The sequence below is a fragment of the Polyodon spathula genome, chromosome 6 (assembly GCF_017654505.1).
Source record: "Polyodon spathula isolate WHYD16114869_AA chromosome 6, ASM1765450v1, whole genome shotgun sequence".
In the NCBI taxonomy this organism is placed as follows: Eukaryota; Metazoa; Chordata; class Actinopteri; order Acipenseriformes; family Polyodontidae; genus Polyodon; species Polyodon spathula.
This window is the reverse complement of record NC_054539.1, coordinates 45,763,718-45,907,896: the sequence shown is the minus strand read 5'-3', so window position 1 is coordinate 45,907,896 and position 144,179 is coordinate 45,763,718. Positions and strand designations below refer to the sequence as shown.

The window sequence follows — 144,179 nt, the reverse complement described above, 5'->3', positions numbered from 1 at the left end:
AACCTCTTGAAGCCTTGGTTGCAACCAGAGGCGTTGTTAGTGGCGCATGCAGATGACGTCACGGACCTGGGACCTGATCTTTCTGTGTTGGCAAGAAAAGGATCGGTACAGATTGCTGAGAAACTGACACCAATGCAGAAATGTCAGGCTCACGGTCTGGTGGTGGAGTTTCCTGATGTGTTCTCTTCCGTCCCGGGGCAGACTCGAGTAGCCCATCATCACATTGATATTGAGCCGGGGGCGCTAGTTCGCCAGAGGCTGTACCGTATACCTGAGCATAAAAGACAGGTAATAAAAGCGGAAATTGATGAAATGCTGAGACTGGGGGTAATAGAAGAGTTCCAAAGTGACTGGAACAGTCCGATCTTTTTAGTCGATAAGCCAGACGGGTCAACTCGATTTTGCATTGATTTTAGACGAATCAATGAGGAATTGAAATTTGACGCTTATCCGATGCCCCGGGTAGATGAGTTGCTGGAGCGTCTAAGCACAGCTCATTTTATGACGACACTGGATTTAACGAAGGGGTACTGGCAGATACCTCTGACTCCGGAATCTAGAGAGATGATGGCATTTTCAACTCCCTTTGGTTTGTACCAATTTAGGACCATGCCCTTTGGGTTGCACGGAGCACCCGCCACTTTCCAACGGATGATGGATCGCATCTTGCGGCCCCATCAGCAGTGCGCCGCTGCTTACATAGATGACGTGGTTATCCACAGTGAGGATTGGCCGAGTCATCTGTGTAAGGTGGCGGCGGTGCTGCAATCCTTGCGGGAGGGGGGGCTCACTGCTTACCTAAAGAAGTGTGCCATTGGGAAGAGTGAGTCGGAGTATTTGGGGTATCGAGTAGTGGGTGGCCAGATCAGACCGCTGCTTGCTAAGGTGAAAGCCTTGGCTGACTGGCTGGTTCCTACAACCAAAACCTAGGTGCGCTCTTTCTTGGGACTAGCGGGTTATTATAGAAAGTTCATCCCGAGCTTCGCTACGCTCGCTACTCCCTTGACAGACCTTACCCAGAAGGCTACCCCAAATATGGTTCAGTGGACGGAGTCGTGCCAGTGGGCCTTTCTCGCCTTGAAGCGGAGGCTGTGTAGTAAGCCAGTGCTATGCAGCCCGGATTTTGGTAAGAGGTTCACCCTGCAGATGGGTGTGTCAGAGACAGGTCTCGGGGCAGTGTTGTCTCAGGAGGTTCAGGGAAGCGAGCACCCAGTCCTGTACATCAGCAGGAAACTCCTTCCCCACGAGAAAAATGACAGCACCATTGAGAAAGAGTGTCTCGCCGTAAAATGGGCAGTCGAGACAGTGAGAGCGGGGAACCCTTGGGCAGACCCCAGCGTATTGTAAAAGAACAGGCTAGTTAGCCGGCAGTGTAGGACGGTGATCCGGGTCACACAGGTAGTGGCAACTGGGATATAGCTGTCAAGTGCAGCAACTTTTTTCTTTGTAGTTTTGTTACTGTTTTATTTTCCCTGTTTCTTTGTGCCTTCTGTTTTGAATTATTGTTTCGAAGCACCTGCAAGGGTGCTGCTATTGTGTACCATCGCTTGGTATTCCCGTGGCTCAGTTTACCATCGTTGGTAAGCAGACCACGGACCCACAGCGCCATCTGCGGGCGAAAAGAAAAAGAGCACCCTGAAATAAAACTGGGCACCTGTGCGGTGATGCCAAATCCACCTGTCTGTCTCCTGTGTCAGTGAATTACCCACCACTCTTCCACAAACCCTTATCTAATAATCTGCCTAATCAGAGCCTTAAAATCATTTTAAACAGTTGGGGTTTCAAGTTAAGAATAACATTGTATAAGGAACTTGAATCCTCCAACATTTTATAAGCTGAACTATTCAAAAAGTCAAATTAAGCAAATTATTAGTTAACTTAAGAGTTCAGTTAAGCAATTGAGCTCAGTTGGAACAAAGACCAGCAAGGAACAGGGTAGAAAACCACTGATACAATTTATGTTGTCATTAAACAGTCTTTGGAGAAATAGAAACAACTGATACCATTTGATAGTTGTGATATAAATGTTATGTGATGAAAGCAGAAATGTAAAGTTATGATTTTCTAAAAGTGAAAGTCTAGGGAGAGTATGTTAGAATGTTCAACTAAATCGGCTTCCATGTTTGTTCTCTATGCTTTGCAGCTAACCTCCAAATCCTGTCCCAGCTCCACCTACACAGACCATGATGTCAGACGCAGACTCCCGTCTGCAATCTAGTCGTCAAAAAAGTATTGTGAACGCAGCCACAGTGCTTAGCCATGCACCTGCAGGTCTGTTGGGAGGAACTGTCTAAGTTTGTTAGGCTTGGTCATGGCCACTGGTTTGTTATTTTTCTTTATCAGTAGTTTTGTATTGGCGCTTGAAAAGAAAAAAAGTTCAGTTAAGATCAGGTTAACTTAGTTCAGAGCAAACAGACTTGCTCTGTTTCCCTGAACATACTTTTATGATTGACTGCACTGCTGTGTGTACCTGTTGCCTGTCCCTTCTGGATTACAAACTAAATAAGAATGAAGATTTAATTTGGATGCTAAAACTCAGAAGATCTAATTGTTACACACAGTTTAATCTTTTTTTTCTTTGCTGGATGGCTAACTTAGATATTCCATTGAAATACATACTTCCGTGTGTGCTAGAAAAGATGTTGGGTTGGGGATTGTATACTAAAAAAATAGTATTGTAGGCTATACAAAAAAAATTGTAGAAAATGTATTCAAAATAAAAACTGAAATAACTTGGTTGGGTAAGTGGACACCCCCCTCATAATAGCAATCCTAAATTAGCTCAGGTGTAACCAATTGCCTTCAAAATCACACACCAAGTTAAATGGCCTCCACCGGTGTTAAATTGTAGCGATTCACATGATTTTAGGATAAATTCAGCAGTTCCTGTAGGTTCCCTCTGCTGAGTAGTGCATTTCAGAGTGAAGACTCAACCCTGTGCACAAAGGCGCTTTCAAAAGAACTCTGGGACAAAGTTGTTGAAAGGCACATATCAGGGGATGGGTATAAAAAAATATCAAAGGCCTTGAATATCCCTTGGAGCACGGTCAAGACAATTATTAAGAAGTGGAAGGTGTATGGCACCACCAAGACCCTGCCTAGATCAGGCCGTCCCTCCAAACTGGATGACCGAGCAAGAAGGAGACTGATCAGAGAGGCTTTTATGGACTGGTCAAAGTCTGCATGTGACAACAATATCCCAAGCACTCCACAAATCTGGCCTGTACGGTAGGGTGGCAAGAAAGAAGCCATTACTCAAGAAAGCCCACCTTGATTCCCATTTGAAGTATGCAAAATAACACTTGTAGCCATGTGGCAAAAACATTTTGTGGTCTGACGAAACTAAAATGGAACTTTTGGCCTAAATGCAAAGCCTTATGTTTGGCGCAAACCCAACGCAGCGCATCGTCCAAAGAACACCATCCCTACTGTGAAGCATGGTGGTAGCAGTATCATGTTGTGGGGATGTTTCTCATCGGCAGGGACTGGGGCACTTGTTAGGATAGAAGGGAAAATGAATGGAGCAAATTACAAATAAGTCCTTGAGGAAAGCCTGCTGCCCTCTGCAGGAAAGCTGAAACTGGGATGGAAGTTCACCGTTCAGCAGGACAACGACCCAAAGCACACAGCCAAAGCTACACTGCAGTGGCTAAGGAACAAAAAGGTAAATGTCCTTGAGTGGCCATGTGTGGCATGACCATCAACGCTCTCAAAGGAACTTGACAGAGCTTGAACAGTTTTGTAAAGAAGAATGGTCAAATATTGCCAAATCTAGGTGTGCAAAGTTGGGAGAGACCTATCCCAACAAACTCACAGCTGTAGTTGCTGCCAAAGATGCTTCCACCAAGTATTAACTCAGGGGGGTGAAGACTTATCCAATTATAATCTTTCAGTTTTGTATTTTTAATATACAATTTTTTTCTCAATAAAAACTTTTTCCCCTTAAAAGTGTGGAGTATTGTGTGTAGAGAAGTGGAAAAAATACTCATTTAAATGCATGAAACTCTGAGGCACTGACAACAAAATGTGAAAAAAAGTTCAAGTGGGTGTAGACTTTCTATAGGCACTGTATACAGTACCGTGAAAAACTATTTGCCCCCAGTCTGATTTTCTGCATTTTTGCATATTTTTGATATTGAATGTTATCAGATCTTCATCCAAAATATAATATTAGATAAAAGGGACCCTGACTGACCAAATAACATAAAATGTTGATATATATTTCATTTATGTATTCAAGAAAGTTATGCAACACCCAATGCCCGTGGGAAAAAGTAATCATCCTCTTAGACTCAATAACTGGTACCACCACCTTTAGCAGCAATAACTGCAACCAAATGCTTCCTGTAGTTAATGATCAGTCTCTCACAGTGTCGTGGAGGAATTTTGGCCCACTCCTTCATGCAGAACTGCTTTAACTCAGTGACATTTGAGGGTTTTCAAGCATAAACTACTCGTTTCAGGGGCCCATGTTGGCCAAAAACATCCACTTTTGACTTATCTGTCCATAGAACATTGTTCCAGAACTCTTGAGGATCATCCAGGTGATTTTTGGCAAACTTGAGACGAGCATTCATGTTCTTCTTATTGAGCAGTGGTTTCCGCCTTGCTACACTGCCATGAATCCCATTTTTGTCTTTCTGATGGTGGAGTCAAGAACATTGACCTTAGCCGCGGCGAGAGAGGCCTGCAGCACCCTGGTTATTGTTCTAGAGTTCTTTGTGACTTCCTGGACGCCTTGCTCTTGGAGAGATTTTGGCAGGACAGCCACACCTGGGAAGATTCACTACTGTCCCAAACTTTCTCCATTTGGACAATATGGTTACGACTGGTTTGGTGGAGCCCCAGAGCCTTAGAAATGGCTTTGTAACTGTTTCCAGACTAATAGGTATCAATAACCTTTTTTTCCAGAGGTCTTCAGGAATTTCTTTTGATCGTAGCATGATGTGGCTCTAGAACCTGTGTGCTTACAACTTCACTCTGATGCTAAGTGCCAAAGTTAGTCAGATTTATGTTGGACAGGTCTGGCCAAAATCAGGCCTGATTGTTAACCAAAGTATTTAAACAGCTGACCCTCACTACCCCTTTAATTGGGTTGTGGCAATAACTTTTTCACACCTGAAGATTGCATGTTTGATTACCTTGCACACCAAACAAATGAAAGAAGCACCAAACTTTGGTGTCATTTTTTCTGTCAGATTCCTTCTATATAGTACTACAACCCACAAAACGATCTGTCCAAATTCAGTTGTGAAAAATGTGCAGAAATGCAGAAAATTGGACAGGGGGCAAATATTTTTTCACAACACGGCGTATATATATATATATATATATATATATATATATATACTATATACAGGGATGGTCGATTAACCAGGCTAATTTTTACCTCTATCTCCAATGACCTCAAGTCCTTGGTTACGGTCCAAAATCAGGGTACCTATTAATCACCTAATTAATCAATTGTCCCAATTTTCCTACACTCACAACCATCCTCATATACCACCACACCTTGGACCGGGGCCCTCTTTTTACATCCTTTTTTAAATTACAAAATAAATAAAAAATAATTTAAAAAAAAAAAAAAAAAAATAAAAAAAAAAAAAAAAAAAAAAAAATCAAAAAAAAAAAAAAATTTAATTATAAAAAAATAAAGAAAAAAAAAAAAAAAAAAAAAAAAAAAACTAAAAAAAAAAAATTAAAAAAAAAATTAAAAAAAAATATAAAAAAAAAAAATAAAAAAAAAAAAAGTAAATGAAAAAAAAAATTTAAAAAAAAAAAAAATTAAAAAAATTTAATGAACAATTTCGTTTAACCTTTTTATATAAATTATAAATAAAAAAAAAATATTTAAAAAATTAAATAAAAAAAAATAAAATTATATAAAAATAAAGATTTATATAATTTTTAAAAATATAAAAAAGTTTTTTTAAAATTAAAAAAATACAAAAATTATAAATATAAAAAAAAAAAAAAAATATAAATAAATTAAAGTTAAAAAATAAATAAAAATATTAAAAAAAAAAAAAAAAAATAAAAAAATTAAATAAAAAAAAAAAAAAAAAAAAAATAAAAAATAAAAAATAAAAAAAAAAAAAAAAAGATAAAATTTAAAAATCAAATTTAAATAAAAAAAAAAAAAAAAAAAAAAAAATTTTTAAAAAAAAAAAAAAAAAAAAACAACACAAATGAATTTGTTAATTTTATATTTATTTTATTTAAATTTTGATTTGTTTGTTAATTGTTTTTGGTTTTTTAATTTTAGATTTTGTTAGGGCTATTATGTGTGGGTTCTATTTGGGATTTGTTATGACGGGACTCCATATTGCGGACAGCGCTGTGAGGCAAGCAACTGGCCGCTGTGTTGTGGACCCCTGAAACCTTCTAACATGAGGACAAGCTAATACAACAAAGCAGGACTGCACACTCCTCCAGACTCGAGTGTTATGACTGCTGTGTCAGCCTCTTGCATATCGAACAGCCCAGAACTTCAGTTTCGGCAACTAACTGGAAATTTTATATTAAAAAAAAAAAAAAAAAAATTAAAAAAAAAAAAAAAAAAAAAAAAAAAAAAAAAAAAAAAAAAACTAAAAGTTCTGCATTTTCTGATCTTAATGAACTAATAGGAATATACAGAGTTAGTAGTTTTTGGAAATAGGATGGCCCTGATCCACAAAGGACATTGTAAGTTATTACAGCAACTTTCAAATCAATTTAGTAACTCACTGGTAACCAATGTAAGAACTCAGCACTGGAATAATATATTGAGAAAGACGATTGTGAGAAAGCAATCTGGCAGCTGTGTTGTGGACAAACTGAAACCTTCTAAATTGAGACAGATATACCAACAAAGAAGGAATTGCAATAATCCAGACGAGAGGTTATGAATGCATGTGTCAGCCTCTCTGCATCCCTCGTAACCAGCACAGACTTCAGTTTGGCAAATAATATTCTGATAACAGAATTAAGATGGAACTCAAAGGAAAGACCAGGATCCATGACAACACCCAAGTTTTTCACTCTAGTAGAAGGTAAAATTGAATTGCCCTCAATAGTAATATTGATGGGATCACATTTCGCAAGACTCAGTTTAGAGCCTATTAAGAAAACCTCAGTTCTACTTGGGTTTATTTTCAACCAGTTTCTAGCCATCCATGATTGAGTCTCAGTTAAACACTTTGCAAAAATGTTTAATGCCATATCTGCCTGCATTGTAAATGATAGATAGGGTGGTGTAGCAGCAGAAAAATGAACGCCAAGATTGTGTTTCCTAATAATGTCACCATGAAGTAGCATAAACACATTAAACAATAAAGGGCTCAAAACAGAGCCCTGAGGAAAGCCAAACTGTACAGTACCTATTTCATAGGTGCAGTTACCCAGTCAAAACTAATTGGCGACTGTGAGATAGATAGGAAACAAACCAATCTAGAATTTTCCCAAAAAGAACAACATTAGACTCCAAACAGTTTAACAAAATCTCATGATCAAATGGTATCAAATGCCAGAGAGAGATCTAACAAAACAAGAATTGAAAGCATACCAGAGTCTGTAGCCAGAGTCTGAGACATACCATAATAGTTCTGTGATATATATAGAACTCGGATTCCTTTCACAACAATTGACATATACCCAACGTGTCAGAAATATAAAACAATCGTTTATTTAAGGGAAAAAGGGGTGCACAACTAATCTAATACTACAGAAAGGAAAGTTTATTGGTTAGAGATATGTGTGAATACTAATATGCAGTTCATTGATTCCACAGTCAAACGATTACAACGACCATAACATCATTAGCATACGTGGTTAATATACTAATACTGAATATGTCTTATCACACAAAGTGTCTACTTTGCATTAGTATTTTCAATAACCGTTTCTTGTTGTAATCAATCATGTAAATATGCACAAGAATTAATTCAACTTCCCATTCAAAACGGAATCCAACATTCCAGTACCTAATATAGCAAATTAGTTTTACCCTGTTAATTTAGTTTAGACATGATGTGCCAAACTATTAACATGTTATCAACCTCAGTTGATTATATATTCAAATTAACTCAAATAGGGCAATGTAACAGGGTGAGCAGCCCTGTACAGTGTTTATTTTAGAACAGGGCTTCCCCTTCACCCCTGTACTGTGTTTTGTGTTTATTTATTATTTATTTTTGTTTATAGACGATGGCAAACCGCCGTGTGTCTTGTTTCTTTATTATTTATTGTATGATGGCGTAGCTGTGTTTTAGTTTTGTTATTGTTTTGCAGCGTGGTTGGGAAGCCCCATCCACATTATAAAACACGTGCAGAAGGTGGCCATCTCCCGATTAGCAACAAATTAATCACTTAATTAATTCGGGAGATGGCCACCTTCTGCACAAGTTTTTAATGTGGATGGGGCTCACCTGCATAAATACCTGCAGCTCTCTGTTCTCAATGTGGGTGTTCGGAGGAGGAACACGAGAGAGAGAGAGAGAGAGAGAGAGAGAGAGAGAGAGAGAGAGAGAGAGAGACTTTGACTTTTAAGATCCTTTATTTAAATATTCCAAATAAAATCCATTAAAATTCAAATAAAGGTAAAACACAACAAAAGTTAAGATTCCTACTGCCTCAACAAAATTTAAAAAATCCTAAAATACATCATGTTCTCCTTAAAAACAGATTTTAAACAAAATAAAAGGATCATTAAAGAATCAATATTAAACAGTGTTTTTTTTTTCTTTGTTGAAAACAGATAAAAGCCAAAATAAAACACTGTAAAACAAAAGTTAAATAAAATTAGAACAAAAACTGGAGCTCCCCCTCCTCACTCACAGCACACAAGGCGTCTCCCACACACCACCTCTCCTGAAAGTCCTCCAGGTTACTGACCAGTTTAAAATACTCAAACTCTACTCTGATCTGGCTGACCACGAGCACCCTGAACTGAACCACCAAACTGGTCAGTCCGGAACCAGAGAGTTGATTTTTCCTTGTCTTTAAAATAGCCAATTTTGCCTGTCCAATTAAAAAATTAATAAGAACACACCTGTTTTTCATTTTAAAACTGTATAGAACCCCAAAAATAAAAAGCTCCTTACTAAAAACAACCCCTAAATTATTCAGGATTCCCTGCAGTAAATTAAAAAGTGGCCGCAGCCTCTCACACTGACTGTAGGCATGAAAGAGAGTTTCCTCTGCTGAGCAAAATGCGCACTGCTCACTGATGCTGGGGTCCACTCTATGGAGAAACCTACCTGTGGACACAATGCAGTGTAGAATCTTCCACTGCAGGTCCCCCACTCTCTTGGCGAGAGGCGGCTTGTACAGCACCCTCCACACCGGCCTGTGCCCCTCCTCTACAGCCAAGTAAGCTCGCCACTTAGAGTCTACCAGACCCCTTAGCCTACTATACTCTGTGGCTTTAACACACAATTTGTATATATGTTTTCCACTCATTGTGTGAAAGATAATTTCCTCCACATTCTGCAATTTAAGCAAAGTCCCTCCATTCTCTCCACCCCCCTCACCTTCCTCACCTACTGCTGGTGACACGATCATCCCTGGAAATAAGGAAAGCTGTCTCTGCTCTGTGCCTCTGGACAACTCCTCCCTCAGGACTGCCTTGAGCCGCGGGGAGAGGCAGCCCCTCAACTCACCCATCAGTCTTTCTGCAAGCCTCTCTGAGTGCCAGCCTAGCTGTGCAGTTAGCTGGGAGGCAGTTAGCCAGCAGGAGAGCTCAAGGTTTAACAGGTGGACCATCCTGGTTACACCTGCTTTTAAAAAACTGGCACAGAGCGTCATCGACTGGAGGAACTTAACTGGAAAGAGTGGATTAAAAAATAGGGGCTCCTCAAACAGGTCCTGCCCTGTCAAGGACTCCACATCCCTTTCCACCCTCACCAGCTGCCAGGCTTTTAAAATACTTTGATAAAAAGGAGGAAGTCCTGCTTTACTAAAACTGGTGTTCTCAATTAAAAACAGGTGTTTTCCTAACCCCAGCCCCCCAAATCTATTGAGAAGGAAACAGGCCAGCCTGTTCCAATGAGCCTCCTCCTCAGTGTACAGGAGTCTCTGAACCGCCTGCAGTCTGAAGGCTGCCACCCTGCTGGCAATGCTGACTAGCCCCTGCCCCCCCTCATCACTAGGGAGGTAGAGGACTGCCGGCCTCAAACTGTGTCTCCCGCTCCAAAAGAACTCCAGCAACACTCTCTGGATCTCCTTCACCAGGCCCTGGGGTGGGTCCAGGCATACCAGCTTGTGCCACAAGCTAGAGGCCACCAGATTATTAATAACAAGCACCCGGCCCTTGAAGGACAGTTGAGCCAGCATTAAATTTATTTAAATCGTTTTTAGAAGTATAAAACCGGTCTAGTCTTGCTCTATATACACAGTCTGTGTGATACTGAGACCAGGTGTATTGTCTTGAACTGGGGTGCAGGCATCTCCATATGTCAACCAGGTCACTGGACTCTAACAATGCAGCCAACTCTCTGGAGGACTGAGGGTGTGGTTCATCATTATTTCTATCAATATTAAAATTAACAGTACAATTAAAATCTCCTCCTAGTACCACCACATCATTATTATTAATATTAAAAAGAGCTTGCTTTAATTTCTTAAAAAATAAAATTCGTTCCCCCCCTCTATTGGGGGCATAAATATTAATAAAAACATACACTGTACTGCCCAGCCTAGCTCTTACTTTTAAAATCCTCCCTTTCTCGATTTCATCCATATCCAGTAAAACTGCCCCCAGGCTGGGTTTAAAAAGCACGGCTACTCCTGCACTAGTATTAGCGCCGTGACTCATCACGCACAGCCCCTCCCACTCCGCTCGCCACGCCTCCTCATTCTCCTGATCCGAGTGCGTTTCCTGCAGAAACACCACCCCCGCCTGCTTCTGCTCTAAAAACTCGACTAGCTGCGCCCTCTTAAAAGACTGTCTGCAGCCGTTTAGATTAAAAGAAACAAAAATGCACCTTTCCATCATAGCTAAAAAAACTAACAGACTAAAACAAGTAATAAAATAAGTTTCATAAAACACAGCCATTTTTAAACAAGAGATTTTGAACCACTTTTAAGATCCTTTTTAATTTTCTGAACAATTTTTTTTAATCTATAACGTTTTGGCTGATCAAATTCTTCTATTGTGGCTTTCCTTGTTATAACGTGAGCGGAGTGGAGAAATAACCTTAGATCAGGGAAAAAACTCTCTATTTCTACTCCCCTTTTCCCTTTTGTTTCTATCATAAAATCATTTACCTGCTCAAGCGTGTATAACTTTTTCTTACTGACGGGTTGGCTATCAGGGATGTCTGAGATAAGCGAGGAGTCAGAGAGCTTCCCCTCCAACTCATCTGCGCTGTCCTCTCGCTCGCCCCCGAGAATCCTTTCCTCCGCAGCTCCCTCCGACTCCTCGACACCGGTCTCTGCCACAGCCGTCACTATTTCAGGCGGCTGAGATTCAGCAAGTGGAGAGTCTTGCACCGCGCCGGATCACCCTGCGCTGTGCTCTCTTCCTCCGCGTTGGGAGGGACTGACGCCCTGTCTGGAGCCCGCAGTCTCCCTGTCTGCACGGGTTCGGAGTTCTGCACTGGCTGCGCTCTGCCATCCGGCAGCTCTGCAGCCTTCCGTTGAATTCGTGTCTTTTTCGCTACTACCTTGAATGATTCTTCACCATTCTCAGTAGTAGCTGTATTATCCTCCGAACCCGTCAGTGACAGACTGCGGCTGGGTCTCTTTGTGCGAGGCCGTGGTGTTGGTGGTTCTGCTCCGGTTTCCTTCTGGATCGCCCCCTCCTCGGTCAGCACGGGCTCGCTCTGCGGCTGCGGTGCAGGAGCCGACTCTTCCTCCCGCTCACCCCCAACACCCCCGACTTCCTCCCCGCCAGCATCACCCTGATCCTGCCCTGTCTCCGCTCTAGCCTCCTTTCTCGGGCAGGCTTTCCTCTGGTGTCCCTGTTCTCCACAGTAAAAACACCTCATCGTCTCGGAACTGACAAAAACTACACAATTCATCCCTTCCACGTTAAAATTCCAGGCAACATTAATGACTTGATTAGGATCATTTAGTAAAACAAACGCCTGCCTTCTAAACGACATGATGTGCCTAACACTGTTATTTTTGCATCCCAGCGGGATTCCCTTAATCGGGGACACCAGTTTACCAAACCGAGCTAAATTCTTTTCTGATTGCTCATTTTTTTAAAAACGGAGGCACATTAGAAATAATAACTTTCACCCCCGGGTACAAACTAGGGTTACTAGAGGGGAAACCTGAACAAATTCACCTTTTACTGTAAATCCTTCCTCTACCAGCTTGTGTACCGGAGACACCTCCACTAAAAATATTACCAGCGCTTTATTCATTCTTGACGCCGACATAATATTCTCAAACCCCACCACCTCTCCTACTGCCAGCAGGCACTCCTCCACCGAAACCCCAGGGTCAGGCAGGCAAAGGACCCCGTGTCGGCGGGTGAGAGCCCCCAGCCCTCCTGAACGAGACCCCATAACGGGATCTCCAAACACCCTACAAACAAACAAACAAACACACACACACCACTAACCTACAAACAAACAAACAAACACACAAAAAAACCAACTAAGTAACTATCAAACAAACAAAATAAATAAATACATAAATAAATAAATAAATAAAGTTTTAAATTTCCCGGTCCTACCGCACCGGCGTTCCACCTCTCTGCAAGCCCTTCCCACGAGAGAGAGAGAGAGAGAGAGAGAGAGAGAGAGAGAGAGAGAGAGAGAGAGAGAGAGAGAGAGAAAATATATAAATAAGGATCAGTGAAGTGTTTTTTGTGTTTGTGATTTGTTTTATTTCAAACCTTTTATTTTGCTCTGTGAGCAGTGTTTATTTTTGTTAATAAAAACGGTGCATGCCACGTCTTTTGTAAACTGCAGCTAGCTGACCTGTATGTGCTTTCTTCTGGTCTGACGTCACTGCAACGCCATTTCCTGCCACAGGCAATGATGAAATTCTCTGCATTTACGAGCCAACTCCTTTTGAGTTGCACATTTAAAACAACACATTTCTTACACACTCTAAAACAAGAAATTATATTCTATTTCTAGAACAGTTTCCACTTAACTTGATACCATTTGCTTCAGTTAGTTTTAAAGTATTTAATATTAGACATGTTGAATACTTATCGATTTCCATATACAGACGTCAATCTGTGTCAATGAATACTGCAGCTTTCCAGATCCGCAGTTCCAATTTAGAAGGTATTTTGCAGTATGCATTGTATTGCATAGGCTCGCAATAACCAATAGTTCCTTTTCAAATGGAGATCAGCTTGTTGATCTCAAAGGCTTGCAACGTTATCTTTGTTGTTAGCAGTTTTCCCACTGGGAATAGTTTCGTTGATCAGACGTAACTCAGTTCAGCTAATGCGTTGCAAAAGTTATAGTTTGTAAAAGTGTTCTTGTGGCAATTCTTCTGTACGGCTTTGCTTCAGTTCGTTTCGCTCAGATACGTGGAAACAAAGACCTGCTTTCCGATTAATACAGTATCCCGTCACTGATCCAGTCTCTCGTAGGAAAGACGGAGGGGCCCTTCCTCAGAAGATGATTCTAACCATTATTCAGAACATTGTTTCTTCCTTGCCTTCTGTGAATTCGTCCCTCCGAACTTCAAGACAACTCTAGCAGGAGGACACTACTTGTGCACACTTCCTTTGCGGTCAGCACGCATGTCTAAGCAGAAGCTCGCTCCACTTCGAAAATCAGTGGGTTTTGTGATTCTCTCTTCAACCCTGTGATTGGCTAGTCTGGTTATTTTTGGGCAGTGCCTGAGTCCACGTGAAGTGTCTTTCATTGGTTGTTCTCGTACCGACACGGCCCCTTGTTCTCCATTGGTCCACTATTTCGCCCCATCGTCTGGATTTACAACAAGGCTGGTTCCTGTCTAGCGTGAAGACACCTAGAATTGTTTGGCTTGTGGTGCCGAATGGATCATTCAGCGATCGTGAAGATAAGCCACGTGTCCAGTATTTAGTTTTCGACTCTTTTTAAAAGCATTCTTTGTCAGTGGGGGAGTTGGAGACCAGAAACCAAGAAGACACAGAGAATGGTTTAAGACCCCCTTGTATATTCCAATTCTGTTACTTTCATGCACAGAATGATATGATGACTCCCCTTCTGACGCTGCACAGGTCAAGACCCTAATGAGGATGACAAGCATGCAGATGAGCTTCCCTGAGAAAGTTTCTGACGGTTTGTGCAGAAATTCTTCGGTTGTGTAAACCCACAATTTCTTCAGCTGTCCGAGTGGCTGGTCTCAGACGATCCCGCAGGTGAAGAAGCCAGATATGGAGGTCCTGGGCTGGCGTGGTTACACGTGGTCTGCGGTTGTGAGGCCGGTTGGACGTACTGCCAAATTCTCTAAAACGACATTGGAGGCGGCTTATGGTAGAGAAATGAACATTCAATTATCTGGCAACAGCTCTGGTGGACATTCCTGCAGTCAGCATACCAACTGCACGCTCCCTCAAAACTTGAGACATCTGTGGCATTGTGTTGTGTGACAAAACTGCACATTTTAGAGTGGCCTTTTATTGTCCCCAGCACAAGGTGCACCTGTGTAAGGATCATGCTGTTTAATCAGCTTCTTGATATACCACACCTGTCAGGTGGATGGATTATCTTGGCAAAGGAGAAATGCTCACTATCAGGGATGTAAACAAATTTGTGCACAGAATTTGAGAGAAATAAGCTTTTTGTGCATATGGAAAATTTCTGGGATCTTTTATTTCAGCTCATGAAACATGGGACCAACACAAACATGTTGCGTTTATATTTTTGTTCAGTGTAGTATGCTTTACTATACCTTGCAATACTTTACAAAGCTTACTTTTTATTTACCATGCTTTCACTATACTTTATTATACTTTGCTATGCTTTTACTATGGTAATCTTTTATAAAAGGTCATCCAGGAATGTAAATATGACTGACCCTATGTACTCTGTGTGTGTGTGTGTGTGTGTGTGTGTGTGTGTGTGTGTGTGTGTATGCACCCATTTGCAAAGAATGTAAAAGGGTAATAAACAAACTAAAACCCAAGGGAAAGTCTCATACTAAAGTGGGCATAGTCCAGTGCGCATACGATAACACACTTAGCACACCAAGACTCAACACTTAATGCATTTAAATTGTACTTATATCTGTGTAAAAATGAAGTGTCCCTTGGTGTAACCATCTAGGCAAGATTCATTTCTAAAGGTTGTGAATGTGGAACACATAATGCCTTTAGCACCAATTACCACCACTCTGAATTTTGCTGCAAAGCCCAGAGGATGTGTATGATGGAAGGGACATCTTAAGTGATCAGTCAAAGGCTTTGCAATGGGCAAATGTATTGCAGATCATAGGCAAGGAAAAGGAACTTGAAGCCACAATGCAAACTAATAACAATACCATATTTTGGGTAGTGTCCCTGCATTCAGCTCTACCTATTGACATGAGTTGCACAGTGCACCAAATCACAACAAGGAGTTTTCATGTGCATACTTCAGGTCCTATCCCTCACATGTGCCCATCTATAGCAATGGTACCAGTGCTTACTGTCACTTTAAACTACACGAGCAGACAGGATGCACATGGTGGTGGCCATATTAATCGACATGCATTTCAATTTTACATGCTTTAAAAAAACTTCAATGGCACTAAAGCTGCCAAGATGTCATAGCATTGCTGTTAATAGCCTTAAGAAAAAAGCATTAACAATGAAAAGTCCAAAGTACTTGAAAAAAACAGATGTAAACACATCAGTGGACTTAGATTGCTCAAGATTTGTACTGTGAGGGAAATTTATGTATTGTAATATAATTCTATATTTTCTATAGTTCTAATTCTATATATCCTGCATTCTTTCTGTCATCTCCCCTCATCCAACTTAAAATGCAAGCTTCAAAAGAAACTAAGAATGCAGTCTGCAGATCTGCTAGCCAGGGCCAGGAAGAAATGAACAAGATTGTGTTGATTAGATAAGAACATGAGGCCAAGTGGCTCAAGAAACTTTGTCTTTTTTTAAATGGTCAGACAACACAGGTGTTAAAATGTCTATTGAAATGTTTGAGTAACTCTAAGTGAGTTAGAGAATGTCTTTGAATTAGCTTTGCCATTCAGCAAAATGTTTAGAAGAGTATACATAGTTTTCCTAAAACTTTCTAAATACAAGATTGACACTAACATTTTGTTCATAAATTTCTTAAACTAACAATATCAAAAACTATACACATTGTGATGACTGTTGTATGTCAAATTGTATTTTAATAACTGTTGGTATGATGTTAAGGATTGAAAATGTTTGTTTTGTGCCTTACAATGACATTTGGCACATACATGGTTAAATCTGTAAAGAATAAGTTACAATTTAAAATGAACAAATAGTACTGTATGACCAAATATAATTAGTGTTACTCAGGCTCTCAGTAGCCATATATAATAAGGTATGGAGTTATTCATCTTTTTGTGGGCAACATGAATATGAAGGTTTTATAGAGACAGGAAGGAGCACAGTGGAGTTATTAATAAAAGAGGCTTTTCTTAATTTTCCTTTTAGAAGATTTTTGATGGACAGCCTTATCCAAGATGTGGACAAAAATTCTTTGAAGATCAAGGACATACCTTTTTCTAAGGACAACTGCCAATGAGTTTACATTTTGGGTCAGTCCCAAATGATTAGCTGGTGTCTCAGACAACCCATCTCCTGCCAATTTTAAAAGACTGAAAATCGAATGATTTGTGGGACTTAATTTTTCCATCCATTCAAGATCTATTCTGGACCTATTCTTTGAGGAATCATCTATATATATATATATATATTGTAATGAAGTGTGGGGCATTGTGGTCGAGGGCCGATATTTTGCCAAGTGTATTAGATCAAACATCTGTGATCTTGTAGGTTTCTCTGGTTGATACGTCCAGTCGTGGAACCGTTGAGCTCGGACGGCAGTGGTAACTTTTAGCCGAGCCAGTGTCTCTACCTTGAGTTTAGCATAGTCATTAGCTTGGGCTTGGTCTAGGTCGTAATATGCCTTCTGAGACTCCCCACTTAAAAATGGGGCCAGCAAGCCAGCCCACTGTCCCCACCAGCCACCACTCCCTCTCTGTGGTCCGCTCAAAAGCCATTAAAAATGCCTCCACATCATCGGTGTTAGTCATTTTTTGTATATAATGACTAGCCCTGATAGACAGAGAGGGACGCGATGCCTCCCTGGTCATCTCGTCCAGCTTCTGGGTCAGCACTTTTAGTGTAGTACGTTGCTGCTCTTCCCAAAGTAACCGGTTTGCATCTTGTTGTGCTGCAGCCATTTGTTGCAGCGCTGCCGTGCCCTGCAGCAGGGCCTTGAGGCACTTTTCCATATTCCTAAAGTTTTTCTTTTATGCACAGACAACTAATATGCTGCCCGCATTCTCCACCATGTGTGACAACTCTGGAAAGGTTTGGTGTGTTTGTCACTTCTCCCGACCTTTTACACTGTCCTCTAGCACAAAAGAAAGTCAAACTTCCAGGAATGCAAGTTAAACAGGATGGTGCCTGTGTGTTTATTATTTACAATACTTCAAAAACACCCAAAATAAACAAACAAAAGCCTAACTCCTTAATAGAGTACTAACTATAACAGAAAGATTCCCTAACTAACAGACCGGGCAGCTAAGCTGCTTACCGGCTCCAAATACCAGGACTCTTTTTACAGGTTGACCCTGCCCTTTTTAAAAGGCTCCCAGTTGTTTAACTGATGGCAGCTGTTCAATCAATTACACAATCACCTTGTCCAATTATGCCATCTAACATGGCCTCCTGGAAATTGAAGTCCTGCTGCATCAGATCGGCAGGACTACATTTCCTTAAAATGGGCACAGACTGTGCATAATCCGTGGCCCAAAATATTGGCCCTCGACCACAATGCCCCACACTTCATTACTATATATATATATATATATATATATGTGTGAGGCAAGAGTGTATTAAATGGAATGTCCAGACAGTAATTTATGTGTACAGAAATAAATAATTTATTTTTATTATCTATACACAACAAAACAGATCGTGAAACTGTCTTTAATCGTCTTCGTGGCAAAACCATATAGTGTGGCAGGCTGGCGAGTGGATAGAGGCCCAGAGACAGACTGCAGTTCAAAAAAAATAACTATTTTATTATAAATAAACAAAAATAAAGTGCACAAGGGCAAAATAACAGATACTCAAACACAAATAAAGCAAAAACAAAACTCACAAAAATAAAGTTTCCAGGCTGGGCAATGCCTTCACTGGATTTAGAAAATTCAAAAAACCACAAAACAAACACCAACCTGCTTCCTCAGCTCCCTTCTCCCAAATGAGAAGCTGAGGCCTCCTTTTATATCAGGTGGCTGGGCGCTGATTGATCGTTAATCAACCTAATCAACTAATCAACCCCAGCCACCTGAACATAATAAACCCAGGCAGGCAGGGGAAGTTAACCCCATCCCTGCCAATTTAAAAAGGGCAGAGCTTTGCTCTGCCACACACCTCCCCCCATGTACAACGTACACCGGCCGCAATCGGCCAACTCCCCCCTTCCCCCCCCCCCCCCCTCCCTCCTCCCCCCAAGAGTCCAATTATGTCCCTTGGGTGGGCTGTTATGGTGGGTGGTGGTGGGCGGGGTTGATGTCGGAGCCCCCAAGCCTTCTTTGGTTGAGGGGGCCCCGAATGTCCAAGGTAGCATGGCGACGGCGGCCCGGCTCCCTCTGGTGGCGGAGGCGGCGGCGGCGGCCCGGCTCCCTCTGGTGGCGGAGGCGGCGGCGGCGGACCGGCTCCCTCTGGTGGCGGAGGCGGCGGCGGCGGACCGGCTCCCTCTGGTGGCGGAGGCGGCGGCGGCGGCCCGGCTCCCTCTGGTGGCGGAGGCGGCGGCGGCGGACCGGCTCCCTCTGGTGGCGGAGGCGGCGGCGGCGGCCCGGCTCCCTCTGGTGGCGGAGGCGGCGGCGGCGCGGACCGGCTCCCTCTGGTGGCGGAGGCGGCCGGACCGGCTCCCTCTGGTGGCGGAGGCGGCGGCCGGCCCGGCTCCCTCTGGTGGCGGAGGCGGAGGCGGCGGCCCGGCTCCCTCTGGTGGCGGAGGCGGCGGCCCGGCTCCCTCTGGTGGCGGAGGCGGCGGCGGCGGCCCGGCTCCCTCTGGTGGCGGAGGCGGCGACGGCGGCGGCAGCGGCTCCCTCTGGTGGCGGAGGCGGCGGCGGCCCGGCTCCCTCTGGCTCTGAGAGCGGTGGCGGCTCCTCCCTCTCGGGCTCTGAGGACGACGGCAGATCCTCCTCCCTCTCTGGCTCTGGGAGCGACGGAGGCTCCTCACCCCTCTCTGGCTCTGGGAGCGACGGCGGCTCCTCACTCCTCTCTGGCTCTGGGAGTGACGGAGGCTCCTCCTCCCTCTCTGGCTCTGGGAGCGACGGCAGATCCTCCTCCCTCTCTGGCTCTGGGAGCGACAGCAGATCCTCCTCCCTCTCTCTCTCTGGGAGCGACAGCAGATCCTCCTCCCTCTCTGGCTCTGGGAGCGACAGCAGATCCTCCTCCCTCTCTGGCTCTGGGAGCGACAGCAGATCCTCCTCCCTCTCTGGCTCTGGGAGCGACAGCAGATCCTCCTCCCTCTCTGGCTCTGGGAGCGACAGCAGATCCTCCTCCCTCTCTGGCTCTGGGAGCGACAGCAGATCCTCCTCCCTCTCTGGCTCTGGGAGCGACAGCAGATCCTCCTCCCTCTCTGGCTCTGGGAGCGACAGCAGATCCTCCTCCCTCTCTGGCTCTGGGAGCGACGGCAGCTCCTCCTCCTCTCTGGCTCTGGGAGCGACGGCAGATCCTCCTCCCTCTCTGGCTCTGGGGGCGACAGCAGATCCTCCTCCCTCTCTGGCTCTGGGAGCGACGGCAGATCCTCCTCCCTCTCTGGCTCTGGGAGCGACGGCAGATCCTCCTCCCTCTCTGGCTCTGGGAGCGACGGCAGATCCTCCTCCCTCTCTGGCTCTGGGAGCGACGGCAGATCCTCCTCCCTCTCTGGCTCTGGGAGCGACGGCAGATCCTCCTCCCTCTCTGGCTCTGGGAGCGACGGCAGATCCTCCTCCCTCTCTGGCTCTGGGAGCGACGGCAGATCCTCCTCCCTCTCTGGCTCTGGGAGCGACGGCAGATCCTCCTCCCTCTCTGGCTCTGGGAGCGACGGCAGCTCCTCCACCCCTCTCTGGCTCTGGGGACGACGGCAGGCTCCTCACCCCTCTCTGGCTCTGGGGACGACGGCAGCTCCTCCCCCCTCTCTGGCTCTGGGGGCGACGGCAGCTCCTCACCCCTCTCTGGCTCTGGGGACGACGGCAGCTCCTCGCCCCTCTCTGGCTCTGGGAGCGACGGCAGCTCCTCACCCCTCTCTGGCTCTGGGAGCGACGGCAGCTCCTCGCCCCTCTCTGGCTCTGGGAGCGACGGCAGCTCCTCGCCCCTCTCTGGCTCTGGGAGCGACGGCAGCTCCTCACCCCTCTCTGGCTCTCGGGAAGGCGGCTCACCCCTCTCTGGCTCTCGGGAAGGCGGCTCACCTCTCTTTATTGGAGTGACCGGTGGATCTCCCATGTCTACCGCCAGGTAATTAACCACCATGAGGGCAACCTCTGGGAAGGAGGCCGGGTGGTGTTGTTCCTCCCACTGTTCCCACCTCTCCCCATCTCGACGCCACAGCGTGTTGATAACTATGGGGAGATCGTGGACGAGGTCTGCCTCAGGGTGCATCAACCAGTCCCAGATCTCCTGGGACGGTGGTGAAGGTGGTGGTGCTGGAGGTAGTGGGGTGGCCCCTGATGCCCGGGGTGAACACTGCACCTCTTCCTGGGCCTGGTTGTAGGGGCATCCTGCCCAGTTGTGGCCGTCCTCCTCACACCGGCCACACCAGTTTGCCGGTGGCACGTCTGGGCAGGACCGCCAACGATGGTCCTCCTTCCCACACCAGGAACACCAGGGGAAGAGGCTGGCCGGGTCCTCCAGCGGTGGCTGCAGCAGCTTACATTTCTTCAGCTGCTGCTTGTCCTGCCTTTTCCACTGTCTGCTCTTCTTTCCCATTTTTTTTTTCTCAAAAAAAATAAATAAATACTGCTCTGAGCCTCTAGGTGGCGCTATCCCACTTCTGACACCAAATGTGGCAGGCTGGCGAGTGGATAGAGGCCCAGAGACAGACTGCAGTTCAAAAAAATAACTATTTTATTATAAATAAACAAAAATAAAGTGCACAAGGGCAAAATAACAGATACTCAAACACAAATAAAGCAAAAACAAAACTCACAAAAATAAAGTTTCCAGGCTGGGCAATGCCTTCACTGGATTTAGAAAATTCAAAAAAAAAACCACAAAACAAACACCAACCTGCTTCCTCAGCTCCCTCCTCCCAAATGAGAAGCAGAGGCCTCCTTTTATATCAGGTGGCTGGGCGCTGATTGATCATTAATCAACCTAATCAACTAATCAACCCCAGCCACCTGAACATAATAAACCCAGGCAGGCAGGGGAAGTTAACCCCATCCCTGCCAATTTAAAAAGGGCAGAGCTTTGCTCTGCCACACCATACATAAACAAAAAAAAGTCTTAAACTAGTCTCTCCCTCCACCCGTTACTCCGCCTATTTTACTTTCGGACCAACCCCGAACACAGTAGTACGTTCCCTTTAGTATGTAATGTCCCGCCTCTGTAGTCAGTGGAACACCAATCCCCAACTGACAATTGTCCTTATCCTTCACTTGACTCCAGTGGCTGGAATTTACATACTCGTACTTCCGCCCCTCACCAAGGTGCCGCCCCTCAAAAAGATGACTTTTGCCATGGTCACGAGATCTTGGCAAGGGAAGTCCCGAGTTGGTTTGATGCCATCTACTGTCGGGAGGCTGAATCACAGATATATATATATATATATATATATATATTATATATATATATATATATATATATATATTATATATATATATATATATATATATATATATCTGGAAGCTACAGAAGATGCCTTGTTGAAGAAAACTTTCAACTTAAGAACTTCGATCTGCCTTGGATTAAACTTTGAATTGAACTGCAACCAAAAGACAATATCTTTGAACAGGATTAACTGCAATTGACTTTCTAAGTGGGATTTTAAAAGAAAAACTTCCCACATTGTTCTTGGAAATCTAACAATTTGCAGCGAAACTCTAGGACTCTAAAATCAAGTTTTGCAGATTAATGGACTCATTTTACAATTGGACTTGCAAAACTTTGAAACATTCCTGCTCTTAAAACCTTTCTTCAAGATCCACAGGGGTAAATATATAATTCTTAACCTATCAAGAGTTGCCTATAGCTGTTAGATTTAGAATATCTATTATGTGTTGTCTTTGCTTATTCATTCATGTGTGCTATATAATAAAACTAGTTAAAAATCAATATTTCTTAAATTGTCTGTGATTTTTTTAGAACTGCGAATTACTATTGGAGTAATGTATTGCTGTAGTTTATAGCATACTTGATGAACTATAATGACTAAGTTCTTTAATAGTAATTTGTGAGGAAACCACATTGTGATACGACCTTAGATGTAAAAACATAAATGTACACGACAGTACTGAATGCATGTGACTCTGCCTTCATTATTGGTTATAAGATTAGAGGTATTTTTTGCTTTAGGCTATAAATGGTAATGTCTTTAGTTGTCAGAACACACAGATTTGATGACCATTTAAATGCAAAGCTTTTAACAGATAAATATCAAAAAAGAATGTGTTTCGCAGCATCTAAACAACTTGTGAGATAAATCAATAAGCAACCCTTTGACACTGCCTCATTCATTATAAGTAGACAAAACTGCAGGCAGACATTCGTTGAATATCTCTTTATATTGGTATTAGGTTTGTAAATTAAAGGTTATAAAATTATTTTATAGAAAAATATCAGTAGTCTGGCTATTTGTCTGATATACATTCAAATAGATGAGGACACGCTATATACATGATTTTAATTCATCCTTTAATTTCTTTTTGTACTCCATATTTAATTCTACATGATTTTAAAGCCCTTTATCACTTGTCTATTATGAAATATGAAACACATAAGCAAATGGGGAAAATGAAGAGGATAGCGGATACATTTAAGACTAGAAGTCACCTCAACTAACAAGGAAAGCCTGTGCTTCAGGAGATTGGCACGGCTGACCTCCGAGTCAGAGCCACATGGGGCGACAGGAATTCTAAGAGAGAGAAGGAAATAGCATGCAAAAGGGGTCAGAGAAGAACACTGGCTTAGGTAAAAGCAAGTTAGTAAGGAATACAGGTTTCCCCCTGGCTCAGGGAGAGGATGTATGCTAGTCCAAGGGAGAACAAGTGATAGAAAATGGAGATTTGAGAAAAGTGCAGGGTTGCCCCCTGGCTCAGGGAGATACCACCCTCTCTGATGTGAGACCAAACCTCTCCAAGGCTGGGGAGCATATATGCTGCATAAGGGGGAACCTGGTGATGATAAAGAGATTGATAAGATAGATTTGGCCGGGGGTCCCCTCTGGCTCTTGGAGAACCTTCCTCTTGGAGTCGAGACCAGCTTGGCTGAGCCTAAGGTTGGGAAGTGATTGTCACTTGCCCCCAAAAGGGGACCCCCAGCTCCCTGCATCTCTGCCACCAATGCAAATATAAATAAAATAATGGTTAGTAAAGAAATATAAGGTAATTGGTGACTGTTGGGCCGAATACCTTTTACCCTTCCGGGCATGTAAGCCTATGCTGAACATGCCTCTGTACAGCTTGAAAGTCAGCTGCGTTTGCCTATTGCACTGTAACCTGTATTCTAATGTCTTTCTTCTTCCTGTATTACTTTATTTGTTTATTTGTTATATTTATTTATAAATTGCACTTCTCATAGACTTGCTTTGGATAAAGATGTCAGCTAAATACAATAATAATAATAATAATAATAATAATAATAATAATAATAATAATAATAAAATACATATAATGTGCAGCTGTGGGCAAACAAGGTGCATCTGTGGCTATTCGGTCCTACTTGATCATTCAAAGGCAGATGTATGTAACACGAATTACATCAAAAACAGCACCCAAAAAAGCACAATCCTCACAGATGTAAAGCAAAAAAGAAAATATAAATAAATTCCTGTTCAAAGTTAGCGCATACAGCTGACTACAAAAAATGCTTAAACGCTATTGTGTAAACAGATATATATATATATATATATATATATATATATATATATATATATATATATTATATATATAATTATGCAAAGTTGTTGTCCTATCTGCCATTTCCAACTCCTATCTGCCATTTCCCTTTGCTGTGTGTATATGGGTGCAGCTTGCAGGATTCCAATCGAAATGGCTACTTTCAAGATGAAATATTTCCTTCTGATATTTACCTTGAACAAAACTGATTGATATCTCCCAGGTACATTCTCATTGCCTTCTGATAGGAGTAGTCAGTCTACAAACAAAGAAAGACTTAAAATAAAATTAAAAAAAAAAAAACAGTGCTAAGAGGAGGAGGGGGCATGTCTTGTTTGCTGTGTTTACAAAAAAAAAAAAAAAACGTATTTTAATGCATGGGTCAAATTGGCCAAGGTGGTGGTTGACCAGAGAGGAAAGAGGAGTAGAAAAACATTTTTTTTGTTATGACAGTTGGCATTGATGAAGAGATAATCAGAAGGTTTGGAGGAGTTGCAGCAGGAAAGATAGTGGGATAGGGAGGAATAAGGATAAAGGAGAGTAGAGTTTACAGAGAAACACAAATTGACCATGGCAGAGCCGGTCTGTTTTGGAGATAATGTGAATCAAAGACAAGAGAGAGGTAGCAGGAACAAAGGTCAAATGATGGGAAACTGAATGGAGAGGAGACAGCGAAGTTGGAACAGAGGAGAAAACCAAAGAAGGCCTATGTCATCGAAAGGAGAAAAACAGCTTCATCGGAGGATAGAGATTAGATGCAAGAGAATATTAGTAGTAATGGGCAGACAGGAAGAAGGAGGAGGGGTCACTTGTCACCATCCCCTTAAGGAGAAAGTGTACAACAGGAATAGACCAGATATGTGAGAGACGATAGTGTTATTGAACGCCAGCTAGATAAGATTTGAGTGTTACCAGGGAGAGGTCAAACTTGTATTTTGTGTTAACATCCTGGTTGAAGGGAGGAGTTATTCAATTTGGCTTGCAGAAGGTCATAAAGGTGAACTTAAAATAACCCAAGAGCAAAAGAAGGTCACGTTTTTAAATAGTGTGGTTGACTTGGAATGATAGGATGAGTACGAATACATTCTAGTTTGTCGTGGGGGGGGGGGGGGGGGGGGGGGGGGGGGGGGGGGGGGGGGGGGGGGGGGGGGGGGGGGGGGGGGGGGGGGGGGTGGGGGGGGGGGGGGGGGGGGGGGGGGGGGGGGGGGGGGGGGTGCTTCGAAATTGAGAATGTCCAATGTTATTCCAAGGAATTCAAGGGTGTGGACTGAAAGCTCTGGATGGTTTTTGGGGTGAAAGGGGATGCGTTCCTTAAGTTCCCACACAGGGACTTGAATTTCAGGAGTGCTGATTGCTTCGCTGACGGAGCTTTGCCTGAGGAGTGCTGAACGAAGGGACCTGAATTTCAGGAGTGCTGATTGCTTCTGCTGGGGAGTCTGAGGGATGCAAGGATCAAGTAGAGGGCTTTGGAGAGGGAATCGAAGATCTTGAGGCTATTGTGGCATTTGAAAGTTAGTTGAGTTGCGAAGTAGAATTGCCCATACCAACAGACACCATAGAGATGACTTTGAAAGCATTGGAAATGTCTGCTTTGGCTAACCAGGATCCCTGTTCATCTGAATTAATAGAATGGATAGCTTCAGAGATGGTTATGTAGTGAAGAGAAAACTGGTCCGGAGGAATAAGAGAATTGATACTGCTGCTGGAAGAACCATGAGAAGCAAATAAGTCAGTAATGAGGTGCTTCTTGCCTGAGATTTTTCTACTGATGACCCTGATGGGACTGATATGGTATTGAGGGAAGGGGGAAGGAACAGGGGCCTGCCATTAATTCTTTCATTGTCTAGGAAGCGACGAGAGAGTCGACGACTTCAGGTTTCTTTAGTGCGGATTGAAGGTTTTTTTACAATGTAGGGAGAAAGATGGATAGTTTTTAATCCTGGTAAGAAACCCTTGGAAAGCCCAGAAATAAGATAGAAAACAAACATGCGGTCAGCATGGAACAGGGATGTTGATGGGGTAGATGCAATGAGGAGGGTTGATTGACATTTACGGTGAGGTGAGCAGATGGAAAGGGAATGGGTGTTGCCACAGAGACTGCACTTCTGGAGAAATCGGCATAGCTTGTATGAGCAAAATGAAGAGTTGAAATTGTTGCACAACTGCCACCAGAGAATGTGATGTGTCTGCCATGTGAATCTTTGAGAGCTGAGGAATTCGGTGGGGCTGAAGAATGGAGAGGTGTAACTGCTAGGGGGCGGTTCCTGAAGGGAGGAGAGTTGAGAGCAGGGGCAGGGTGAGATGAAGATGATAAGGAGGCTGCTTTGGGTCGGAGTGGGGTAGAGTAGACAATGGATGTGCATACACCACAAAGGTTTAAATGGAAGCCACTGAAAAACCTGTTAAAGAGCGTCAGGATCAGGTTAGGACCAGTCTATGAGGGTGTTGTCTAAAGCGAGCCCGGGATGTTGCTTTGGCCTGCAGTGGGGGAAAATTTGCAAATAATGTCATGGAGAACATAAAACGCAAGAACGAATTCAGCAAGTGTAAGATTTTTAAGCAGTCTAGGATCCTGAGATTTAAGGATAACAGATACATCTCTGCATTCAACTATCCAATGATCTCGAAATCTAGTAAGACATGGGATAAGGTTTCATAGATAGAATCCCATGTTGACATGACACAAAGCCAATTCCAACTAAAATGCTGTCTCGCAATGGGTACCACATTACTAATAACATAGTGAAATTCAAAGGTAGAAATAAGAACTGAGACCAGAATAACATCTTTACCTTCAATAATATTTCATCTGATTTGTGGAGAAAAGATGTGTCGATGGATGACTGAAGCAGAGGAGGAGCTAGATGTAAAGGCAGTTGCAATAGTGAAGATTGGTAGCTTAACAGCAGGGGCGGGTGCTGCTGACATAGCAGACGTTGTAGTGGCTGACACAGGGGAGGGGCGGGCTGCAGGTTCTAGACTTGTAATCCTGTTCACAAGGACTTCCAGGTTGTCAGAGACTGTGGTGTGGTGTATGCAAACGGAAAATGGACAGAATGAGCATTCGACCTAGGGTTTAAATAGGGAGGTTAATTGATAGATTGCTTGGTTAACTAGGGAGAAACCCCTGCACGAGCGAACCAAACAATACCCTATGGTTACAATAATAAAAACAAAAACACTGAAAAACAAAAGCCTTAACATATCTAAGTCTTTAGTTAAGAACATAATAGCATAAGAAAGTTTACAAATGAGAGGAGGCCATTCAGCCCATCTTGCTGGTTTGGTTGTTAGTAGCTTATTGATCCCAGAATCTCATCAAGCAGCTTCAGGATCCCAGTGTGACAGCTTCACCAACATTACAAGGGAGTTGGTTCCAGACCTTCAGAATTCTCTGTGTAAAAAAAAAAGTGCATCCTATTTTCTCTTCTGAATGCCCCTTTATCTAATCTCCATTTGTGACCCTGGGCCTTGCTTCTTTTTCAGTTTGAAAAAGTCCCTTGGGTCGACATTGACAATACTTTTTAGAATTTTGAATGCTTGAATCAGATCACCTTCTTTGTTCAAGACTGTATAGATTCAATTATTTAACCCTTTGCAGTCCATTTATTCAGTGCTTGTCAGGTGCGTCAGGTCCAATTTATTTTCACACATGCTGTTTATTTAACACGCGCTGTTTAATTTTTTTTTTTCAGAGTAAAACAGGTTTAAAAGGCACTGCTTGGCAAAAGGACATCAGAACTGCATCTCCAGCCAAGCACCATCCCTTGTTCGTTGTATATTTCACATACCTCTTTATAAACATGCATGCTGATAAATCCTCTCCTGATCACTCGTTTTATTACCAAACTCCTCAATAATGCAATCCAAGTCATCATTTTATTACTATAACATCTCAAAAAGCTCTGTAAATGTCTGTGATATTCTTTGAGCACTGGATGCGGAAGCAGCTATCTCCTTTGTTATGTGTCCATTTTATCTCTGTGGTGCAGGGGCTATCTGTATTGCTCAGATATGCCCCCCACCCTTTTTTTAGACTTCATTTGGCTCCTATCAGTCTCACTTGGCCATTGACAGATTTTCTCAGAGAAAAAACGACTAGAGACCTGTGCTTTACGTCTTTTTGATGATATCAGACAGGGTCCAACATCGGACTGCAAAGGGAAAATTGTAATGTCGGACCTGGTCCAACATAGGACCACAAAGTGTTAAGCCTGTCTGCATATGGCATGCCTTTTAAACCCGGAATAATTCTTGTCACTCTTCTTTCCACTCTTTCTAGAGCAGCAATATACTTTTGTAGCGAGACGACCAGAACTGAACACAGTGTTCGAGATGAGATCTTACTAATGCATTGTAAAGTTTTAACATTACTTCCTTTTATTTAAATTCAACACTTTTCACAATATATCTGAGTATCTTGTTGGCCTTTTTTATAGCTTCCTCACATTGTCCAGATGAAGACATTTCTGAGTCAACATAAACTCCTAGGTCTTTTTCATAGATTCCTTCTTCAATTTCAGTATCTCCCATATGATATTTATAATGTACATTTTTATTGCTTGTGTGCAGTACCTTACACTTTTCTCTAGTAAATGTCATTTGCCATGTGTCTGCCCAGCTCTGAATGTTGTCTAGATCATTTTGAGTGACCTTTGCTGCTGAAACAATGTTTGCCACTCCTCCTATTTTTGTGTCGTCTGCAAATTTAACAAGTTTGCTTACTATACCAGAATCTAAATCATTAATGTAGATTAGGAATAGCAGAGGACATAATATTGATCCCTGTGGTACTCCACTGGTTACCTTGCTCAATTTGTAGGTTTCTCCTCTAGTTAGTACTTTCTGTTTTCTACATGTTAACCACCCCTAATCAATGTGCATGCATTTCTTTGAATCCCTACTGGATTCCGTTTGAAAATTAAACTTTTATGCAGGACTGGAAATCTAAATAAACCATGTCATATGCTTTACAATTATCCATTGTCGACGTTGCATCCTCAAAAAAATCAAGCAGGTTAGTTAGACACGATCTCCCTTTCCTAAAACCATGCCGACTGTCTCCCAGGATACTGTTACCATATAGGTAATTTTCCATTTTGGATCTTATAGTTTCCATAAGTTTACATATAATAGAAGTCAGGCTTATTGGTCTGTAGTTACCTGGTTCGGTTTTGTCTCCCTTGTTGTTGAATGATATTACATTTACAATTCTCCAGTCTGTCGGTACAACCCCTGTATCAAGAGACTGTTGCATGGTCTTGGTTAGCGGTTTGTAAGTAACTTCTTTCATTTACTATTGGGAGGATCTCATCTGTCTCAGGGGATTTTTTAAAATTATTTTAAGAGCTCCTAGTCCCTTTAACACTTCTTTCTCTGTTATACTAAAGTTACTTAAAGCTGGATAGCAACAGGTTGACATGTGGAGCATGTTGCCAGTATCCTCCTTTGTAAAAAAACTTTTACGTGAAAAGTAATCATTTAATATATGTAGTTGATTTATTCTCCACTATCCAAAGAAACTCAGGATTCAGATTTATTATCAGCTTAGATATTTTAATCAATGTATACAAGGGAAGAGTCTACAAGAGACTGTTGTAGAAAGAAGGGTTACATTACATTTTATACAGAGTGTTACAAGATAGGGTGTGTCTCTAGTTGGAATGTCACAGAAGTTTGTGATAAGGCCTTTTGTTCATTACATGTGGTTCCAGCTGTTCTGGAGCCTACCAGAACCAATTGTCCTGGGCAGTTCTTTCCTGGAGCCAGGGTGTAAATCCTACGATCTGATGGGGTGTCGACTGTGGTGTAACTTCTCTCCTGTCTCAGGCAATCCTCTGTTATCACAGCACAAGATAGAATCAGAACAGAGACAGTGTCAGAGTTATCAAAGTTGGTGTCCTGGGAATGGGGGAACACTGTTGTTCACAAGCCCAAAGAGCCAGCTGCAGCTGATGTACTCATTGCTTGCTACAGTCTCAAAGGCACCTCGTGTTCAATTAAATGTATATAGAAATGCAGGGTGCACATGTAACACACAAGATTTAAAGTTCGTCAGAATTAAATAATTTTCCTCTCAAATATAGTTGCTATTTTTTTCTCCATGTATAATTTTGCCATTTGAATCTATTGGACATTTTACCTCTTTGAATGTTCTCTTGCTGTTATTATATTGGAAAAGCTTTGTGCAATTGGTTTTAGCCCCTTAACAATGCTCATTTCTATCTCTCTCTCTTGGCCTTTCTAACTTCCTTTTTGACTTGGGTTTGTAGTTACAAAAACTCTTTCCTTGTACTTTGTTTTTGGTCCCTTTTAAACGCTATGTAACGTGCCTTTTTTCTCTGAATATTTTTTTTTTTAATTGATCCATTAAAGCATTTTGGCAATGTTGTTTTAGATTTAGATTTGTCTACTTTTTGGGATGTAATTGTTTTTAAAAAAACAGCCATCCTTTTTCCATGGATGTTTTCTCTATTTTATGACAATCTACTGTTAGTCTCTATATCATTCCTTCATAGTTTGCCTTCCTAAAATTGTAAACCTTAGCTTTAGTCACTACTTTTGGGGTTTTAAAAAGCACTTCAAATGAGACCATGTTGTGGTCTGAGTTTGACAATGGTTCTTTGACCTCTGTTTTAGTTATTCTGTCTTTGTTATTTGAAAAGACTAAATCAAGGAACGCCTCCACTCTAGTCGATGCCTTGACAAATTGTGTTAGGAAGCAGTCATTTGTCGTTTCCACCATTTCAATTTCTTCTGTCATGCTCCCCATCAGGTTTTCCTATTTTATATGGGGGAAGTTGAAATCTCCCATTAATATGGCTTCTCCTTTGCTGCACACATTTTTTATGTATTTGTATAACAGATTATTTAGCTAGGTGCCTGAATTTGGAGGTCTATAGCATGCCCCTATTATTATGCCCTTTGAATTGTTGTCCATTATTCTGACCCATATTTGTTTTTTCTTCCAGATTTAACACCTGGGCTTCAAGACTACTTTTGATGCACAGCGCTAACCCTCTGCCTCTTTTGTCCTGCCTGTCTTTGCTATACAGTGTATAGCAACTCATTTTATACTCGCCTCCATCACTCTCAGATAACCCAGTTTCTGTAACACCTATCGTAGTTACCTGTTAGTGCAGTAGTTTCAAGTTCTAACATTTTGTTTCTGAGACTACTAGCATTTATAGAAATACATTTAATGGCTGTATATTTAATGTAGTCTCCCTTCTGTTTTTTTGTTGTTGTTGTTGTTGTTGTTGATTTGCCAAATTTGCAGACAGAAACATAAAATGCTATTTATAGAAAGGTCAATATGAAGACCAAATAGAAAACTAAAAATCTGCCATAACAGTAAATATTTGTATAGGTTGTCAAAGTCCATTAATTCACCTGACAGGTGAATTGTATTAAATCTAGATTCCTACCTTGCCAAAAGCGTTTTTTTTCCGTGATGAATGTCAGCACAGAGCATAATAAATATTCCTAAAATATTGTGTCACCAAGTACTCATGTGAAGCTCAGATACAGACCTTGACATTAAATTTTCATTTCATGGTACCTTATGTGTGAGCAGACATTGGATATAGGCTTTGTACATACAAATACAACAAACAGTACATAATATGTATCCAAAGAATTCATAATTTCTCCCTACAATCAGATTTGATCAATAGGGGCCGCTATGGCTTCACAACAGATCCAGCAGTCTGTTTTATTGTTGTATTTTTGTATTAATAATTGTTGTATTTTTAAATAATAATTCCTTAACGCATGGTAACAGGGCTGTGGCACATGTGCCAATTTTGAACTACCCACATTCATATTGGGATTACCCCCTAGCATATTCCCCAGGAGCACAGCTCCTATAAATTCAGCTATTAAGCCATTTCAAAAGCTGAACTTTGGGGGTTTACTTGGGAGGCCCATTTTCATTATTGCATATTAAGATATTTTTTAATGCATAGTTTTAAAAGTAAGTTCAGTTGGTGCCTAATAGTGGAATAATGCAAGAGACAAGACATTGCAACTAAATGTGGAAAACGATACACATTTTTATCACAAGTGAAACTCATATGCCCTACTCAAAATTAGCATGCCAGACCACTTTCCCAAATCAGATCACTGTAAGTCATTTACAAATGTCATCTTCTCCATTTCATTGCTACTGTTTTACTAACATTTTGGTTTTGGTTTTTGAAAGTTGCTTTTGGTGAATTAAATATATAGTATTGATGAAATTCTACAAAGTTCAATTCCCTAAACCGTGACTGTATAGTATGTTTGATTGACTCGCTGCTGTTGCACAAGTTATCAAGACAGCCACGTCTATGGTTTATTTCTCCTCCTTTCTGCTGCTGTTGAGATTATTTTAACATTAGCAAGTACTGTACCGTAGGTCTGTAGGATAACTGTAGCATTAATAGATATGAGTGTTATAAACTTGGAATTAACTAATATCTGACTTTAATAGTAGCATAAGTACAGCCTGAATCTCATTGAAGCATTAGATTTGTTTCTCAAAACTCAATAAACAAGCTTTTTCACAACACATTAGTTACTTGGATTTACTGTATATTAATTATCTTGGGATGAAATCCCCTATGAGTGGGTGTGGAAGGGTGGTGGGTAATTCACTGACACAGGAGACAGACAGGTGAATTTGGTAACACCGCACAGGTGCCCAGTTTTACTTCAGGGTGCTATTTTTTCTTTAATCCCGCAGATGGCGCTGTGGGTCCATGGTCTGATTTACCAACGATGGTAAACAAAACCATGGGCATACCAAGCGATGGTACACAATACCGACACCCTTGCAGGTGCTTCGAAACAAAACAGAAGGCACAAAGAAACAGGAAAAATAAAACAGTAACAAAACTACAAAGAAAAGGTGCTGCACTTTTTAGCGATATCTCGGTCACCGCTGCCCATGCGACCCGGATCACCATCCTACGCTGCCGGCTAACTAGCCTGCTCTGATATACTAATCAGGGGTCTGCCCAAGGGTTCCCGCCCTCAATGTCTCGCTCTGAACCTCAGTTTCTTTCTCTCCCACTGGTTCTTGGTCGTGGACCAGCGCTTCCGCACTCTCGGCGCGTTTAACAGGGCAGACCTGAGGAAACAACAGAGCGTTAATTTATAGGGCTAACAATCTCCCAAGACGCGCCTCTCAGCCATTCAGAGAGGGGGAAAGTCCACACACCCACTTTCCCATCTCCCCGTGTCACTGCCATGACTCACAGGCGGTTGTTGGACGACTACTGCCCTCCTTCCTGCAGCCCTGTGAACGCGCCAGCAGAGTCAGCACAGCTCTCTCCCAGTTACAGTGGGATATAGTGGAGGCGTCGTACGTATGTCCAGTATTAATGTCACACTTCACATTTTCAAAATATATGGAGAACCACTTAACCACTCAGTGTTCTTATTCTTATTATGTAAGCAATAAGACCTGACACAGAGGGCATTATATGACCGTTTGGGTAATAGGTCCCGAGACGAAGTTTATTGATTTAACTGAATTTATTCAGGTTTTCCTTTTTCTTACGTATCCTTCCACATAAACGCTCTAAAATTAAGTTCTATAAATACAGTTGTCCATAAGAACGATCTCTATAAAATTAGCTTACAAAACAGCATTTTTAAAACTGTATAATTTTATTATTATTATTATTAGTGTGCAGTTATTAAAAATGCTTCTGTGAAAATAAATTGAGGACAAAGATCGGAAAAAAAAGATTGTGCATTTGTAATAATAATAATAATAATAATAATAATAATAATAATATAATAATAATAAGAATAATTTTTTCCTTTGGTAATTGATTTGATATGAATATTTCCAGATATCGAGCAGTTATTAAAAATGCTTTCGGGAATGTTGCCTTGTAATTGGACAACAAAGCAGTGTGACCTTTGGAAGAGCTGGTAAGGATCCTGGCAGCGACATTCTGGACTAGCTGCAGTTGGTTTATGGTGCGTGCCGGGAGACCATAATATAGAGAGTTGCATTAGTCGAGTCGAGAGGAGACAAATGCATGACAAAGTATCTCCGCATGGGGGAGGGAAAAGTAGGGACAGACTTTGGATATGTTTCTCCGATGGTATAAGGAAGATTTGACCACAGAGGAGGTGTGGGCATCAAAGGAGAGGTTTCTGTCAAGATGTACACCAAGGCTTCGTACTGTAGAGGAAGGCAGCAGCAGACAGTTTCTGAGGTTCAGGGCAGCTATATTGAGATTCTTAAGTTTAGTTTTAGATCCTACTAGAAGGAGTTCAGATTTGCTAGAATTCAGCTGGTGAAAATTGGCAGACATCCAGGCCTCAATGTCTTGATTGCAAGTCGAGAGCCGAGCCACGGCAAGCCGAGAGCCGAGCCACGGCAGAGGGGCTTCCAGGATTAAGTTTTAAGTAGAGCTGGTTGTCATCAGCATAGGAGTGAAACATGAGGCTGTTTTGGCAGATGAGGTGACCCAAGAGAAGCATGTACCGGTAGTGGACAAAATAATGGAAACATCAATGTAAAGTCACTTAAAAGGGCATGGGCCACCACATGCAGCCAGTACGGCCTTTATGCACCATTACAGTCTACCAGCCTCTGGAATTCTGCAGGAGGAATGTGGCACCATTCTTCCACGAGAAAGTCAATCAACTCACACCTGGCAGGAAAGAAATGCTGCAACATGCCCTTTGCTGATGATGTCTTTCCCTCAGAGTTCCATGCTGACATCACCTTAGCCACCGTTGCTCGTGAAACATCAGCAAGTTGACCTGTCTTGGTCACTGGAGCTCTTGCCAAACGCGCCCCAACAATCACCCCTCTTTCAAAGTCACTGAGGTCTCCTCTTGCAACAATGCAAGCCATAATTATAGGCAACCAGGCCTGTCCATTATTTTTATACATGACCTTAAGCATGCTGAAATGTTATTTGCTTAATTAATGATAAACTGATGTGCTCAGTTACCCATTTGCGTTTTTTATAATAGGCAAATCAAAAAATGTAATTCCGTTAAGCTAAATTGTAAACTTTAAATATGTAATAAATAATGTAATCTTTAAATAACATCAAATTTATCTCAGACCCAGTCCATACAAGTAGTATATTATCTATATATCTTTTCCAAAATAGAATATCCTGTGAATGTGGACTGGAGGCAGTGTCATTAATAAATTGTTCTTCCCAATGGCCCATGTATAAATTTGCATAGTTCAGGGCAAGTGTTGAACCCATAGCAGTAGCTTGAATGTGCTTCTCTTTGCAGTAAATTACCCCCACGTGCTGAGATCTGGACCCTCTCCAAACCCACATATCTAAGTGAGTGTGGAGAGGAACCATGTCCAGCTTTAGGATAATGTTTAGCCATGGTATACTCCTGATTGGAGGGTCTTATAGCTGCTTTATGTTCTGCAATTCATATTTTAGTGGTCTTTTCATTTGTCCAACATATGCAGAACCCCAGTTGTATTGCAATTAATAAAAGTATGTATCATGTATGTATTTTTTGCCTGATCTTGGATGTGATATATATATATATATATATATATATATATATATATATATATATATATATATATATATATATATATATATATATCTCGAGGTGCGAGTGAATCTAAACACCCAAACCTCTCACAGGTCCAGAGTCGGGGTATAGGGGTTGGGTAAACCATTTATTGTGAAGAGAAACACATTGGATATTTGCCCTACAAACACTGGAACCACTTGGACTTAATGGAATTTATCTATGTTTCCTAATTTAAGATGTAGACCAGATTTATATTTAATTATAAGGGGCAAATGGATTACTGTGAAATATGGCCATCTATATATTTGTATGACTGCAGCTGCAACTCTTGTAAATTCTGATTCTGGTGATACCATCATTATAAAACCTGTAAAGTCATTCCCTTCAAATGCTAGAAGTAGAAAAAAACTTTACAAATTAATCAATTTCCTGCTTTGATTTGCATTAGAATTGTAAGAAATTTTTAATTGGTATTTTGCAAGTTGGAAATAAATTATGCTCTGTGGTATAAATTATTAGTTATAAAACCATGCAATACCTATTGCAGCATTTTTTTTTTTTTTTTTTTTTTTTAAGGGAACATTATGTAAATACACTAACCACTCATAAAAATTGCATGTTAACCATCATACAATACATACATACATACATGCATACATACATACATACATACATACATACATACATACATACATACATACATAAGTATGCCTTTTTGCACAAGGGAGATGTGCAAAGCCTAAACAATGTGCATGTCTATTTGGACTGGGAATATTTCCCATAATTCTCAGCACAAGGCCAAGTTTGTATATTGTATAACCATGCAAAATGTTGTAAATATACAAGTATAATGAACTAAAATCAACACATTTAAATTACATCAAAAATTACATAAATCACAGGAGCTACATTCTAAGATTCCTTTTTCAAATTAAGATTAAAACTGTGGTTATATGAATTTGGATTTACAATATACAAATTTATTTCATTCAGCAATTTAGTAATTTGTAAATGTATGTTGTAATATAAATACTTTACCTGTACGGTGTTTAGAAAGCAGAATTGAAACAAATTTATCCAGCTAGGTGTCAGTAAGATGTTATCAAAAATGTCAGCCAAAACTGAATGCACTCTGAGCCACCATTGTGCAATACGCTGGCTTCTTGTACTTGGACCAAACACGCTTTGGTTGGCTATTTGCAGACCACCTTCAGGTACACGCACAAATGCCTCCATGTCAGCAACACAAATGTTTTCTGTACCGAGACCTAGTCTTATTCTTGTAGGTCACCCTCCACTCTGTTACAGCTTTCATGAAATAAAACAATCAACACATCCACTTATTTCTATTCCATAAGCTTTAACTGTCATATCCATCAATATGTCAAACATAATTTGGTCCAAGACTGTTATATATCCGTCTGCGGAGATGAATTTGGTCCATTCCTTTTCCATCTAACAAATGTAAAATTAAACAAACTGTTTCTGTGCTTGTTATTATACCATTTAGCCAGCATTTCATTGAAGTTTTCCTGATGTGGACAGCTGTTGCTGTATAAAAAGAGCCACTTCCACTTCATCAGCTTGATTTGTACTTATCCACTTCTGCATCTTTTTCTATAGCCTTTCCAAAGTTTGATCGCTGATGTGTACCCCTGCACCTCTTGCAATACTGAAAGTATTTCCTTGTTGGTAAAACCATAACTAAAGTATTCAGCAATGTAATCCCTAATTTATAAAAAAAAAAAAAAAAATTATAATTTTCCTGCTAATTAAATTGTATGTGAAAATACTGCCATTTAGCTTTTCCCCATAACATTCAGAAAAAAATAAAATAAAATAGTCAATAAAAACACCAGTGCATTGTCACTATAAAGAATGCTTTAAGTTGACTAATAAGTCCATGATTAATGTGACTTAAAACATCGACGAACACAGATGTTAGTGTGACAGTGATTATTTCTTTAATCAATCCCATACTTTATTTCCTGAAAATAAACATTTGTTTCCATTCATGTGTAGCAGGACGGAGACTAGATGTGAACCAGAAACCCTGAACACCACAAGCGAGCGTCTTAACCACAATGCAAAAGAGCTGGGCAAAATCGCCCAACATTGCCCGTTACACATGTTTAAACAGAGTGACATTTTAACCCCTAATGACACTTCTTGAAAGAATAAATCTTGAAACGGCAGAAAGCTATCTTAAAATGTTATAACAAAAACATAATTTAAAAAGATGTGTACTGCTATCCAAATTGTATCTTAATATGCTATAACAGTAATTAGAAAAACCTCAACTGCCTGGCACATTGGCCCTGAATATCCCAATCTGACAATATGTGGAATGTTATGCAAATTAAGTGGGTACCTAAGTAACATACCTCCTGTGCATCAAAGGGGTTGATGTGTTCGGATTGAGTATTTTCCATCTAAAGCGGTATCACCTTTTTTAAAGAGTCCAACTGTAGATGAGAGTCAATTTCAAACAGACTCCATTTAAACTAAAAAGGGTGTGATGTGGGTCCAATGTGCTGCTAGAGATTGTTGCCAGTTTTAAGCATTAAATGGGTAATGTAGCTGCTATGCCAAAATGAAAAATAAGTAAATGCCCCAATGAATAAACAAATATAGAAATAAATAAATGCATGTTTATTTATTTATTTATTTTATTTTTCATTTTGGCATAAAATAACCTCCATAACCATGTACATGAATCTATAATTGAATACAGTATACATTACAAAAATTAGGCTACATTAAAAGGAGCTCTCTAACTTTATTTTTTTTTTTTTCACTCTGTCCTGATGTACTTGCTTATTTTATTATGTCAAACATAAGAACAGCTGGAACCTTGCTCGACCTATCGCATTGCTTGTTTCACATTCCATTGCCAGCCTTGGAGTATGCAATAAGGCTAGACAGGGTGCCCGTATAACACCATATACGTAGGCCTCGGGGGACGTGCGATGCGAGACGAAGTCAAGTGCCTCCAACCCCTGAGAAGTCTGTATATTGGATGTATACGGACACCAAAAATATTGATACTGTAGCTATAATTCAGAATGTTTAATCTAGTTGGCTCTTTAATATTCATTTGGGTGTGTCTTTTTTTAAAACCTAAATTGTTAGATTGAAAGATTCTTCTTTTCAAGTTTGTTTTCAAAATGCAATAAGGAACTATGGACTGTATGCATACTAAAATGTGTGTAATAATTCTTTCAAAGGCTCTTGCTGCCTCTCTAAAACAGAATCACAATGTAGGCTCCATGTACAGTATATTTAACAGGCAACAAGATATGAAAGAATAATAGCACACACAATAGACTATGTGCTAAAAAAATGTGTTTCTGTTGGTTGAAGATCAATAAGAAGAACTTAGACACAGAATTGGGTTTGTTCATTTTCTCCCTCAAATTTTGACTTCTGTAAGAAAGTCTGCAATGGTAGCCTAAAAGGTTTTATGACTGTGGACATTGCTACGCCAGTGATGCCGTCAGAGAGAATGATCTGGTTTTTATGTATTTTTAGTGATCTAGTGATCACTGATCTAATCAGTGATGATCTACTATTTGTTTAACATTAGAACGACCAAGGCGATCATTTTGACCATTTTTGGAATTTCAATTTAAATTGTTTTGCGTGTGCTTTCCTGAAATATATGTTCTAATTACCCTGACAAAGAAAGAATCACATAGCGGCAAAAAACTAGAGAGATAAAATTGCTGCCATGTATTGAAGTTTGATTATATTAGTCTGCATTCCTCAAGTGAGCAGTTTTCTGACATTTCAATTGTTTCAATGAGACTCCTGATAGCCCATCAATCAGCCTTAACAGCTCACAGCACCAGACTGTCTGTCTGCACTCTGATTAGTATAAGTCACTTGTTTTTCTAATAAATTATTTGTTACTCTGTAACAGGGCTAGATCTGTGCTGGCTGTCTGATGCATGCATGATCCTGCAGGAGGAGCTCGGGAGCCCTGTGGGATCCGCCTTCCAATAATGGCAGTGACACGGGGAGGTTGGGAGAAGGTGTCTTGCCTCTCCCTCTCTCTGAGTGGTCTGGAGACGGGCCTTAGGGTGGTCGCTCGACTGATAAAAGAATGCTTTTGCTTCTCAGTTGCTCTTGCCCCTTTTTAGAAGAAGCACAGTGACGCTGGGTTCGGGACCAAACCAATGTAAACAAACCCGGAGAGAGAACGTCAGCGGCTGGAGAGAAAAGAATGAACCAAGCAAGGAAACCAGTTATTTATTTACGTACCCGAGGAGGGACATGGAGAGAGATGGGGAATCCTGTGCAACCCTTGTAAATGTATAGAGAGGGAATAGTGAAGGCATAGGCTGAGGACCCAAGCTGACTGGTGTAGCAGCGTTGGGGGATGCTGCAGGACACAGCCACTTTATTTTGTAGTTTTGTTATAAGTGTTTCATGTTCTCTTTCTTTTAGCCCTTTTGTTTGTATTTTTATCTGAAGCACCTGTATGTGTCAATTAATTCCCCACACTCTGCCAAATACCCCAATACATGGTAGTTTCTGTGAATAAACGAAATGGGCTTTTAAATGAGCCAAGCCTTCATTTTTCATTTACAAGCAGAACGTACAGAGATTGCAACATGACTGTCATGAAACTCAACAGCTGTCTTGGAACTAATAAAATAATTTTATTTTCAGCTGAACAGGCATAGCTCAAAACAGCATGTGACTAAATTAGACTTCAAAGAAATCAATTGCTTGTTTATCAGTTACATCAAATATACTATCTCTATTTTATTCTGAACTGCATGACATTTTAATAAGCTTGCTATTTTAAACGAATGGCATATGATTTATGTTGCAGCCTCCATGATGTATGGGGGGTGTCACAGTTTTATTGAATGAATGGCTCAGGGTAAGATGATGGTAACCATTAAGATAATCAATTGTAATAGTAAATTGAGATACTGTAATAAAAGCAATAAGATAATATTCCACAGTACAGTACTCTCGTTCATCCTCTACTTATTGCTATAGTAAATTACATCAGAACATGTTATTATGAGGATTATATAACAAAAATACAATTATGGCTCCACAAGGGAACAGCCATGTGCTTATGGTCAGCTATTTGCTTATTAATTGTATAATTACCACCTAATACTTTTAATAAAAAAAAATGGGTTATACTGTTTTGACAAATATATTAATTAAAGTATCATTACTTTTACATTACTGTTCATGTATAATGTGCTTGATCATGCCTTCATTATGCCTTTACTTTTCTATAGTACACTTTTTACATTTTACCCCAGTATACTGCAGCAAATTTGCAAGAGAAACAAATAACAAATTGACAACTTAAAGGTATTAATGTAACTGTTTTCTAGAAAGAACACTGTACAAATTGCTCTGTTCTGCAAGAATACACTAGAAAGCTGAGTATAGTTTCTGCCATTTACTAAAAAAGTTCTCTTAGAATCACTGACAACACGTAATGTTTTTTAATATGGTCGTATGATTCTTTACCAATGAAGGCAACATGAAGTGAATAACACCTTTTTTACCAGCTGCTGCAGATACATCCAGTGCTTCCAGTGCCTACCAGCACTGTCATTGAATGCACACAAATTAAAAGTCTTTATCCTTGCCACTCTCCAAAAAAGATCATAGCTAGCTTTTCATACTGGAACATGTGGCATGCTTTGCCACCAAAGAAATCCCACCTCAAAACAGCTTTGTGAAAATCAAAAACAATTGTAGAACAAAAAATTTGACACAGCAAATGGTTTCCCTTTATAATCCTGTCATCGATGGGTTTCTCCTTTGCATTTCAGAGTCACAACATGCTGACAAACTCTGGAAGGAACAAACACATGGGTAGATGGTGTGACTCTTTAAACTTTGCAGTTATTTTGCAGAAACGCAAAGGGGTCACTCTTTAGTTTAACATGCATCAACAGAGGGTGAACATCTGTTTAAACATTCCCATGTTCCACAGGCTAAAGGGGGTTCAGAAGATCAACAGTTCTTGAAAGGAAGCAGGAAAAGAGGAAGGGATGTATAAGACAAGTTGCTTACATGAAGTGCACAAGGAAAAATATGAATGGCCAGACACTTTTACAGATCATAAAATCCCAGAAGTGTCCAGCTTGGGGTGTGCTGTTCAAGGATGGGAAGGTTTACAAGAGCTGAACAACCGGTTTGCCAAGTACATTAGCCAGGCCCGAGTGCTGGAACACAGAAATGCCATCTTCAGAAAGCAGCTGGAGACTCTTCAGAGGATGGATGAGCTCTCTGAAGGATGCTGAGCGAATGCTGGATGAGTTTCAAAATAAGTAAGTTGTCGTTGACTAAAACAACCATTTCACATCTCCAGGACAGTTTAATATAGCCCATTTATAGTCTTATATGTATACTTTTCTCTGAGCTTGAACTGTGTAGTATGCTATTAATGGATCTGTTAATTGTAATTTTGAACCCAATGCAGCCCACATGCCTTAAGCTAGTGGGTGACGTGCAGTAGGTTAAGACAAAAAGAGAAAATGAGCTATATTATATGGATCAGACTACAGTATATGGATTAGTGGGCTTTCATCCAGGGATATTCCATACATGTGAATAACCCATACTCTGGGGAATACAGTGTAAACATGATTATATACATAATATGTGTTTTAATTTTTATTTTTAACTGTTTTTAAAATTCTTTTCACCCAGATAAAGTTCCCAAATCAGACATTACAACTCGGATATTACATTTAGAGGCTCATGACTAGTCTGTTTTTCAGTTTAGAATTGTAGCCTAAATGTTATTTTTCTTTTTGGGTAAAAATAACACAAATAATGATTTTGAAAAACCCATTGAATTATATCACAGTAAATCCTATGAAAGACAGTTTGGTAGGAATGCAGCTTTTTCTTCAATAATAATAATAGAATGTCCATTTTATCATAATTATATTAGGCTAACATTATGCGAGTATTTGCTATGACTACACATAACAGGACTAAAAATATTAATTTGTAATATTCATATTCATGTTTAATTAATGCTGTTTTGGAATTTTCAGATATAGGAATGGATTTGAATAGCAGCAGCAGCTTTGAGGGACACTGGAGCAGTTTAACAAGGTAGAGCTTTCTGTTGTGAAAACCAAGTAGTCACAGGTCAGGATGACGTATATTCAGATAGAAACCCATACTGGCTTATAGAAAGCTTTTGTAGTTTACCAATGTAAAATCATATAGTAATGAAGAAAATCTCAGTACAGCCATAGTAAAAACCATAGCTGTGAAATTACCAGAGTGACAGATACATTGTTAGGTGTGAGACAAAGCATTGTGAAAGTTATGGTAAACCTTGGTAAAGCAGAACGAATGTACAGTATACAGTAGGCATTATGAAAGCATGGTAATCTTTAAATTTACAAAGCAAATATATGTGAAATGGCCCAGGGAATCCTTCTTTGTGGCAAACTGTTCTCATATTAAGCAGTTAAAAGTAATTTGTTAAAAGTAACTGCTATAAGTTTTTCATGAACAAATATTTCAAATTGCTAAAGTGCTTCAGTTTTTTTTTTTTTTTATAGATTGTTTGTTAAAGAAGAAAATAAGAAAGTTTACAAACGAGAGGAGGTCATTCGGCCCATCTTGCTCGTTTGGTTGTTAGTAGCTTATTGATCCGAAAATCTCATCAAGCAGCTTCTTGAAGGATCCCAGGGTGTCAGCTTCAACAACATTACAAAAAAAAAAAAAGAAACACTTGCTATTCTCAGGTATTCTCCCATCCAAGTACTAACCAAGCCCAATGTTGCTTAGCTTTTTAGCTTCTGAGATGAGACAAGATCAGGCTTATTCAAGGTGGTGCCAGAAATAGTATATTTTGCTCTGTGTCATATTAATTAGTGGCTAATGTTCACTAAATGCTTGTATTTAACATGTTTTCTTGAATATTAAGTGTAGGGTACCAATACTTTTGTCTGAAACCGTATTTCCTATTTTCCTGTGACATTTAACTTTAAATGAAGGAGCATGAAGGAGGCCGTACTTGTGAATATGTATAAAAGAAATGTAAGCAATGAGCCACAGGGGTAACATTTCCATGTTTTCCATTTCCATTCATGTGAAGCAATGCACACAAACAATCCATCACAGCACCATGGCAGTGTGTTTTATAGTCTCAGTAGCACTGTAAGGTATTTATTCCAAATGCATTGTGTTACTATTGCTGGCAAACTGTGGTCTGCTAATGTTTACTTTTAATGTAAATGCACTGGCATTATAACGTTATACAAAGTTATTTTTCTAAAGTTTTTGATAAGTACTTAAAAATCTCACTTTGGCAGAGGATTCCATTGCATCAGAGATTTTCAAACTGCGAGGTGCGCCCCCCTAGGTGGGCGTGATGAGGTTATATATTACTGACTGGAAACTTTTTTCTGACTTCCTGGCAATTGTAAAAAGCAGACTCGGTGGGCCTCCAGGATGATTGACTCAATAAACTACCAAGGCAGGGATAATGTTTAATCTGACCAACCCCCTGTTAAATCTGGCCAATCCCCATCCACAGCTCTTGTGTCGTTTCAGAGCTATCGCAGCTCAGCCCTCGTTCATTTGAAAGAGCAGCGGCGGCAGGTTTATAAAATCAAATTAAAAAACTAGATTTAGATGCACCTGCAGTTTATAAATGGGGGGGGGGGGCTTATTTTTTAGTTTCATTTACCTTGTTTTGCTGTGTGCAGAATGTAGAAAACGGACAAACAAGGATGCAACATTTTATTAAATAAATATTTTATTAAGTTATAATAAAGTTGTAATAAAAAACATTAAGCTGGACAAACATTACATTAACATTCTTTACTCTGCTTTTAAATGCGAAAGTAAGGAATTACAGGATTTAAAAGCTCATTTAGTTATTTCACAGAAAAGCACCATCAATTAAACTGATTTTATTACTATTATTATTGTACTATTGTTAATACAGTATACCTTTTATTTCACATACATAAACAAATTGTAATTTCAGTGATCATAGATTAAAAGCACCTTATGCTTTGCTACTAGTAAAACCAGACCATGATATAACCAAAAATGTATACTGTAATAATACTATAATAATAATAATAATAATAGTACAATCTGTATAATTTACGGTGCTTGGCTGTGAAACAATTAAATGGGCTTTTACTTTCTCATTTTAATGTTGAATGAAGAACAAGAATAAGTGACAATGTATTGATGTTAACACAATTACAAATAGTGATTGTAATAAAGTGTATCCATCTTAAAAATATATATTATAACTTTATTAAAGACTAGTCGCTTATTTAAATGTTGCACCTTGGCCAATGTCCCAGCTGCACTGTATTATGATAGAACCTACAGCATGCTCAACGTTACAATATTATTTCTTTTTATCGATTTATTAATTCTAGGAGGCTGATGCTGCTTTGTTAGGGAACCTGGAACTACAGATACAATCTCAGTTTCTGCAAGATGATAGAAATGCCACTAAAGACAGACAAAGAAAGGTAGGTCAGTGATGTCATTAGACTGCCTGACCCTGGAGAATTATAGTTTTGACAAAATACCTTAAAGTAGAGATAAGAGTTTTCTTTGACTTCAGTAAAATGCATGTACCACCATGATCGCTTCCACAGCACAGTGGACCACGCTTGTGAAGCATTGCCAGTAAATACATTAAAGTCCTTCTGGATTGACTAACACAGCAATGCCTATTATGAGACCAAATGCTTTTTTGTTTCCAAGGACAGATTCTCTTGTGATCAAGGACTGAACATCACATTGCCACAAAAAAGAATATACCGTATGCAGTTCCACATAATGAATGAGACACTAATATACAAAAACTGCCGAGAAAGTAGGCTTATATAACAGGTGCTAAAATTTTGTCATTTGTAGATAACCTTGGATTTACTGTAAGTATATTATTGGCATAGGAACATCAAGCCTAATTTAAATATTGATCTAATTAAAGCAAAACTGACAGGTTACAGATAACCCTAGAAAAACATTATATAAATTAAAGCACAGATGGGTTGAGGCACAGTAATTAAGTTTCAACATTTTAGTAGTGGTAACAGGTTTATCTTGCCTTACCTTCAGCCTTGCCTGTCTCCCTGAATGAGCAAGGTAAGCTATAAGTGGATATTAGTTTAGGCACTGTAGTTCAAGATTATTGCAGATAGGAGTCTGTGACTCGAACCATAAATGTATTCTGCATTATGCTTTAAAAATGTATCTAACTTCATGAGTTTTTTGTTTGCCTTTTCTCCTCACAGAACCTTGCTGAAATTCAAACATATGTAAACATTCTCCAACAAATAATCCAAACTACCTCTCATATGTCGAATTTAACAGAGGGAATATCTGAGGTAATCATTTTGAATTTTAATTTCCAGAATTAACTTTTTTAAAAATCCCTAAAACTTGGTTCCAATATTTTACAATAATAATTGAATTGCAAGATAGTCTACTCCAGTTAATTATTATTGAGGTTAAATATTTTAAACATATTTCTAACTTCAAGGGCTGTGCTTATTCATGATAAATTATTGTTTGGCTTAGATTTGATATCAATTAAGAGTTGTATGACTTTAACATAAATTCCATAAGAAATATTAATTAAAATATTAGGTAATGGGTAATTGCACTTCTATTGCAGAGCCTTGTTATAGTGTTAATGCAATTTTACCCCTGTGTCTGTCATTTCAGAGATACAGTATTGAATGACTAAATATACAGTATGTTTTTTTTTGTTTTTTTTTTAATCCCAGGACCAAGAGAAGCCTCTAGCTCAAGAAAAGTGCCTTCCCTGCAAAGCCAGCTGGAGGAATACATTTGTGCCCTATGGCAGTTACAGACCCAGAAACAGAGGCTGCAAACTGAGGTGGGTCGTTGTGGAAGAGAGTGTTTTTAACTGGATTACAGTATTGCCAAATGCCAGTGGGTTCTTTTGAAGGCAATAAAAGCCATACAGATAATATAACTGCAACATAATCTCATTGACACTTCCTTTCCATGGATATTTCTAGAAATACCAATACTGTCTTTCAAAGACTTACTTTTTATTATTGTGTTCCTAGGCAGGCATATACTTTTGGGATATGCCTGCCTAAGGTAGGTATTCACTGAGCATTTTATGTCAGAGCTGCCAATAGGCCCCTCTGTGGAGTGACGTCCTCAGTCCCGCCTGCCGAGGGAATAAATAGTTGCTCCGAGGAGCCCACTTGCTCTTCTGCTTCTCACCTACAGTAAAGTATGCTTCTGTGTAACACTAACCCGAGTGTGTTTTTGAAAGAGCTCCTCTGAGTCAACTGTAAGTGGGTCAAGTGATCGAGGCAGGCGAGAGACATAATGGACCTGAAGGCAAGATGACCCAGGTCCTGGAGTTGTTGGCGTGATTGGTTTACAACCGACTTGACAGGCGCATATTTTCACATTCCTATCCATCCAGTGCACAGGAAATATCTCTGCTTCACTTTCCAGGGGAGCATATTTGAGTTTTCCATGCTACTATTCGGCCTCTCTTTAGCCCCCCGCACCTTTTCGAAGTGCGTGGATGCAATCCTAGCTCCCTTGCGGCTGTAAGGGATCAGGGTGCTGAACTACTTTGCATACTGATTGATTTGTTCCCAGTCTCAGGATGGAGCAGTGGCCTACACGACCACAGTGACATGCCATCTAGCGAGACTAGGTCTCACTCTCAACGAGGCCAGGACTCAATTAATACTGGTGCAGAGTATGGTCTTCTTGGGTCTCCGGCTTGATTCCCTCACCATGTGAGCCTACCTGTGGGATGACAGAGTAGCGGCTATTCAAAACTCTCTGTCCCTGTTTCAACATGGGTCCAAAGTGCAACTGGTATTGTGTCAAAAGCTATTGGGTCTGATGGCCACAGCCTCATCAGCTTTCCAACTGGGGTTACTGCACATGCGTCCCATTCAAGCGTGGCTCAATGCCTTTCGCCTACACCCCAAGCTAGACAGACACTGTCGGCTCTTGGTGTTTCACTCACACTGGTGGAGACAAACCTCCCACCTGCACAAGGGTGTAGTGATGGGTGTAATACACAGCCGTCAATGGTGATGACAGACGCATCCAGCCTGGGTTGGGGTATAACTTTTTTAAGTTTTAAAGTTTACCATCCGATATCACAGTTAGCTAAAGCATAAGTACAATATTTCTACAGCTGCAGAAGAGGCAACAGAATGCTTTTCTTCGTCTCCATGAAGTGACATCTTCAATTTCAATTTCAACCTCTTTCATGTGGTGTCAGGACAGTTCGTTTTAATCGTTTCCAGGAATGTTTTGAGCTTTCACACTTAAGGACAAACGTTCCAAACTCAAACGAACCGTGCCAGGAAACGGAATATCAGCCAAGTGTGAATGAGGCCTGGGATAATGGAAACAGGCTAACGTTACTCATGAACCCTGAGTTCCTACCTAAGGCAAATGGGCTTTTTGGTAAGTGGCGTTCATGTATCTGATTTAATTTGAAGAGCATGAGAACATTTAGAGATGTCCATTTTAGTTATCAGACAATAACTTGAAACTCTGGATTAATACCTTTTCAGGACAGCCCTCAATAATCAATACAGTAGGCTTTGTTAATGTTTCATATTGCGTGTTTTTAATTTAGGAAGGGATGTAATGAGGTACATATGGTGCCAGTACTATGCCCTTTTGGACAATAGTGGACAATTTGGACAATTAAGATCATCTTATGTATTCTAAATATTTGTGGTGCTGGTTTAATATTTGACTTTTAACACACAAAGGCCAAATACATTTTTTTTTTTTTTTTTTTTTTTGTCAGCATATATTGAATTTCCAGTTTAGTGCTCTTATTTCACATCCTTGATTTGAAATAAGGCACATTGATTTGGCTGAATCACAGAAAATACCCTCCATATGTGGAACTATTAAATCTGAGTAAATCTTCTGTGCTTCAGTGACCTCTGGTGGTACAGAATTGCATCCTTTTTATAAATGGTGTAGCTCCTGTGCTTTTCAAATCAATTTCTCGCTATTAGCTGCAATGCATTGTGCTCAACCAAGGACATGCCTTTTCAGTTGGATTACTTCTAACAGTGAATACTTTATTTCCAAACTGAACTAGAAAGCCTAATTTAAAAAATGTAAATGATATAACATGAATGTTCACTGGTATTGATTAACATGGTATTTTATTCATTCTGCAGTTTTGAGTTCTTAGCTATTTAGCGACCATGATCCTAATTAACCCAACAGTGTATCAGTATTTGACAAGCCACCTATATCCATTATAAAATCAATGCAACATCACACAAAATTGAATTCTTAAGTTACTGTACACACAAAATAAAATGTAAATAATGGACTACCAACTTGCCCTGACTGTCAATTTTTTTAATACTTTTCAGTATAAATAATAGCCACAATGTAGTTTAGGGAACCATTAATAACAACAGGATATACTGTAGCAATACAGTATTAAAATACAAATTAAAAATGTATAGAAAAATGACTATCACAACAAGGCGGCTTTTAATAGTGGTGTAATAAACTACTTTCCTATATTTAATGATGTTTGCTAAACATATGTTGCTTTAAACATCATTAGAATGGACTGATAAACTATCATTGTATTTTACAACAGGAATACTTCAGCAACATGTGGATACTGTAGGTTTGAGTTTATAGTTTGCAAACATTTTTCCCCCCCCAGACTTCAGTGCTGGAACAGGCCATCAAGAATACACAGGAGAGTTAAGATGATGAGACTCAGTTGTACAACGAGCAGATTGAAGCTCTCTGCAAAGACATAGAAGAGACTGAAAGGACCTTGGAAAAATACACAAACGAATGCCGGCATCTGGCCATGCACCAAACATCTTTAGAAAATGAACTTGACAGATACAAGAGAATCATTGAGTAAGAAGATAACAGGTAAAAACTGCAAGGAAAAAGAACATTTGCGATCATACATCAGTGGTTTTCTTAGCAGATAATGTGGAGACTGTTATTTGGCTGTTGATGTAATTGCAATTTTTCATTACCTCGATATTTGTTAGTTACAGTATGTGTCTGATAATTATGCTAAATCAGTCCTATCTGATATCATGTAGACACATGCACAGGATAAAGGGCATGTGCTGCAGCATAGAATTCCACAAGATGGCACTAGTTTGGGTTCTAGGCTGCATTCTGACACAGTTAGGTATAGATTATATGGCTGTTGCATTTGTATCTGCAAGATTGGATTATTTATTCTCTGGTCTTTCGTATGTCCAAAGAATCAGTTGTTGCAGAGTTGTACTGATACCTGGTGTACACACTTTTCACCAGTTCTGGCAGCCCTTCATAAGAACATAAGAACATAAGAAAGTTTACAAACGAGAGGAGGCCATTCGGCCCATCTTGCTCGTTTGGTTGTTAGTAGCTTATTGATCCCAAAATCTCATCAAGCAGCTTCTTGAAGGATCCCAGGGTGTCAGCTTCAACAACATTTCTGGGGAGTTGATTCCAGACCCTCACAATTCTCTGTGTAAAAAAGTGTCTCCTATTTTCTGTTCTGAATGCCCCTTTTTCTAAACTCCATTTGTGACCCCTTGTCCTTGTTTCTTTTTTCAGGCTGAAAAAGTCCCTTGGGTCGACACTGTCAATACCTTTTAGAATTTTGAATGCTTGAATTAGGTCGCCACGTAGTCTTCTTTGTTCAAGACTGAACAGATTCAATTCTTTTAGCCTGTCTGCATATGACATGCCTTTTAAGCCCGGAATAATTCTGGTCGCTCTTCTTTGCACTCTTTCTAGAGCAGCAATATCTTTTTTATAGCGAGGTGACCAGAACTGAACACAATATTCAAGATGAGGTCTTACTAGTGCATTGTACTGCCAGTGCAAATTCATTTTAAGATTATGGATTTAACCTACAAGAACATTAGGCTCAAGAACAAGCTCTTCTTCACTGTGTAGTAACACTAAAGGAAACATGCAAAAATACACAATGCAATAACCAACATATCGACTATAAGTGTTTCTAAATGATTTTATGTTGAAATAAGTTTTGTTTATATTCTTATATTCCTTGGTTTTATGTGGGAAATGTTAACATTTTTAAATGTCCCCATTAAGAATAACTGTACTGTTTTTTGAACATATTGGATATTAACCATGTATAGGTGTGAATAGATCTAGTCTAGGTCGGTACCATTAATCACATAGGCAGGGGAGATGCTAGACTTAGAAAAGGAAAGGAGAGATGCATACTATTAGTGATTATACTTATGTGAGAAATATTTGTTGGTACAATGGTGTTAGTTTATATTACCACATATACCACCATTGAGTGTTTTATAGTTATGGATGATATGTTTCTGAAAGGCTATTCCCCTAGACTCAAAAACTCTGTTATAGTTTATCAAGGATTCTGAATCTGTGCCAGTGTTTATCTTCCCACAACTGGTTTGATTTAGCTTTTAAATAAAACATGTCAGGGGCACAATTTCAGATTTCAATAGGGCAGTGCAACTTTAATAATATAAATTTATGTTAAACTTTGATATAGTAATAATAATAATGATATAAATTGCTCAGTGTGAAGACACTCTTTATACCACAAGGACAGGTTCAGAAATCTACATTATAACTCACAGCTGTATAGCACAGGATAGAAAAAATGTGCGTGAAAACATGGGTCGTGTTTTTTTACAAAAAAAAATATCAGTAGCAGCTGATGATCTTTTTGAGAGGTGAAGGCGTATGTTGCTGATTATAATAAAAAGAAAGGTATTAATTTAATTTTACCTCTGTGCTGTATAATGTCTCCAGAGAACACATTAATGTTATTTCAGCACGATGATTTGTACATTATACATTTTATAAGTTTGAATGTTTAGCAATAAATGTACTAAAGCACTGAAAAAGTCCATACAAATAATTGTTTTCAGCTCTCGACATGCATAACACTAAACGCCTTCTTAAAACTGTTTTTGTTTCTCTCTCGCTTTAGGTTGAATTCAGCAATAATTGGCACTCCTATAACCTTGTTTACAACCAATTATCGATACAGCCACACACCCTCAAGAGGGAAAGGTAGGAAGCACAGTCTGGCTCACAAAATGATGTGTTTAATTTATCTTGATTGAAAAGCGTGGGTAGGGAACACAATTTTAAAAAACAGAAATATGCAGCAACAGGTGTACAGCATTCTCTACTTGATTCGCAGCCCACATCAAGTCACACTTTCAAAGCAATTGGTCACCTCAAACCTTAAGTGCTTATTATAGCAGGAACAATAGCCTGCTAATCACACAGTGTGAGATATATCTTGCTTGATAGACTGTAAAGGGCCCTATTCAGAAGTCATGAGTGTCTCAAAAAAAAAAAAAAAAAAATCAAATAATTTACAGTTTGATATTTAGAAACTATGAGCCTACTGTTGGAAATAACTACCTTATTATGTATTTTACATATTCATACTTATAAAATAATTAAGATATGCCTTCTTACTCTGTTTAATTCATAATAAAAGCATACAATTATACTGTACATGTAACACTTACTTTTTATGTTGACCCTGTTCTTGCTAGGTTTTCTGTAAGTGTGGAATCATTCATTCATATTTGCTTTATAAGCATTCCATTGCCATTTCTAAGTAGTTACTAAATAATTACCCTGTTATTAATATAACTTAAACTAAAGAAACATAAACTTCTCTACTGTAAGATAAATGTCAATCTTTTTTCTTAAAATATCACCCAGGCTGTCCAAGATATCACAAGTTCTAAACCAAGGAAGAAAAGCCTTGCCAAAAAGGTCCTGAAAAAAAAGGAAATCACCACAAAAGATATGACAGACAACAGTGCTGAAGAGAAAACAAGACAAGAGGGAGAAGAATATATGGATAAGGAAGAGGTTAGAAAAGAAGAGCATGGGATGCTGTATCAGGACATTGTACCAGAAGATGTGCCAGATGGAATTCAGATCAGCAAAGCTTTTGATTCACTGTGTAACATTGTGATGGAGAAAGTGAGACGATACAAGGAGCCAGAGCCCACTGCAAACTTCTACACCAAAGGGCAGTATGTGCTTGTGACAGGTGAAGCGAGCTACATAGACCCATTCTTCTGTTCATCTAGTCCTTCTGGAGGTCAGGTCATTCTTAAGATCCAGAATGGTATGATGCCTTCAGTTGATCTTTATAAGGCTGGTGACAATGGAAAACCCACTCCTCCCCCCTTATCAATGCCACCGAAAAATGGAAAAGACGATGGAAATCAAGGCAAGGACAATGAGAAGGAGTATGACAAGGGCAAAGGAAGTGATGGGAATAGTGGAATAAATAATAAGCCATGAGCCAATGGAGATAAACCAAAGCCAGCAAGCTTTAAAGACCCAGGACCAAGCATACCACCAAGACATCCACCCAGACAGCGCAGCATGAATGGGAAAGACAACAACCATGATGATGAGAACTGGAGTGACATGCCTTCATTCTCCTCAGTGCCCCCACCAAGAACCAACCCACCACCTGATTCTATGAGCTACGAAAAAGTAGAGGTGGTTGAGTCTGTGGAAAAGCTTTCAGATGATAATAAAGTTCAGGCCTATGAGGAGACCACTGTGATTGTGGAGACCATGACTGAGAAGATGAGCAAGAAAAAAACAAAGAGACAAAAGCTGCTAATTTCCCGTCGTTTTTTTGTGCGATAGCTGTTGAAGCTGAGTCTTTAAGGTGCTTTGCATTGTAATTCACATTTTAGAAATCTGACCTTTACTGTCTAATAAACCTGGGGAAAGAAGATGCAGTGTGTAATGATATGGAACACAGATTCCCCTATTAAATAGAATGCTTCCTGGAGAATGGTATACAGTATTGAACATAGAGTTTTGAATTGTCCATATAGTATATATAATCAGCTATCAGTTTGCAAAATTAGGTTACAGTGATTAGCCTGTACACAGGTTTGCTGTGTATTAAAGAGATTTAAGAAAATAGCGTTTGATTAATTCAAATATACTTTCGGTTCTCCTGTTTATTTAGTTCTATACTCAAAAGAAGAAACTCTGAAATACCTGAAGTCATGCCTAAATATTATGAAAATGTGTCCTATTCACAAAAGTTTTACTGTATTTAATACAAGGTAGCAGAATTATACTTCATTTCTCATTGTAGAAATGTGTGCAAAAATGTATTTGAATCACAATTAAGCACCCTTTGCTTCAAATGAGAAATGATGTACCTATAATGAAGATAGTACTGTAAAGATAACTTATTATAATTATATTAATAATTGAAACTAATAATATTCTAAAGACAGACACATTTATATATGTTTGCTAAAAGTGTTTTCCTCTAAATGTTTTCAGAATTTGTTTTGTCAATTCTGATTTTACAGGGAAGTATTTAAACAGTAAGTCAATCGTTTCTGTCTTTTATAAACTAGTATGAATTCATGTCAATGCTTTTAAAGTCATACAAAAAGAGAATTAAAATGTTTTCAGATTCACTAAATTACTATGCAGGAATAAAACAATTTATTGATCATATAGATGAAGTGTTGTCTTACTAAAGAAGACTACAGTAACAAAAATGATGTATTTAATTATTTTAGGGTTTCAAGATTTGGTACTAGTGCTAATATATATCACTTGGAATTTTTAAACATTTAATGGCAACTACAGTACACTCAAAGCAAAAGCAACACTTGGTGTCAGACTCCACCGGGCTTGAACAATAAATTGTAATACAGTCATATACTTCACAGGCTCTTAACAGTGCCTTGTACAGATTCTGGCCTAGATTCAAACAGAATTGTAGCACTACTATTGCCATTGCTATGGCACATTGATGCTAGAATTTAAACTTAGTGCAGACCTGAATAATACAAAAAATGTGCTGTAATTGCTATTTACTCCATAATGCATTTGTTTTCATACCATAGTGAAATTAAAATAAAAAAAAAAAAAATCCAAATATAATTCTAAAACGAATAACAAACTATTTAAGATGAAAAGGCTCAGTTTATTTCTGGGTTGGTCATTTTATTAGGTGTGTTTCTCCTTTATAAAATAAACAAAGTAAACAGCTTTGAGAAGCTGACATGTTTATTTAAAAAAAAAATAAAAAATTGTGCAAATCCCAGGAGCTGTGAAATCTACATTGAAGAGTGAAATGGCTGGCTGTTCTATTAAGAACAATGTCAGTGATGCAAAATACTGTGTGTGTGTGTGTGTGTGTGTGTGTGTGTGTGTGTGTGTGTGTGTGTGTGTGTGTGTATATATATATATATATATATATGATAATATCTCTTCTTCAGAGAAAAACAATGTTTTTGTGCATTTACTTAATTTGCTGATATTAAAGAGAATAAACATTCTCTTATTTTAGTCTTAGTTATTGTCTCAGATAGTCTCCCTCTTTCAGCAAAAGACTATTCTGATATATCTTGTACGCATATTCTCTTGTGGCTACAAGATAGTAAGTCATGTGCACGAGACAGTATGCACGACATATATATATATATTATATATATATATATATATATATATATACAGTACCAGTCAAAAGTTTGAGTACACCTGCTTGAAACCAGGTTTTTCATGATTTTAACTGTATAAACTTGTCTATAAACACTTAATATTTCATTATATGATACATGTACTTATATAAGCTGATAATCATAAGTGAATTGCATTAAAAAATTTTATTTTTAAATGAAAATGTAAATCTTGTCAATTTCAAAGAAATTTTCACCCAAAGCAAGGGAATTTCAGTCTGAAGCCCAAGTCAGTTAAAAGTCTAAAATGTGTGTAACACAGTGTTACAACACTGGCCTAAGTATAAAAATGTCTTTATTAGATGTTCTTTGAGTTAACTAGCATGTTACCTAATTAACCTTTTGTCACCAATTATTGTTAACAGGTAAGGGTCCATGATTACTATAAATATAGGTAGTATAGGCACAAGTTTGTCATTGCTGAATGTAAGGGAGCAGAAAATGGCAAAATACGCTTAGTTAACAAAGAAAAAAAGACAGTCTGTGATTACTTTAAGAAATGAAGGTCAATCTTTAAGACAAATCGCAAGAACTTTGCAAGTGTCTGTAACTGCTGTGGCCAAGACCATCAAACGATTTGAAGAAACTGGCACTCATGAGGACCGAACAAGTTCAGGCAGGCCAAGGGTGACCTCAGAATCAGAGAACAAGTTCATTCGAGTCATAAGTCTGAAATACAAGCTCAGCTAAATGCTACTAGAAGTACAGATGTTTCAACATCAACTGTTCAGAAGAGATTGCGTGAAGCTGGCCTAACTGGAAGAATTGCTGCAAAGAAACCATTGTTAAGAGTGCAGAATAAGAGGAAGAGACTTGCCTGGGCCAAAAAACACAGAAACTGGACGTTTGAGGAGTGGAAGTCGGTCTTATGGACCGACGAGTCAAAATTTGAAATATTTGGGTCCAACCGCCGAGTATTTGTAAGATGCAGAGAGGGTGAGCGCATGAGTTCTGCATGTGTGGTTCCCACTGTCAAGCATGGAGGAGGCAGTGTCAGGAGGCTAGCTTTGCTGGTGACAAAGTTGGTGATCGTTACCAAGTCCATGGTAAGCTGAATCAGCATGGCTATCATAGCATACTTCAGAGGCATGCCATTCCATCAGGATTACGGCTAGTTGGGCAGTCCTTCATTCTTCAGCAAGATAATGACCCGAAACACACCTCAAAGTTATGCAAGAACTATCTGGCGAAGAAGGAAAGTGAAGGACAACTCAATCTAATGACCTGGCCTGCCCAGTCTCCAGACCTCAATCCCATAGAACTTGTATGGGACGAACTGGACAAAAGAATCAGAGCAAAGCTACCCAGATATGTAGTGCCCTACATCTCTGGGAATTGCTGCAGAAGAGCTGGGAAGACATGTCGGGTGATTTCTTGTTGAAACTTGTTAACCGAATGCCTCGTGTTTGTGATGCTGTTATTAAGGCAAAGGGTGGCTATTTTGAGGAATCCAAGATTTAGAGACAATTTTCAATTTTCTTGAACATTGCTTTGATACTCCTTATGTTTTGTATTGTATATTGTAAAATGTGTTTTCATTTTCAAGTATTTACAGAAACATATACAACGTAAAACATTCTCAATTATGAAAAATCCTAGTTTCCAGCAAGTTTACTCATACTTTTGACTGGTACTGTATTTATATATATATATATATATATATATATATATATATATATATATATATATATATATATATATATATATATATATATATATATATATATATATTATATATTTGGGGGGGACTCATTTCCCCCCTGGGCTGCTTGTAAAGTGCTTCTGCTCCTAACTGCTTTGTAGATTTACTCTTTAAAGCTTAGTGGGATAAGAAACCACTGGGTGTAAACTGACCATACATTTTTTTCTATAAATAATATTTATCTCAAAAATATAATGGGAAAAAACACTGTTTTGTTTGCAAGATATTAATTTTTAAGTAGTAAGACACAAAATCATTTATCGTCACAAAATGTACATCAAATTAGTAGGGTTAGGCAAACGGACCAACAACATAATATAGTAACTGCATATACTAAAGTGTAAAAAAAATAAAAAAAAAAATTAAAAAAAACTATTGATATTTTTTAGGTTAAATTACAAATTGTGATTATCTGAGCACAAGAAACATTAATTGTATTAGGGCTAATAAACATAGAAAGGAGGGTAGAAACTGGACTAAAAGCGTGTGGAGTTTATGAAAGAGAAGACCGACATGCAGATAACAGGAGGGCTAGTTCTTGCTCAGCAAACTCTTCAGGCTTCGTTCCACAGCCTCGTCTAGTTCTTCCTCCAGCTCCTCCTTTTTGGACATGGCCAGTTTAGACTGATAATCTCTCACTACTTGGTCTATGTAAGGGGCACTTTGTGTTCCATGGAGCATCAGAGTCCATTCTTTCATCACCCCTTTCTGCAATGCATCTCCCTCAAAGCCAATCTCCAGGACCCAGGTCCCCCTGGGATCTTCTCCCCAAGTGTGCGTTGTCATAAAAGGCCATTTGTCAAAGCCAACCTTGGAATCATCATCTCGGGGGCGGCGACTCAGCAGAATGGATTTTGTTCCCATGGGAGAGGTCATGTTTATGTTCAGATCTCCTCTTCTAGTGCCATTGACAGTGATCACTGCCTGGACATGCTCTAGGTATCGGACAAAGTTGTCCTTCCCTTCACACATGTCCGTCGTAATGGTCAAAATCAGCTTGTCTTTTGATGGTATTTTGCTGTAATAAAATGAAGAGAGACTTATTAATTAACAAGAATGTGTAACTATATCAACCCCATCAAAAGTCCCTTCTGTTTTCATTAACTTCAGCATATTTGTTTTCAAGTGTGTTAAGCTTGTCAGAATCAACTTTTCCCGCTGGCTCAAGTAAGTATACAGTTAAGTTTTCAGGTTATCTATATTTGACATGTTTCATTTATTTCAAATATAGCTTCACCATTAATATATATTTAAAACATATACCAAAACACCCATCATATAGTCTAGTAAGTAGAGGCTCTTATTAGCAGTTCCCCTCTGCATCTTGAGTAAGGAAAAACGTTTGTGTAAAACTCAGACTTTGAATCAGAGACTGTAACTTAATATAGGCAGTGAGGCTCACAACAATCAGGAGAGAGGGACATTGTACAAATATTAGTAATTTTTATTTTTTTAAACTGCTAGTAAATTACCAATAGCTATATACTGTTAATGTTAGGACTCCAAGGCGAAATACGACTCCATCAGGATTGGGTCGACCCCATCAGCTTCGAAATCTTTTCGTGTTCTGCATGGGGTTGCCTTACGAAAGATCCCTTTGCGACACAGACAATTCACTTTAAGCCGATCTGAAGAAGAAGATCTGACCATCCCTTCATGTAAAAGTAAGACTAGTTTGAATTATTCTTGGGCTAGCTCCAAATGTGTCAAACTAGGGTACTTTGGAAATAAAAAATAAATAAACAAACTAAAACCTTCACATGGTAATAAATACATTATAGGTGCTTTTAAATTAACTCTTTGCGGTCCTATGTCGGGCCAGGTCTGACAATACAATTTTCCCTTTCCAGTCCGATGTCGGACCCTGTCCAACATCATCAAAAAGACGTCGTTTTTTTTCCGAGAAAACCTTTCAATGGCAGAGTGAGACTGATAGGAGCCGAATGAAGCCAAAATAAAAATAAAAAGGGCGTTTGATAGCCCCATGCACCACAGAGATAACAAGGACATAAACAAAGGAGATAGCTGCTTCTGCATCCAGCACGCAAAGAATATCACAGACATTTGCAGAGTTTTTTGAGATGTTATAGTAATAAAACAATGACTTGGATCGCATTATTGAGGAGTTTGGTGATAAAACAAGTGAACAGGAGAGGATTTATCAGTATGCACGTCTATGTAGAGGTATGTGAAAAATACAGCAAACAAGGGGTGGGGTTTGGCTGGAGATACAGTACTGAGTGTCCTTTTGAGATTAAGTGCCTTTTAAACCTGTTTTACTCTGAAAAAAAAAATTTTAAACAGCGAGTGAAAATAAATTGGACCTGACACACCTGACAAGTGCTGAATAAATGGACCGCAATCCATTGTGTCTTGTGAACTGCAATTCCCACTGTATTGTGTTCCTTTCCCCCTCTCTTATTCCCTGCAGTTGCTGCTTAATTGTCTCTGTGTCTATGTGTAACTGTTGCTTGCGCGTGTGGTGCTTTCTGTGTAGTCGTGTACCCACCCCCCCTGCAATTGGTTGTTGTTGTATTTGCCCATTGGTCCTGGTGTGCGGCTGAGAACCAATGGGATGTGTCTAAGCTCCTGTACCCGGTTTAGCATAAAGGGGCAGAGCTAAGTTATAAAAGGCGCTGCCCTGCCAAATATGCGCTGTTGTCCAGAAAGCTGGTTTTGTTCTTGTATGCAGTGAAGCAGTCAGAGCAGTGGTCTCTGAGAGGGTGCTAGCGCTAGCACCCTGAATAAAATAATTGAACTTGAACCAAGCGTGTCGTCTCCGTCCTTTCTGCCTGCCTGCGAAACGCTACATTACATTAAGAAAGGAACTATATATTTATATATTATTATTATATATATGTATTATATTTGAGGTATGTTCATCCACAACTTTAAACACTCAATTATAAATCTTTCACAAAACTATATAAAAAAGCAACTGTGTACAACTGTGTACAATTCTACCCACAGACTGTTGTTCCAATGTAACCTATTTTGATAAATTTGGGGCTACCCTGGAGAATAATTCAAACTAGTCTCACTTTGACATGAAAGGATGATCAGATTTTCTTCTGGCATCAGATCTTCTTCAGATCAGCTTGGATAAAGTGAATTGTCTGTGTCATGATGGGGTCGTTCACAAGACAACCCCAAGCTGAACATGAAAAGATTTCAGGTTTCTAAAAATGTCAATTAGCCCCAAGCCAATGCGGTCGAATTCATAACACATACAGAATACACTCAAACTGTACAGGATACATCAAGAATAATACCAAGCAAAGATGTTCAATCAGTGTTCATAAAGATAGGCTTGCTACAGCATTTTTAGAATGTCTGCATTTTTCTCAGTACTAGCTTGCAGAGTCTAGACTTCTAGGTTACTCAGAAGAGAACCTTAAAATTAATAGGAATATGAGTGACAGTGAGGGAAAAAAATATTAGAAGTAAGGCACCACCAAGCTAGTTTGTAAAAGAGAAACTGGTCTAAGGCTGGGTAAACACCTAACAGAGGGTATTGCTTATGAATTAACATACGTGAGGATAAATTTATAAATTAAACAGCTTCATTAAAGCATGCCAAGTAATTAAACAAGATTTTACTGTTGGCTGTAAACTACCTAGTAAATGGTGGTTGTGCATGTAGTGTCCATGAGAGTTGAAAGGGAATGTCACTGGCTGCCAGCAAGCTCCTGCCTGTAACACCACCCTCTGATTAACATCTGGACCTTTCTGGGCCAGAGTATGCAAACTGTTTTAAACTGCATGGTAGTTTTGTAATGTGGTCTCCACTGGAGGACAGGTTGAGTCTACCATTTCCTGGTTCACTTGAAATAACTTGCAGTAATATACCATACCATATCTGTACTACTGCAACAGTAAATGCAACAATGAAATACCACTTAGAAAATAATTGTTTTGCATTTTTGTATAACCAGCGCTTTTATCACCTGTTTCAAATCTGAAAATCATTGCCTGCATAAGATGGGTCTCTTCGATACTGAGACTACCAAACAGCAATTCAGGCTAGGAATCTTTACTCATAATGATAAAAAAAAAGAATGCCCAACACTATAAAGGTTAAATTTTCTCTAAACACTCTCTAAGCTGAAATACTGAATTGACATTTTGCTTTTTAAATGTATATATTTGGTAAGTCTCCCAGAATTCTGTATAAGAACCAACATGATTATTTTTTAAATGCTAAATTCTCTTTTTTGAAACCTACTAACCTTAGCACACCCTCATTAAGGTTTGTTTTACTGTCAGTTTATGAGAATTACAAAGGGCAAGGTTAAACCTTATACAATCAGCAGCCTTAACAGGGACAGAGAAGAGAAGCTTTATGGAGCATGGACTAACGAAAATAATACAGAGGAACAGTGATGATATTCAGTAGCCCTTGCATCATATTAATAAGCAATAGAGCAAGTTAGAAATGTTCCTAGATTGCAGAAAACAACATGTACAGTAGCATTAAAAATATATAACTACAACAAGATATAATCAACTGTGCATTATGTATGAATATTTTATACACAACTATGCATTTTAAAAAGCATACATGTTACTAAAATGCATAGTTTTATACAAAATAATCATACACACTACATAGCTGATTATATAACAGGATTGCCAACACACTTATTGCATTTAATAATGTTATACAATATACTGTTACCACTTTTGACAGAATCTGATATTTTGTTGTTTAATTTAGAATGACATCATAATATTCCTAAACTGTTGCTGCAGTTATTCATAAATACATCAACATTCTATTGACAGTTTTTCAACTGCCCCATTATTATCACACTCAGGAAAAATGCATAGCATCAAATTCAGGCGTACTTCAGTTAGTCCTCACAATACAAATTACAGGACCGAGCACCTTTTCATGTACATCCTTTAGAGATCCAAAAGATATGTCTCATACTGTATAATTTTCTTCAATTTACCTAGATACACTGGCAATGACACAATCACTTTAGGGAAGCTGCTTAAAAAACATAATTGTATTGTAATTGTACAGTCTAAAGTACTTGTTTCATTTTCACTGTGTCCCTAAATACACCTTTACCATTTTCTCTTAAAAGGCTGTTACAGTTAAGCTGCCAACATTTTTTTTTAGCTTCCCTATTTTCAGTTCACCTGCAATATGGCTAGAATTTCAGATTGTATGTTTTAACAGATAAACACAGATACACCATAGACTACTTATTTGTGGCTCATGATGCAGTTTATTATATTTTACTGCAACTGAGGTACAATACACATTGTGCTGTTTTGTGATATGTGTAGTACCACATTAAAAAAATAAATGAAAAGGATTTTTGGTCAACACCAGAGTGGATGAGTTTCTAAAATAAACTCAATTTATCAATAACTTCTCAGAAAGTTCACTATGACATCAGCATAGGTGAGACATGGTTGGCCAACACTGTCTGTAACCCAAAGGCACTGAGCCACGCTAGTAACCCCAGTTGGATGGCTGCTGAAGCCACAGCCATCAGATTCAGTCATTTTTGTCACAACGCCAATTGTACTGTGGACCCTAGTTGAAACAGGGCCAGACACTTGCGAATGGCAGCTACTCTCTCAGACGGCTTGCATCATAAGGAAATCCAGCTGTAGACTCATGTAGACCGTACGGATAGGAAAACTGGATGGATAAGAACATGAAAATACGCGTCCTTCAGGACCACTGTTGTAAATCAGTCGCCTGGCTGGACAGACTGGAGCATGTGGCGATGTGTGACCACCTGGAACCTCCTCTCCCTCAAGAACCCGTTGAGGTGTTTCAGGTCTAGGATGGGGCCGTCGCCCTTTTTGGCACCAAGAAGTATTTTGATGTGTGTACGGTGGTGAGCTCTATGCCCAGCGTTTCTCCATCCTTGCTGACTGCCCCATGTATTAGCTGCTGCAGAGGTCTAGAGGCGGTGCCTCAGATCACCTCGTGGCCCTGTGGGGATTGGAACAGTTCGAGTTACCATAGTAACTGCTGGACTCCATTGCCTCCCCCTTCCTCGTGTCAGGGCATCGGGGGGGGGGGGGGCACTGCAGCCACCTTTCGAGATGACTCTCGCTCTCTGTGAGGCGTTGCAGTGTCTCCTCTACCACTGGTCCAAAAGTATGGCAAGGGGAGATAGGTGTATCCAATAAGGCGGACTTATCTGCATCGGGACCCTCGCCTGAGACAGTCAAGCTTGCCAGGCTTCTACTCAGCTCTTGCCCTTGGAAGCCAGAGATGTGTAGCAAGGTGCCCGAGACCAAGTGTAGCTCTGAAGCTAGCAGTTCAGGTAGCTCAACAAACTGCAGTATGCCATTCACCTAGGCCATCAAAAAACCTCCTGTATTAGCAAGGCACGTTTCTTGTGCCTCGGCAGCGTAAGCCTTCTTGAGGTGGACCTCTTTAATCCTGTATTGCGCATTAGGGCATGCAGGATCCTTGGATAGGCCACCCACTGGGGGGGCTCGCACCAGAGTCGCTATGGTGGAATCCACTGGCGGGAACTGCTCCAGTCCCAGCGCTCCTGCACCCTGCAAGGAGGCCAGGGGAGCTGTGCTCTTGGAGATGCTTGGTGCCGAGGCCGGTCTCTGTCAGGATGACTTGACTTCCTCCAGAAAATCTGGGAACACCAGAAAGGGTTGGTGGGTCAAAGCTTGTTCAGGTGCTGCCTTCCAGGAGACCTGGAAGAAGCTGAAGGCTCGCTCCATAAGCACTTGAACTGAGCTTGGTAGAGGGGCAATATCAGTTTCCGATGGAACCTCAGAGCTGGGGCCTGCCTCCTCGGTCAACTCCAGGACCTCAGGGTTTGGGCACTCCAATGGGTCCTCATCCCACGATCCTTGATGGAGATTGTGTTGTTGTCCTCCATGCTCATAGCCTCGTCTCACTCTAAGACGACCGGGGTGACCTCTGATGCAAGCGGGGTTGGTTCTGTAGCAAGTGCCAGAGGTAGAGCAGGGACCAATGCTGGTGGCTGACCTGGGGCAAGGGCAGGGTTAATAGCCTGCTGCTTGAACAGATACTCCAGAACCTGGGCCATCTGGCTCTTCAGGTCTGAAATATCTTTAGCCTGCGTTGAATGCCTCTCCTGCTTGTTGCTCCTTGGAGAGCTTTATCGGCTGCGAGCTGTGAGCAGGGTATACTCTGCAACAGGCTTGAAGGCAGTTGAAGGAGGGGTAGACCGGGAACTGCTAGGCTGCAGACAGACACTGACCATAGAGGTTGCACCAGTAAACTGTGCTAGCCTTCTGTGCAGGGTTTTATCCCTGGACTTTGAGCAGATAGGGCAGAATGCCCTGTCTTCCAGCACAGGTGAAGCGTGTTGCCTATCCAAGCACCTGACACACAGCAAGTGTTTGTCCTGTGGGGGAAGGTTCACCCTGCAGGATGTGCAAGGGTGAAAGTCAGACATTCTGCAAGGTCTTTTGGCTGAGGGCACTGAGGCATCAAGGCTTTAAGGCACTAAAGCACCTAATGCGCAAAGGTAGTGATGTGGTAAGCACTGGGGCGCTCATTTTATCAAAGTCCCAATGCACTGAGGCACCAAGGTACCTATGAATCATTCAGGTTTCACTGCATTCTGAGCCTTAGTTCAGGTTATTTTTGAAAACAGGCACTTCTGAAATGTGCTTGACACTATTGTTAGAGCCTAATCCATGCAAGACATCAGAGGATGAAATAGATATTTCTCCTTTATTATTTTGTTTTTCTTTATACTGATAAAAAAAAAATATATATTTTTTTTTTCAAGCTGTGTACTGTGTTCTTACACAACACATCAAAGTTGGAATCTCGGTTTAAGCACCGTAATGAAATTCAGGACAATCTTTAAAAGAAAAGGCTTTTCAGTTCATAATATTATAGATGATAATTTGGGGGTGGGGTTCAAGTTCTAGAGAGAGAGTGAGAGTCTCTCTCTCTCTCTCTCTCTCTCTCTCTCTCTCTCTCTCTCTCTCTCTCTCTCTCTCTCTCTCTCTATATATATATATATATATATATATATATATATATATATATATATATATATATGTATGTTTGTTAAGAAAGAACATAGAATAAGATGAAGAGGAGAAACCTCCACAACATTTTGGAATTACCAAAGCAGTCGATATGCATGTGTTAAATGTAAAGTCTCAGTAAATACTGTTTAAATACTTTGGTTATAGCTTGTTTTGAAACACGGGAAAATTCGGACACATTACACAAGCCCACACCATTGGTTGTTTTAAAAATAAAGAGCTGCTTATCCTCTTTTTGTAATGCAAAGCTTATAATTGGTCAAGCCTTTTTTTTTTTTTTTTTAATTAGTGAGCTTCAGCACTGTATTTTATATTTCACGACAAAAACTGCAAAAACAAAATTGTGTAAAAGCAGATGTACTTCACATATCATGCATTTTTTAAAGTGTTTTCATATTGAATTAGATTACATTATACTTAAAGGTCTGTTTTTATATTAACATCTCTAAGGAATTCTATCATTACTCTGACACTGACTTGGTTGGTAACAGAATACATTGTATTAAGAATAATATTTCAACTGTCAGCATGTTTTTTTCCACATTTCCCATTCACGCTGCTGGCTGGACATTTTTTCCCAGCTTCTTTCTTCTAATTGACAGTGTTGCTATGGTACATTACACACTGCACTGAGATGACTAAATATAGAATAACTGCGCAGCAACTACATATGGACCACACACAACTAAAATGTTAGGTTCAAATGTTGTGAATCACTATTTTATATACACTGTAACATTAGACAACTTGATTAAATTCATAAACGTTAATATGCTCAGTGTTCTAAATAAATGTAACCACATTGCAGAAAGTTAAAGATCAATTGGCCAAAAGGCTGCTATTGTGTGACATTAGTTGCTAAGCAATTATGCAACATATTTGTATTGTTTACTGGCTCAACCAGACTAGTGACATTTTAGTATTACAATATACAACTTTAGACACAGTGATTAAAGTGTGGTGGTGACAAGTGGGCTTAACCACTGATATTTTCCATGTGACTTTAAATGTGTTACATAGCTTTCACACTAGCAGGTGGCACTTGAATATTTTAAGCACTACAATTTGGCTGTACAGCTACCTCGTATATTCACAGATACAGCACACCAGTTCAGGTAATGATGTCTAATAAGGATAGATATTGTACTCCCAACAAGAATCTGAGGCAAGAAAACTTAGTACGTAATAAACAAGCCCATCGGCTGTGAGAATATCTTCAATCAAATACAAATCATAGGCAGTAATGAATAGTCTAAGAAAATAAGCCATTGAACCACTTTGACTCAACCAACACAGTCCCTAAAGAGGTCTTTAGTAAGGGACTGCAGTAAAAAAAAAAATTAAAAAATTTAATAGTTAAATCAGCAACCAAGGGAGGTACGAAGACAGCTCAAAAATAAAACTTCAATCTTCAATCTAACACACACATTTAGGAAATCTTAAGAGTCCTTAAACATTTAATGAACTGAATTTTGGGGCATTGATTGCCCCCAAAATTTGAGTACCAGAGGTATACTTTGTTAGTAACAGTGTCACAGGAAATAAGTTAGCCGTGAAATAAGTTAGCTTTTGCCTTTTTGAGCCTTTCTGTGCACGCGTGAATTTTAGAAGTTAAAGGCAAGGTTCTGTGGAGATTTATCCAAGATTTTACAGATGCCATTTGTATTTTTTTAAGAAACGAAAACAGGTATTGCAGACCATATTTTTTTTTGTTTAAAAATGTGGCGTTTGACATAATATTTATCGAAGTGTATTGCAAACTACATTTTAGATTTAAAAAAATGTGCGTCACGTCACACTTACTGTGTTTCTTGTATTGAACCTCCCACACAATGAAATCTTTCAGGAACCGTCTTCCAGTCCTTTGCCATTTTGACCATGCCACCTGCATCAAGAACTCCATATCCGAAGAGGTGGTTGAACTCCAAACCCACTCCATTTCTACGCCATTGGTGAACCTCGTCGTGCAGCTGATTCCTTTTGGATGTTAACACTGCCAAGTGCTGCATATCACGCCAGGTTAGGTTTGGGCTGTAAATATGAGCAAAGAATAAGAAAATGATAAAGTTAAAAAAAGAACATTTATAAAAAATATGAAGGAATACAGCATGGGTAATTTATTAAGAAATGTCTACCCAATCGAATTTGCCATCACCCTGGCATGTTTTCCTAGTATACCCTGGTTGTATATTTCCTAAAATCCATCATTTCCACTTGTCATTTGAATTTCTTTAACAATGAGCCATAGTATTGCTTTTCTATTGATTCAATGTAGTATTATTAATATCTGACCGTGTATAGATTAGGTTGACAAAATTAAGTATCACAGTTACCTTTGCACACATATCCTGCGTACACCCAGAATAATACAATAATCAGACTTTTCAGCTATTCTGAGTCATATATATTATTGATTTATGTGTCTTCTTAGATGTAGTTATCCAAATTAGTAACTGCATGAATATAACTTTAATTTAAATAACTAGATCATTTCAGGATGTTGCCTTTTTGTTTAAATATTTAACAAATATTTAATAAAAACAAAAAACAAAAAAAAGTTTATAAATGAAAAGTTAACCTGTAGTACAGTTTGCTTAGTATATGATTTTGTCTTCTCTTCATGATTTGTGACATCACAGTATGTATACATTCTACAAGGAATCTAAATACTGGAAAAATAAACATCAATGCTGATGGCCATTAAATTAAGTTTGTTTCTTCTTTGAGAGCCATCATCAAGATTGACATTGCCTAGCACAGTACTCTCCTGTTTAGGCTCTCATAGTGCTTAATCAACAAACATGATAATATGGGTTCAAAGCTACAATATGGTGCTACTGTTTCACACACAGCTATGCCAAGTCAACATTACATATACCTTTCTGTGAATCTATTTTCTGGCTTTCATGTATGCAGTTAGAATCGCACCTTGCTATAAGTTACAGATGTTTTTTTGGATTCTGCATTCATTAACCTGCAACTGCACTGAAATCACTGTCACATTGTGACATTACGCTCCACACAAACACCCAATGTAGTTACACTGCAGATTGCAAAACATGGCTTGTAAACTCTCTAATGCTGCAGATTTTTTTCAATTAAACATTGAGTCATGTTATCACTCCAGGTTAAACTCCAGGGTGTGCATTGACATGAATAATTTAACTTATCTGTGATTGGTGTCATGAGGCATGCAATAATTACAATAATGAACACCCTGGAGTGGCTGAATTTTTGCTTAAATAGAGCAAGCTTAACAAAGCTGTAAGGTTTTAAAGGCCTTGCAGTCATGTAGCTTTTTACATGCACAATATCGCAGTTCCGTTTGTTTTGTTGCAAAACCAAAGAGGGAAGTATTGTACTTAGCTTCAAATCAGACAAGCTGTGGAATTTTGATTTATGTTATGTCAAACTCTAGGCTTCAGAAACCTTTCAATGTTTTTACTGCACAGAGTGAAGAAAATTGTGTTAAAAGCCACTGATTGGTTTCAGCATATCATGGTTCTAGTTCTGCTTTTGCTATTGAGGTATTTTTATAAACTAACACATGATGATTTTTGCTTTTGATATGATTAAATATTTTCATAACCTGCAGTTCAATTTTCTGCCTAGATACAAATGATAGCTATGACTTGAATAACGCTGATCAATTATGCTTGTTAATACCATAATGGCGCTGGCAAGTGTTTATTGGTTGATTGGGAACATCCCACTTCTGATATGTTTAGTATTAAAAATGCAGGTGCTCGGGGCTCAGATATGACACCAGCTGAGGCCTACCTTATGCTGCCTGTGTTCTTTGTTCTCATTCCTGTTTTTTTTTTTTTTTTTTTTTTTTATTTGATTTTTAAATAAACTCTTTTGTACAACCTTTGCAGCAGATTTCCACCCAAAAATTCCCTCAGTATATCAGAGCTGGTAATCTTTGAGGATTAGTCACCTATAACCCAGAACAATTGAAAGACCAATCCACCAGTAAGTAATACTACACAGAACGAATCAGGTATTTCTTATATACACTCAGGTGCTTTAAACTTCTAAGCTTTAAAAAGTCACCAGGATGTGATGACTGAAAGAGAAAATGATGCAAAGTGACTCTAAATAATATGTAGAATATGTTAGTTAAGATAACTCAGATATTTCATACCCATACCAAGATGCTTTTTAAGATGGAAAAGCAAAACAAAAAGCACAGAAATACTGACCTTGCCCTTCATTAGTTCAGTAAATATTGTGATAGAAGACAACACAACTCATAATGGGTATTATTAGGTGGGCATATATTACTGGTTACAGTCTTGCTGATCTCGTGTGCCATTTTGAAACATCACTTTTTACCTATAATTATATTGTAATTGTGTACATACTTAGCTTCCAAAGCCAAAGCAAACACCCCGGCAGCTTCTGGCGCAGCAGCAGATGTTCCAGAATGACGCAATGTGCAGTTCCCATACAAATCGGTTGTAGCCTTCAAAACAACAAAACATACATAGAATAAATCAGTGAATAAGAAAAGATAAACCAAATACATTCATTGTTTAAATTGTGGCATTTACATTACCATCTGTTCTTTTGTATTTTTTTTTTGTTTTGTTAATAAGACTGCTTTAGAGTAATTTATTGAGTGAGCCAAATATGCATGCTCCTGCTATTACAGTATGTGGAGCTGTACTTTATAAATTACTTTCCTAAGCAAAGTAATAGCTCAGTGAGCAAAACATTACAATAATTAAATTAGGGGATCACATTTTTTTCAAAATGGTGCTATGATGATAACATTTTACTGGAAACACTTATTATGTTAATGTTTTTTAATATGGGCTTATAAGGTAACAATCTTTTTAAATGTGCCAATGCTATTTTAAAATTGTGTGGGGCCCTGCTCCTTTAACTCTTGCCTGAGTATTATGCAACAAACCTTTTTTCTCAACCTAACTAGCCCCATTAAGACCATTGCATATCGGATCTGAATTTAACATATTGCATATTCATTTAACAAAATGTTTTGCACCTATATTAAGTCCATAATTGCTGAAAGTTATACCAGGATAATGTATAATGGCGTAAAGCAGATATTGGAGTGTTCAATTGAACTCATTGATTTTAATTACTAAAATATGGCACTTTGTGTAAAAAAGTTATTAAAACAACCTCTAATAGGCATGCTAGTCCCCTATGTATACTGCATTTGGTAGTTTTTAGTCATACAGCAGACCTCAAAGTTAAAGAAGTAGTTGCTCTAAACTGCAAAGCATTGACTTACAGTGAGGAAATCAACAAAAAAATTAAACTATTGACATAACTGAATCACAGAGAGAGAGAGAGAGAGAGAGAGTGTGTGTGTGTGTGTGTGTGTGTGTGTGTGTGTGTGTGTGTGTGTGTGTGTGTGTGTGTGTGTGTGTGTGTATATATATATATATATATATATATATATATATATATATATATATATATATATATATATATATATATATATATATATATATATATATATCACTTAAACTAGAAACTAAGAGTTTGGATCTTTCATTTGAGACTCATGTTAATGAGGTTACTAAAGTATATTTTTACCATTTGAGAAATATAGACCAATTAATTCCATATCTGATTATTTGCAAATATAGACCAATTGTTTCCATACCTTTGTTTCATCTATAATTGATTACTGTAATGCACTTTGTCCCAAAATGCTTGCTCAGAATATTGCCGCTAGAATTCTGACTAAAACCAGGAAAAATAAACATATTACCCCTTTCTGTCCTCTTTACACTGGCTCCCTGTGCAGTACAGAAGTCATTTTATGATGTTGCTGTTAACTTACAAGGCCCTGAATGGATTATCACCTAGTTATTTGCATAAGTTACTGACCCTGTATCTTCCAAACCACACTCTGAAATCACAGGATGTGGGGCTGCTGGCTATTCCTAGGGTCAACAAAAGCAGCACGCAAGGTAGGGCTTTTTCTTGCAGAGCTCCTAAATTATGGAATGCTCTGCCTTCATTTGTCAGGGAAGCGGGGACCGTTACAGTTATCATGTCAAGACTAAAAACGTACTTTTATAAAATGGCTTTCTTATCATAGTGGGTTTTAATGTAACTTTAAAATTGCTGCTTTTGTATTATTATGTGTATACTGTTATTTAAATGGTTTGATTGTGGTAGTTGTATGTGTGACATGCTATACAAATGTAATGTGGTTTGTTATTTTTTTCTGCTATGTACTGTACAGTGCTTTGCAATACGTTTGTATAAAAAACACTATATAAATGCAATAAATAAATACATTATATATATATATATATATATATATATATATATATATATATATATATATATATATATATATACACATCAGTGATATTTTACACAAATATTTTACAATTAAATATAGATAATAAATGAATATGAAGTAAACATCGATTGATATTATAGTTCATATTAATGTCTGTTAAGCGCTGCCCATGTTCAGTGTGCAATATGTTACTATATTTTGGAGAACAGACTTTGCTGATTAAATTTTCAATATATTTAATGTTTACTTCAAGAAATCAATTGCAGTAAAATGTCACTATTACCATTATCCCTAATTTTAAAAAGTTACAGACACTGCTAGCAATTTGCCAGCATCACAGCCACATCTACCTACAGTATATAAGTTAGGTGCAAGAAACTGGAAGCTTGATCAATTCTGTTGTTTTCCTCTCTAAGGCTATTATAAATCAAAACAGCACATTAGAAGTGAACACAGCAAAAGTTTAAATCAAGGACATTTTAAAAGACCACTTTTTTAAATTCTCAATGTTGTACAGAACATTCTGAAAGCATAATCCATTTCTAACAAAAGACATGTTAAAATTAGCTGCTACAAAAAACACGTGTATAAATGCTTTTTTTAAAAAAAGAATGATTTACCGTATCCAAGGAACCATGTAAAAAAAATACTAACGTGGCATTCACTGGACTATTTACTTAACAATATGAAAGATGCAAGAACAGCTGTTTCAGATACTTTTTTTGTTGGTGTTAATCAAATTATCTTCTGCTCCTTAGTGCAGCGGGTCAAGGGAGAGGATTTGATTTTCAATAACAGTTCTGAAGCCTTAATGGTCCAAACATGTCAATGCAAACACCATTAAGAGCCATTAGTGGACATAATCTGTTATCAAAATGGTAGTGCCTTGGGTAATATTTCAACATTGTCATCATGATTTAGTTTTGCCTAGGCATCTGTAATCCCGCCCCAGCGTATATTTTGTGTTGTATGTTGTATGTTAATGTTGGTGTATAGTCATTGGTACACGGGATATAAACGGGTCTGTGTAACACGAGTGTTTAAAATGTATATGTGTATTTAGGCACGAGGATTGCACAGCACTTCACGTGCAAGTAAAAAGTAATAATATGTGAGCATGGGGAATTGCACTTTATTAATTCATGTGCAGTTGTACCGCGACTCCAATTGAATGATTGAATAGCAATCGAGTCTCGGTACAGTTGCATAAAAGCAGCATGCTTTCACTCACTCGAGATTGTGTGTTCGGGAGAGGAGCACAGGAGAGAGAGAGAAAGGAGAAACGTAAACTATATCAATTGCTATGAGTGCTGGAAGGACCAGCACCGTACTTGTTTTGTGTAGCGTTCGTCCACCGTGTTTTGTTAGTGTCTACTCGTTTTGTTTGTCTATTTATTTTGGCCGCAAGTGCCGTTTCCTGTTTTGGTGTCAGTGTTTTTGTACAGCTGTTTTATTTTCTGGTAATAATAAACTGCGCAGCAGCGTATTCATTCATTATTTTACTCGCAGTGCTGTGTATTCATTTCTGGTCTGACGTCACCCACTACAGCCGTCTTTGTGACAAAGATTATAGTAATTATAGCGTCCCACAATTACTGAAGCACGATTAGCTGTTCAGTAGAACATTGCACAGAGTTATCACATTCATCATTGTTTTGCAGAATGCATGTGTTATTCAGGGGGTTAAAGTTTCTGACCATGGGCTGTGAAAATGTTTTAACCCTAGGAATTAAGGCAGATGGATTTGGGCTGTAAGCATTCCAACAAAAATGACACAATTTAAAGGTCAAAATGGGAACAGCTGCTCACAGCTCTGCAAACACACATCAATCTAGGCCTGCTTTTTAGTCCTGGGCCTCTCTCAAGAAAAAACTACCAAAATATGTGGTTGGTTTTGGGATGTGCATTAATGCCCATTGGGGATAGAATAAGGTCACTAAAGTCATTTTACTTGTGACCTCTAGGTGTAAGTTGTGAACTAACCAACTGAGTGGGATCTTATGAGAAAGGGATAAACAGGGCTGCCCAATGCACAGGCTTGATGCAAACCCACCACTTTGGGTTCTTTAGTCCCAGATCTTTAGCACTTTACAAAAGATGCAGGCTCGCTGGCATGACCCATTGGTATATTTTGCTTTGTACTCTGTTCCACCACAAACCGGAAAAAGTTTCCATTGAAATATTATTGCATTTTAGTGGTACTGTACTGAAATAAGTTATATATAGATCATATTACCGATGCAAAGACATAGTTCTGCTGTTAGTATTTGACAGTACATTAACAATAGCGTTTGCCATTATTGTACATTATATCATCAGTGAGCAGCTGAAGCATAAGCAGTCATTGTCAATTTGAGAATTGCTTGAAACAAAAGAACATCTGCTGCTTTTTGTAAAGAAAAAACAGACACAATAATATCTCCACCCACCACACCAGCTTCAGGGTTCCTCTTTCTTCCATTGCTAAATGTAGAAGCCAGGGTGGAAGAACAGCTTTCATCGTAAAGGGCTGTGCGGCCATCATTGATTGCTGAATTTATAGAGATAGTCCACATGCTAGATGCATAGCCGTCACAGTTGCAATCATCATAACTGCCTCCATCTCCAGAAGCCCAGACATAGATGCTTCCTTTACCGCCTCTGCCCTGTGAGGGATAATGAATCTGTCAAGTTAAATTATACCCTTTGGTGCAAATATATTGCCCATCAGTCAAGGTGCCCCAGGAAAGGTGAGAATTGTTTACTGTGATATTTATATCAAGCTTCCAGTGCACCTTTGTTTGATTGCTAACCTTGTTTAGCTAGATTGGTCGTTAATCACTAGATTTCACAGGGCCTGTGGAAAGAATAACAAACTTGCACTCTATGCTTTACCTTGCTGTGCTGACCTTTCCGTTTACTTTATTTGTGCAGAACAATTCAACCTTGACTTTAGGAAGTGAAAAAAAATAATTTCTATTTAGCACTGTTGCTGTAATTCTCAATGTTTTGCATGCAATTAAGTAGTGTCTAAGGCAGTGATTGAATGTACATTATGTCATTAAAGACATTCACAATGGAAGGGCACTATTCACAAACCTTTATTTCATGAAATAGTGGGTCATTTTGAAGGGGCTTATTTTTGGCATTTTGCCCAAACACAGATATTCTTAGGCACTTTGTAGCTGTTATTAATCTTCATTTATATCTTTAATCATGTTGATATGAACAGTTCAAATATGAAGGACCCTTACCAGTACCTTGCATTTATGAAAAACCAAATACAATTTCATGACAATACCTTACAGAAAAACTTGGTAAGAAACAGCAAAACAGGTTTCCCTATAAAATTCTAGCAGTGGAATTATGCTCAATAGATTGTTTTGCAATTGTCAATCTTGGTAAAATTAGATGAGCTAAAAGAATCAGTTTAGTTTCTTTCAATATTTTCCAGTAATTTCAATGATCACAGTACATAAATATCTTTGAAGTAAATAAGGCAGCTCACCTTAGTCAGTATTGCTTATTAAAATATCAGCTTTAATTTAGGGAAGCCTAAACTCTGTAGAAACCAAAAAGCACAGACGTGTAGAGCAGCAGGACAGTGTATTATTATTATCATTATTATTATTATTATTATTATTTATTATTATTGTTGTTGTTGTTGTTTATTTACTTGGCAGGGGGCAATAACAACATTAATAAAGCAAATAACAGGTATGAAAAAAAAAAAAAAAACATTTTAAAAAATCACTATAATACTATGAATAACCGTAGACTCACCTTTATTTGTTTCAATGCGATGGGTGGGCCTGTTTCTGTGAGCAAAGTTGTTTTAAAATTGGAGTTTTAAAGAACGGTTCTAGTTTACTTTTCATCAACACAAACTTACTGAGAGGGGGAACAAATTGGCTGTTTCATTTTTAAATTGATAAGTACAGCAGAAATTGATTTATGTGAATTAATAATCTGTGAAGTTACAATACATCCATGAGGTACCAGCACGACTGACCAGCTGTAATCTTTTTGGGTTGTTGCCTGCTGATTGGCTGTTGAAGATTTTTTACCATGCAAAATAGTACAAATGCACGGCAGAATTATTTTTTGCCGAAGCACAGTCAATTAATAAACTATCAATACACAACATATAAAACTTGCAATACATACACACATTGTTTTTAAAAATGAGTGACATTGATTTCATCACATTTTAGCTTTGCGGTAGCATGACAGTGTACAAGTGCATAGAATTACAAGAAGCCAAACCTCTGTTGGAAAAAAAAAAGCAAGAGAAACAAAGATTTAACAAGTCAACAACTTAATGAAATCAAAGCAAACTAAAATGCTTGGGCAGCCAGTGTTTTTATTGATTTGATTAAACATAAAGAAATGGTAATCGACTTAAAAACAGTTTGTCTTGAAAATCTAACGGTCTGCTACGATAACTAAATGCTTCACTGAGTAAGAGTACCCAGTTTTGTTATGTTAGCCTTCGTGCTGGTCTCATTCGCTCCATAAACAGTGCTGATATAAACCACAATGATAGCCTGAGTGTTTGTGGCAAAGCATTTTTAAATACTTGGTCACTAACAAGGCTAATATTGCGGGTTATGTCAGCCCTGTTTACAGAGTGATTGAGACCAACATGGAGGCTTCATTCATTTTATTTAATTACAATAAAAGGAAACGTTGAAATCCTCCAGTTTAATGTTTACAACAAATCTACTGCTTCACTTCATCCATCCAACCCAAATTCAGCCATATGTTAATGCAACACAACATTACTTACTTTACAAGCAGCGCGTAAGCACAATACACAAAAACTCCCTAATAACGAATACATTTTAGACATTCCAAAACTATATATGACGGAGAGTTTAGACATTTTTTTTTTTACTTGTTATGCATTGTCTTCCTGCATCTGTAGCTAAGTTTCAAGGTCTCAGATTTTGGGTTTGCAATGGGTTCTATAAACTATGATGCTACATTATTTTTGTAATTATGTAACCTTTCTGACCACCTGAAGGGAGCTGGTGGACCACCAGTGGTCCACGGACCACAGATTGAGAACCACTGCTCTAAAACTCTAAAAATAAGAGTGATGTGTGGATCATAAAGCAAACAAACAGTATATTTGTTTGTTTGTCATATAAAGGAATAAAGGTATATAGGCTTATCTCATATATCCGGACTTGACCAATTAGTTATGCTTCAAACTAGTTTTGATCTAGATCTACAGAACATATGAACTGACTGGTGCTTTTTTTTTTTTTTTTTTTTGTAAGGTAGATGCTGTAGTGTTTTTTCTTTTCACTACCCACAACAGACAGAACTCTAAGATTGCCAAGGTGTAGCTGAAAACATTTACATATTCAGTTTCTTTTTTCCTTCAATTCCTAAGGGTTTCTTTTTTCACTTGGGCATGTTTTCAGTTAATGATTCTGAAATCAGAGAATCTTGTTGTATAATAAAATAACAAGAACACCCTCTATAATAATTCCCACCAGCGGGAAGTACGTCTTTTATAAATATTCATTAGAACCTATTTAAGGTGCAGCAAGACTTAAATTGCAAACTAATGAGCAGCCTTTCAAACTGAGGATATACAGTACAGAAAGGTGGTTTGAGTTGATCTTTTTAAAAGAGAAATTTAATTTCCAACAAGAATATACAAGAGGCATACTTAAATAACTCAATTTAGCAAAGTGGTGGCTCAGGCAGGGAACTCACCTTTAAGCTAGATTAAAATTGTAAAAATCAAGCATATTAGGCACCTTCATTACCAGAACATTTGTCACTCAAATGGCTAGTATTTCATTTGTATAAGGAAGCTGCTTCAGCGATATCTGGCATTATACTGCAAATGGACTCTTCATCCACAGAACCAGAATGGTAGCATTATCTCCCCATGATACTCCAATGAAGTACTGTTCTCTTTGCAATTTGCTTCCCAGGAAAAAAAAATGCTGCTTCTTTATCTATTGAGCATGCTTCCCAGAACTGAACAGCTTTCATATATATATTCCCTGTTAGTTTTTCTTTCTTTTTTTTTTTTTACAAAAGGTGAAACTGAAACAACAGACAAGAAAAACTGTAAGTAACTTTACAGTAGGTAAACCCATTTGATTTCACGAGAGTACAACACACCTTATTCACACCATCTGCCATCGCTTGTAAGGTCAACTCCCGTGGTCCGTCCACAGTTTTGCCATCATCAGTTGGCCCCCAACTGGCACTGTAGATGTCGATAATTTGAGGCAGATGACTTATTGACGAAGCTTCTATTATATCCGTCATAAAAGGCTGGTCCAACATTCGAATACCTGCAAGAATGAATCATCACAGGTTGTATTTAAGAAACAAGTTTAGAAAAAAATTGAAAAAAAACATGAACTTGTATTTTTGTTTGCTGATAACAGGTCACCCCATTTGGGTTAGAATGTAAAACTTTAGATATCTGGACAATTTTCCTTCTTGTAGAACAAGTTAGAACTATGGCTTATGTTTTTTTCAGTGTGTATTTATTCTCTTAATCTACTTTTAGAACTGTCCATGATTTAAGTAAGTGACCAAAACCCGGCTTACTGAGGACAGAGGAAATAAAAAAAAAAATTCAAATGTGTTATGTAGAGATCACAAGATCAATTATTTTGTGATCTTGACCAAACACATATTTTTTTCCCCATGTACCTAATGAGTTAGAGTATTTTTTTGTGCTTTTACTTATTTTATTCCTTCTGAAAAGTGATTTTACTGGTATTTTGCAATTTGTGGAATTTTGATGTATTCAGAGATCCTAAGAACTTTTAAAATCAAATCACAGCACAGAGAGAATCACCTTTCACATCCAGTGCACCAAAATAGCAGTGAACTGTACCATGAACACAAAATAAATATCTGGTTCTGGGGTTCTTTCTGTGTTTTTTGTTTGTAGTTTTTCAAGATTTACGATTATACTGTATTTACAGTATAATCGTAAATCTCGAAAACCTACTCACTTCTAAATCTTTTGTAGTCATTTTTGTATTACTTTAGTATAAATACATATTAATTTGGATTCATATGTTGTTTTTTTCTGACTCTATGTGAACGAAAAGCATTTACATCATAACTGTGGAAAACAGCCACAAATGTTCTGCAGTCAAATTCAAGTAACGAGTATAGAAGACATGTATATTTAAAATTACAACAGTAGTCACAAAATACATCTCTTTACAATTATGTCTTGATGTTGGTTGTTTAAAGATCATTTTTTACAGGGACTCAACCCTGCTGACGTGAAATGGCTCAGTGCACATCCTTCCCTCCAATTACTTTAATAAACAATCTGTCCAAGGTCCAATTGAGTGCTGGTTCATTTTTGATTCTAACAGCATTTACCCAGTCTGTACACACAATGAAAACACATTCCTCTTGCTTTGTTCCTTAGCCAGTCTAAGGCTGACCACACAAATTAAACTCTGAAGCCCACACCATTTCAATATATCAGTGTTAAATGAATACCTGTATATTTGAAGGCTGTAGTTAGGCTTACTACTATTTGATTTAGATTTTTTTTTTTTTGGCCAAATCGACGATTAATATCGACTTTTATTTAAGAAATAATTGATATTTTTTTCCCCCCGATCTTTATTTTTCAATTCAGGTAGAGAATGGGTGAAATTGACCTTTATGCTTCAAAAAAATAAAATAAAAAAAAAACTTTTTATGCCATTGTAAAACGTCTCACTTAGCAAAACCCCTTTATCATATTGAACATGCAAAAAAAAAACATGGTTACAAACATTCAAATTACATGTCCTAAAAAGTGTTAAAGAATGGTGTACCTGCAACTTTTGAGCTGTACGCCACCCCTACACCACATATGTTGTTATTGGCTGCTGCAGAGACTTCACCAGCACATCTAGTTCCGTGGCTATAAACAATCAATAGGAGAATATTAGAGGAAAAGGATACAGCTTTATGCATCCATATAAAATCTTAAAATCTAAAAATTATATTTTTATTGGAAGTTGTATTAAATAGTATATTTTACAGTAGTTCTACATATAATAGCAAGGTTAACTTCTGCCGGTTCTCTCAACATATTATACAATCCAAAAATGTAAAATCCCCAATTAACTAATTAACTCTGCCAAAAATAGCAGCCCAAGAAATGAAAAATAAACTAATCGTCAGAAAAGGCTGCAATTTTCATGTTAACTTTAAGGTACAGTATACTGACACTGACCTTTGAGTTCAGTAACCCATTCAGTGAAACTCTCATCAAAGAAACAGAAATACAATATAATTGTTATATTTTGCATGCAAACAACCATTATCTTAGGCTAAAAACCACCCACTGGTATTCACAAAATCAAACACTGGGAATAGACTGTTTTTTGGATCAGCTGTTCTAAATTAGATTAGAAATGATTGCTTCTAAAGCTATCTTTTCCTAGTAGGTACAGAAATATCCTTTCTGTTACTGTGAATGTCCCTCAGAGAACTGATAAAACATGCATCTATCGGCAAAATACACTTTTGTCAATGATTATTTAGAATTATTGCCTAGTTAATATTAATATTATTATCAATGATAGTATCAGCCAATAATGAAAGCAGAGATACAAGTGCACAACAACAATCAATCATTAAAAAAAAAAGTTCACTTTACATAGCGGTATAGGATTGATGGCCTTCACTGAGATAGATTTTCAGAACTCATTGTACATGTGCCATTGGTTCAGTATATATTCTTATTGCTATTGATTCAGCTCATATAGAAGTGTGACAGACCAGTCAGTAAAAATGATTTATCGTGAAACTCACAGAGTATTGCTGGTGAGTGCGGTATTATATTGTAGATGTTTTATTTTGTTTTTTACTTTGTCTTTCAATTCTTTATTCACAAACCATTACATTTGCCATAAAACCAAAATATTTAGACACTATTATTTTATACAATATCCTTTTAGCCACTTAATAACAGCTGCCGCAATAAACACTTAATTATAGGGATACTTTATATCATCTACATTTCCCTCATGTTGAATTTCTTACATGTTTCATGTTGTATTATTTGTGTTCTATTTGATTCTCTGTTGTTGTCATATCATATGATTATTTATCATGCACAGTAACTATTCTTAATAACCTCCTTACTAAAAAATGGTTTCGGAATAGACCACTTAAAGCTGATTTAATAGGTGCGGTTGGGAAGTATGTTAATGTTACCCAGGCTTGCATAAACAATGCTTCAACAGACTTCAATGCACTACATAAACACCCTTCTGTCTTTTCAGAAGCACATTTTGCTGGAAGGAAATAGTCAAGATCTAAGCAGAAACAACAGCATATAATTATGCTAGACACACAAAATAGTATATTAAATAGGTAAGCAATGAAATATTAGGAAAATCTAAATGATACCCCTTTAACTGTTTAACACTGTCTCTAGTCTAAGGGGTTGATCTGATCAATCTAAACCCGGATTTTAAAGCACCAGGGACCCATTCTTATTTTAAGGGGTAATCCATGGATAACCACATACAGGTAGTTGATGCAATTCTGGTTGCATTCACACGTGCTGTAAAATGCTGTGCTTTAAGAAACCTGGCTTATCCCAGTGAGGTATAGGTTGATCAAATAAGCCGTCTCTCCCAGTACACTCACCGTGCTAGGGTTAAGCTCCACGATTCAAACCCATGCCTATCTGTATCACAAACGAGTGTTCTAATAATAAAATCATATTGTATGTTATCTTCTGTGTTACTGTCCTGTATGCTGTAATTATGGCATTCTTGTTGCAGCTCAAGTGTTTATCACTGCTTTTATTTTCTACTGTATTTATCTTCTCTTTACAGCCAAGTCACGATTTGAATACTTGACATGAATGCATTAGGCTAAGGCGGCAAGGCCTGAATTGTGCTGAAAAAGCATCCTGGGCTTTGAAACCACTAAGAAAAGCATTTTAATTTCAACCTTCAAGCCACTGTAAGGTGCATCTGCATCAAAACTTCCAGCTAATGTATTGTTTGGAGTTTTGCCAGCTGACCACATTTTTGAGTAACTCTAATTGTTTTGGAAAGGCTGGTATTCATAAAAAATCAGAAGATCAGATCCTGGAGCCACTGCCATCTGCTGGCGGCGTCAGTCGCATGTGGTAAACTCCACAAATATTTTAACTGACCCTGCTGCTGGTTGCTAGTGTGATTGCCTCCTCCCAATTTCTGCTAACATTCTATTGTTTGCCTTTTTGTTGTGTGTAACCTCCCAGTCTACCTTCCCAGTCTACCATGAACCTTGATGCATCTCTCGAAGTTAAATTATCACTAGCACGCACACAAAACTACAGAACCCCTAAAGGGACATGGTGTGAGTTAAAAAAAAAATGAATAATGGTTTGTATCTCGTGCGCACTACATACATTATCTTGTAAGCACCACTTACAAAAGCACGGTTTGTATCAGCACAGTCATGTACCAGTTGAAAAATTAGGAGTGATGGGTCATGACTTCCACTTATGACAGGTGGGAAAGCAAATACTTTAGCCTGAGATCAAAGTAAAACTCAATCAATTGGCTAGCCATACCTGTATGCTCTGTTACCACAATCCCTTACAAGGATTAAGCACTAACTCGTGCTCACAAGCTAATAAGTCATGCTCACAAGATAATAAGTCATCAGCACAAGATCCTAAGTCGTACACACAATATACTAACCTTCTTTTTTAATTCCCTTTAGGTGTTCCATACAACAACAACACAAATGAGAATGATCAATCTTTTTTTTTTTTTTTTTGTCTAGCAACCAGCTCTGCTAAGGTTAAAATATAAAACACAGATGCAGAGAAGCATGCTATTTAACCAACAAGTTAAATGTGTTTTATTTTTTTATTTTTACTGCTGCCCAAGAAAGGATACTTCATATAGATAATGGATACACCCTGTTCTTTAATGCAGCTGAGAGGAGTGCTCCAAGATGTTACTTAATGGAATTATGTGAAGGAAAAATCAATACAGAGACTCTGAAGGCACACACAGTGTTCTCCATTAAGCAGCAGTGGCCACAACTACTGATTCATATGTATTATTAGCACAGCTAGTGCACAGTTTTTTCAGCATGTCCCCCGAATGGTCTGCAAACAATAAAGAAGTGCCTGCTGACCAACTCAAAATTACCTGTTAAACCAGTCATCTGTGTACCGAGGGTAGGGATATGGGTCATTGCTGCTAAAGTCATAGCTGGCTTCTGCATTCTGCAATAAGAAAGAGGTTATAACATGTAACATATAATATCAAATATAACAACAGAAAGGTAGTGTAAACATAAAAACAGTGATGTGACATTTTTGTAACAAGGGCACGTCACAATCCATTACATAACAACTCCCTTTTAGAAAATAAAAAGCTAAGAACAGATGTCCTGAAGGCAAACACAGTTTCCTTAGTAATAACATAAATATGTTACATGAGTTTCAGGTGTAAAAGTTGTCAAAATAGTAAACAGTTTCCCTCCACTGCATCTACTTTTTTGATTTTATTAAATCTGTGGAGTCTGAGAATATACTTCAAGCTGCCGGGAGACAACTAGAGACACACAGCAAAAATAACTCTATCTATCTTAATACACTGTACAGCCCTATTCTGCTCAAATGCAACTGGTCCTAGCATGTGTTACAGGCCTACAGTATAGCAATCAAATGTAATTGATTAGTAGCTAAGTTACTGCCTTGGATCAGGCAATGAGCATGCTGTTATTAGCTGTGTGCTACCTGCTGAAAAATAAATGTGCAGGATTTTAGAAAATTAGCTAAGGCAGCCTCCTTTACAAACTAACAGCCTGCCACATTTTCACATGTTGATAAATATGACATGGTTTATGGTTTATTTTTCAAAGCAATTACGTACAGCAATGACAAGCCTTACATTTTAAGAAACTGCCAGGCATTTATTAGGGATGAGGATATTGTTATATATTTAAAGACTGGGTGCTATTAATAGCTGTATAGTCTAACTAGATGTTTAGGCCCATAGATCTTGACTTTCCTTGATTTTAAAAAACATATCTGTAGCCCAAGTTAATTTAGACCAAACCGATAACATAAATTTAGTGAATGGCATAAACCACATTGTCATTTCTGAATCACAGCCCAAGTATTGTTTAGAGTATATTTTTTCTATGTATTTTTTTTTTCAACTGTGCAATACAAGTAATACAGTAAAAGCATGTTTATTTGTGTACCATTAATCCACTATATCTGTTTAATTGGTACTGTAGCTTCAATAGCAGCTAATTGTGCAATGTAGTATTCACTACACAACACAAAGAGTTTTTTTCCCTTTGTCCTGTCACAGCTTTTTTGCCCCTTGTCTCTTGCTGTGAATGATGTAGAATGTATCTTCATTGGAAAAACCTTAGCTGTAGCACCCTCCCCATGAATATGAATTGCAATGTGTGGAAGCTGCAAATAGATGTCAGAGCTTGGAGTGGAGCTAATGGCCTTCTGAGATCTCAGATCCAATTTCATATATAACTACAGAAACAAAAAAAATCTGTCTGTAGTGTGGCAAAGTGGTTTGCGCAGGTGTAGAGGTAATGTAGTGCTCAAGGCAATGACAAACAACAAAGTACTGGTTTATTTATAATCCAAAGTCTGATGATAACAGTAAAGAAATGGAGGGCTGGCAATACACAACAATGTGTATTGTACAGTTCAATAAACAGGTTGCAGTCCCGAAATAATAGACACAGTTAAACACACACACAAAACACAGACAAGGTCACAAGTCCGGAGTGAGTGCTGAAGTGCGCGTGGTGAAATAGATTTTTAATCCGTTAACAAAGGTGCAGTGTTGCCTGGGTTTGTGCTGGCCTTTAGCGACAGCTCCAGATTGTGTTAGCCGTATAATAATAACACACAGTACAATTAGACCCGACAAAACAAAAAAAAACACTCAGAGTTATATTTCGCTCGTCCTTTAGTGTTCTCTTAACCATAAACAAAGGAAGAGATCACTTAGCCATGCCCCCTATTTGTACCTTCAGTCACGCCCCCTTGGTTATTGAGTGAAGCCATTTCTCCTCCAATCCACGGTTGCCACATCGCTTTCCCTCTGGAAAGATGATTTAATGTACCGGAGCTGTGTCCCCTTTCTAGATGGCCGACTTCCATCTAACCCTGGTGTCAGGCCATCCAGTCCGGGGTACTCTGTTCCCTTTATACCACATCCTCACAGGTCAGGAGAGAGATTTATCACCAAGAATCATTCTGTCTCAGTAAATCCATTCCCCTTTGTATAACACATACATTTGGTTTAAAGTTCGGTTTATGTCAAATATGTTTACAGAAAAAATTTTGTGTTAATTCCTTACTTGTTTTTTTGTTTTTTGTATTGACTAACTATAATCCCATGTTAAATATCTTAAATATGCTACAAGTCCAACACTGTTGTAGTTACCAATGTGAAAAAGGAAAAAAAGTTATATTTGGCAAAGTCTTTTTTTTTTTTGCTGGACGAATCAATAGACTGAGGAAACAGAGGAGCAATGTTGTTATCCAGAGACCTTGGGTTAAGTTTCATGTTTATAAAAGTAATCAAATTGTCTACAATGGTTGTTAAAAATAGCACATTAATTTGTTATGCTCTGCTACATAAATTATTCATATGTGATCAGTCTTCACTGATACACAAATTAGTTTTTGATTACCAGATTGCTATTTGTGTTTCTTTGGAAAGGGTTTACATTTTTTTTGTTTTATTCGGTTGTTAAAGTTACTTGGCTAAGACCATAATAGGTGGCGACAATAGCAAATAAAAAACAACTGATGAAATTTAAATTAGAGCACAGCAAGAGTAAACTGATTAAAATAATACATATGGATCAGGACTGAATACAGAACTGTATAAACATCTGGAACATAATAATAGATTTAACAAACTAATTCAGAAGATTACTGTATCTCATATCTTGTTTAAAGCTGCAGTGTCCTACAGTCATGCTCAATTGTACACAATAAATAATCCCTTTTATCAATAGCAATATGGACGGCTTTTGTTAGTTTTAAACGAAATCCATTTTATTACGGCAGTTGGCAAGTACTTTTATGCATAGGGCCCTTAGTGTCTTTCTAAATTGTGCCACAGTAAAAGCTGTACAAGAAAGCAAGCATTGTCTGTAAACATGTTTATCTTTATAGCCACAACATTACTCCCCACTTGAAACCTGCTTGACATTACATCACGCTGTAAGTCAAATGTAACCTAGTCACACCACCTACATAATACTCAATCAACATGATTTGATACTTTAACTGCATTGTCATTCACTTAATTCTAGGGGTAGCACTAGTCAGTTGCAGTTTCATATGGACTGAAATGCACTTGTGTTTTACCTTAACTATTCAACGCTGTTAAATTAGTAGTCGTTCTACTAGGGTAACAGTCAATTCCTGCTATAACTTGCAACAGTAAGTACAGTACAGTGCTAGCTAGCTAGTGTTACTATAGATCTTATTGCTATAATAATAACATTTTTCTGTGCCATCCACTCCTTTACCTCAGTGCTGTTATGAAACTGATGTGGAAGCTGTCCATGGACAATATTGTTATCTGTTATGATATATGTTCTTGATCTACGTTTCTTCACTCATTAATATCTGGCCTGTTTGATATATTCTACCGTAGGGGTTGTCTCTGCGCAATACTGAGCAAGGTAGAATTTCTTACCCAAGATAATTCATGCATGTAGACCCACTTGTTAGTGAATTTCATAGTATCAGTAAAGCAACTATCGCCAAGGCTTCCTGGCAATTCACTAAAGCAAAAATTAGGTTGTCCTCACATAGATTTATTAATTTAATAATTACTTGATGTTGTGCTGCCAATCACTGTACAATTAAAAATAATTAAGGGCTATTTAGGATTTATATTTTTGTCAAAGTACACGATCCTCATATACTGCGCTGCCATATGGATGATCAATCTCAATAGCTCCTAGAGGGACAATTTAGACTGCAATTTAGAGGAAGTTATGTTTGTGCAACTAGGAACTAACCAGGAACCAAAACGTAATGTAATTGTACAGCTTTTTCCAGGTAGGTATAGTTACAAAATGAGGCATAGTTAATTTCTGAATCCTGCTCTGCAAATTAGCAGCCTGAATAGACCCTAGAAGTATTGCTCCAAGGACATTTGTATAATGCAGTCACAAAACTTACAACACCATTGACTCCCCTCAAGGTGTAAGTTATAGTGGCAAAATGCCCACCCCCTATGTATATATGTATATGGGTGTTGTTATTATTTATTAATGTGTATATGGCAGACGAAAAGTCGCTGCTATTATTTGTTATTGTTTAAGTTATTTACTACTTCGTGGGAATGTGTGACTGATCATCTATATAATATAATTAGCTACCAGTCATGCATCAATAGTAAAGCTGTGCAGAATGGGGCAGAGGGTTTAACAAGATAATTAATAGCTAGTTAAGCCCTCGGTCACCACTATAAAAACCTGCGGCTTTGGCTGCAATGGGCAGAGAGAGGAGAGACTGAGCGAATGCTACAGAGAAAAAAGATACTCGTTACAGAAAAACCATATTAGTGTCTGTTTTTGTTTGGCCAACGCGCCCTTTCTTTTCTGTGTTTTTTTATTCAACTGTCTGTTTTGATTGTTTTAAATTAAATAAAACACTGAGCGCAAATGCGCTCAGTTTCAGCACCCATTTTTGTTGTTGCACTTCTTCCTGGTCTGTGACGTCACCACACGTGCCAATCAAGCCATTCCTGTGACATATGGTGTCCTGCGTGGGTTAAACGCCTCCAGGAGCCAGACCAGGAAAGCAGAGTCTTTTTTTTTTTTTTTTGTTGGTTTTTTTTTTAAAGTGTTTTTTTGTTTTGTTTTTGGAGGGAAAAAAATGGGAAGGGTCACAAGAAGATGCAGCAGCAACAGCAACCACAGCAACAGCAGGTGGAGGTCGGGATGATGGCTTGGAAGCCTTTTTAAAGAACCTCACGGCGGGTGCCCCGGCTTTGGGGGAGAATCGAACTAGCGCCCAGATGGGGGGACCACGAGCGTCCAGTGCCCAGACAGGGGGAACGCAAGCATCCAAAGCCCGAGAGGGAGTTGTTCCCACCTCCACCAGCAGAGGGAGAATGCCTGCTGGTTTCACCTCCACAGCCTGAGCTTGAAGAGCCCGAACGCCCTTCATCTGAGTGGGTGACTGATCAGCTACATAATATAATTAGATAGGTACAGAACATATGAACTGCTGTTTCTTTTAAGGTAGATGTGTAGTGTTTTTTTTCCACTACCCACAACAGACAGAGCTCTGATGCCTCTGATCACACTAGCATTTTAATACCGGTGTCGTTGTGGAACCGTACCGAAACAGTACCGAAACACCTGTCCACACTGGAGTTCTTATCGGTGTCATACCGATACAACTGTATCGGTACGAAACTCAAGAGCAGGTTTCTTACCAGGACTGTTTCGATATGAACAGTTAAGAACAGTTTAAGATAGGAACAGTTTAAGTGTGGACAGGTAAACCGACATGGTATCGATACAGGTAAGTCAATATTCTGAAGCACGTGCATGTTTTGCTTTACAGTTTAAACAGTTTAAACAGCTTGCCTCGCTTCACCCAAGGATGCCTGCCTCGCTTCGCCAGGGGTTGCCTGTTGCTCCGCATCGCCAGGGGTTGCCTGTTGCTCCGCATCGCCTGGGGTTGCCTGCTGCTCCGCATCGCCTGGGGTTATCTGCTGCACTGCATCGCCTGGGGTTGGCTGCTACTCTGCTTCGCCTGTGGAACCACCAGTTAAAGACTACGAGGCTGAAGTGGAGCTCCCGCTGCCACCTCTATGGCCAGGGCCTCCCCTCGCGTGTTCGCCTCCCGAGGTTCTGCTGCTGCCGTCGCCACCCGAGGGTCCGCTGCTGCCGTCGCCTTGGGTTGCCGGCTGCTCTGCTGACCTCTGGGGATGTGCTGGGGCTGGAGGAGCCATCCCGGAAGCCAATAAGGGCTCTGCTGCCAGTCAGCAAGCTGATAGCCTTTCCAATGTCAGCTATGGAGCTGCTGGTTGTGAAGAGGGGGGAGGATGTCAGGAGACCACCTTCTCCAGCAGCACTTTTGCTGCCGGATATACTGTGGCTGAAGCCCCGGAAGAGGGAGCAGCTGGCTATAAGCAGCCGCTCTGCTGCCTGGATTGCCTTGGCCGGAGAAACCTGCCTGTGTGCAGTCAGCTTGGCCGCTACAGCTATTGGAGTGGGAGGAGGACCTCCCACCGTGGCAGCCACCCATGGCCCATTACTGCCCCTGTTCCTGGCCCAGGCCTAAAATCCGAGACTTTGGGACTAAGGGGGAGGTGTGCTGCGCACAAAGGGGGGTGTACTACTATAGAACCCTTCAAATGCAAGACGGTGCCCAGTTTGATTAGGAATTGCTGGGGATTGCTTCATTGATTAACAAGGGGGAAAAAAAAAACATGAGAATGCAGTCAAGTAATAGTATGTGAATACTCATTCTCAAATACAGCACCAGTATTGAGAAAATTGTTTGTCTGTTGTTAGTACTATATACTGTAGGCTAAAGAAAGCTCTGTTCTGGAACAGCTTTATCAGTGTGAAAAGGGTAAAGCCAGCTCTGTTGCTGGATACACTCCTGATAGAATTTTTAAGTAATAGCAGCTGTCTCTCGATCTATGCTCAAAACAAGAGCATATCCCATTCCCCTGGTGAGCTTAACAGCACACATATTCATGGGTTTCTCATTCCCAAGTATAATATAAAAATATAAAATTTGTTTTAAAATATTTTTTATGAAGTAATACACCTTTTCTTTAAATCAGTACCCTCTACTAGTATGAATAATAAGTGACACCTGGCAACAGTGACGGTTATTGCTTTGGATGCTGCATAGATTTATTTAATCTTTCACCGAGAAAATGTAGGGAACCTTGTCAGCTGTGCACAGTGGCTGTCAAAGTCAACCCAGTGTTGAATGATATGCCAATATGCTAGCACCCATTACTGTTACAAAAACAAACCAACAGAACACAGATAATGCAGTCCCAGAGATTTAGCATAAAGGCTGTACTTACATAATTGGAGGCAAGATCAGGATGTAAGTAGTCGATTCCTGCAAGAAAGGAATAATTGTTGAAGGACCAGAAGAGTACTTAAAGGCTTAAACATATTTTTAGTTGCTCAAACACCTTTATAGTCAAACAAAGAAGTTGATTTAGAGGCCAGGCTGACCGTGGTCTCCATTGTGGTGTAGTAAGACATGAAGCCTTCTGTTTAACTTGGGTAACTCCCTAGAATTCTCCAGATGGCTGGTGTCCTAATTTTATTTTTGAAGCAATGAGATACTAACACGTGTGTACATTGATAAATGAGCAATCTTTTGGAAAGGAGAGAAGACCAGAACCAGCTTCAAGAACATTTAACTAAAATACCCCAAATAATTAAATAAACTTGGAAGATTGTTTAAAGGACTTAAAAGAAACTATATTAACCTGGAGTGCCACTGAAGGACGGTAAAGGTGTTTGTAGTAAATGTAAATGTAAAACATATATAATATACAGGTCGGTGTCACTTTATCAGGATGACTCAGGAGATGGAAAAATATCTTGAATAAATGGCCCTCCCAATTAAACGAGAGGCAGTTGAGATGACCTTAGTCACACTTTTTTGATTCTTAATGAAAAGATAAAAAAATGAAATCATATCACATTATGATTACATGTTAAATACATTATTTAATTTTATTTAGGAATGATTTTAATCGCACCTGTGATGTTGACACGCCAACTTTCTTTGCAACAGCAGCCTGAGAAACCACAGGAGACTCCACCTCCTTCAAGAGTTCAACGTGGTTTATTGAATTTACACAAGTCACAGAATAATCACTGCACGGTGCTACGCGACCTGTCTTACTCTAAATTAAACAAAGTGATGTCCCAATAAACAACATGAATAGCATTGGGAAGAACCGTCTCCCGTTTAGTATCCCATTTAGACAGCACTGACTGTACTGGGAATTTACTGACATTTACCAATACAAATGTGTATATGCATTTAAAAATGATAAAGTTATAGTATTTTGATCAAATCGAAATTTAAGGGTACAATACATCGGGAAGCAATATTTTTCTACATATAAAATATGTAGATTGTTTACTGTGACATATTTAAAATTAAAAGATTGTAAAGTTTTGATTGTAAAGCAGCTGCTTTTACTCATTCCTCTTAAAATTACATCATGTTCAAGTAATGGTTATTTATTTAATGCACCAAAAACTTATATATATATATATATATATATATATATATATTTTTTTTTTTTGTAGAATACTGTATACAAATATGTTAATTTCACTCTGACTCTGTGGGTGACAGAGCACCCCAAATATTTATTTATAGGTGCTATACGTTCTCCTGGGGATGTGAATCTGTAACTTTATAGGCTGGAAAAAACAAAACATGCATATTACATTTTTTTTTTTAATTCCTCTATCTTTCTGCATTGACACATATTTGTCTGAAATGGCCCCTCGTATGAGAAACAGTCTATTTAATTCAATTTTCTTTTAGCTACTTTTGTGACGAGCTGATTATAGCAGGTGGTGCTGCTGAAAATTTACAAGAAAATGTGATATTCTTTTTTGTGACTTTTTAATAACCTTTCTACTGTATACAAGCTTCTGACACTGGTACACAGTGACATTCAGGACACGCTAGATGTCCCTCATGAAAAAATTCACAAGAAGCATGACACCTGAGCACAAGTCAACCCTTAGAGCTTCTGATTGTCCTTGTCATTGACTACTGTAAATAATATACAACTGTTCAGCCTGTTTTTTACAAGTAAACATTTCTAAATTGCACTATTTAAGTGGATCATACCAGTGTATGGTACTTTTCGATTTGTTTACTCTAAATGTTTTATGGTAAGCATGCTTTAAACATTGTGGCAAGGACTGATTTTTTACTTAAATAGATAAACAGGTTTTGATTCTGGCTTCGTTTTATTAACATGTTTACCATAATAGCAACCAAATGCATGGCTTTCATCATATACAGGGGTTAGAGTTTTGTTCAATGGCTTTCAGCACCCCCACTACATAAATATTGCCAGCGCCACTACTTCAATCTGAAGTGCTGTCACTGGATAATTGTATTGACATTCTAGAGCAGGCGGAACGCTTACTGGTGGAAGTTTAAATTTTGGTCTTTGGAAAATAGACCCAGATTCTTACATCACTATATGCTTTGCCAAAAAGGAAGTGTCAGAATAACTAATGAACCAAACTAGCTGCTAGATTCCTGTTGTGATTTCTGCAGCTTCAGAAAATACAAAAATCAGTGAGAAAAACCGATGCAGAAAAAAAACGCAGAAATAATGGCCTATAACTATCCTCCAGCAGATCTATTTTGAAAATAGCCCCCATTATCTGAATATTATTGATTTGAAACTTTACTTAATGATTTATGGCAATTTAATATTCATTTTATAAGCTAAGGAGTTGATTTGAGCAACCTTGCCGGGATATGCTACAGCAGGTTTTTTTTACAAAAAGATTTGATCTGTTTGATGAAATCTAGGGGGATTCCCAGTGCTGTAAAATGCTCAAAAAATGCTGGGGCATATCTTAGCTGGTCATATACCGATCAAATAAAGTAACAATCACCAGACATTACCTTGCATATTTATATAGTATTATGAAAATGGTTAGTTCTTTACATTGTTTTAAGAAGCAATTCAAAAGGGGACAATAAGGCATCATAAAAAGAAATACACACTGATTGGTCTTTAACTAAACCTTTAAATCTGGATTTAGATGTACATATATAGGCATAGCAGACATACTGATGTGATACATTACATCCAAGTGATTTTTGTTTTTGTATCAGATACTGTCATTTGTATCAGATGGTTGTTTCAGATGGAAATGACTTCACATTAGCTATACTGTTTAGTTTAAAGTATAAGAAATATAGTACAGGGTACTGTACAATAAAAGCTCAAGGTCAGAGCGGCCAGACAGATAATTTCACAAAGCACTTTATAAGGTATTGTATTTATAAAGCCATGGAATAATATTCTGTATTTTATAATAGTTTTTAAAGGTTAGCTGTATTGAGTAACTCTTACTTACCATCATCCATGATTGCTATGGTCACACCTTTTCCAGTAAAGCCCAATTCCCAAGCTTCTGCTACATTCAGATCAAGTCCTGGAGTCCCATCTGCTTGACCGGTATTTACCTACATTTGCCAAACAATACAGAAGCGTTTTATGATAAGAAGAGACTGAGCTTGTTTATTACAAATGACAGAATTTGGAAGGCAGTCAAGTCAAGAATGTAAATGACTTAACAGCAGCTTGAGATCGCTTAAAATGACAAGCTTAATAAACACATGCAAGTCCTAGCTGCCTGTGGATAATATTTGAAGGGCTGGTGAATTGTATTTGCTGGGCAGCCCTTTAAATGGAAGTAATGATGTAATACTATATTGACAGCATGCTATAGAAAATAATTATGAATTGAAATAATTGTAAACGTGTTCATGTACACGATCTATATCACTGCCATTCTCTTCATTCAAAATTTTCTTCAGGAGGATCTCTCACTATTTAACATGAATAAGGTGTATCTGTCAATACTTCTGTATATTGGACAAGGTTGACATTAGTAAATAATCAATTTAAGATCACTTACAAGGTACCATTGCTTGGTAAACAATGGGTCATGCATCTTAACGTCAATTTCATTGACATCCCTGTAACCTCGTTTCTTTCTGCTAAACCCTTCTTGTTGCAATACACTTTTCACCTGAAAAACAAAACAAACAAACAAAAATACTAGTTTAAAAAGTAATGGGTTTACTGGAACTATACGTATCTGCCAAAACATTTTAAACCAGGGGGTCACAACCCCAAATTATTATTGGCACTTTTTACTCCAAACGAGTCCTCATTTTCTCTTCCTGCCTTCTGAACGTTCTGAACTGGTTACCTAGCAACCAGCCAAGGCTTTGTTCCACTCTTGCACATCAGCCAATCAGCACTTTTGTACCGGTCTTACATGTCAGCCAGTAAGCAATAAGGCACGACAGGGTGTGGGATATACTCTAATATCCACACGCCTCGGGTGTGTTATAAGTCACGAGGCGAAACCAAGTGGCTTTAACTGCCCGGGGCGTGTGGATATTACAGTATATCCCACACCCTGAAATGCCTTATTGCACTTATAAAATGGATCAACCAACATTACAAAAGAAAACCCAAAAACTTAAAAACATGTTTTAATTAACAAAAAAGTCATTTTTATTAAATATCCTTCCACCTCTTCCTTACAATCCCTTAAAACATAAAAAAAAAAAATGCATTCATTAAAAAATAATTTCAGATGTTGAATTGAACATTGCCATTGAAAGTGCAGTTTTGATTCACTACACTTCTTGTAATTCTTGGTTTATTCATTACATTTTAAAGTAAAATATTACTGCCCATTTTATTCATGACACATCACAAATGAACCTGCCTTTAAATCACGCAGCACAAATAAGACTGCCTTTAAATCACGCAGACCCTTCCTCACAAGACCTGCAATATTATCAGGTGAGAGTGCGTTTTTTTTTTTTTTTTTTAAATAATCCTTTGTTATCCGGGTTAGTAACAGGCGGTATCCATACCAGATTTGTGCTACAGCTTCACAGTGGCGAGAAAGACGTTATTTGCATGGAATACCCAGTCACTTATCAAACTGACTTTGCAATTTACAGCTTGGTAAAGTGGAGAACTACTGGGCCAGTGTTAAGAAACAATTTAAAACAATGCAGGGTACAGCAGAAGACACGATACCATCGTACCTGAACACATTTAAAAGGTGTGGCAGGAACTGTCGAGATGAATTTATAAATGATCAGCATCAGATCACACAGCTGCGCCGGGGGTGGGTCTAATGGCAGCAGGCAGGCAGATCAAAGAACGGCAGCAGGAGCAACGTTAACAAAATATCTTTTAACCTCAAAGTCTCTTTTAAGAGGGACCCAAATCTTTTGTGAAAAGCTGAAAGTTTAAGAGATATTTTTAAACTATTTATTTTCAAAATGGGATAGGGAAACGCCGTAGTTCAGGGAGAAGGAACAGAGCGATCAGAATGGCGAGTTTTGAATTTATTTGAATACTTTTGCTTTTTTTCACTACTTTAATTAATCATTGGTGTCCGATTCAGATTCATTCAATATCTCATGTACACTTCGGTTTCCCAAAAGTTCAACATTTACATAAATCTCGTCGGTCATGTTTATTGCGATAAATTCCAATATGTCTGCCGTTTTTGTTTTTAAATTCTAGTGTATGGATATCTGCCAGTGATTTGCCCGTTTTTGAAAAAAAGTGCCGACCCATGGTGATATGCTGTAATATCAACACCCCCATGTGACCTATTTTGACCAATCAGGATAGAGTATTTAAAATACCCATTTTATAATATTTCTGTAGTGTTAAACTCAACTATATTTGCTGTGAAGGGAGTACTGTATTGTAACGTTCCCCACTACAGAACATTGCTGCACGAGCTGTTTGCAAGACTCAGTGGCAAAATGGCGATATAAGGACTAGCAGTACGTTGCTGGATGCATGACAAGACACGGGCTGACAGCCCTGCAAATCTGGTTTCCCTTAGTTATAATGGGTGATGTTCTGCATTGGAATTGCCCCCTTGCCAACGCAGGAAGGGTGCACAAGGGGGAGACTTGGTGTGCACGTGTTCCCTGGTGGTGGGGGAGGGGGGGGGGGGTTACGAGATGGGAGAGTGTACTTGGTTTTGGGCTGATTAAATGGTGCAGTTGTGGGGTGGCTGTGGGGTGTAAATATTCGATGAAACCTGTGCTCCACAAATTAGTTTGTAGATTGGCGGGAGCTTCTCTGCATTTGGCGTTTTGTGTGATGAGATGATCACATCAGATGACCATCAGCTACTTCACCACATAGAAGTTTGCTGGCTGTCGAGACACAAGGTGCTCAATGATTTATTTGAGCTCAGAGAGGAATATTTCTGCCTGACAACAATTCTCTGCTGGCTGAAAAGCTTTCAGATGCATAATGGCTTGGTTTGCTAGCTTACCTTGCAGATACTTTCGATTGCTTGACTATCCTTAACTCTAAGGACGAGGTACATCTGTCCTTACTCTCATTGACAAAATCAAAACCTGGATCAAGAAGCCTTGTGGTAGGACCGCGTAAATCTTGGGAGTCTGGAAGCATTTTATTTATAACTTTTTGAATGAGGGCGCCTTCTCAAAGAGTGACTTACAATCCATTACCATCATCCACCTGGAAAGCCTTCAGCTAAGTTTCGGGAGTACTTCCCTGAAAAGGATCGGAAAGCAGAGGGGTGGATTAGAAACCACTTTATTGCTGAAGTAACAGCAGAAGCACTGATGGACCTTTCTTGTGACGGGACAATGAAGCTCAAATTTTCACAGCAACCTCTTGCTAACTTTTGGATTTCTGTATGATAAGAATACCCAGAGCTATTATCTGCAGCTCGGAAAGCACTCATGCCTTTCCCGTCTACCTATCTTGTGAATCAGTGCCCTGAAGTTTGAGAACCACTGATTTAAACTTGAAGTAGACTTAAAAGATGGACAAAATAAAATCTTACATAATTACCCCAAAGAAACATATAAAGTCATTTTACTCTATAAAAGACATATAGCAAATACAACACACATTTGTAAGTGGCCAACACCTACTTATTTCGACCATTGAACATTTTAGAGGCTTTTATTCAGCTACTGTTATTTTTATTTTTTATTTTTTTTTTAAATTTTAGTAGTTGCCAATTATTTTTTTGTTGTTCTTTTCTCCCCAATTTAGTATTGTCTCGGGATGGACAAAAACAAACACATGCTGTGTGCGACAGAAGGCTTTCCGAAACATGTGCCGTCAGGTATCCTCTTCTTTGAGACTCTGCAATATATATAATATATATATTATATACTATATATATATATATATATATATATATATATATATATATATATATATATATATATTGTATTATAATCACAAACAAACGTTTATTAGTGTTTTGTAAATTGTTTTGTTTCCTTAAAATTACAGAATGGTTCAATGTACCAAATGGTTTCACTTTCGATGCTACGTAGGACCTGGTCAAAAAAAAATTTTCAGTTTTTAAATAAATGATACAATAAACGCAGGTAGATGGTACTGATGTAACGCCAGACAGCACAGACAGTGTTTTACATTACTGGAGAAAAAATACATGTTTACTAACATATATGATTGACATAAAACCATTTTAGACAGTTTAATGTGCTGTAAATACAATACCACTTACAGTGCCTGTACAATTAACAAGGTTTGTACATTACAAAAGAGCAGTGAAAATGTCACCACCTGTGATTCCAGTAACAATATTTTCTTTTGATGAAAACTATGCAATTGAATATAAATAATTTAAAGGGCATTTACAGACATCTTGTGTCTGTACAGGACTACTTGCCTGAGAGGAGAGACCAAGTGGTCAAAATGGCAGTTAAGAGTTATATTTAATTGCATTTAAATTAATTTAGTCATGCATTGGTGTGCAACTTTTACAGGATCACAGTGTAAGAACAATTTGCCAACATAATGCTTACATAATATAGACGTTTTGCTGAGGTTACCACATTAACTTATTCCAACATGTATCAGAATTCTTACCCACTATTTTTTTCAATACACACCATCACAAATGCATTATTTCTGCTTCATTAAATTCAGTGAAAACATTATACACCAATGATGGCAATTCTTATCACCAACTCATAGAGTACTAAATAAAAGCAAATATTTTGTGACATGGCTCGCTAATTTGTAACAGATTTGGAAAGCATTCGTTCTTATTTATAATTACAATCTTTTTTGTACATTGTAAGAATAGTGACATCAAAATGTAATGGCCTTTAAAATGCAAAGTACAGTGTGTTTGTCAGCATCTAAGTGTTCAGTATTCAGGGCATTACTTAGCCTTTTAAGAAATGAACTGAAGAGAACTGAAATGAAAAGCTGAAATAGAGTGACATTAATTTAGCAGCCTGGACAAAGATACTTCTCCAAGGAAATATGAATTGGAAGATAATTAAAATTATTAAAATGTTTCATTATTTATACCACGAGGGGTGATGAAATATGCACCTGCATCACAATGCCATCCTAATTTGTTACTTGGCTGCCAGTTTGAGAATAATTTAGTGGTTATTCTATATAATTAGATCCAGTCTTTTTGACTAGTTCAAATCTTACAAACGTTGCAATATTTTGTAAAATGAGAGAAGATGTGTTCAATGCCACATTCTGCTAGAACAGTTTTAATTCAATGAAATGTGTTTGAATCAAAGTTAGATTTCTCAAGTAGTGATAAAATTGACATGTCAAGTAATTAAAAAGATGGGCTTTTCAATTTCCTTTAAATATTATAAGCAATTAAGAAATATAATTGCTGTATAATTTTAATCTTGTATTTTAAAGATGGCTTTACATAATTGGTTCTTTCATTGAAACAGAACTATATTATAAAAAAAAAAAAAAGTTAGTGCTTTCATCTCTCTTTTACACGCACTCTCCAGTTTGTGCACTAACATTTTTGCCAGCATTTGTTTTTCTGGCAAATGGCACTGGAGGGGTGCATGTAAATGGACCAAAAATAGTCCCACACAAGCATTTTCTGGGAATATTCACAAGGCTCAATACAATCTACTGCTCTTCAATCTAAGTCTCTGCTTTTGTACCATTTGACAAATGTATTTTGATGTCCTTTCATTTTACATTTAAAGAAACAAGGTCATAAGAAAATGTACAAAGGATAGGAGGTTATGCGATCCGTCTATGCACGTTTTGAAGGATTGTTCCCCCCTTAGCTAAAAAATGTAGAGGACCTCTGGTCTCAGGTAAGATAGTGATTTTTTAGCAGTGTTTTGAAGAGCAATGAGACTGCAATGCCAGCTGATCCTCATCAACCCCCTTCACATACTCACAACTCAGAGTTGATCATATGTCAAAATAAGCGAATAAAAAAATCTCAAAGCACAGAATTTGTATTTTTTTATTTTCAAATCCTAATTATTTTAAGAAGACTTGTTCCAAATATTACATATGAAGTAACTACTTTAGTTTAGAATTTGCATTTTATGGTGATTTCATCACGAATCTCTTGAATTGTGCTCAATTTGCAAATTAGATGTATGATTTACAAACATGTTTACCCTTAGTTTTGGTCAAGGACAATGAGGTTTGTCCAATGAGATTATTGCAATTTGTCTGCAGTGCACTGATTGCTACCACCAGGAAAGCACCAGTAGCTGGCCAATCTGCATTACGTTACAGTTATTCATGAATGAAATGTAAGATGGTCTGGCTGCTTTCTTTACCCACCCATGTAAAAATCCATTCTAACACTGCCATGAATGAGGAGTTACACTGAAGTGGAGTTAGAAGCCAAATGCATGAAGAGAAACACAATATTAAATGGATGCTGCAGGATTTCCCACAGTAGTCCTGGCACATAAAAAGCAGATTACGAATAGGCCTTGTTTTGTTGTCTGAAAAGTGTAACTGCAGCAACATGCAATTATATTTTTGATGCCCAGTGAAAATCTTATATTTTAGCTCATTCTATTTTGTGCTAATAGAGTACCTTGTTTCAGATTTCCCTGGTCTGCCAAAATAATTCATATATAAATATCCAACACCTATTCCTCACACTATCTAATGCCTATGTAACAATTCATTAGCTTTCCTCCATCAGGTTGCCACTTGATGGCAAGTCACCAGGAAAGGGAGGTGAGATTGAGCTACCATTTCTCTGTTGTTGTTTTGAGCAAATTGGACAAGATATGTGGGAAACAGTTGACCTCTACCAGGCTGGAGATAAAAAGAATCATTTGAACAAGCATATCAGGGTAGAAAAATCAAAACAGATGGTCGAAACCATGGGTAGTTGCCGGATATTTCCATCCACCCACTATCTTAATTAAATTACAAGTATGACACGTGTCTCGTAATTCTGTTAGTGTTTAAATGCACATATCTCCCCGCTGCAAACCTTAAATGTATCATACATGATTGAGTTTAATAAGGAGGTACTTTTTTAGATGCACCGCTCCTTTACTCTTGTCCCCAACTGGAATCTCTAAATGTTGAGAATAGTGTCCAATAATATTATTATTTCAACACTATATTTGAATGCGCCATTTATTTATGACCTTGTACTTAGCTCTGGAATCTTTCTACTTTGCATAGGTTTAGTTCCATAGCAGTGGAAAATAATAACAAAAAGCTTTGAGACACACAAGTACCTTATTAGTGTCATTATTAATGCTTTATAACATACACTAATAAACACTTTATAAACCTTTTATTAGTGATTAATATTCGCTACATAAATATGAAAGAGGAAGCTATACATATCTATAAAACTATTTATAAATAAGGTTAAGGGCAAATCAATGTAGGGAGTGGAGATTACTGAAGCAAATTAGAAATGTAATTATTAATGCTTTATAAGGATTACACTGATTTGACCTTAATAACCCTAATTTATAACTGGCTTTACAGATATACATAGCTTGCTCTTTCATATTTATGTAGCATGTATTAATCACTAATAAACAGTATTTATTAGTGGACCTTATAAAGCATTAATAACATGTTCTGAAAGATAAAACTGGATCCAGCCATATGCCCAGATATTTGTACTTTGTTACATGTTCCAGTGCCACTTGCTTTAAAGTTGTTATATTAAACAAGCTTGAGTCAACTTTAGAAGTAAAGTTGTTATTAATGATCATACATTGTGTTTTATAGTTACAATTCCTTGATGACCATAGAAATACAAGTACCTACAGAATAGAAAGATGTATCACGTGCTGATACAGGTGAATTGAGGCATTACCAGCTGCCACTGGGATATTAATATAAATGGAAGTGGACCAAGAATGGATCCTTGCAGAACAACTTTTGTAATAAAATCAAAATGAGAAGCAAAGCCATCAGATTTGATACACTGTCTGCATTGATGAAGATAACCAAGCCATTCGTTACTTTTAAAGTAGCTGTGATTGTGTCATGACAAACTGTAATTTATATTCAAATAGTGAGTATTAACCAGTCTCTCCATAACTTTGGAGCAAACGGATACATTTTAAATTGGTCTATAACAATTTCCATACCAGAGGTTTTGCAGTTTGCATTGAAACATTGAAAATGTACAAGCGTGGGGCAGAGATAATATTAGCTAGTAGTACTTCTAGTAATAGTACCCCTTTACAATTTTCGCTCTACTGAATGGCACAAAAGTTGCAATAAAATAGACAATAATCTGATTAACACATTTCTTTTCCTCCCCGTTTATTTAGTAAATAATTTAAGTCACAACAGTTTGGGTGACAAACTGCTGGTTTAGGACAGAATAAGAAACAGTAGGCTTAATTCTTAAAACTTTTCATTACAAGTATTTGGATGCACAGAATTAAAAGACAAGTATTTAGTAATCTCTTTGGAAACATTTGTATTTGCTTTCTATTCAGTAGTTAGTATAAATAATACAATACTATGTATTGTAAATGTTTTTTGTTTTTTTTATGTTAACATTTACTTCCCATCTCCGCATAATTATGTGCCATTTAAAATGTTTACCTCCAGATAAAACTATAATAACTACTAACAATGATAAACGTTTTTATTAAAGCCAACATAAAAATTATCCTGAGTAATTTGGTATAACTTTCTGTAGCTTTGCCATTTCTGTATACTCTTCTTTTGTTTTGCAAGTAAGCTTTCCATTTCATCAAATACTGAAAACAAACTCAACCCGCCGCTACTGCTGTTACTAAAATGCAGCCGTGCCTAATAAATAAAACAAAACCCATCCAAGTATGAGTATTATGATTAATAATTATATGTACCAGGTCATTTATACTGTACTTCTAAAAAATGCAGAAAAATTGCACTTCCCTGATTAAGAGGCTTGGTGGTCCAGTGGTTAAAGAAAGGGGCTTGTTACCAGGAGGTTCACCCCCAAGTCTCTGTAAGTCACTTTGGATAAAAGCATCTGCTAAATGACTAAATAATATTAATAGTAATTCCTATTCAATTTTACAACAAGCTGAAAACAGCAAAGTTCATAATCAGCACAGAGAGCTCTCCTTAGGCACAATCGCCAGACGCCTGCTTCACCCACCATAATGGAAATCCTGTCCAATCAATCGAAATCAAGCATGCGTAAGTATGGACAGCTAGTCTGTGTTTTTTAGTTTTTTTTTTAAATCTGCATTCGCTTTGAGCTATAAACAAAAATGTAATATTTATGCACAGTGGTTTAGAGATACTGTATAATACAGCATATAATTTTTATTTGTGCATTTCTGAGTGGTCCTGCGTACCCCCTATGATCCTTAGAAGTACCTGTAGGGGTATGCCTACCCCCGGTTGAAAACCCCTGATTTAAGACATCAGTTTTGAATGCTTGAATTGGGTCGCCGCGTAGTCTTCTTTGTTCAAAACTGAACAGATTTAGTTCTTTTAGCCTGTCTGCATATGACATGCCTTTTAAACCTGGAATAATTCTGGTCGCTCTTCTTGCACTCTTTCTAGAGCAGCAATATCTTTTTTATAGCGAGGTGACCAGAACTGAACACAATATTCAAGATGAGGTCTTACTAATGCTTTGTACAGTTTTAACATTACTTCCCTTGATTTAAATTCAACACTTTTCACAATATATCCGAGCATCTTGTTGACATTTTTTATAGCTTCCCCACGTTGTCTAGATGAAGACATTTCTGGGTCAACAAAAACTCCTAGGTCTTTTTCATAGATTCCTTCTCCAATTTCAGTATCTCCCATATGATATTTTTAATGCACATTTTTATTTCCTGCGTGCAGTACCTTACATTTTTCTTTATTAAATGTCATTTGCCATGTGTCTGCCCAGTTCTGAATCTTGTCTAGATCATTTTGAATGACCTTTGCTGCTGCAACAGTGTTTGCCACTCCTCCTATTTTTGTGTCGTCTGCGAATTTAACAAGTTTGCTTACTATACCAGAATCTAAATCATTAATGTAGACTAGAAATAGCAGAGGACCTCATACTGATCCCTGTGGTACTCCACTGGTTACCACACTCCATTCTGAGGTTTCTCCTCTAATCAGTACTTTCTGTTTTCTACATGTTAACCATTCCCTAATCCATGTACATGTGTTTCCTTGAATCCCTACTGCGTTCAGTTTGAGAATTAATCTTTTATGCGGGTCAAAAGCTTTCTGGAAATCTAAATAAACCATGTCATATGCTTTGCAATTATCCATTATCAATGTTGCATCCTCAAAAAAATCAAGCAGGTTAGTTAGACACAATCTCCCTTTCCTAAAACCATGCTGACTGTCTCCCAGGACACTGTTATCATATAGGTAATTTTCCATTTTGGATCTTATTATAGTTCCCATAAGTTTGCATACAATAGTAGTCTGGCTTACTGGTATGTAGTGACCTGGTTCAGTTTTGTTTCCCTTTTTGTGGATCGGTATTACGTTTGCAATTTTCAAGTCTGTCGGTACCACCCCTGTGTCAAGAGACTGCTGCATGATCTTGGTTAGTGGTTTGAAAATAACTTCTTTCATTTCTTTGAGTACTATTGGGAGGATCTCATCCAGCCAAGGGGATTTGTTTATTTTAAGAGCTCCTAGTCCCTTTAACACTTCTGCCTCGGTTATGCTAAAGTTATTTAAAACTGGATAGGAACTGGATGAAATGTGGGGCATATTGTCCGTATCCTCCTTTGTAAAAACTAAAAGTAAGGTTAAACTACAATTGCGAATTAAAAATGATAATAGATAAGAGGTATATTTTTTCTTAATTAATGCGGATGTATCAATGTTTTCAATTCAATGTATCCAAATTGAAGTTGATATTATTACTACTGTAATTACATTTTACAGACATAAATACATTAATGAAACGCATGTGTACTGTTAGATGTCCTATTTTCATAATCCTCGCTGTGGATCAGATTGTTATCAATCCATTGAATACAGAATTATCAAGGACTAGCATTTCATTTGAATGGACCAGTAGAGAGCCCCCGACTACTCAGCAATTCATTGGCCTGATTATATCTTCCTTAGCCCAAGCTGTTTTTCTTTTTATAGTAATGCTTTAAATTACAAATGTACCCCTTTTTAGGGTCCACATGTCTACCTATCTACCAGAGTCTACATGGTGAACACAGTAACCATCTTGATTTCTTCACAAAACTTTCAGACACGTCCAGCCTCCTACAGACATTTTGGATTGCCCTTAGCAATAATCCGATAAATTCACAATTTTATACAAATATTTTTACCTTTCAGGCAGTGTGCAATTAGTACATGATTATAGGGCACAGGTTACTGATATTCACTTGCAATTGAGAATTGTAAAGTAAAATAGAAGTATGTATGATTGTAAGACTTGCTACTTAAAGTACTGTATGCACATTGATTTATTTATACCGCAGCACAATCATACCAAGCACTGATGTTCTCATACGCTGACTGTGAGCATCGACTACGTAATTGTATCTTTACTATATATAGGCCTGATATTGCTTTCTCTACTGCGTAACACATTTTATACTACAGATTTATAACATTTTGATTTTTCAGTGGCCAGCTATATCAGTGATGTCACCATGACAGCTTTGCCAGACTTTGAATACAAAGCTCCCCATAGCAATGGAAATGTTTATGCTTAAAACAAAACCAAATGTATCGTCTTAAGTAAATAGATAAGTATTTAAGTGTCATATAAAGAGAAAACAAAATGGTTCTTTATGAGTAAATTTATGTCTTCCTTTCCTCATATACACTCACATACACCCATGAGTATTACCTCTGTATATTTATATAGAAAGAATGTCAAACACTATAATCTGATTCATAAAATTAATTTCAGCTTTTGATTTCAGGTTGGGCTTAAGGTTTATGTGCAATTCATATTAATTACATTTTACTGTGTAATTGGATTGTTATAAATGGAAAATAATATTACGTCACCTAATTTAATATGTCAATATCCGCAAAATAAACTGATTTGCATTTACAGAAGGCATCGTTGTCTTAATTTAGTGTTTCCCCACGCTATGCTACTATCTTGCCGAAACAATTCCCAGTAAATAGAATTAGTCCAAAAAAACCCTCAAATTTCATAGGCAGATATCAACTGTATTATGTTTACGACTAAGCTGTGGTAAATTCTTTACAAAGTAAATCATAAGCTATCCCTATACTCCCTCTTATCTGGCAGCAGCCACTGCAGATAAGGATCTGCTGTTAAGCGCATCTATTGAGAGAAAATACAAAATGTTTCAGTTATGACAAGGAAATATCATACATGTCTTGTCATTTTTAAGTCGATGCTTATTTTTGCATTAAGCACGATGTACATTATGGTCTATTTTAATGACCTCAACATACGAATGCTCCATTTATAGTCAAGATTTTTTTTTTCCTCTCTCCACTGTATTTTTACTGTATGTAGTAATGTTATTAAGAGGGTCACTATATTGTAACAGACTGGCGGCGGGAAAGAGCAAGCAGAGACAGAGCTGCTGCAAGAGCAGGATGGAGGAGGGGAGGGGGGGGGGGGGATACCCCCTAGACTGTGGACCTGGACCCTGGACCTGGACCTGGACCTGGACCTGGACCATGTAAATAGTTGTCATTGGTTGTTTTGTGTGTGTGTTTTGGTCTGTGTTATGATTGATTTACATAAATGTATTGTTTTATTTTCAGACTTATGTCTGCTTGTCTCCAGCCATGTCTGCTAGTCTTGTATTTAGATAGCATGGTGGCCTGGTTGGGTTAGTCTGTCACTGGTTCCAGTCCTCGGTGTGTGATTAATAAAAGAGCTTTGATTTATTTTAAAACATTGTTTCCTCATACTTTCTTCTGCAGTGGCTGCAATATCAAACCTGTCTGCATTAATATGTAATGTTAATAGTTAAAGAGAGATGGTATTGAATCCATTATTATCTTGTGTATCTACATGGTTTGGAATATTAATTTTAGACACAGAATAACATAATGTTTTCCTACTTACAAGTACTATATTATTAATACCCTGGTATAGCAGGTCGTCAGTAAATCATTATATTTAATTGTATTTGGCCACCAATAATTGTTTTGGGCATGCTACCGACCTACATCAGCATCTACAATAAATATAAAGCATTAAGAAGTTAGCAATATTGAACAGTGTTCATCTTCTTATATCAGTCACATTTCTAAGTTCTGCCTTGACAGCATAAACAAACAATCTCTGTAGTCAGCAATAATTGTGAAAGGCCCCAAAGTTCAAGTCGGTTGACTTGTATTTATCCCCCTGGAGCACAAAAGCTTTCTGTGCAGATACCATACATTTTCTATTTTACCTCAGCTCCTGTTCTGGTCCACTTTCTCCAAATGAACAACTTTGATCAATAAGAACAAGTTTTATTCCATGTGACAGGGAGGACCCTGTCACTGGTTCAGGTGCGCTGCTGCTTTGGTAAACAGCAAAGTTGAGCTGAGCTGATTGGGAGGTCCTGATTGGCTTGGGGAGAGTGCCCGGGGAGCTTACGCCTGTTTAAGAAGGCAGCAGCACCATCGTTCGAGGCGACTGCACGGCCATAGCCATACAGACGGCCGTTGAGCAAAAGCATCAAAGAGGATAATGTTCGGTCCATGGAGAGAACTACTACACGAAACCCTTCCACACCAAGACGGTGCTCGTGAAGACATTGCCCAGCCAGGGCTGTCAGGAAGAGGCCAGAGTTGCCGGGAGGATGTCGGGACTTGGCTAGGTTAGTTTAGGGGATTTGATCCCAACAACAGTATAATGAGGGTTTCGTAGGGTAGGTTAATAGAGCGTTATGTCTCTTTTAGTGAGGCTCATGCTCGACATGCGTGACAAACTTTTATTTTTGGTTTTGTTGTCTTTTCTTTATTAAATCCAGTGCTAGGATTATCATTGTTGGTACCCTAGCATCAGGTCTGTGTTGTTATTAAATCTGCATGCCTGTGCTCTTTGTCTGATTCAGTATTATTCAGTGACAACCCACGTCTATAACAGCACCCTGTTACATTTCATAACCTTTAATATTATGCACGCACTAGGGTAAACATTTGTTTCCTGTGATGAAAAACAGTTCACTTACATTTTGATTACAGACAAAGTAATTATACACTTTAATGCTTCCGAATTGCATGTGGGCACTTTTAAAGGACTGTATTGACATTTCAAGCTTGCAGCTTTGCACGACCTTTCTCTGGATTTCAATGTGATGAATTAGTTCCTGCACCTGCAGTACAAGCCGCAACGCCTGCCAGGATCACTTAAAGCAGACTGCTAAAGAAATATATCCCCAGTGTTATTAGATTTTAAAACCTGCTAAAAATAATATGAGATCTGCTTCAAGGTATTGTGTCAACATTTGTCAAGGCATTTGTTTGTTTGCAGGCATAATATAAAGAGGTCCATTGGGCATTACCATCATCCAATAAAATGATGCGTCTGAGTGACCCAGATATATTTCTGTGGAAACCACTTGTCAGTGCCCTGGGGTGCTTACAGCTGTGGAAGAAATTGTATAGTAGCAGAAAGAAATAAAAGCAGCAAGTGACAGTATTGTGTTTATAATGTAGTATTTTGTATGCAGTAAGTTTGCAGTATAACAGTGCTTATAGCTGACCCTTTGAGTGACTCAAACCTACAGTATAATTCTGGTCGCTCTTCTTTGTACTCTTTCTAGAGCAGCAATATCCTTTTTGTAGCGAGGTGACCAGAACTGAACAGAATATTCATGTGATTAAGTGTGGAATGCATCATGGTTGGCAGGTAAATTCAATGGTTTATTTATTAGATAATATTTGACTCCAGTAACCAATTACTTTTATACATAACATAACATTTCTTAATTTTTAAATGGCCACTATCCTCAAAGGGTTATAGCAGGGGTTGGCAAAGTTGGCAAATGTTTTATTCCAGACATGTTCAAAATGGTTTCAATAAAGTAATGAAACCTCTACCCAGAGCCTAAAGCAGACACTTATTTTATTGTCAAAATAGTGGAAATGCACTGTTCCCAAATAATGCTGAAGACTGAAGATTTTTTTTGGAGCCTACATATACATATTAAATATGTACAAAATTTCACACAAGCATATCTATTAATTGCTTATTAAATGGGTAATTGCTTATCTATAAATACTTGCTATGCCACACAAAATAAAGTGGTAACAAATAGTTGTTCTACCTTTTTCTCTGTCTCATACATACACCTACATCGGTGGTTCTTAAACTGGGGGGGTGCACCCCTCAAGGGGGGCACAGACTGTATCCTGTATGGGTGTTAGAAGGTTCAGGAATTATTTTTTTTTAATTACAGCGCAAATCTTAACCTATAATGTATAACGGTCAGAGAATTTATTTTGGCTTTATTGGAGGTTTTGATTGGATCGCCAATAAAACTTCCAGAAATCAGAGGGTTGCATACAGTGCTCGTAACTGATATACAGACAGAACCAGTTAACAAAGCGCTGGAAGAGGGAAAAAATATCAGATGTCAAAGTGGATATAAGAATGGCAGTGTTGAAGCCAATTTGCTTTAAAAATTAAAAGTAGACCGGACAATTCCATCAGTGGATTTAAAAAATGTGGAATTAATGATAAGATCAGAAACCCAGAGCACTGTAAACTGCACTTGACTGTAGTAGGACTGTTCTTTTTTATGTTAAGTATTTGTGGATTGTTTTTACAAGGGTTTAATTAACAGCCAACATTTTTGGTGCCAGACTTGTTAGAAAGTCTGTAACAAAATGGTTGATAGTTATTGTTCATATATTGTAGCTATGACTATTACTGAAGCTACCCATCATGCAGGTATCACAAATCCCATAAACCAAACAAAACATTCAAATAAATTAGTTCTGCACCATATAAAACTGAGCTGAATTTTCCAGTGTAGTCTATTAAGCAAATAGAAATTATTTCGAATCAAATTAAAGCATTTTTATTATGTTGTGAACCTTAAAATTAAGGGCAATATAAGAAAGATAAATACTGTAACTGATTTTTAAAAGGCCTTCTTTGTTGTTTTCCAAGTTGCTACAGTGACATTTTAGGTGCTATAATGAGTTACTGTAAACAAGATACTGTTTTAGCAGACATATTGCATTAAGAAAACATTTATTTTAATGTTTTTGGAATTAAAAGTATAAATGCAAAACAGGGTGACATTTTCTTTGTCAATGTGTAAAAAGCCTAAAAACCCCCCACAAAAAGGTAGCAAATCTGCTGAATTTAATACCAGCCAAAATGTCCTGCTATACGGTATATAGTAACTTCAGATCTTTCTGCTGACACCTGCAGGCATGTCAGAGTTTGTAGATGGTGCTCTGCATCTGACTGGTGCCTTTTAAGCTCGCATATTTTTGGATGAAGTCCGCTGCCATCTGGCAATGTATGCTGTTTATTGGCTTACTACGTTGCGTGCATGTTAGTAAGTGTTGGTCACAATCGGTAAACTATAATTTGCAGTGTTGAGTTTGCTCTTATTACGATGGATCGGTGGCTGGTTTGTGCAAAATAAAAAAAATAAAAACACAACAGCAGTGACATACAGAGAAGCCAGAGGAATGTTGGACAGGTATAAGTATATATGGGGGGGGGGGGGGGGGTGGGGGGGGGGTGTGGTACCACAGTCTCTTCGAAGGACGGGCGAGGTCCAAAAAGTTTGAGAAACAATGTTCTACACATTACCCAGTGTTTTATTGTGTGATGCAAAAGTCACTGTAACTGAGGTAGATATATATATATATATATATATATATATATACCACACAAACACACATACATAATATTATCCCCTTATTCCAGCTTGAGAGAAGTGTTGAAAAATTATTACATATTCTAAACATGGTTTTGTTCTCAGTCATTGCAGAATAGTTACATGGGATTTGTCTCATGAACTACTGAAATAAAGAAATTACGCAAAGTGGACTGCGAAGTGGGAAGTCCCTCACAATGAGAGCATAATATAACATCTGCATCCGACTGTTGCGAGTCCAGTAGTTTTCTAAGACTTCAATATAGGGTTGATATGCTCATTAATATAAAAACCTTGTAGACTCATTATGCCAAGTATGTACTGTCTTAGCTTGTTGCATGGTAGATGTTATGGCAGGTGTTTCATACTTGAGGACTGTAGCCCAGAAATACAGGGGCAGGTATTCTTAATTGTTTGTACAACCCCTGTATAGACACAGACATAAAGAGGCTTGCCGGTTAGTACATGTTTTAAACCTGCTGTGGTGCCACTTGGCCTCACTAAGGGATGGTTGCTTGCTGACAATAAAAGGTCACAGTCTGTGCAGAAAATATGGCTGTATATCTTTGTTCTCTTCATTGAAGCTAAGGTTTGAAAGACATGTCAGCCTAATATAGGTATTATGACAGAGGCACAAGGGACAAAGAGGACAGATGATGTCAACAACAGATAAAAAAGCACTCATACAAAACAGTGCTTCCACTATATTACAAGGCAAATCATGTATTGTGCTTTATATCCACATGCCGACTATATGACAAAAGCAATATAATAACCAAACAACGTTTTGAATAGTTTTGTGTTTATTCATTTTAAGGTTTGATTTTAGTAGTGCAGTGACCTTAAATTAGAAAATGTGAATTTAATATTAAATTTTGATCTGTTTAAAATGTACAATTCATAGTATAGATAAACACTATTTATTGTAATGCAACATTGCATATGTCTTTCAAATTAGAAAACCAGTAGCAGTACAGGTACTACAGTTCTGGCATCCTTCCCAATACAGTACATTTTTACATCTGCATACGTGGCCAGAAGACTGTGCTTTTTAGTCTTTTTACAAATATCAGATTTTGTCAAGTGGTTTTCAATAAACATTTAAGAAAAAAAAAAATGCATGTGCCCTCTTCTTGACTACATGTTTGATTGTCATGACTGGCATGTCATTGTCTAGCCAGGAAATAACATAGAAGGGGACTGGAATGATAAGACTATTAATCATCTTTAACCTTTACCACATTTTTAAATTTGGAAACCTACACTGACTGACCAAAAACTAAGAGAACAACTTTATTGGTGTTTAGGGCCATGCAGCATCCGACACATTGTTTGTGTATAAACAGGTGTGTCTTGTCCAGTGTTCAAGGTTTCTGTGATTTTAGCCACTAGAGCATGTCTGCTGCTTGTTATCACATTGCACAAGTCTGCTGTCTTGATCTGTCATGACATTCTGGGAAACGGAGTTGCATTCTTCGGTGATGGTTTTCTGCATTAGTCACCATTCATGGAACACCTGGGAGACTGTCTAGTTGGGCACCTTGCTATTGTGAAGTCACTGAGATCCTTTTAAATTTGCATACAGTACATTGCAGGCTAGTGAATTTTCTCCTTTTACTAAGTTTGATTTTCTGTCCAGTCACTGTAAAGTGAGATTATAAGAAAATTCATGACTTAGTATGTGTTCATAATCATCATTTTACTGTTTCCACACTCATGGATATTTATCATGTTTAAAAAGTCTACGACATATTTTCTGCTTTGCAAATTTTCAACAAACTCACTGGCAAGGTTTGAGATCCCAGTCCCAGACATCAAACATTCCTTTAGCCTGATAAAGCCTGGTTCTTTCTTTAAGTTGACAGGTTCTACACTACTAGAGGGGGAGGGGGCAGGGGGTCAAGATGAGATGTTGGTTTTGTGTTGTTTTTCTATTTTATATGTTGCTATACTTTGTGCATACTCTTTAACTCAATGCAACTACCCTCACCTCACACCCAATTGGCCTAATTTAAATTTCTCCTCATGGGCCACTAATTCTGTAACAATCCACCTGTTCAGTTGCTAAGCAGCCATACTGTCTTCAAAAAGAGCTGTTACTTAGCCCAAGTAGATAGTGAACTTGGGTCATCAAGATGGACCAACAGCAATAAAACAAGGCAGGTTACTTGTGCCTCAAATGGAAACCAGAGCTGGAAGAAGCTGAGGTAGTAAGGCGCATTCTGAAAAGCAACAATCCCAAACTGACAAACAGCCTCCGAGGGACTGTCCATTCCATGGTAAAATTAGCTAATCATGCTCTGGTCAAGAAAAACAGCAAAGGATCCATGAAGAAGCCATCTTCTCAAAAAGTTGATTATCGTGTTTGTCCCTCATTCCTCCAGTGTTTGTGTGTGTTTGGGGGGGGTATGTATCACTGACATTGCTACATACGTGAGTGAACAAATTTATTCATCTGCCTGACCAGGTAAAAAAGAAAAAAAATTCCCATCATTCTAACTGCTCTTATAAGTTCACAACCTATTTGCCTATTTGTATTTTTCCAATCTGTTATCAACAGCTATTATGGCGTACACTAAATTTAGTGCTTCGCACTATGGTAATCAGAATGAATATGTGATTTTTATTGTAATGCATGCTGATGTATGTAAATGAGCATCTAGCTTGATAATGAGAAGAGCTGTATTTTTTGTTAATTTCAGTGCGCGCATTAAGGTGATCATTTATTAGTGCGTATAGAAGCAGGCTTTAACCACTGATAGGCGCGCTATTTAAATTCATTCAGTTTAGTGAATCAATTCAACAGATTTGTTCATTTGATTTACTAACGCAAAATAAATACATCTTGCTGAATTAATTGGTTATGAAAATTTGTTTGAATGGAAAAATCTGGCAGCAGGGGTACATTTAAGTTATGTACAGGTGCACTCCACTTATAACGGACTCCAAGGGACAATAGAAATCAGTACTTTATAAACAAAGCACGTAGTAAACACAATTCGAAATGCTGTATGTAACTACAGAGGTACCTTAAACATAAACAATACAAGAAAGCTTCCAAAGAACGGGAGTTTATTATTTGTACAAAACACACCTCTGTGGGCAGTACACTGTAATAAGTAGTACTATTTTATGAATGTATATTTTCGCTAAATGTAATACAAATTGTATACCTTATACGTTTTAAACTGTACAGCAGCTGTGCCAACAGAAACAAAGAATAAAAGTAAACAGCAATTGTTTTTCCTGCCTGACGTTAAAATTCCACTGTGACTGTCATTTACTGTCCTGGATGTACCTTATTTCACAAAATATCTACCTGTGGAAATCTATTTGCTTGTCTGTATACTGTAGATGTAATGAATTGGTTGTTGTTTAATGGTTTACTGTAGAATGTAAGTCAGTGTCTACGTGTTTGTTGTTTTCTTGTCTGTCAGTCTTTGTAATTTGAGAGCATTTAAATATTGAAGAGTAATCTGGTACAGTGTAGGGTTGTTGTTGATGTCAAAAATGTGTCCAGTAATTTCAATACACCCAAGTTCCTACTTTCTATTTCTTCTCACCATTTCTGTTTGCCCTGCTTCATCTGCTTTGCTATTCAGGACTATTTTAAAAATATTAAATCAATTAATTCAAGGATTATTTTACCTGGCAGATCTTTACATTCATTGTCTATGCTTCAATGTGGATTCATTTCAAACCCTATTTATTGCCTCTTCGCAACTCTCTTTTTAGATAAAATCTTAAGCTCAGTCTGTCAATTTGCAGGCTCTCTGTTGTTTCCTACTGTTACCAGTGAAAATCAAAGGGTAGACAGATTAGTAGCTAGCATTTCTTGTCTGAACTTGTTTTCAAGGAAATTGGAGTCGAAATCAAAACAACAATAGAAATAGCCATTTTAAAATTGTTATAAAACATGTATCAGTGGCTGTCCTGGATTGGAATGTAAGCAAATGACATTAGAATTGAGTCCCACAAGCAAGTCATTCCACTCATCTTATCCCACTGAAGTGGAATAACAAACCTATATCCCATGCTAGATATACCCACGCTTGTGGTGTACATTTACACCACCCATGAAGATAGCAATTATAATACAGTTGGCTTTGTTTCAGTTTAATGCCTGCCACAATTAATTTCATTAAGAATATCTTTTCTTGGTAGATAAAAAGCCCTAGCTGTGATATCTAACTGTTATGTCATTTTATTACTTGCAGTCATGCCAATATGTTTGACCTTTCTGTACTTTATAAGGCAGTTATAATAGGCAAGAATATATATACAAATGTAAGCATGTAGTAGACTGTAAAGTGACACATTCTGAATAGTGTATAGAAATGAAATTAGCCAGGTAGTCCCAGGTTTCATATGTCCTGTTACAGAAATCTACAAGTTATAGGAACAAGCTAGAAATCAGCTATTTTCACTCTCCCTGATTAACTGACTATATACAGCGTGGTTGCTATAGAAACCACCAGTGAAGGGTGGAAAAGTATCATCGGGAAGGCTTACCCTTGGGTCCTTTTCAAGGCGTTGCTTGTGTTGAAGGCTGCGTCTTCTCCTTGCTTTTGGAATGGCGTTGTGATAAAAGTGGAACAGTCCTTCCCCAAAAGGGAGCTGAAGTGAAAAGACGACATGGTCACTCAGACTGTCGGGTTGCAAATTACATTTGTTTATAGTCCCATAACAGTGACATAGCAGCACATTAAGTAGAGCCCATAGTAGCCAGATAACTGACTATTGAAGCATTTCATCTCGGTTAAAAATAAACAAGTACAGTACAACTTATTTATTTCAGCATTTTAGTTTAGGCCACAGTAGATTTATTGTACAGTGTCTCATAATATTCTTACACTGTGGCCATTTCAAAGCATACATCTGTAATAAGGGTAATCAGATATTGTGATAGTCTGATAAAAACCCTATCCCTCTGTGAATGCTATGTTATATTTCAGTGTCAGGTTCTTCTTTTCTTCAGATTTGATAACATACAGGTATATTATTGTTTACTGTGGTATAAAGTAAATTACTAAATCTCAATAGAACCCTCCAGTGCCACTGGCTACTCGGTATATTACAAAAAATTATGTCAGAGGCGAAAAATAAATATAATACTTAGCTGAAGGTATTTAAAAGCAATATCACAGTCATTTCTTAAAACTTATAACTCACACATGGAGGAGAGTAGTCCATACGAGTTTAAAAAAATGGACACGTTAAATTCATTTTGCAATAGTGATTGCTACAAGTTATCCCCAGCATCCCCATATTAAGGCAGAGGTATTACGATCTGCCACAGTTGATGTGTTTTGGAAACCAATTGTAATAAGAAAATAAACCTGGCTTTATTTCCTAAATATATCCACTAGCTTGTACATTTTATTTTGTATTGGTTTATTGTAACTTTTTGTTGTGTTTTTATATTATTCCAAACAAGGACCTATTCAAAATGCAAAAAAGAAAGTGCATAAACTCTGATTACAGGTACAGTAATAGAACACATTACAGTAGGTAGTCATTTACAGGTGAGCAACAGAATTTGGGACTTTTTAATTAATTGGGTTTTTTTATGCTGAGGTTAATGCCGAAGAGCAACATTTTACATAATTTTGATATTCTGACCTGCATTAATAAATCAACATGTAACCATTGTGTTTCAGAGCTGGGAAAATAAGTTATATAGTTGCTTCCATTATTTATAATTTAATTTTTTTTTTCAAATTTCTGAGAAAATCAACAGTGAACAGTGAAAGATTGTTTATAGGGTTCACGTAGTATTTTCACAGCACAAGTTAATCTCTTTCTTGGTTTCTTTTTTGACCGCAATAAAGTATTCTGTTTACACCATATAATGCAATATGCACCATTTTAAATTAGTTTAACTTAAGAAAGATGAACATGGTATATTTATGACTGCACTGTGACATTGATAAATCATGTAAAAAGCCCTTAATTGTTTACATAGAGCAGCTAAAGATAACCCTGCTGTGTGTTCTTTTACCTGCTAATTTAAAATAATTTCTATAAATCTGACATTAATCATATTAAATTACTTGATAAATGCATAATCTGACCCTCAGCCTTGCTCAATGCTTTCTGGAAGAAAAAGCAAACAAATGTAAATGTGAAAAATGCATATGTTGTGATTATGTGCTGAACAGCTGGCACTGATGGCTATCCAATGGTTTCTTTTGACTGAAGATCATAAATAGTGATATTTATAAAGGAAAATCGAAGTTCTTTTTACATTTCATGACTGGGCTGTTCAGGACAAAGAACTCCACATGTAATTTATTAGTCAGGATTTCTGTGGAGTACAGTAGCCAACTGTGTTTACTTGATTCTAAAACATTGGCCCGGTAACTAAGTCCCTGTCCACACTATGCCTTTAAACCATATTAGTTGCCTTTAAACAGACTTAAAAGTGCTAAATATGGTTAGCATCTACACTATGCAAAGTTTAATACCATAATTGAGACCCTCTGATATCCTCCAATATCCCAAAATGCTTTCTGATATATTTTGGCGCATGGACATTACAAATACAGTACTCAGAATAGGCACCTGAAGGAGTTGAGAATGATTATTAGTACTGCTGTACCGCCACTCTCCGTCCTTCTTGGAAACCATCACAACTGGTAATGTCCTGGGGCTGTCTGATGCTTCAATCAGGCCCACTTCCTACATCTCCCTCAGTACCATTTCGGCAGCCTCCTGTCTGGCCCGGGATAGACAGCAGTTTGATAGTTGTGGCCTCCCCCGTCTCGATGTGATGCTGTACCACGTGAGTCTGAGCTGAACTGAGAGCTGAGCTGGCCTAGTTGGGTGGCTGGTGGGGGTCTGCTCGGCTCGGGCTGGGCTGCTGAAACCTTGGTGGAAGGGGCTGGCAGTTTCAAGGACGTTAGTTGGGGTTCATGTTGTACTGGCTGAGTCCCGGTCTTGGCTGTCTTCGGCCTGAGGTGAAGCCTGGTCGGTGCTGTTTCAGGCTCTGTGATTTTGTGTCGGTGGTTGTTTGCCAGAGCCCACCGGCCCCTGTGCATTCATCCTCAGGCGTGTGTTTTCAGTCTCTTCAAGCTGGTCCACTGCAGGAGCTGGACTCAGTCGCAATCATCGGGCAAGGGGGCCCTGGGTGACTGGTTCCCAGTGTGGCCATGTCAACGGCCGTGCCCTCCTGGAAATGTAGGGTCTCCATCCAGAGGTCTGGCTGGCTGCTGGTGCTTCTCAGAAGGTTCAGGCCGAGGATACCGGGGTTCTGTACTGCAGCTACCCACACAGGGTGGTTCACCATCTGGCCACCTACCTGGATTACCATGGTCCCTCTTCCCTCCCCGGTAACTGTGTGGAGCTGCATCATCATTGGCTCAAGCTGGACTCACCCCTGCATCACACCGGGTCGCACCAGCCTCACCGCTGATCCCATGTTTTCCAAGGCTGTACAGGGAACCACCTCCACTCGGACTGGGACTTGGCAGAAGTCCCCCACAGAGGTCCTCCCCATGACAACGGCGGGCCCTGTTGGAACTGTGGTGCTGTCAGCTACTTCTGTGGGGAGTGGAGCCCCATTCCGCCGGCTGTACTGTTAGGCTCTCCCATCTGGCAGTGGCTGTAGTAACGGCACTATGCAGGCTGATGTAGCGCTGTCAGCTGCTACTGGGGGGAATGGAGCCCCCTTCCCCCAGCTGTACTGTTAGACTTCACTGGCTGGCAGTGGCGGTAGCAGTGGCTCTCTGTAGGGTGATGTGGCGCTCAGCTACTTCTGGATGAAGTGGACCCCACTCCCCCGGCTGTATGGTGGTCGGTTGCTGACAGGCAGGCTGGGAATACGGTAGGGCGCCCATGCTGTTCTACTCACATGGGCCCCATGTCGTTTCTCGAGGGCTGGTGCAGCATGCTTGTGGGCAGAGAGGTCGTGGTTGCTGTGTGGACATGGTCCAGGGCAAAGCGACGAGTTCCGGGAGCCAGGTGGGGGTGGCCCGGCTGGCTTCGGTCTCCTCTTTGCTGGGCTGTACCTGGCACTGTGGGTTGGTGTCCGTGTTCATGTGGCAGGGGCTCCACATCCTGGACCACAGCCTCTATTGGCACAGCCTAGTTCACCGCCTCCTCCAGCGTCTGTGGCCCAGCAAAGCAGACCTGATGTCATAGCAGTGGTGGTGGCAGACTGTGCATAAAGCCTGCGTCCAGGGCTATCCGTCAACTGAAGGTGTCAGGCTGTTTGCTGTATGCCCGTCTCGCCAAGTGTATGATGTCCCTGGCCAGGGCTCCCAGCTTCACTCCTGCTTTTGTCCTCCTGTCCAGCTTGACCTACTAAAGGAAGGCTTCCAGGGAAAAAGTGCCATTGATCCAGGTCAGCTTTGGTTGGACGTTGGGGTGGGGTAGGCTGTTGGTTTGGGCAATCTGGAGGCAGGGTGCAGAGCAAGCACTTTCGCAATATGTCAGTGTTAAGGTCATGTGATTGCTCTGTGGGGAGATGTGATACTAAAGACGTAATTTCATGAGGCCGGACAGACCGAACAGAACTGTACAATCTGATTTGACGAAACCGATCCACCTTCTTAACTTGAAACGTGTTCTGCTTGTTCAGTCAAACAGCCCGGTCTGCTCGAGGAGCAGTTTCACATGGTGAAACATGGCAGAGCCCCGCAGGTACAGCCATGGACAAAAGTTTGCATCACATACATTTTCATTTTTTTTTTTGGATTGAGACATAATTAAAAAAAAAAAAAAAAATAGTAGATTAACATAATTTAAATGTTTTATCATGTAATCAAAGAAAATACAGAACGATATCACAAAAGTCTACCGGAAGCCATAATAGTACTACAGTAGTATTTCATGTTGCATTTCAAAATGTGACATTTTAAAATTGTTGTCAGTAATTGTTAAGTATATGGAAAAATATGATGTGGTATGTACAGTGGCTCTCACCCCCCTTGGACTTTTCCACATTTTATTGTGTTATAACATGGAATCAAAATGGATTTAATTAGGAGTTTTTGCCACTGATCAACACAAAAAAAGTCCATAATGTCAAAGTGAAAAATAAAATCTACAAATTGCCTAAATTAATTACAAATACAAAACAGAAAATAATTGATTGCTTAAGTATTCGCCCCCTTGAGTCAATATTTGGTAGAGGCACCTTTGGCAGCAATTACAGCCATGAGTCTATTTAGTTAAGACTCCACCAGTTTTGCACATCTGGACACTGCAATTTTTGCCCATTCTTTGCAAAATTGTTCAAGCTCCATCAAGTTGGATGGGGACCTTTATCGTTATCAAAAGTTGTTGTACATGGCAGCAGTTACATACACACCTTATTATAACCACAAGCATAACCATAACACATAGTAGGATATGCTGATACAATAATTACCTGATAGATTTTGTATTATTGTATTGGTATTTAGTTCATTTGACTAATCAAAGTCTAAAGTGATTATTTTTATAGATAGATCTTAATTTATTAACCACCCACATAATACAACATTTGAAAACTTTATACTGTGAAGCCCATATTCAACTGCTGTAATATGTTAATTAATATTGAATACAGTTTACAGAAAATAAGTACAGCTTATTGTTTACAATGCTATACTATTACTAGATATGTTTTTAAAATATAATAATGTGCGGTGTTCTATATATTTGTTAATTAAATGTTTAATTCCATCCTAATTACATTTAAAAATAAAAATAAAAATTGAGGTTGTTAACCCTAATCTTTAACTAGGGGCTATACTTGCAATAAATGAATTACATTAAATAATAATAATAATATAATAATAATATATTAAAATAATAATACTATAATTAATAATAATAATGAAGCCCACCCTTACCTTAACCACAATCAAACATGATGTATTGAACAGGGAACTACATGCGTTTATTATTATACACAATAGTATACAAAATACCGTATTTAACAAAAACTACATTTTTAACCCAAAACAACCTATAGGTACGGTATACAATTTGAGTAGAAATACATTAAATGTGTGCACAGAAGCGAGCCAGATTTTTAAACATACAACAATTTCGTTTGTGAAATCTTGTTTAGAGAAGGGTTATGTGGAAAGTGACGTTGCAAAGTGTTACTCAACAGAAGAGTACGTAAAACAAACATGTACTAGAAAGTATTTAGGCAATTTCAAGGTGATTGACAACTACGATTCAATTACATTTTTTAGTGTTGGATGACCGCCAATTTGATCCACTTACAAGTCATTAGTTTATAGCTAACTAATGATGAGACAGATGAGTGATTGTCCTCATTTAGCCAACTGACATTGTTCTCTAACATTGTTCACTGTGAAGCATCAGTGATTATTATTTGTTGTGCAAGAATGGCATAAAATGTCTATTGTGTAAATACTTTTTCTCTAATTTAACAAAGTAACAGAAATGGGAAGCACTGGAAAATACAGTATGTGAAAGTAATGCAGTGACTAAAGAGACGAGGAGACTAAAAAGGCTGGCAGTGGCACACAAAATAATGCAACTGAGGAGAACGTTTTGTTTTGTTTTTTTGGTTTTTTTTTTTTTCAAACAGGACATGATCATATGCGGCAATAAGATAACTTTCAGTATATTATGCTTCTATGTTATTTCAATTATTACACGTTAATAAGTTTTTCTCTAAAGACTACATACATAGGTGGCAGTTTTACTGTATTTCTCTTACCTTTTTGCCAATGTTAAAACCGTGATCTTCTGCAACTTGCTTGGCTACGTTGTCGTCTCCTTCATGCAAGTGAACCAAGAAATGATTTGTATAGATCGACTTCTCTGCAGCTGCTGTTGCAAAAATAATTGCATTAAGCAAAACCACAATGACTCTAGTCCCATCCTTATTCAATCCTAGCATGATTTTCGTTAATGTTGAATGCAGTGGATGGAATAAAGGCTGCAGACAGTGCACAGGGTGCTCTCGTTTCACTTGAAATTAAAGCCTTTCTGTGTGCATCTCGCTGTGGATGAAGCAGTGGAAGTTAGATGGTCCGTCTATGAAATGTTGATTGTGTGTATGGTCGTTTGTTTGTGTTTGGCACCAAATATGCATTTTCAGCTTCCTTTCATCTATAATTCATCAGCACGTTCGTGAAGGTTTTCAAGATTGACATCCCACCAGGTTTCACCCAATAAGCTTGCGAGGGTGTGGTTGGTTGGTTCTTTACTCCGTGTAAACCTTCGCTTCCAGATGCTGAGCCTCCTGATTCAGCACCCTGGATAATTCCTCCATTTCATACACTGTACCACTGTATGATTATGGCTTGGCAAGCAAGAGGCAGAAAGGAAATCCTAAGTTAAAGGACATAATATCATTTTCAGGGCAGAAAATAAAGGAGTGCTTAGTTGTAATATATTAACTATAGTGTTATCCCTTTTCCGTTTTAAGTACTTTATGTTTACAGAATGGTGTTTCTGTCATGAATGTGTTTGATTTATTGATGTGTTGTAATGATACAAACCTGGCTGAAATATATTGTTTTTATAATGTATTTGTAATTATTTATTATTTTACGAATGTATTAGCTCAACACAGTGAGAAATGTGTAAAGATTATCTGAACACCCGTTGTGTGTATCAGTATTCTCTAAAAAAAAATTGTTTATTTATGTTCACCAATGATTCTATAATAATATGTTATGTTATCCTTTAATGTGATTTACTTAATTCTAAGAAGCATTTCTCGCAGTTTAGGACCTCAGTCCATACTCATTTTAAAATGTTTACAAAGATTACCTGTGGGTTATCAATTGCTGAGACTCCTTTAAAACATAGAGAACATTTAGGTACACTAATTAGTGCCAATGTGTGAATATTACCAAAACTTTTTTTTTTTTTTTTAATATGGCTATGTTTTCAAACCAGTACAATAACTAAAGACTCAGATCGATTACTTATTGCTCTTTTGCTACAGTACATTGCCACTATATAGTATTGTGATTTGGGACTATTTTAATAATGGATTCTAAACCAAATTGATTCTAAGCTGCCCAATCCTTTTAGTCTATAAGAGCCAAGCTATCATATAAAAATATGAATTAGTTGTAGTAAAGAAGGTATTACCAAATGAAACCAATACTTCGGCATTTTTGGTGCATTTTGACTGTACATTTGTTGTATTTGTCAGCCATACACTACTCAAGAGCCATCTGATCTAAACTGTGACAAATCTTAATACATCATCCTAAAATGTATAAACCTGCTATTTTTTTAGTTCAATGGGTTTGAGCAATAGCTCCAGAAACTTTTTTTTGTCCCCTTTATTATTTTCCAAGACAAGAAAAAGCAGGATCAAGTACAATACACACTTTAAAATATTATATATTTATACACAAGCTGAGAAAACAAATAAATGCTTCTGTAGTCAGGATTGTGCTTTATCAGCCATTCTGATATATTCCAGTTTACGTGCTGCCGAGTGTCTTTTGCTTTTTAGATGCTAGATCTGCTTTGATTAAAGAAGTTAAAGAAGCCTCAAGGCATTATGTGTTTGTCATATTCTTTCAGATGCATATTCTCACTATAGCACCCACTTTTGTGTGAAGAGGATGTCCCTAACATGATTAATTACTGTGTTATTCAAATGGATTCCTTAACATGTGTTCTGTAATATATAAGAGAGAGATGTAAAAGGACAGGATCTGTAAGATGGGAATTTTACCAACAAGTGACATACAAAACTGAAACATGTACAATGTAAGTTGTTTAATCTTTAATGGTACTACCATAAGGTATATTTGCAGAAATTAACTTGTCTATTGCCACAGTCTTTTTTTGTATCCTATGCAGGCCCACATTTTTTTCTCATTTTAAGATAATTTATCCTACATTCATTGTTTAGTGAAACAGCTTAAGTGGTAAATGCACAGCACAAAGGGAATTTTGCTGCTTCTCTACAGCTGCACTTTGTAGGAGGTGTTCCATTTTAACATAGCATAAAAACACATTAATTCAACCACTGTCAAACCCACATTAGGTGACACTGGTCCTTTTTAAAGATAGTTTTGAAGTTGTTCTTATACAGCGCCTTTGAAGAGTCACATAAAAAAAAAACGATAACACAACATATAAATGAAATATAAAATGGGCATTCTATCCTACCAAAGTACACCAAACACAATTATAGACTATAGTGTTTCTTCGGTTCATGACCATTCTTATTTCAATAGAAATGTGTCTGATTCATGGTCTTGTAACTTCATTTCTTCCCAAAAGGTAAAATATTCAAGTGCTATATATCTCTCCTCCCATTGTGCTCTGCCTTACATTTCTGGAATTGTTTGATTTGATGCTGTGTAAGAGAAAAAAACAAACTGAATAGCAGCACAGTTTTCACAGCATCACAAAATGCACACTGCCTTATCTTTAGACTTCAGATTCCCAATACCTACTAGCCTGAGGAAATACAGGCTGTAACTGATGAATGGGCAACCTTGCCCCCCAGAACATTTTAAAGACCTTGCATCAGGCCAGATTCATTGAGAAGTTGCTAAAAAGTTTATTACACCTTGTGACAAAGTGGCTGAGTGGATGCAGGTGCAGGGGTGATGCAGTGTGGTAATGAAACAGACAGAGAGGTTTAATCCGATTTGGAAAAGAATGTTTTATTATTTTGTTTTTCTATCCAGGTCTGGTGACCAATAACAACAATAATAAACAATAATGGGTTTGCAGACCCAAGCAATAATAATAACCCAACATGTATCTGCCCCACAATTATACACACATGGTCACCAGTCCTGGGTGAGTCCAGTAGAGCTTGTGGTGGATGTTTAGTGTTCCGGTTTATTCTCAATATTACCGAAAAATTACAGGATTTTTTTTTTTACTGGACGTCAGTTTTTACTGATTTATACCAGATTTTTGTCTATTATTCAATATATTCCCAGTACTATTTTCTAGGAAATGCACAATATTTTGATTAAAATGCTGTTTTATTTTGATTCCGACATTGTAATAAACAGCCCTACTCTTCATCCTAGGTGGATACAGCAGACATTTAGATGTCAGAGGATCAAATAACATTCAAACATGGTTCTGTGTCACTTCACAAACACATTAATATCATTTGATTATGTTGGCCAATCAAAGTCAGATTATTGTAACAATTGCTGGGGGTAGTAACTACTAGCTTGATCAAAAACTAAATTGAAAATACTGACACAAAAATATTAGATTTTTAGTGGATGAGGAATGGAGAGAAAACGTAAATCAGTTCATGAATATCCAAAAGAAAACAAATGTTTCGAAGTATGCAAAAAGCAAAAACAGCAGAAGTGGGTGAGATGAGGCAGAGGATGCATAGCACTACAATTACTGCTGTACATGTTTGCGCTGACAATAAAAGTACATACAATTATTGACTGTGTTAATGAGTTTGTCAGAGTGCTGTGCTTTGCTGGACAGCCACTGTTTATTACAGAGAGGTATGTATTGGTGACTTCATGTGAAAGTGCTGTATGTAGTAAAACACTGCCTAACGCCGTCAATCTTAATCCTAAATATTTGACAGAAAATGGTGATGCTTTAGTTGTCAATTGTCTTTTATGATTTGAAGGTGAATAAACCTGGCTTGTTTTGTGCTGATGTCATGTTCATACCTTCTGTAGATACTATTTCCGTCAGCACAGCATTGCCGAACATTTGCAAAGTGCCAGCTAACCTGAGAAAATGTGACTTTCACTTGCACAGATTCTGCTTCATCATACATGCCAGGGACATTAACCCTAATCAGAAACAAGAACTCCTCCTCATCAGATTCCACATGAAAGTGGGTTTTTTGCCCTAATTTTTACTGATGTTTCAATTAAAAACTATTTTTTACCGATTTTATCCCTATTTTATATATGTAAAATAAAATACATTTTAAAAGATAAAAACCGAAAATGCGGAACACTATGGATGATATTGCTTAAAGTTTTGACAGTGGTGGTGCTATTCCGGCTTTAGTGCTGGCCCTTGGCGATGACTCTGGAATGGTGTTAGTCATCTATTGTGGTGTAACAAACAAGACAATTACACATAGGCAAATCAACAAAACACGATACTGCTTTCTGGTACAGGGGGTCTCTCACAGTCATTCTCACTTTATATTCAAAAACCAAAGTGAAGGAACAGATTACGATTCTCCATCCCCTTTTATGCTATCACACATGACCCCTTGGTAAACAAGTGCAAACGCCTCTCCAATCTGCAGCTGTCACGTTGTTTCCCTTCCGGGTCAATGCATTATTGAAACGAAGTCTCGCCCCCTTCCAGGCTGGCCAATTTCCCATGAACCCTGGGTAAGAACTATCAGACCAGCCCATCCTGTTCTCGCTGCTTAGCGCTCTCACAGGTCGGGAGGGAGATTTACAACCAAGAATCATTGTATTTTTGTCACACACCTTCATAGAATACACAGGTTATATCAATAACTCAGGAATGCCCAAAGTGTGGTCCAGTGGTTAAAGAAACAGGCTTATAAGCAGGAGGTCCCCAGTTCAAATCCCAACTCAGCCACTGACTCATTGTGTGACCCTGAGCAAGTCACTTAACCTTCTTGTGCTCTGTCTTTCAGGTGAGACATTGTTGTAAGTGACTCTGCAGCTGATGTATAGTTCATACACCCTAGTCTTGTATCTTATAAAGCACTTTGTGATGGTGGTCCATTATGAAAGGTGCAATATAAAAATTGCTATTATTAAATTCAAGCACAGAGACTGACCTTCTGGGTTAGGAAATTTGCTGAAGAAAGACATTAGTACTGATATTAAAGTTAGAACAAAAACAGTTTGTGAATCAGCCCATCGTGTTCAATCCATGACATTCTGGCTAACCATGGTGGATGTACTTAAACTCTATTAAAATGGGAATTGTATGTTATTATAACTATTCCAGGTTTCTTTTTTTATATATTTTTTTTTATTGGACTTAAATGAGTGCTAACCAAGTTTTAAAAATCAAAGTTCTTACCTGTTATAAATAATACCAACATTATAAATGCCCCCTTTTCTTGTGTTAAAAATATTTGGGATTTTTAATTTCCAATCTGCAGATATTTCTAATACACTGTTGCTGCTTTCTGCAACCACATCACTATATGTGCTATTCAAACTCAACCCAATGGTATAGCTGGATGCAGCAGGTTCTCTATAGTGTTGTCTATGAAATATTTGCATGTCCTGAATTAATGAGAATATAACAAGTGAAGAGTTTCATCAAAATAAACTGGGGTGAAATGTGAAAGCATTGGTTAGAAATCCTCTAAGAGTCAACATTTAGACAAATAATCATCCACAATTATATGGATTTGGAAGCTAGGACATTTTGTTTCATTATTATATTGAATTACTAATTTACCAACTGAGATCCCTGCCCCCTCCCCCTCGCCACTGATTTATCCCCTGGAATGTTTATAACAATAAACAATAATTAAAGGCAAACAAGAAAAATAACATGGTTAGGCTGTGGGAGATTAAATAAAGTATATATCATACCCAAAAAGGGTCTGCTTTTTAATCCAACTGCTTGAGGGTTGCAAGTTATTATAGTAACGTTCTGCAGGGAAATTATTGTAACCCAAGGGAAAGATGCAGTCATATTTGTTTTATTACAGTTCTGGATTTCTTAATAATATTCACAAAGTATGACAGATCATCTAAGAAGAAAAAGAGCAGTCTTTTGAGCTGGGAATGAATTATTCATTCGAATGAAGTCAGAAAACATACATAAACCGTTCAAAGAATTAAAAAAATAAAAATGTTTTTATATATTTTTGCTTGAAGATTTCCTTTAAGATTTCTGTTTATACTTTCCCCTGAACTCATGGTATAACTTAGGTACCAGTTTCTGGGATAGTTTAAAATAACAAGCTACTTAGACAAACAGAAAAGATTGTATGTCAACAATAAGTGAACATACAGCCTGATGGTTTGACTCATTTTGCTGGTTTTGGATACCGGAAATAATAATATTTGAACTGCAATTAATTCTAATAGTAAAATAGACATAACAAATAAAGCATTATCAGAAATCAGAGAGTAAATGAGTGGAACAAATTGGACAATTCAAAGGAGGCAAATTATATTTTGCGATAACAAATCCCAATTTGATTTTAAGATTAAATAATAAATATTCCTATGTACAGCAAACTGTCTGTGTCAGGGAGGAAGAAATTACTGATGAACACACCGAGTGCACAGCCGGTGGTCATTTTTATACTGGCCTTATTTCAGAAATTCCACCTTGCTCCAGCTTGCTCATGGACTTCCCCTATGGTGATGACTTTACTAAACATGCCAAATATCGATGAGTGCAAAAACAGTAATACATTATGATAAAGAACACACATTATGGGATAATAAATCAATACATACAGTAATTATGAATATGTAAACTGAGAGGTAAGCAATTATTTCTTATTCTTATAATTTGCAGAATAGCATGAAACATTACATTTCATACAAAAAATATCATTGCTAATGCTTTTTTTTTTCTGTTGCATTGTAATTGGTTCTAATGGAAATAATGTGTGATATTTAAAGATGCACTCAATGAATAACAGAATAAATAACATCTATTTCCATGTCCAGTTTTAACAGACACTTAAACAAAAAAAACAAAAAAAGAAATCATCTGTGTTAGTCCTGGTGAACATCTTCAAATCACAGCTCATAGAGTCAATGTTAAGGACAAATTTTAAGTTCAATTCTACAGGAAAGCATCATATTGTCCGCAGTACATATTTAATATATGAATCAGTCAAGAAAATAAGATTGGCAAGGTTGGATAGCAAATACAACTTTATATATTTTGTTTAAATATAGCTGATACAGTTCATACTGTATAGTTTGCAAAGCTTTTGTCTGTTTCCGTCTGATTTGCCAACTGCTGCATAATCCAGCTTATATCCTGTCTGTCATATTTGTTTTCTTCGAGTTGAATTTGCTTTAATGTCAGAAAACAGTGACAGTGACATTTTAATCACCATTTTAATGTTTGGAGCATCTTTCTTTTGTGTATGTTTTGTAATTCAGTTTCTGTTAACTTACAGAATTGGTGTTCAGCCATTTTCTCTTGTTGTGAAGCGAGCAGGGGAGAAAGGCATTCCTCTGAAAAGGGGTGGGACTGACAGTGATGTGATCCAATCACATGACAGACATAGACTATTGATCGGTTGTGTAAGGATGTTAGGGCAATAGTTAAGTCTATTTTTCTTCATATGATGAGGTTTTAATCAATCACAGGCTAGGATTTCCAAACTGTTATACATTTGTTTACTTTGTGATGGGGGAATTAAAAACTAATGTCACAGCTCAGTGGAGAGGAAAAAACCTCCCGGTGGGAGGAAAGCTCTGGTGGTCCCGTTGGAGAGATAGCCCCAACTCCTGGCATACAAGCAATACTCTGCTGGGTAAAAGAGATATTGTGGAGAGAAGAGTGGATATTAGACTACTGTGTGGAAGATCAGCACTCCATTGTTTTGTCTAAATGCTGATTGACATTAACTTAAGCTTCTGAGGTTGCTGCAGGAATACAAAATTAATGTGGGGTAGAATAGAGGGGGCAGACTAGAGAGAGTAAAGATGAGTAGAAAACTAGATTTTTGTTATGATAATACGGCTAGTGTTGATGAAATGGGGATCAGAGGGATTGGGGGGTGTTGCACTGTAAAAGGAGCTGGAGAGAGATGAATAAGGGCAAAGAGCAGAGGAGCTTACAGAGCTGCACGAATTGAACCTGGCGGAGATAGTCAGTTTTTGAGATGCACAGAAAGTGAGAGTTGGGGACGAGAGAGAAGTTGCAGGGACAAAGACCTGGGAGGGGAACTGGAAGGAGAAGGGAAACTCTCAAACTCAAAACAGCAGAGCAAATCAAAGAAGACAGAACCATGAATAGATCGTTGAAAGGTGAGAAACAACCTTGGTAGATGATTGAGATGAGGTGAAAGAGAATATCAATAGTGATAGGGAGATGCCAGATGCAATACATATGATAAATAATTATTCAATTGCCATTTCATTTTTTTTTTTTTTTTTTTTTTTTGCCTTGTGAAAGTAGTAAATCGCAAACACCAGTATTAGTATAATTTCATTGAATAGCCCCGGGTTGCGGCAGTTGGATCAGCCCGATGTGTGTGTGTGTGTGTGTGTGTGTGTGTGTGTGTGTGTGTGTGTATATATATATATATATATATATATATATATATATATATATATATATATATATATATATATATATATAATGTGATGTGCTGTTGCGCACATGTGACATTATAGTGTTATTCTGTAGTGTGTATGTGTCATTCTATTATCTGTGTGTCTGTTTGTTTTATCAAGTTGTTTTTGTATATACTGATATGTCCATACTTCTTGTAAAGCCTTAATTTCAGAAGTACCCCAAGTCATTCCTCATGAAGACATGTTTTTGACAAGCCCTGTGTTGCATTTGTGTGACAGTGGCAAGACATTTGCTGAAATATGTCACTTTCACAATTTGCTTTGCTATTTGGAGCGGTTCGTTTCCAAGTGAACTGGAATATGTTTGGTTTCACATAGAAAAAAAAGTTGAAAAGGAGTAAACGTACCATGTCCACTTCCAAGTGAACCAAGACCACCATTTCAAGTGATCTAGGTTCACTTGGTTTGATGAGCATCCTGGTGTGGTTACGTGATTCTCAGAGGTTTTGCTCCAAGCGAACCAAATCGCACTTCAATCCTTATCAAAGGGTCAAACAAGCTAGGTGGGAAAGTTCCCTGAGTTACAGGTACATTGATGTTTTGCATTTTTCAAAAAAATTGTGGATGTGATGACATGCATACATAATTCGGTAATCCTCATATATGGATTTCAGGAGGAGAAACCTTGTGGACAAACCTTCCCAATCTCCTTCCTTTCTATCTGTGTTTTATGTGTCATCATATTCTAAATAATATGCTGCAAATTGATTTAATAGACATGTTCATCATGAAATCTCAGTGTCAGTTTCAAAAAGGTACTTACACAAATGTTACTGAAAGTGAGCCTTATTAAAAGTGTTTCTTACAAATTACCTTAAAAATTGAAAATTGCATTATTTGAACAAATGGATCTTGAATGAAAAGAAATAAAAATATCTTGTTGACAGGATGTAAGCATGACAAGAAACCGTGGGAATAAAAAAAAAAAAAACTGCACACAATTTGCGTAATACAAATTAACTGCATTCTTTTATTGTGGCTGAAGTAATGCTTTATCAATGGTTTGCTGTGTAATCTTGGGAAAGACACTTGACCTGTTTGCGCTTCTGTCGTCTCAGCTGTAACATTGTACACAAGTAGGAATGTACTGTTAACTAGATCATGAGTCTCACTGAGCCTTGTCCGATTAAAGATGATTAAATTCAGTTTGTGGGGGAAGAGGGGGGGTGTTTGCTAATTGACTGGAAAATCTTTTGATGACAGATCTCCACGTCAACGGCTTGCTACTGTATATCTTTTTTTCAATGTCCTTGAAGTCCTTGTCTGATTTATTGCATTATTCTTTATGCTCAGTTATAGCCAATATGAGTATTTTTAAACTCATGTTGTGTCCCTGATGGGAACTCCAGGATAGCGTTCAAATGATACAAACTTCCCAAGCTTTAGCCTTCTTCAGAAAGGTACAATAATAGTTTTGTGGGTGAATTAATAAAATAAAATAAAAAATGTGTCAGATAATTAACAGACTACAGCGAGGCCCTGCTGTCCTCCCAGAGTTTTCATTTAGCTTGTATGTCTAAATTTGGCTTAACCCTTAGCAGTCCATTTATTCAGCACTCATCAGGCACGTCAGGTCCAATTTATTTTCACACGTGTGTTTATTTTACACGTGCTGTTTAATTTTTTTTTCCAGAGTAAAACAGGTTCAAAAGGCATTGATTTGCAAAACAACACTCAGTAATGCATCTACAACCAAGCCCCACCCCCCTTGTTCACTGTATTTTTCACATACCTCTTTATAGATGTGTAGACTGATAAATCCTCTCCTGATCATTTGTTTTATCAGCAAACTCCTCAATAATGTAATCCAAGTCATTATTAATTACTATAATATCTCAAAAAGCTCTGCAAATGTCCGTGATATTCTTTTAGCACTGGATGCAGAAGCAACTACCTACTTTGTTATGTCTGTGATATCTCTGTAATGCATGGGGCTATGAGAAAAAAAAATTTCAGTTTCATTCAGCTTGACTCAGTCTCACTCGGCCATTGAAAGGTTTTCTCGGCTTTTTCTGGAGAAAAAATGACTGAAAAGGGAAAATTGTAATGTCGGACCTGGTCCAACATAGGACCACAAAGGGTTAAGTTAAAAACTTTGATTCTGTTGCACTACAGCCCCTAGTGGCCACAAAGGTTCTTACATATGGCAATTAAATCAGAAATGTGGTTGGAAAATGATAAAATAATGCAAGTGCTTTGCAGTTAAAATGACTATTTAAACAGAAAAAGGCACTACAGGAGTTAAAATAATAATACAAAAAACGTACACCTTGTGGGGGGGGGGGGTGGGGGGGTGGGGTGGGGGTGGTAACTGAATCTGTAAAAGAGAGGGGAAGAGCCAGTGTCACTGGAAATAAGTTAGCCATGAAATAAGTTAGCGTTTGCCTTTTTGAGCCTTTCTGCGCATGCACAAATTTTAGAAGTTAAAGGCAAGGTTCTGTGGAGATTTATCCAAGATTTTACAGGTGTCATTTGCATTTTTTTAAGAAACGAAAACATTATTTTGTCAGTATAATTTATGTTTATGCAGAGTTAAAATCACTACTTGCCAAATGTTTATTTTCTTTCAGAAATGTTGTCATATCATACTGTGGCGTAAGCAAGTATAAGCGTTTATTCTATGTAGGGTCAAGTTTAACTAAGTTATTATTTTCATGGTAAACTGCTCGGTTGTTTTGTATTATTTTTTTAAATAAATGTTATGGGGAAGTGGGTACAAACACTTTTACTGATACAGAGAATACTGTTTTTGACGAATTTAATCAAGTCTATGTCTGGGAATATGTAAACTTGTTTTAATATATACAGAAAACGTATACGTTTTTAGTGTAAGATGGTGTAATATATATATATATATATATATATATATATATATATATATATATATATAGATAGATAGATAGATAGATAGATAGATAGATAGATAGATAGATAGGTAGATAATTTGAGAAACATACAAAATGATTGACTTCCTATACATAGGTTCATACGATCATACGAAGAAAAACACGCAGTCTTCATATATATGGATGTGTAAATACACACCTGTATTATGAATGATACATTAGAGTACAGTTCGATGCTTGTGATGCGGTCTGGTTTTGTTTTTTGTATATCTTATTAAAAAATTGTTTTAGATTTTGCACCTTTTTTGGGGTGGGCCTGGGCAGTACACATTATAGAGGGGGAGAGGTTTGTGACTTGACAGCTGTAATAATCTAATTGCACATAAAAATAAATCTTAATGCTTAATTGTTTCTGATATGTCATAACCAATATACAGAATATCATATTTATTTCTCTTTCGGTAATATTTGTACAAATAAAACCTATAATGTAAATATCCGGCGATTACAAACTTAAATGATGATGGTTTAAACTGGGAATGTTAAATAACAGATATTGTCATATTATTTAAAAAGTGTTATTATAACGATTTAACACAAATATAAAGCACATAAAAATAAATCACATGACCACGTCTTTGTAGCTTAAAGTTAACCACTATTATTAAATAAAATACAGCATGATACAATAAAAAGTGTTACAAATACTACAGCTGGGAAGCTTGTCAAGATAGAGCGGAGAATGAATGGCTGGAGTGACTACCTTCCCCAATGTAAAGGTCATCAGTATGACGTCAACTGTACAAAGTGATACATTTGATATGTAATAAAATTTTAATGCAATTTAAAAACACAGGAGAAACATATTGGCCCATATGCATAAAAGATGGTGGTAATTTCCGTCCATTAAAAGAAAACAAAAAAAACTACTGGGCAGTATTTAACACACGATTTATAAAAGCACTGCCTGGTTATTTTACCGGCCAATAAAGGGTTTAGATGTGATTTGCCGTTACTGAGAGATTGTATCTAATCAATTGTCAGAGGTATGCAAATGAGCTGTGTCCCCCTCTTAAGACGTCAATGGCATACACCTTCGGTTTACACTGTCACGTTATGGCTATGGTTTAAAAAATTGCACACGCAGGTGCTGGACGGTGACTGAGAGGTTAGGGGCAGTGTGTGGTTTTCATTAAAAAAATTATGCTTTGAAAATGAGTAGCATTATGTGACAGAGAGTGATTTTTCAATCTAGCTGTATTTATTTATTTTAGTTAAAAATAAGATTTTTGTATGGTAAGGTGTTCTGTATCACTGTAAAACCATTTTTTAAGAATTAAACATGAAATTAAACGCCTACAAGAAACAGATAATAAAAACATATTAGTGTTTATTTTGGTCAACTGCCCCAGTTCCCAGTGTGAGAGGGAGAAGGCCCACTGTCTCCAGCATGAGAGGAAGAGCCGCACCAGTCTCCAGAGATGGAAGGACACTACCTGCTGCTTCTGTCTTCACCAACAGAGGGAGACTACCTGCAGCTCCCACCTTCACCACCAGAGGGAGACTAACTGCAGCTCCCACCACCACAATAAGGAGACTACCTACAGCTCCCACCGTCACCACAAGAGAAAGAACCAGTGATGCTGGCATTCCTCAGCAGTCATTGCATATGCTGCTGAGGGGAGCACGGGGGAAAACAACCAGGTTGCAGCGGCCGCGAAGAGGGCCAACCCCACCTACACCACCTGGGGTTGCCTGCACCTAAACTGCCTGGGGCTGCCAAGCCTGCAACGCCAAGGCTGCTGAGCCTGCATCGTATGTATGTAATGACATGTGAGCATGGGGATTGCACAAATTTGTTCACATTCTGGGATTCAAGTGAATAATTAATTACTAATTGAATCCCAGCACAACTGTATTCATTGCCTATAGAAAGTGATTTGGTGGCAGGCTGGCGAGTGGATAGAGGCCCAGAGACAGACTGCAGTTCAAAAAATATATACTTTTATTAAAAATAAACACAAAAATAAAAGGGCACAAGGGCCAAAACAAAGGGATTTAAACACAAAAAGAAAGACAAAAAGCAAAGCTTACAAAGTTAAGGTTCCCAGGCTGGGCAATGCCTTCACTGGATTCAAAACATTCAAAAATCACAAACAACAAGACACCAACCTGCTTCCTCAGCTCCCTCCCCCTAACGGGAAGCAGAGGCCTCCTTTTATGTCAGGTGGTGGTGCTGGAGGTAGTGGGGTAGCCCCTGATGCCCGGGGTGAACACTGCACCTCTTCCTGGGCCTGATTGTAGGGGCATCCTGCCCAGTTGTGGCCGTCCTCCTCACAACGGCCACACTAGTTTGCTGGTGGCACGTCTGGGCAGGACCGCCAACGGTGATCCTCCTTTTATGTCAGGTGGCTGGGCGCTGATTGATCGTTAATTAAGCCAATCAACTAATCAACCCCAGCCACCTGAACATAATAAACCCAGGCAGGTAGGGGAATTTAACCCCATCCCTGCCAATTTCTAAAGGGCAGAACTGTGCTCTGCCACAGGCACAGATCAGGGGATATGTATAAAAAAAATATCAAAGGCCTTGAATATCTCTTGGAGCACAGTCAAGACAATTATTAAGAAGTGGAAGGTGTATGGCACCACCAAGACCCTGCCTAGATCAGGCCATCCCTCCAAACTGGATGACTGAGCAAGAAGGAGACTGATCAGAGAGGCTACCAAAGGTAACTTTGCAAGAGCTACAGGCTTTTATGGCCGAGACTGGTCAAAGTGTGCATGTGACAACAATATTCCAAGCACTCTATAACTCTGGCCTGTATGGTAGGGTGGCAAGAAGGAAGCCATTACTCAAGAAAGCCCACCTTGAATCCCATTTGAAGTATGCAAAAAAAACGCTCAGGAGATTCTGTAGCCATGTAGCAACGTTTTCTGGTCTGACAAAACTAAAATTGAACTTTTTGGCCTAAATGCTAAGTGTTATAATTGGCACAAACCCAGCACAGCACATCACCCAAAAAACACCATTCCTACTGTGAATCATGATGGTGGCAGCATCATGATATGGGGAAGTTTCTCATCGGCAGGGACTGGGGCAATTGTCAGGATAGAAGGGAAAATGAATGGAGCAAAGTACAGAGAAATCATTGAGGAAAACCCGCTGCCCTCTGCAAGAAAGCTGAAATTGGGACGGAAGTTCACCTTTCAGCATGGTAATGACCCAAAGCACACAGCCAAAGCTACACTGGAGTGGCTATGGAACAAAAAGGTAAATGTCCTTCAGTGGCCCAGTCAGAGCCCTGACCAAAGGTGCTTCCACCAAGTATTAACTCAGGGGGGTGGAGACTTATCCAATTATGATCTTTTAGTTTTCTTTTTTTAATATATAATTTTTTATCAATAAAAACTTTTTTACCCTTAACAGTGTGGAGTATGGTGTTTAGATTTAAATGTATGAAACCCTGAGGCACTGACCCAACAAAATGTGAAAACATTTCAAGGCGTAGACTTTCTGTAGGCACTGTATATAGGTGCACATTTCACTCACTCTGGGTTAGTGTGTTTGTGAGTGGAGAACGGGAGAGAGAGAAGGAAAAAGTAAAAATAACAATTGCTATATGTGCGTGCTTTCAACCAGCACAATACTTGTTTGTTCTGTGTCCAGTTGTTTTGTTTGTCTGATTGGCTACTGTGCTGTTTTATTTAACAAAGTGTTTTGTGTTTTGTTAAATCGTTCTATTTATCAAAGCTGCAACCCCAGTTTGTTGTGGTCTCCAGTCACTTCCTGGCCTGACGTCACCACTACAGCCAACTTGTCACAGGGACTTATAAAATATAATTTACTCTAAAATGACTTGAGCTACCTCTATTGGTAGATGGAATCCTATAAAATAAAAAAAAAGGAAAGTATTAGCTTTCTGTGCTCAGACAATGATCCATATAGGAACGAAAAATAGTGTATGTGTATGTTTTTTTTTTTTTTCTAACTGCAAAAACTCACTAACATCAAATGCAAATCGTGCAGTGAGTTTGGATCATTCATTATATGGGAAAAGCCTTGTTTCTAGCAGTTCAACTCTTCAGTTGATGTTCTTGTTCTCCCCAAAGGTGAGTAATTGTGCTCTAGTTAAGTTGAGACCTTCTCACATCATTATAGTAATCCAGAGGGCAAATCTGCAGGGTCTTTCTGGGAGGATCGATATCTTGATGCACAGCCCACACAAGCACACCGAAGCCTGCCATTTTCTCCACTTAGACAATGACTAGGCTACAAACCTGATTTTTATGATTCCAGCCAGTAAGTAGCTTATTCTTTTCAGATGCATTAACAATGTAATTTAATGTATGCATTACAAATAACAAAATACTTAAATGACCTGGATTATTAAACATAAACTTTTTTTATTATTGCTATAGGCTTAAATGATTGTTCCCAAATACAGAAATTATGCTAGGAAATGATACAGTTAAGAGGCATCTCATTCTGCATCGGATGTCATGCAATTGTTAATTATGATGCCGGTAAGGCACAATACAAATTTATGAAACCAGATGAATAATAAGTTAATGAGAAAATTGGTCTCTAAAGGACTTTATTCTAATGTTGTAATTCGGTTTTTTTTTGTTTTTGTTATGCAAATGGTGTTTGTGCATCACGCAATGAAATACTGTCATGTTAAACACTATTACTGGCACAATAAAGGAGACGGTAAGTTTTATGCATAAGGGCCATTATGTCTAATATTTACTCAATATAAATATAAGAAAGGGGAAATGCAATGATATAATGTCCAAGGGCTCACCAGAAGGTCAGATCAATTTCCTATGAATACATAAGTGAAAAAAAAACAGGATAACCAGAAGGACACAAATATTGTTTTAACAGTCTGATCTTTCACATATGTCTGGCCATAATTCAATATTTTAAATAATTTTGCGGGAGATGATTTGGAAATAGTGTTTATGTTTAAGACCATTAAGTGACATGTGATTTTCTCAATCATATCTCCACTGAGACGAAAGGTGATTCTCAGTTGGATGTGGACCTGCGGTCTCTTCAGAGTTATCTCGAAAAGCATTTACACCCTTAGCTCAAGGTTTGTAAAACATCATGTGACAATGGCATACTGATTAAAACAATGTACAGTTCAGGTAAATCTGTGCATGCATTAATGAATCCTACAAGAACAATAAATCCTACAAACATCCTTTCAATACAGCTACTGCTGGAAGGGTGGACATTACAAAATATGTTTTCCCTCCAAGATTTCAAAAACAATCACTCATGTCCCCAGATCCACTGCTGTTTGTTGCTTGTATTTCCCAGATGGAGTCCTCTTTTTTGTTGCAGGCTGGAGATACACAAGCACATTTGTAAGGATTTTTTTTTCTTGGCAACTCAAATTGACAATCAAAATTGACCGTGTGTCACAAATTGACAATTTGAGTTGTCAAAAAATAAAATGATTGGAAATCTAGTAGCTAGAAAAGACCACTGCTCTATTTTCAGCAATTCAGTTGACAATTTTTCTATGTGCCTGTGTGTGTTCAGTCAATATTGCATTTTCTAGTCATCTTTTCAAAATGATTACAATTACTACAGCAGCTGCTGAAACATGTTTACTGCAAACTGCAGTCATCTTAAATTTTCTTAAAATTTTTGTCAATTTTCCAGTATGCGTGTGGCACATTTACCAACAGCAATTCAGTTGTCATATGTTTTGTTATCAGATAGAATTGACAATAAAAATTACTTGAGTACATCCGGCCCTAGGGATAAAATAAGTATACAGCGTGTCCCATAAGTCAGGCATCACAGGTAACATCACATATTATACCAAATTAGAATGTTAAACTGGGCGGCCACATCCCATTGATAATCTGCACGACATCAATGACATTAATTAATTTCTCTTTGATTAATAACAATCCACATCTGAAAGAAGCTGGAGAGACAAACAATTAGAACTACATTGCTTATGATGTCTGACTAATACCCCTTCTCCACTGGCACATCTGACCCGTGTATGGGTATGGTGGTTCTCCACTGGATATTTGTCAAACCAAGCAAGAACCAAACAGTGAAACTCTGGCCTGGGCCGGGGTTAACCCTTTGCGGTCCTATGTCGGACCAGGTCCGACATTACAATTTTCCCTTTCCAGTCTGATGTCACGCCCTGTCCGACATCATCAAAAAGATAGAAAGCAGAGAAAACCTTCCAATGGCCGAGTGAGACCGATAGGAGTCAAATGAAGCTGAAAAAAGGGCGTATCTGATAGCCCCATGCACCACAGAGATAATACAGACATAAACAAAGGAGACAGCTGCCTCTGCATTCAGCGCTCAAAGAATATCACAGACATTTGCAGAGCTTTTTGAGATGTTATAGTAATAAAATAATGACGGGGATCGTATTATTGAGGAGTTTGATGAGAAAACGAGCTATCAGGAGAGGATTTATCAGTATGCACGTCTGTAAAGAGGTATGTAAAAAATACAATGAATAAGGAGTGGGGCTTGTCTAAGTGATGCAGTACTGAGTGTCCTTTTGTGATTCAATGCCTTTTAAACCTGTTTTACTCTGAAAAATATTATTTTAAGCAGTGCCTGTAAAATAAACAGTGCATGTGAAAATAAATTGGACCTGACACGGACCGCTAAGGGTTAAGAATTTTCGTCATTACATTGCATTAGTCAGTACACTCCAGAAAGAAAAACAACACATATGGCGAACAGCAAGTGTGCTGAGAGAAAAGTACAGCCTTGGAAAGCTTAGTTTCTCTGTGGGCAGATAGAAGTGTTCAGGAAGATCTGGAGTTGTGCATCAGAAATGAAAAAGTTTATTTCTAATGATTTGAAGCAAATGGACATAAATCGAGGGTACGGTACACTTACACACTCAAAAACACCACATTTTACAAAATTTCTCATCCTTGACCTTTATTATATTATATTATATTATATTATATTATATTATATTAGAAAATAAAACAATTCTAAACTTATTTACAAAAATATAGTCAAACTAAATACTGTACAGCTGTGCCATACATACAACTACGCCTCTCGTTCCGCTGGCACAGCTTCTTTTTTTTAAGCACTGAAACAAAAAAATACTCTATAAAAAACAACTATCCATAAATGGGATGGAATATATAGACTCAAACGGGGCCTTAGTAATTGCCTCCAATACCACGTCTAGACTCCATTCGGGGAGGACATCATTCTTAGGAGGACCTAACTGCTGAGCACCCTTTGGAAAATGGGTCGCTAGTATATAAGCTCCCGGGGACATTGAGTCAATGGGGATTTGGCATGCAGATATGGTAGCGAGGTACACCTTCAGCTCAGAGGGGGATCTACCCGCCTCTAACAGATCTTGCAGAAACTGCAAAATAAAATAGTTGCTATAGGGCAATAAATGGGGTCATGACCTCTGGTCATGCACCAATTTTGAAAATATTTCCACTTATAGGCATACAACGCTCTTGTGAGGAGGCCAAATCGTTTTGTAGTGTACCAACAACTACGCCTGAGAGCCCTAAGGTGGACAGACGGTCAGGTTCAGGGGCTAGACCTACAGTTGGAGTCTGCCAGGTTCTGGGAGCCAGAGGGTGCCTCTTGCCTGATTGAGGAGATCCATGCGCAGTGGACTCTGCCAAGACTGGCCTCACAGCAGCTGGCAAAGGTTCGAAAACCATCTGGGGGCCACCAGGAGAACTGTTGCCTTGTCTCTCCTGACCATCTGTAGGAAGGCAGGGAGCAACGGTATCGGGGGGAATATGTACAAGAGCATCTTGGGCCACTTGTGAGCTAGGGTGTCGACGCCTAGTGGACGTCCACAGTGGCAGAGGGAGAACCACAGGGGGCAATGGGTCGTCTCTACCGTGGCAAAGAGATCGACTTGGGTTTTCCATGAAGCGTCCCAAAATACGTTGAACCAACTGAGGGTGCATTTGCCATTTTGACAACCACCCAGTTCACCACTCCCAGGAGATAAACAGCCCAGAGGGATAGTAAGTGCCTTTGTGCCCAGATCAACAGCTGAAAGGCAATGCAGTATCTCTGGTGGTTTACATACACTACCACAAACATGTTGTCTGTGCGGACAAGGACATGTCTGTTCTGGAGCACAGGAAGGAAATGCTGGAGAGCGAGATGAACTGCTCAGATTCCCCTTGCATTTATGTGCAGGGATGTCCAGCAACCCGGCCAGGACCCGCTGACTCCTCTGCCTGCGCAGAGTTGGATGTGTCTGTCATCACCACTTGGTGGCTGTGATGCCTTCTCACAGGTGAGAGGTTTGCCTCCACCAGCGTAGGGCTTCCCAAACATAAGCGAGACATGGTCAGCCGACGGTCACGTTTGGGGTGTAGCCGAAAGGCATTCAGCCATGCTTGGATCAAGTGCATGTGTTGTAACCCCAGTTGGTTGGCTGATGAAGCTGCGGCCATCAGACCCAATAGTTTATGATACAACACCAATTATACTGTGGACCCCTGTTGAAACAGGGTTAAACAGTTGTGAATGGAGGCTACTCTGTCATCCGACAGGTAGGCTTGCATCATAAGGGAATCCAGCCGGAGACCCAAGTAGACTGTACTTTGCATCGGTATTAACTGGCTTTTGGCATCGTTGAGGGTGGGATCCTGTCTTATCAGATGCTCTGTCACTACCGCCATGTGGTATATACCCACCTTACTTACCTGGTTGTGAGAGACAAAAGAGGATTTGATCTCCACGGAGTGACTACTTATTCCCTCGTTAGGCGGAACCGAGGCGGTAACTCCACGAAGGGACCTATCGGCAGCTTTGATATAAAATGCTCAGTGAATATCCCAAACCTATGAAATGGTGTTCGTCTTCGAATTGAAAGGGAACCAATAATTATTTGCTGTGTGGAGGCAAGAGTTTAGTCTGATTGATCTCCATCTGGCCTTGTCTCTGCTGTGGCTCCCTAGCCCACATGAGCTCAAAAGCCATTATAATGCTCCCTATGACCATGATTCAGACCAGCAAGCTCCTGGCCCAATGACTCACTGTGGGTAAATTATTTGAGTACTACATGAACACTTTGTATAAAAATGTTAAGTAATTGTAATTACTTTTAACGGCTTCAATATCTAGTGTGTATTTGTTACAAAGAAAGCAGTTGCTATGAAGGTGTAACAGGGGGAGAGCTGTGCTGACTCTGCTGGCGTATTCATAGTGCTGCAGGAAGAGGGCAGCAGTCGTCCAATAACCGCATGGTGGTCACGGCAGTGACACGGAGAGGTGGGAGAGAGGGTGTGTGGCTTTCCCTCTCTCTGAGTGGCCGAGAGGCAGGTCTTGGGGGAATTGTTAGCCCTATAAAATAACACTTTGCTTTTCCCTCAAGTCTGCCCTTTTAAACGTGCTGTATGTATGGAAGCTCTGTTCCAGGACTATGAACGGCCGGGAGAAACCAACCTGGGAGGAACGAGAAAGTCATAGTGGTAGCGGGTAAACATTGGGCAGAACCCCGAAGTACTGTGTGTGTAATAAGCTGAGAGAGCGGGGAGTGTAGAATGGTGACCCAGGTCGTGCAGGTAGCGATGACTGTGGTAAAGCTGCAAAGTGCAGCACTTTTTGTTTGTAGTTTTATTACAGTGTTTTATTTTCCCTTTTTCTTTCGCCTTTTGTTTGTAATTATTATTTGAGCACCTGCAAGTGCACCCGCAACTGGCTTAAGTACCAGGATTGGTATTTCCGTGGTCCTGTCTATCATTGTTGATAGTCAGGCCCTGGACAACAGCGTCCTCTGCAGGCTAAAACAAATCACTGACTAGAGTCAGTGAAGAAATAAAACTGGGCACCTGTGTTGTGTTTCAATTACACTTGTCTGTCTCCCGTGTGTCAGTGAATTACCAACCACCCTTCCACACGTGGTTTTAGAAGTGGGATTCACTGGCATTGCCCTACAAGCAGTGCACCCACAGAGGGAGCGAAAATGGACCCCACCCAGTTTGCAGCCCTGATGGACCTCTTACACCAGACCCTCACTGCTACGGTGCAAGGGGCGGCTAGACCAGCAGTTTCAGAACCCCAGTTACAAAGGCCAACCAAAATAACAGCCGAGGATTGTCCTGAAGCCTACTGGATGGTGTTCGAGGCCATGGCGACCTCGGCCGGGTGGGTTCAAGCCCAGTGGACTAGTTACCTCTTGCCTCAGTTGACGGGAGATGTGCAAGCAGCAGCGAGGACACTGTCCCCGGAGCTCATTCTGGATTACTCCATGTTAAAAGCGGCCATCCTTAATCGTGTGGGGGCAATACCGGAGGGTTACCGGAAAAAAGTTCTGGGAGGAGCAGTTCACGGCATGGGAGCATCACCGATCCATCGCCCACCGCCTGAAGGATTATGCCATGGGCTGGTTGACCCCGGACGCAACCACCAAAGCCAGGTTGGTGGAAATGATCTTTGTGGAGCGGTTCCTGGAGTGTCTGGCCATGGGACCTCGGCTATGGGTGCAGTGGCAGGCACCTGCCACTCTGGACCGGGCGGTCGAGTTGGTGGAGCAGTATCTCCGATAAGGTGTCGGACCAGGGTCTCGCGCGGCCACCTTATCGGTGAGCTCCTTTGATGACTTCGGTGTACCCACCTTTTGCTGAAGCTCCGATGTGAGAAATTGGTCCACCGAGGTATTGGACATTTCGGGAGGTGGGCCACATTGCCCGGGATTGCCAAGTGTGACCTCAGCCGACCAGGTAAGCACGTTTCATTACCTCAGTCACTTCAGCAGATGGGTTTTGTTATGTAGCTGTGGTTAATGGTTGGGTGGTCGAGCCCAGACACACCGTCACTTACCCCCACTTTGAAATTAATCGAGACCTTACCGTGTTGATAAATTACCCCAGATGGAGGAAGTGCGTCACCAGTTGTTCATTCCTCAGCCTTTTAAGGAGGATTTGTTGCAGCTCGCTCATGTTATTCCCCTGTCTGGTCATTTGGGAAGGAACAAAACTAAAGCGAGGCTAGTGACACGGTACTTTTAGTTGGGGCTGGATGGTGATGTCAAACGGTTTTGTGAACGTTGTGGGGAATGTCAGAAAGCCAGCCCTAGAGCCGTCCCACGAGCTCCACTGGTGCCCTTGCCCCTAGTGGAAGCTCCATTCGAGCATATTGGGATGGACATAGTTGGGCCACTAGAAAGGAGTGCAGCAGGATACACCCACCTACTGGTCATTCTGGATTATGCTATGCGTTATCCAGAGGCCATTCCCCTCCGATCTATCTCCACAAGGTCTGTTGCCAACAAGCTTGTCCAGGTTTTCTCCCAGGTGCGGATCCCCAAGGAAATACTAACCCATCAAGGCACCAATTTTATGTCCCAGCTAATCCACAGGACATGTAAGCTTTTGGGAATTAAGACCATTAGGACCTTGGTGTTTCACCCTCTTGTGGAACACTTTAATAAGACCCTTAAGAGCATTTTGCGCAGGTTTATTCCTAGTGATGTGTGTTACTGGGACCAGCTGATTTCTCTTTTTTCCTTTCTCTTTCCGATCAGAGAGGTACCCCAGGCTTCCATGGGGTTTTCACCATTCAGCTGTTGTATGGGCGGAGACCCCAGGACGTGCTAGATCTGGTCAGAGAGATGTGGGAGGAACAGCAGGATAATTTGACCAATACCCTCCGGTATGTGTTAGACCTGTGCAAACATATTGAATCTGTTGGGAAATGGGCACATGACAATTTGCAGCAAGCTCAGCACAGACAGGAGACACAGTAGAACTGAGGAGCCCGGTTGTGCACATTTCAGCCGGGGGATAAGGTACTTCTATTGTTACTCAGTCAAAACTTCTGTCTAAGTGGCAAGGACCCTTTGAAGTTACATGCCGGGTTGGGAGGGTGGACTATGAGATCTGTCAACCGGAGCGACGGAGAGAGAAACACATTTATCACATTAACCTCTTGAAGCCTTGGTTGCAACCGGAGGCATTGCTAGTGGTGCACGTAGATGACGTCCCAGACCTGGGACCTGATCTTTCTGTGTTGGTGAGAAAAGGGTCGGTATAGATTGCAGAGAATCTGACACCAACACAGAAAGGTCAGGCTCATGATCTGGTGGCGGAATTTCCTGATGTGTTCTCTCCCATCCCGGGGCAGACTTGAGTAGTCCATCATCACATTAACATTGAGCCGGGGGCGCCAGTTCGCCAGAGGCCATAACATATACCTGAACATAAAGTGCAAGTAATAAAGGCAGAGATTGATGACATTCTTTGACTGGGGGTAATAGAAGAGTCCCAAAGTGACTGGAACAGTCCTGTAGTTTTAGTAGATAAGCCAGACGGGTCAATATGGTTTTGTATTGATTTCAGACGAATCAATGAAAGATCAAAGTTTGACACGTATCCGATGCCCCGGGTAGATGAGTTGCTGGAGCGCCCGGGCAAGGCTCATTTTATGGCGACACCGGATTTAACGAAGGGGTACTGGCAGATACCCCTGACCGCAGAATCTAGAGAAAGGACGGCGTTTTCGACTCCCTTTGGGTTACACCAATTCAGGACCATGCCCTTTGGGTTGCACAGAGCACCAGCCATTTTCCAGCGGATGATGGATCGCATCTTGCGGCCCCATCAGCAGTATGCCGCTGCTTACATAGATGACGTGGTTATTCACAGTGAGGATTGGCTGAGTCATCTGTGTAAGGTAGCGGCGCTGCTGCAGTCCTTGAGGGAGGCTGGGCTCACTGCTAACCCAAAGAAATGTGCCACTGGGAAGAGTGAGTCGGAGTATTTGGGGTATTGAGTAGGGGGGGCCAGATCAGGCCGTTGAATGCTAAGGTGAAAGCTTTGGCTGACTGGCCGGTTCCTACGACCAAAACCCAGGTGCGCTATTTCTTGGGACTAGCGGGCTATTATAGAAAGTTCATCCCGAGCGTTGCCATGCTCGCTGATCCCTTGACAGACCTCACCCG

The 144,179-nt window shown here is 38.6% G+C and overlaps 1 protein-coding gene and 1 pseudogene across 1 annotated transcript; one reads left to right on the top strand and one right to left on the bottom strand.

The window, feature by feature from the left end:
* The first annotated feature begins 41,744 nt into the window (after nt 1–41,744).
* LOC121317683 lies at nt 41,745–53,919 on the top strand (annotated as a pseudogene).
* A 3,095-nt stretch (nt 53,920–57,014) lies between these two features.
* Nucleotides 57,015–120,354, bottom strand: LOC121317233 (neuroendocrine convertase 2-like). The gene is made up of 12 exons (XM_041252942.1): nt 119,839–120,354; nt 113,667–113,771; nt 92,960–93,073; nt 92,396–92,504; nt 89,335–89,372; nt 82,414–82,490; nt 79,078–79,166; nt 77,399–77,574; nt 73,702–73,917; nt 69,348–69,448; nt 66,784–67,011; nt 57,015–57,973 (listed from the first exon to the last, which is right to left on the bottom strand). Exons 1-12 carry the CDS (start codon nt 120,019–120,021, stop codon nt 57,487–57,489), a joined length of 1,923 nt encoding a protein of 640 aa, XP_041108876.1. The 5' UTR covers nt 120,022–120,354; the 3' UTR covers nt 57,015–57,486.
* Between the last annotated feature and the right edge of the window lie 23,825 nt (nt 120,355–144,179).

Coding starts and splice junctions, on each gene's coding strand:
- LOC121317233 (XM_041252942.1), bottom strand. CDS start 120,021: ATGCTAGGATTGAATAAGGATGGGACTAGAGTCATTGTGGTTTTGCTT. Junction 93,074..113,666: donor GCCTTGAAAAGGACCCAAGG/GTAAGCCTTCCC, acceptor TTTGTTTTTCAG/GTGAAAAGTGTATTGCAACA. Junction 79,167..82,413: donor ACAGATGACTGGTTTAACAG/GTAATTTTGAGT, acceptor GATTGTTTATAG/CCACGGAACTAGATGTGCTG.